Consider the following 143,200-nt stretch of genomic DNA (forward strand, 5'->3'; position numbering starts at 1 on the left):
TCCTGGCTAACACGGTGAAACCCCATCTCTACTAAAAATACAAAAAATTAGCCGGGCGTGGTGGTGGGCAGCTATAGTCCCAGCTACTCAGGAAGCTGAGGCGGGAGAATGGCATGAACCTAGGAGGCAGAGCTTGCAGTGAGCTGAGATTGTGCCATTGCACTCCAGCCTGGGTGACAGAGTGAGACTCCATCTCAAAGAAAAAAAAAAAAAAAGAAAACATTAATAGACACCATAGAATGAAAAGCAAGGCCCTCAAAAAAAAAAAAAGGCAACCATTTCAATAGCTGAGTGCTATTGCTTTTTCTCTGTTTTTTTGAGACAGGGTCTTGCTCTGTTGCTTAGGCTGGAGTGCAGTGGCACGGTCTCGGGTCACTGCAACCTCTGCCTCCTAAGCTCAAGTGATCCTCCTGCCTTAAGCTCCTGAGTAGCTGGGACCACAGGCGCAAGCCACCATGCCTGGCTAATTTTTGTATTTTTTGTAGAGGTGGGGTTTCACCATGTTTCCCAGGCTGGTCTTGAATTCCTGGACTCAGTCTATTTGCCCACTTTGGCCTCCCAAACTGCTGGTATTACAGGTGTGAGCCACCACACCCAGCCCTACTTTCTCTTAATAGCATTTTTTTTTTTTTTTTTTTTTGAGACGGAGTCTCGCTCTCCCGGGCTGGAGTGCAGTGGCCGGATCTCAGCTCACTGCAAGCTCCGCCTCCCGGGTTTACGCCATTCTCCTGCCTCAGCCTCCCGAGTAGCTGGGACTACAGGCGCCCGCCAACTCGCCCGGCTAGATTTTTGTATTTTTTTTAGTAGAGACGGGGTTTCACCGTGTTAGCCAGGATGGTCTCGATCTCCTGACCTCGTGATCCGCCCGTCTCGGCCTCCCAAAGTGCTGGGATTACAGGCTGGAGCCACCGCGCCCGGCCATTAATAGCATTTTAGTAATGGAGAAAAAGGATAAAAGTTTGTAGACAGATACATCTCTACTCCAGAAATATCTGCTAGGCAGAAGCCAGGCAACCTAAAAATCATAGCTCTATCTTTATGGGAAAATGGCTCATGTTTTTGTCAGTGGTAACACTTCTTCTTATACTTAAAAGTTAATCATTAGGGCTTGTACTAAAGCAGAAAGCACTAGTTTAGTTAGGAGACATTTTTCCTAAGTGTCCTATTACTTAAACCTTTGGTACAAAGATGAATAAGTTGATAGTAGGCTATGAGGCCTATTATCCAGACTTCATCACCATCATTCTGCAGAGATCTAAAAAACATACAGATTAACTATAACATCATTGGAAGGAATTTTACTCAGCTTGTAATGACCTAAAAACAGAGGCTAAACAGCAATGGGACCCTGAAATAATATCAAGTACATTCTGCTTGGTTGTTCCAACGGTGGTCCAAGGGTCTAGTGGTAGAAATGGCAGTCCTGAAACAGATCTTGGTAAATTTGCTTGACTACATTCTTCAGGTAGTTGTTCTCCAGTGGCACTTTAGCTAGAATGGCAGCAATATCATCTTGGCTGGAAAGAACAAAGGTTAATCAATTTTTTTTTTTGTTTTTTTGCAACAGAGTCTTGCTCTGTCGCCCAGGCTGGAGCGCAGTGGAACAATCTCAGTTCACTGCAAGTTCCACCTCCCGGGTTCATGCCATTCTCCTGCCTCAGCCTCCCGATTAGCTGGGACTACAGGTGCCTGCCACCATGCCCAGCTAATTTTTGTATTTTTAGTAGAGACGGGGTTTCACTGTGTTAGCCAGGATGGTCTCCTGACCTTGTGATCCACCCGCCTTGGCCTCCCAAAGTGCTAGGATTACAGGTATGAGCCACCGCACCTGGCCAGGTTAATCAATTTTTTAAAAATCTTACACTTGTCTCCAACTGAGTGGAATTTACGTTCTTGGTCTCTCAGTTTCCTAGGAAGCACAAATGAGCATTTCTGGAAATAACCAGATGTCCAGTTTGAAATGGGATTCCAAAACAGGGCCTAAGAACCAATTCTATATGTAATTGTGAAGTATCTTAACCTAGCTACTTTTGTTGGTCATAAAAAATGTTAGCCTTGGTGTTTGCTGACAAATATGAGCACATTTTATTTTATTTTTTGGGGGGGACGGAGTCTTGCTCTGTCGCCCAGGTTGGAGTGCAGTTAGTGGCACGATCTAGGCTCATGGCAACCTCCATCTCCTGGGTGCAAGCAATTCTCCTGCCTCAGCCTCCCGAGTAGCTGGGATTACAGGCGCCTGCCACCACGCCTGGCTATTTTTTCTATTTTTAGTAGAGACAGGGTTTCACCATGTTGGCCAGGCTGGTCTCAAACTCCTGGCCTCAAGCGATCTGCCCAACTTGGCCACCCAAAGTGCTGGGATTACAGGCATGAGCCACCATGCCCGGCCTAAGTGAGCACATTTTTAACATCTGTTATCTTCCAATCTGTCAGCAGTGTATCTAAAAAGTCACAGAATACATCACAGTCTAGGAGGAATGAGACATTTTTAGGTCTGGTTGCACAGACTCTGTTTTGAGACAGCCTGGCTGTCCCAGGCTGGAGGCCAGTGGCATGATCCTGGCTCATCGCAACCTCCACCTCCCAGGCTCAAGCAATCCTCCCACCTCAGCCTCAAGATTAGCTGGGACTACTCACCACCACACCCAGCTAATTTATGTATATTTAGTAGAGGCGGGGATTCGCCATGTTGGCCAGGCTGGTCTCGAACTCTTGAGCTCAACTGATCCGGCCACCTTGGCCTCCCAAAGTGCTGGGCTTACAGACATGAGCCATCATATCTGGCCCTAACTTTTTTTTTTGAGACGGAGTTTCGCTTTGTCTCCCAGGCTGGAGTGCAGTGGTGTGATCTTGGCTCACTGCAACCTCTGCCTCCCAGGTTCAAGCAATTCTCTGCTTGAGCCTCCCGAGTAGCTAGGATTACAGGCACCCACCACCACGCCTGGCTAATTTTTTTTTTTTTTTTTTTTTTTTGAGACGGAGTCTCGCTCTGTCGCCCAGGCTGGAGTGCAGTGGCCAGATCTCAGCTCACTGCAAGCTCCGCCTCCCAGGTTCACGCCATTCTCCTGCCTCAGCCTCCCGAGTAGCTGGGACTACAGGCGCCGGCCATCTCGCCCGGCTAGTTTTTTGTATTTTTTAGTAGAGATGGGGTTTCACCCTGTTAGCCAGGATGGTCTCGATCTCCTGACCTCGTGATCCGCCCGTCTCGGCCTCCCAAAGTGCTGGGATTACAGGCTTGAGCCACCGCGCCCGGCCAACTCTGTTTTTAAAGGTCATAAAAGTTGTTTACGTATTATCTGTACTAAGCTAATGGTGAGTTTTTTCCTTCTTGATTCATGTTTTAGGTTGAAGTATTCAAACAGTGAAGCAGGTACAAAAGAATAGACCAGTGGTCTCCAGCATTCACTGGAGATAGCAATGAAGGTCACTGACTTTAAGAAAAAATTCTTCGCCTGTAATCCCAGCACTTTGGAAGGCTGAGGTGGGCAGATCACTAGGTCAAGAGATCGAGATGACCCAGGCTAACACGGTGAAACCCCATATCTACTAAAAATGCAAAAATTAGCTGGGTGGGTGTGGTAGTGTGTGCCTGTAAGTCTCAGTTACTCGGGAGGCTGAGGCAGGAGAATCACTTGAACCCGGGAGGAGGAAGTTGAAGTGAGCCGAGATTGTGCCACTGCACTCTAGCCTGGTGACAGAGTGAGACTCCACCTTAAACACACACACACACACACACACACACTCTTCAAAATGAACTCAAGAGAACTGACATTTAGCTCTCACTATGGTCCACTGATTTGCTGACCACTTTGAGGAATCCTTCAAATAAAATGAACATTAAAAAGTAGTCCAGAGTCTTACCCTGTTGGCCCTTTACTCACCTAGTGTTCCCAACATGATTCTGAATGGTGGAAGGTAATGGTACAGATGGATAATAGGCTGAGAGAGACAAAGTTATTTCAAACTTTGCAAATGCTGCAGAGCTAGAGAATAATAGTCTCAATCTGTAAAAGACAAGATCCACAATTAAAAATGCAACACAATAACAGCATGAAACACAAATTTTTTTTTTTTTTTTTGAGATGGAGTCTAGATCTGTCTCCCAGGCTGGAGTGCAGTGCACGATTTTGGCTCACTGCAACCTCCACCTCCCAGGTTCTATCGATTCTCCCAAGTAGTTGGGATTACAGGCGCCTGTCACCATATCCAGCTAAGTTTTGTATTTTTAGTAGAGACAGGGTTTCACCAACGTGGCCTCAAACTCCTGACCTCAAGTGATCCGCCTGCCTCACCTCCCAAAGTGTTGGGATTACAGGCGTGAGCCACTGTCCCAGCCCAATTTCATTTAATTTTTACACTGGCATGTCCAAGTTAGGTATACATTATTTCTTTTCCTTTTTTTCTTTTTTTTTGAGACGGAGTCTTGCTCTGTTGCCCAGGCTGGAGTGCAGTGGCGTGATCTCGGCTCACTGCAACCTCCGCCTCCCAGGTTCAAGCGATTCTCCTGCCTCAGCCTCCTGATTAGCTGGGACTACACGTGTGTGCCACCACACCCAGTTAATTTTTGTATTTTCAGTAGAGATGGGGTTTCACCTCGTTGGCCACATTGGTCTTGAATTTCTGACCTCAAATGATCCACCTGTCTCACCTCCCAAAGTGTTGGGATTACAGGCGTGAGCCACCGTCCCAGCTCAATTTCATTTTCTTTTCACACTGGCATGTTCAACCAAGTTAGGTACATACTCTCTCTTTTCTTTCTTTCTTTTTTTTTTTTGAGACGGAGTCGCACTCTATCACCCAGGCTGGAGTGCAGTGGCGCGATCTCGGCTCACTGCAACCTCCGCCCTCCAAGTTCAAGCGATTCTCCTGCCTCAGCCTCCCAAGTAGCCGGGATTACAGGTGCCTGCCACTGCGCCTGGCTAATTTTTTGTATTTTTAATAGAGACGGGGTTTCATCATCTTGGCCAGGCTGGTCTTGAACTCCTGACCTCGTGATCCACCCACCTTGGCCTCCCAAAGTGCTGGGATTACAGGCGTGAGGAGATGTGGAGTCTTTTTGTGCCCAGGTTGGAGTGCAGTGGCGAAATCTCGGCTCACTGCAAACTCCGCCTCCTGGGTTCAAGTGATTCTCCTGCCTCAGCCTCCTGAGTAGCTGGGACTACAGGCGCCCACCACCATGCCTGGCTAATTTTTGTATTTTTAGTAGAGACAGGGTTTCACCATATTGGCCAGGCTGGTCTTGAAGTCCTGACCTTGTGATTCGCCCACCTTGGCCTCCCAAAGTGCTGGGATTACAGGAGTGAGCCACTGCGCCAGTTGTTGACCAAGTTGACCAAGTACTTACTGTATATATATATTCATTTAATAAACTGTTGACCAAGTACTTACTATTGGGTTGAACTGGATTCCCCCAGATTCATATGTTGAATTACAAACCCCTAATACCTCAGAAAGTGACCTTATTTGGAGTCGCTACACAAGTAATATGTTAAGATGAAGTCCTTCTAGAGTAAGGTGGGCCCCTAATCCACTATGACTAGTGTCCTTATAAAAAGGGGAAATGTGGAGCAGACATGCACAATGAAAGAACACCATGTGAACATGAAGGGAGGTTATGCATTTACAAGCCAAGGAATGCCAAAGATTGCCAGCAAACCACCAGACATTGGGAGAAGGCATGGACAGATTCTAACAGCCCTCAGAAAGAACAACACTGCTTACACCTTAATCTCAGACTTCCAGCCTCCAGAACCTGTTGTTTAAGGTACCCAATTTGTAGCACTCTGTCATGGCAGTCCTTGGGAACTAATACACTTACTCAGTATTATTAACATCTATGTTCATTAGGTTATAATTTGGTCCCCATCTCTTTAAATACTCAATCTCCTCTCCAAGGAGTCTGCAATGGTGCACTACCAGTGAGAATTCTTCAAGCATCTAGAAAAAGTGGGAAAAAAAATCAAATGAAATTATGAAAACATTTCAATGCTTAGTGGCTCACTTATAACATTCAAAAAAGCTTAACAATTGAATACATTTATCATTTCAGGATCCACTATCATTTATGTAAAGTTTCAGTTCTGCTTTTTTTGGAAAGATATCACAAATTCTCCTTTAAATACTTCAATCAGGCTTTACCTTGGGTACCTCATGCTGGGTTCTACATGTCTTCTTCCAGGATTCCTTTTCCTCAACGTACTGGAAAATAAGCTTATGAACTAAAAGGGAGGAAGGAGGAGCTTGATCCTCTGGGGAAGGAAAAAAAAGCAAAAGCAGGTTAATATTTATGATACATGTATTTTATATAAGCAAAAAATACTATATTATATAAGCTAGAAATACTCTAAACACTACCAAGTACATAAGTATTCTGTCCCTTTTTTTCTTCTGGAGTCTCCATTCTCCCTCTGTTGCCCAGGCTGGAATGCAACGGCATGATCTTGGCTCACTGCAACCTCTGCCTTCCTGGTTCAAGCAATTCTCCTGCCTTAGCCTCCAGAGTAGCTGGGATGACAGGCACCTGCCACCATGACCGGCTAATTTTTGTATTTTTAGTAGAGACAGGGCTTCACCATGTTGGCCAGACTGGTCTTGAACTCCTGACCTCAGGTAATCCACCCGCCTTGGCCTCCCAAAGTGCTGGGATTACAGGCATGAGCCATCATGCCCAGACGTATTCTCTCCATTTTTATTTTCAAACATGATTACAACACATATGGCGAAGATAAGACATTTCTACAAAAACTCAAGCCTTTATCACATATAGAAACAGTATTTGAGTAAGAGTGTGGGTTTTCATGTAACACAGACCTGAGTTTAAATCCTGGATTTCTTTTCATTTCTTTTTTTCAGATGGAGTGTCACTCTATTGCCCAGGCTGGAGTGCAGCAGTGTGATCTCAGTTCACTGCAACCTCCGCCTCCTGCGTTCAGGCAATTCTCTTGCCTCAGCCTCCTGAGTAGCTGGGACTACAGGCACACACCACAATACCTGGCTAATTTCTTCGTATTTTTAATAGAGATAAGGTTTCACTATGTTGTCCAGGCTGGTCTTGAACTCCTGACCTCCAGTGATCCGCCCGCCTTGGTCTCCTGAAGTGCTGGGATTACAGGCGTGAGCTACGGCACCCAGCAATCCTGGCTTTCTTTAATACCTAAGTGATCCTAGACACAACATTTAAGTTTTTTGATCTGTAGTTTCCTAATTTGTAAAATGGGGAACAAATCGCGCGGACTTCATAGTGTTAAGTAATACACATGCCTGATACAGACTAAGTGCTCATAATAGTAGTTTTTAAATTATGAAAATAGCTATTAATCACTGCTCAAGACCTAGTAATCATTTTTTTTTTTTTTCTGAGACAGAGTCTTGCTCTGTCACCCAGACTGGAGTGCAGTGGAGCGATCTCGGCTCACTGCAAGCTCTGCCTCCTGGGTTCACGCCATTCTCCTGCCTCAGCCTCCTGAGTAGCTGGGACTACAGGCGCTCGCCACCATGCCTGGCTAATTTTTTAAATATTTTTAGTAGAAACGGGGTTTCACCGTGTTAGCCAGCGTGGTCTTGATTTCCTGACCTCATAATCCACCTGCCTCGGCCTCCCAATGTGCTGGGATTACAGGCATGAGCCGCCATGCCCTGGCATGTAATAATTTTTTTTTTTTTTTTGAGACGGAGTCTCGCTCTGTCGCCCAGGCTGGAGTGCAGTGGCCGGATCTTGGCTCACTGCAAGCTCCGCCTCCCGGGTTTACGCCATTCTCCTCCTGCCTCAGCGTCCCGAGTAGCTGGGACTACAGGCGCCCGCCACCTCACCTGGCTAGTTTTTTTTGTATTTTTTAGTAGAGACGGGGTTTCACCATGTTAGCCAGGATGGTCTCAATCTCCTGACCTAGTGATCCGCCTGTCTCGGCCTCCCAAAGTGCTGGGTTTACACACAGGCTTGAGCCACTGCACCCAGCCAATAATCTTTTTTAAATCTTTTTTTTTTTTTTTTGAGATGGAATCTTGCTCTGTCACCTAGGTTGGAGTCCAGTGGCACGATCTCAGCTCACTGCAACCTCCACCTCCCGGGTTCAAGCAATTCTGCCTCAGTCTCCTGAGTAGCTGGGATTACAGGCACCTGTCACTGTGCTCAACTAATTTTTGTATTTTTAGTAGAGATGGGGTTTCATCATGTTGGCCAGGCTGGTCTCAAACTCCTGACCTCATGATCTGCCTTCCTTGTCCTCCCAAAGTGCTGGGATTACAGGCGTGAGCCACCGTGCCTGGCCAAAAAAATCATTTCTTTTAAAAGCTACCAAAAATTTGGAACATTACCCAAGCAGTTTTATGTCTAATACACATTTCTAAGAAAACATTATTACTATTGTCATTGCTTATATTTAACGTAGTTTGTGAAAGAGTTCTCAAGGAGCAATTTATACCTGTAAAGCACCAACAAATATTCATTTATTTGTTTATTTATTTATTTAGAGATAGAGTTTCTCACTGTGGCCCAGGCTGGAGTGCAGTGGTGGAGTTTCGGCTAACTGTAACCTCCACCTCCTGGGTTCAAGCGATTCTCTCACCTCAGCCTCTTGAGTAGCTGGGACTATACGCATACACCACCACGCCTGGCAAATTTTTGTATTTTTAGTAGAGATAGGGTGTTTCACCATGTTGGCCAGGCTGGTCTCGAACTCCTGACCTCAGGTGATCCACCTGCCTCAGCCTCCCAAAGTGATGGGATTACAGGTATGACCCACCGCGCCCGGCCAATTTTTTTTTTAATTAAAAAATTTTTATTTTTATTTTTGTAGAAACAGGGTCTTGCTATGTTACCCAGGCTGGTCTCAAAGTCCTCAGCTCAAATGATCTGCCCACCTCGGCCTCCTAGAGTGCTGCAATTACAGGCATGAGCCACTGCACCTGGCCCGACAGATTTTTATTTTTATGTATTTATTTATGATTTATTTATTTTGAGAGAGTCTCGCTCTGTTGTCCCAGGCTGGAGAGCAGTGTCGGGATCTCAGCTCACTGCAAGCTCTGCCTGCTGGGTTCACGCCATTCTCCTGTCTCAGCCTCTCCAGTAGGTGGGACTATAGGCACCTGCCACCACACCTGGGTAATTTTTTTGTATTTTTAGTAGAGATGGGGTTTCACCGTGTTCACCAGGATGGTCTCGATCTCTTGATCTTGTGATCCGCCCACCTCGGCCTCCCAACGTGCTGGGATTACAGGCATGAGCCACTGCGCCCGGCCTTATTTTTATTTTTATTTATCTTTGAGATAAGGTCTCACTCTGTCACCCGGCTGGAGTGCAGTGGCGTGATCTTGGCTCACTGCAACCTGCACCTCCCAGGTTCAAGTGATTCTTCTGCCTCAGCCTCCTGAGTAGCTGGGGCTACACGAGGGCGCCACCACACCTGGCTAGTTTTTGTATTTTTAGCAGAGATGGGGTTTCACCATGTTAGTCAGGCTGGTCTCAAACTCCTGACCCCTGGTGATCCACCCGCCTCAGTCTCCCAAAGTGCTGGGATTAAAGGCATGAGTCATAGTGCCCAGCCCCAACAAATTTTTAGAGGCTTAAATGTTTTCAACTTACCGTCTAATAGAGATTGAAAATTCACATCAACAATCTTCCTATAACGCTTGTCCAGGAAAGGGAGACCAACTAGAAAGAACCAGAATAATGATTTTAAAAAAATTTTTTAGAGAGTCTCACTTTGTTTCCCAGGCTGGAGTGCAACGGTGCGGTCTTGGCTCACTGCAAGCTCCGCCTCCCAGGTTCAAACAATTCTTCTGCCTCAGCCTCCTGAGTAGCTGGGACTACAGGCGCGTGCCACCACACCTGGCTAATTTTTTGTATTTTTAGTAGAGACGGGGTTTCACCATGTTAGCCAGGATGGTCTCGATCTCTTGACCTTGTGATCCGCCCACCTTGGCCTCCCAAAGTGTTGGGATTAAAGGCATGAGCCATCATGCCCGGCCTTTTTTTTTTTTTTTTAACTACCTGATTTGAAGTCACATAAAACTCAGTACTTTAGAATCCTACTCCTTTTGCGTAGCAAGTTTTTCCACAGGAAGTTGAAGGGTTATCCTTGAATCACTGTTCTCTGTATTTAGTAAAGGCTCCCCTGAGACTGTTCAACTACACTGACTGGTATGTCTTTGAAGGACATTTAAAAGGTAGTACAGGCCGGGCGCGGTGGCTCAAGCCTGTAATCCCAGCACTTTGGGAGGCCGAGACGGGCGGATCACGAGGTCAGGAGATCGAGACCATCCTGGCTAACACGGTGAAACCCCGTCTCTACTAAAAAAATACAAAAAATTAGCCGGGCGAGATGGCGGGCGCCTGTAGTCCCAGCTACTCGGGAGGCTGAGGCGAGAGAATGGCGTAAACCCGGGAGGCGGAGCTTGCAGTGAGCTGAGATCCGGCCACTGCACTCCAGCCTGGGCGACAGAGCGAGACTCCGTCTCAAAAAAAAAAAAAAAAAAAAAAAAGGTAGTACACAGCTATATTTGTTAAGGCCTCCTCTTTTAACCCCTAACTTCTGTGAAAAGATAATTTTATTTTCAGCAATCATATAAGGAAAATGGCTATGATCTCCCTACAACTACTATCCTTGTATAAATACAGTAAAAATGAGTTATGCTTTTAGCATTGCTATAATACGTTTTAGGTAGCTGAGATGGCTGCTAGCTCCTCCAGACTCTAGGGTTATCTGTCTCCTAAATTGATTATTTTCTCTCTGTTGAATGCTTTGTTACATATTTTCTATGTGTTAGGTACTGTGGATACCATGAGAAAAACAGCATACTCAACCTGTGCCCTCAAGAAGCTTACAACTCAGGGAGACGCACAGATAACTGCACTAATAAACACAGCAAGAACTACAAACTATGATAAGCACTATTAAGGAAAACCACAGGAAGCAAGAACATACAACAGAAGGGCAAGAAACTGATCACTGAGAGCTAAGCTCTTACAATTATTAGTAGAAGTTCATTAGTGAAGTGGGGGAAAAGAGCGTTCGGGCATAGGAAACATCAGCATGAAGGTGCTGAGATAGGATAAATACAGCTGAGCAGGAAAGACCACGATCATTTAAGGAAATAAAAGAAGTCCACTGTGGCCAGCATGCAGAGGTAGGAAGGTAGTATGAGACACGAAAAGGAGAAAAATTCAATTCAGGCAAGGCTTCATAGGCTAGATCAAATATTTTGATCATTAGCCTGAGTAATAGGTGCATAGTCAGATTTTCAATAATCACTGTAGCTTCAGGGAGAAGAAGATCCATAAAGTCCCGTTGGAATGTTACTGTAGTCACCTAGGTTAGAGATGATTATTGACAGAACAGATGAAAAACAGTGGATGAATATTAAGAAACTAAAACCAGTAGGTTGGACGCTGTGGCTCATGCCTGTAATCCAGCATTTTGGGAGGCCAAGGTGGGCAAATCGCTTGAGGTCAGGAGTTGAGGCCAGCCTGGACAACATGGTGAAACCCCATCTCCACAAAAAATAAAAATATTAGCCGAGTGTGGTGGCACAAGCCTATAATCTCAGCTACTTGGAAGGCTGAGGCAGGAGAATCACTTGAACCTGGGATGCAGAGGTTGCAGTGAGCAGAGATTGCACTACTGCACTTCAGCCTGGGTGGCAGAGTGAGACTGTCTCAAAAAAATAAATACATAAATAAAAATAAAAACAAAAACAGCATGTCGTACTGATGATTTGAATTATGTACAGCAAGGGAGAAAGAGGTATAAAGTGATTCCTAAGTTTTAATTTTGGACCTGGACAGAAGGTAATACTACTCATCGAGAAAAGAAACTTTCAAGGAGAATCAGGTTTAGAGGCCCAGAGATTGTGAAGATCCTAAGTTCCAATACGGCCATGTTTGCCGATGGTTGGCCATGTTGATGCTGATTGGTTAAAGAGAAAAGACCTAAAAGAGACTGACAATTAGTAAACTCCAACAAAACAGCTGGGCCTCTGTCCAGTTACCATATAGTGATTTCCACCCTATACAGTGATTTCATCCTTTTAGATGATAAACCCACCTATACACACAGAACTTCCAATTAACTTGTTAGGGCCTCTTTTTTTTTTTGAGAGAGAGTTTCGCTCTGTTGCCCATGCTGGAGTGCAGTGGTGCAATCTTGGCTCATTGTAATCTCCACCTCCCGGGTTCAAGTGATTCTCCTGTCTCAGCTTCCCAAGTAGCTGTGATTACAGGTGCATGCCCAGCTAATTTTTTGTAGTTTTAGTAGAGACGGGGTTATCACCATGTTAGCCAGGCTGGTTTCAAACTCCTGACCTCAGGTGATCCCCCTGCCTCAGCCTCCCAAAGTGCTGGGATTATAGGCATGACCTGCAGGGCCTCACTCTTAAGTAAAAAAAGGAAAAAAAAAAAAAAAAGAAGAATCACCAGTCATTAGGGTAAATTCTCTATCACGAAAGATGGAGATGAAAAGAAAGAAACTTAGTAAATAGACATGAGTAGCATGTTTATCCATTATTTTGATAGCAAAATTTTTATTTATGATTGACTCTTCTAAGACTTTCAGCAGTGCTCTCATCATGTCAACAGTTATCAGTATAGTAAAATAAAGATTTGAATCTTTAGTGAGTGTAGCCATTTATTTTTTTGTAAAGGAATTATCTCACTTTGGCTCCTTACCAACTGACTCTTCAAAGGTGATGGTGAGCTGTACTGTGTCATAAACAAAGGTGAATACAGCTTGATCATCACTCCACTCAACGACATCCCACTCAGACAAGCTGAAGAGATATAAACAAGATTTTTAAAAAGTATTTTTAAAATTAAGATAAAAGAGAACTTCTGATACCACCCAAACAGTACCAACAACAGCTACTAATGTTTTTCCACTGGACTGGGAGGCAATATTTCAATTCAAATATTGTGAATGTACAAACTTAAGCTTTTAAAATAACTAAGAACTCAATCTTGAGTGGTATATCGGAGAAACACCAAGTCTAGGCAATGAAAAGTATAAAATATTGAGAAATTATAATTCCATAGTTCTTCTACTCTATTTTCAACTTACTGCTAAGTACACCGACTCTTTTTGAAACAGCACTGTATAGGTTAAGAACACCAACACACTAAAATTACATCAATTGCTCCAGTCGCTTCAGACAACCACAAGGTACAGAATAAAACACAAACAAATGACACCTGCATTTCTTTACCTCAACTGATCCAGCAGTTCTTCAGTTTTATTTCTTTGTTTTTGCATAAAGTCTATTTGAGCAAGGGTCTGCTCTTTTTGTACCTCCAGTTCTAAGAGATTTCTGCAAATAAAAGCAGGTATTCAGAGAGAGATAACGCTTTTATTAGAGAATTCAGACTCTATCAATATAAAAAGTTTATAATAAGAAGTCGCATGCTACATGACTCCCCACTGAGGTAATAATGTTAGGTGTATGGCATCCATTTCTGCATTCTTAGTTGTTGTTGTTGTTTTTAATAAGCATTAATTTAGAAGTGCGTCTACCTGGGAAAGGCATAAATCATTGTTTTTCAAATTAGGATCCATGAAGATATCCTTGGGATTCACATGTTAAGATACTGTTTAAATATTACATTTGGCCTGGGCGCGGTGGCTCAAGCCTGTAATCCCAGCACTTTGGGAGGCCAAGACGGGTGGATCACGAGGTCAGGAGATCGAGACCATCCTGGCCTACACGGTGAAACTCCGTCTCTATTAAAAAATACAAAAAACTAGCCGGGCGAGATGGCAGGCGCCTGTAGTCCCAGCTACTCGGGAGGCTGAGGCAGGAGAATGGCGGAAACCCGGGAGGCGGAGCTTGCAGTGAGCTGAAATCGCGCCACTGCACTTCAGCCTGGGCTACAGAGCGAGACTCCGTCTCAAAAAAAAAAAAAAAAAAAAAAACTGAGATGTCAGTTTTGCTTTTTTTTTTTTACCTGTATTTGGTTTTGTTTAGTTGTTAGAGCTAAACAGAACATATCTTTGTTAATCATTTTGCTAGTATCAATTTAATTTCAGCCAAACACTATCACCTGTCAAATTAATGTTGTCAACTAGAATTTTAGTGGTTTTGTCATTATTTCTATTTGCTTTCTTTTAGATTTATAGTTGAATAAGATTTATAGGCCTAAGAAATACATAGTTCATTTTTTTTTTTTGAGACGGAGTCTTGCTCTGTCGCCCAGGCTGGAGTGCAGTGGCCGGATCTCAGCTCACTGCAAGCTCTGCCTCCCGGGTTTACGCCATTCTCCTGCCTCAGCCTCCCGAGTAGCTGGGACTACAGGCGCCCGCCACCTCGCCCGGCTAGTTTTTGTATTTTTTAGTAGAGACGGGGTTTCACCATGTTCGCCAGGATGGTCTCAATCTCCTGACCTCGTGATCCGCCCGTCTCGGCCTCCCAAAGGGCTGGGATTACAGGCTTGAGCCACGGCACCCGGCAGAAATATATAGTTCATTTTATACTTGTTTATATTTATATTTATTAAACAAAAAGGATACTGGTAGTATTCAAGCTTGAGAAACACTGTGGTGGATAAATGCCCTGTAAACAGTAAGTGCTCCAAAACTACTGTTGCCTATGATGGACTCTAGGTTTCCACTCAAAGTGGAGAAGCCCTGAGTCAGCCTAAGTCAAGACTCATGTCCCCAATTTTGTCAGTCTCTGGAGGTAGGAAGTCATCTAGCCTTCTGTAGTTTAGCATTATATTTTCTAACACTTGGATTAAAGGCTGACCTTTGAAGCTCCTCTTCTTCAGTTTTCAGCTGTTCCAATTCTTTGGAAAAAATAAGAAAAAAAAAAAAAACAGAACAAACATATTAGAATGTTGCCACAAAAATCATGTTTTATTGAAAATTCTACCTAACTTAATCTCACCTAAGTATACAAACAAACTCAGAACAGAAGGGCTTCTCCCACACCCATTTATCTCCTTAACTAATTCAATTAACCTTTCTCTGCAGCTCTCATTTCAGAATCCCATTTGTCCACAGGATTGTCTTTCTCTTCATCCTCCAAATTCTTAGTTTCTAAAATAGATAATATGTGTTAGAATAATTCAGTAAAAACTAAGTAAAAAAGAAAACAAAATAAGGAAGAAAAAAAAGAATAATCCAGTCAAAAACAATGTATTAAACAACGAGAGATTGTTTCTTTGGTAGTAGAAAGTTTAGAAGTACCAGTCTGATGGCTTATATATTTTTTTTCTGTGAGAGAGAAAGTAAGATAGTCAACAAAGGGGTGAACTTTAGACTATGGAATTCATGTACTCGTGGTCAATTCAGTGCAAAAAAACATGTACTAGGCACTTACTCTGAATGAAACATAGTCCTAGGGACTCTGAAGGATATGGAGAAAAAGAAGAGCTGATTCTTGCCTCCACCAAGCTTATAATTTAATCAGGAAGATAAACTATACAAAATAACTATAATACAAGTAGATGTGATGGGTAAAATAAGAAGTACTAGCAAAAGAGCCGTGGGAGCTCAAGGAATATAGACTACTTTCTTTGGTGAAAAACAGGAGAATGTAGTATGTAGCAGCAAAGACAAAAGTAGAAATGATCAGGCTAGTGGCATGTGTCTGTAAGTGTCCAACTACTCAGGAGGCTGAAGAGGGAGGATTCCTTGAGCCCAGGAGTTTGAAGCTGCAGTGAGACTCTCTCTCTCTCTTTTTTTTTTTTAAAAAAAGGCAGGTGTAGTGGTTCACGCCTGTATTCCTAGCACTTTGGGAGGCCGAGATGGGCAGATCACTTGCAGCCAGGAGTTCTGAGACCAGCCTGGCCAAGATGGTGAAATACCATCTCTACTAAAAATACAAAAATTAGCTGGGGGCGGTGGTGCATGCCTGTAATCTTAGCTATTTGGGAGGCTGAGGCACAAGAATTTCTTGAATCCAGGAGGCAGAGGTTACAGTGAGCGGAGATCATGCCACTGCACTCCAGCCTGGGTAACAGAGCGAGACTTTGTCTCAAAAAGTGGCCAAACTGCATAAAAATAGCAATTTTGGTGGGAATTTTTTTTTTTTTTTTTTGATATGGAGTCTCGCTCTGTGGCCCAGGCTGGAGTGCAGTGGCCGGATCTCAGCTCACCGCAAGCTCCGCCTCCCGGGTTTACGCCATTCTCCTGCCTCAGCCTCCCGAGTAGCTGGGACTACAGGCGCCCGCCACCTCGCCCGGCTAGTTTTTTGTATTTTTTTAGTAGAGACGCGGTTTCACCGTGTTAGCCAGGATGGTTTTGATCTCCTGACCTCGTGATCCGCCCGTCTCGGCCTCCCAAAGTGCTGGGATTACAGGCTTGAGCCACCGCGCCCGGCCTGGTTAGAATTTAAGACGTGTATGGGAGTAGTAACAAATCATGTAAATCTGAATACAACTGTGGAGGATATGAAATGTCAAGCTCAGAAGTTTGGACCTTTTTTTTTTTCCTTTAAGCCAACCACAGAGAAAGTTAAGTTTGGGTCAGGCATTGTGGCTCGCGCCTGTAATCCCAGCACTTTGGGAGGCCGAGGCGGGTGGATCACCTGAGGTCGGGAGTTTGAGATTAGCCTAACATGGAGAAACCCCATCTCTACTAAAAATGAAAAAAAAAAAAAAAAATTAGCCAGGCCTGGTGGTGCATGCCTGTAATCCCAGCTACTCAGGAGGTTTAGGCAGGAAAATCGCTTGAACTCGGGAGGCAGAGGTTGCGGTGAGCCGAGATCACACCATTGACTCCAGCCTGGGCAACGAGAGTGAGACTCCGTCTCAAAAAAAAAAAAAAAAAAAAAGGCCGGGTGCGCTGGCTCAAGCCTGTAATCCCAGCACTTTGGGAGGCCGAGACGGGCGGATCACGAGGTCAGGAGATCGAGACCATCCTGGCTAACACAGTGAAACCCCGTCTCTACTAAAAAAAAAATACAAAAAACTAGCCCGGCGAGGTGGCGGGCGCCTATAGTCCCAGCTACTCGGGAGGCTGAGGCAGGAGAATGGCGTAAACCCGGGAGGTGGAGCTTGCAGTGAGCTGAGATCCGGCCACTGCACTCCAGCCTGGGCGACAGAGCGTGACTGCCTCAAAAAAAAAAAAGAAAAAAAAGAAAAAAAAAAGAAAGTTAAGTTTGGACTTTACTTTGTAATAAATGGAAAGACAGAAGTTTTTCAGAGGAGTAACATTAATGAAAACTGTCTTTCACAATTATTAATCTGGCAGCAATGTGCAGTTTGGACTGGAAGGAGGCAGAATAATGGTAAGAATGTATAAAGGTTAGATAGAAGACTGAAATAGCACATTTCAGAATTAAGATGAGCCTTAATGGGAAAAGGAAATAAACACATGAGATACTGAAGCTGCGGATGACAGGACTTGTTAAGAGAACCTCAAAGACAAAGTATTGAGCCTTTTACAATGTATAAGAATTGTGACTGCTATAAATAAAGATGAGAAACATCATAAGAGAGAACAAGTTTTTGGATTTTATTTTTGAGCTGGGAGAATGTATTTAAATTTATTTATTTAGTTAGTTCACTCTGTCGCACAGGTTGGAGTGCAGTGGTGTGATCTTGCCTCACTGTAGCCTTGACCTCCTGGGCTCAAGAGATCTTCCTGCCTCAGCCTCCCAAGTAGCTAGGACTACAGGCATGTGCTACCACACTGAGCTAAACTTTTGTTTTTTGTAGAGATAGTGTCTCGCTATGTTGCCCAGACTGTATTCAGAGTTTAAGGTGTTTAAGGATATTTTTGCATACAGGTTCAGAAGGAAGCTAGAAATTAAGTCTGGAACTCAAGAGAGAGAGGCTAAAGATGCCCTCACCTGAAATGATTATAAGCTACTTTAGGGCAAAAACTGTGTCTTAAATATTTTTATTTCTTTTCTGATATTAAGCACAGTACCTGGCATGCCGTACATACTCAAAAAATGCTTGAGGAATTTAAATTTGGGAATCAGTCACATAATTATTAAGGCAGACGAAAGCACTGAGGGAGAGAATATAGAAAAGAATAGGTGATAAAATATAAATCCCCACAAGGGATCAGTTAGAGAAAGAGAGGCAACAGAGAAGCTGGATGGAGCAGCCAGGAGAAAACAACTGGGTCAAGGTAGTGCATTATCACAGAGATTAAGGGAGATGAACATTTCAGGAAGAAAATAACAGTCATCAGTGTCAAAAGCTGAAAGAGGTCAAAATGGCTAAGGACTGAGAAGAACAAAATTTGATGACTGTGCAGAATCATGTGATATTTGAGAAAGCAGTTTCAGGAGAGTAACTCTAAAAAGTTGGGATTATGAAAGGCCAAACTGAAAAGATATAGTTTTCAAACTGAGATAAATTCATCTATTAAAAAACACAAAATTACAGTCTAGGTTATCTTGAGAAGCTCTTGATTGTATTATGGATGACTATATTAAAGGAAGTTTAATTTGCTCTAATTTACTTATTTATGTATTTGTTTTATTATTATTATTTTTGAGATGCAGTCTCACTCTGTCACCCAGGCTGGAGTGGCGCAATATTGGCTCACTGCAACCTCCGCATCCTGGGTTCAAGGGATTCTCCTGCCTCAGCCTCCTGAGTAGCTGGGACTACATGCGCCCACCACCATGCCCAGCTAATTTTTAAATTTTTAGTAGAGATGGGGTTTCACCATGTTGGTCACGCTGGTCTCAAACTCCTGACCTCAAGTGATCTGCCCAGCTTAGCCTCTCAAAGTGCTGGGATTACAGGCGTGAGCCACTGTGTCCAGCCAATTTATTCTAATTTAATATCTCAAGTTGCTTAAAAAGTCTTCAATATTGTGGTATCAACATTCTCTACTGTAGGAGAGCATTTAGATACAATTAAATTTTTTTTTTGGAAAAGTATTTAAAATACTTTACCTGTTTCCATCTCACTAAGGCAGTTATCGATCTTCTTAAGTATTTTATCCATCTCATCTATCTTTATTTGAAGTTTCTCCCTCTCATTCTAAATACAAAAGATTATAGACTGTCAGGTTAAACCTCTAAAGAAAATATTATAAATGGTTCAGATTGCTCACATAATTGCTCTATCATGATCACAAACAGTCAAATCTTTTTTTTTTTTTTTTTTTTTTTGAGGTGGAGTCTCGCTCTGTTGCCCAGGCTGGAGCGCAGTGGCTCGATCTCGGCTCACTGCAAGCTCCGCCTCCCGGGTTCACACCATTCTCTTGCCTCAGCCTCCCGAGTAGCTGGGACTACAGGCGCCCACCACCACGCCCGGCTAATTTTTTGTATTTTCAGTAGAGATGGGGTTTCACCGTGTTAGACAGGATGGTCTCTATCTCCCGACCTTGTGATCTGCCTGCCTCGGCCTCCCAAAGTGCTGGGATTACAGGCGTGAGCCACCACGCCCAGGCCACAAACAGGCAAAACTTAAAATGAAGGTCAAAGCTTTAAGTTGAAACTTAAAAAATAAAAGATAATTTTATTAAAATAAGTTTTAGCCAAAAGAACTCCGGAAAATTAGTTTATTTTATAAATTTAATAAAATATTTTATTAAAAGAAAATGAAATAATTTAAAAAGCATACTGACATAAAACTAATTTTGGTACTTTATTTTAGCATTTCTATAAGTGTTCCATGGAATACAATATATTAATATTTATTACTTAAAAACACTTCTATGATGAACGAAACATGGGAAACAGTGGTCAAAAAGAATTACAGCATTTATGCTTAGACTTTTTTTTTTTTTTTTTGAGACAGAGTCTCGCTCTGTTGCCCGGGCTGGAGTGCAATGGCCAGATCTCAGCTCACTGCAAGCTCCGCCTCCTGGGTTTACGCCATTCTCCTGCCTCAGCCTCCGGAGTAGCTGGGACTACAGGCACCCGCCACCTCACCCGGCTAGTTTTTTGTATTTTTTAGTAGAGACGGGGTTTCACCATGTTAGCCAGGATGGTCTCGATCTCCTGACCTCGTGATCCGCCCGTCTCGGCCTCCCAAAGTGCTGGGATTACAGGCTTGAGCCACCGCGCCCGGCCGGAAAGTTTTTTAATGCAGAGCCTTTTAAAAAAGCTAATCATTTTGGGAAATGCTGCTTTAAACACAAGTACATACGTATACAGCTTAGTATGGACTATGAAGAAGATAATACTATGATATAGTCCTTAGCAATGGGAGACCAGAATCCTATATATTTTATTTCAGTATGTATGATGGATAATAGTATTTGAGATTAGACATAGGTCCACATTAGTAATTATATTCCAGTATTACTCAAGATGCCAGGATTTGCCACTTTTGACAAATTGAACCTTACCTCTTAATTGTAAGTTTTTGCCCAAGTCTTATTCACATGTCTTTGAAGGAAGATTCTTCATATTCTATAACCACTATAAAGTAATTTTAATATCTCTTTCTATGATATTAACTGTCTCAAATTACCTGAGCTGACTGCACCAGCTTGCCATACAGAGCCACTTTTCCTTGGTGAGTGAAGACTTTAGTCATCTTGGTAAAACGTGATTTTATTTTGTTAAGGTAAATTCCAAAGGCCTTCAGCTGGAAGGGAAAGTTAGAGCGTACATTTTACTAAAACAAATGAGTCAGAAGGGGTAAATGGATTTGCCTATCCTAAGGCAAGACATTTGTCATTGGCAAATTTAATTCCATATAATTGTTGTGTAAGACCAGAAAAAATATTTCAGTTTTGATTCCTGCCTTTAATTCACTTATTCATATTATGAATTAAAAAATGACAGGCTCCTAGTTAATGAAACTTTTTAATATATTAGGGCACATTTATAAAATGGGTCACTTGCTATTTAATCAATTAAAGTAAATCTTTTCTTCGTCTAAATCTAAGTGAAAGGCAAATAGCCAGGAGGGAACTCTAAATAAACTTCAACTATAGTTCATATATTAAATTGATCTCAGGTTTGAAAAGATTACGTATTAACAATTGTGTGTAATTAAATAAGACCCTGGTACCACATTACACCTAAAAAATAAGTTAAATAACTCATCACTGATGACCAAGTAACAGTTACTTATTTCACAATAAACATTGATCAGAATGTCTTTACTGATGCCCATTCAGAAAATGAGACAAAAGTACCTCGTCGTCAGAGCAGTGTCTCATTTTTTCCCACAGGTTCTTATTTATATCAGCCAACAGCTTATCTTGGTTCAATGCAGAAAGCTTTAATCTAAAATACAGAAAAGTTAATTAGCACAGGGTTCAGAAGCCAGCTTGAACGAACCAGCCCAGATCTACAGTCAGGCTTAATTTAATTCTTCCTAGTTTTTTCCTACATAATAAGAGGGGAATTCATTCAAAAAAAGCTTGATCATTCAATCTTATTATTCACTTGAATAACAGTTCAAGAATGTCATAAATCAAAAAAACTTCTGTCACTAATAGAATTCTCATCTCAACATACCAACTTGTTCCAATGTGAAACATTTTGCTTATAAAGAATCCTAAGGTCTGTCAATGATCGCTGCTATAAAGTTGTAGCTACTGTTATTATTATCATTATTATTATTATTTTTGAGACAGAGTCTCACCCTGTTGCCAGGCTGGAGTGCAGTGGTGCAATCTTGGCTCACTGCAGTCTCCACCTTCTGGGTTCAAGCAATTCTCTTGCTTCAGCCTTTGCCTCAGCCTCCCGGTTACCTGGGACTACAGGCGCGTGCCACCACGTCCACTTAATTTTTTTGTATATTATTTTAATAAAAGTTCCTGGCCAGGTGCGATGGCTCACGTCTGTAATCCCAGGACTTTGGGAGGCCGAGGCGGGCAGATCACAGGGTCAGGAGATAGAGATCATCCTGGCTAATACGGTGAAAACCTGCCTCTACTAAAAATAAAAAATTAGTTGGGTGTGGTGGCGGGCGCCTGTAGTCCCAGCTACTCAGGAGGCCGAGGCAGGAGAATGGCATGAACCTCGGAGGTGAATTTCTCAGTGAGCTAAGATTGCGCCTGGGTGACAGAGTGAGGCTCTGTCTCAAAAAATTAATAAATAAAAAATAAATAAAACTTTCCAATTCAGTTCAAAGTCATATTTCACATTTTTAGAATAGCATTTATAAAAGCAGCAAAGATATTATAGTCTCAATATATATTAGTATTTTGTTAATAAATGGAGAAAATAAATTTCTAACGGAGATAAAAGATCTCTTGTAGAGGATATATGCAGGCACATAGATGCAAAATCAAACAGTAAAGCACACCTAAACCAACTGCTCATTGAGTGTAAGATCCTCTTTCATTCAAAATAAACATTCTCAGCTGGTGCGGTGGTTCAAGACCTGTAATCCCAGCACTTTGGGAGGCTGAGGTGGGTGGATCACTTGAGGTCAGGAGTTCAAGACCAGCCTGGCCAACATGGTGAAATCCCATCTCTACTAAAAATACAAAAATTAGCCCAGCATGTTGGCGGGCACCTGTAATCCCAGCTACCCAGGAGGCTGAGGCAGGTGAATTGCTCGAATCCAGGATGCGGCAGTTGCAGTGAGCTGAGATGGCGCCACTACACTCCAACCTGGGCAACATCGCAAGACTCTTGTCTCAATTAAAATAAACAAAGAAACAAAGAAACAAACAAACATTCTCAGGGAAATCCTGACCCAGCCAACTCTTTCCAACAACATGAAGATATAAAATTTGCCAGTTTTGTTCAGTGATGAACCCCAGTGCATCGTATAGTACACTGGAAGATATAGGTGCTCAATAAATATTTGTTAAATGAACAGAATCAGGCAAATCTGAAATATCTTACATTTCTGATTTTAAAACTACGTAATTCTTTTTAAAATTTTTTTAATATTCTTTTTCTTCTACTTCTAAAACACAGATAATTCTTAAAGATTATTTTATTTCTTTTCTGTTAGATTGGTTCAAATTTAGTTGGATAGTCCCAGATGAGTATGACATAAACATTATTCTGAGTTTTAAAGTCTGATTTACCTAAGGGAATCTAGATATATCTAATTTATAAATCAGTCTGCAGTATTTACGTATACCATATCAATGAGCTATCTTCTAAGTAAAACCATGTTCTTTCATATACGTAAACAAGCGTAAATGTGGTAAAATTATACACTCAAAGGCAATCTGATTTCAGGCACTATATACAGATTGAGTACCCCTTATCTGAAATGCTTGGGACCAGAAGTATTTTGGATTTTGGACTATTCGGATATATGAGAAACCTTGCGGGTGAAACCCAAGCCTAAACGTAAAATTAATTTACGTTTCATATATACCTTGTACACACAGTTTGAAGGTAATTTTATACAATATTTTAAACAATTCTGTGCATGAAACAAAGTTTGTGTAAAGTACTTAAGTATTTATGTGTGGAATTTTCCACTTGCATCATGTTGGTGGCTAAAACGTTTTGGATTTTGGAGCATTTCCGATTTCCAATTTCCATATTAGGGTTACTCAACCTGCATAAATCTCTAAAGGGTATTTTCTTTTGAAGATGTTCTCTAGCAATCAACTTATGATATCATAATCTAATAATTACTGTTTATTCTTATAAACAGAATCACCACGGCAGATCACCTGAGGTCAGGAGTTCAAGACCAGCCTGGCCCACCTGGCAAAACCCCGTCTCTACTAAAAAATACAAAAACTAGCCGGGCGTGGTGGCAGGCACCTGTAATCCCAGCTACTTGGGGGGCTGAGGTGGGAAAATCGCTTGAACCCGGGAGGTGGAGGTTGCAGTGAGTCGAGATCACACCATTGCACTCCAGACTGGGTGACAGAGCAAGACTCCGTCTCAAAAAAAAAAAAAAGAAAAGAAAAGAAAAATAAATGGCAGACTTGGGCACAGTGGCTCATGCTGTAATCCCAGGAGGTTGAGGCAGAAGGATCACTTGAGGATAGGAACTTGAGACCAGCCTGAGAAACACAGCAAGAGCTTGTCTTTAAAACAGTTTTTAAACTTTAGTTGGGCATGGTGAGAGACCCCATCTCTTAGAACACCTACTTTTTCCTAAGAATGGTATGAAAACAATTTATTTATTTATTTATTTATTTATTTATTTATTTATTTATTTATTTTTTGAGGCGGAGTCTCGCTCTGTCGCGGACTGGAGTGCAGTGGCCGGATCTCAGCTCACTGCAAGCTCCGCCTCCCGGGTTTAGGCCATTCTCCTGCCTCAGCCTCCCGAGTAGCTGGGACTACAGGCGCCCACCACCTCGCCCGGCTAGTTTTTGTATTTTTAGTACAGACGGGGTTTCACTGTGTTAGCCAGGATGGTCTCGATCTCCTGACCTCGTGATCCGCCCGTCTCGGCCTCCCAAAGTGCTGGGATTACAGGCTTGAGCCACCGCGCCCGGCCTGAAAACAATTTATATACGCCATTTCTATTGTTCGTATCTATTGGCCGAGTAGGTTTTATTAACCCCACTTGATGGATTTGGAAATGAAGGTTAAATGACTTACCCAAGGCTACACAGCTAGTGTTGAAGCCAAGATTGAGCTTCAATCTGACTACAAGGCCAAAGCTCTTTCTCTCACATCACACGGCCAATTAATGCCATCAACTTTACCCCATGACAGTGTTATTCTAATCAAAACCTTACCACACAAACTATTCACTGATCCCTCCCCTCCCCTCAAAAAAACACACATAAAAATTAAAACTTTCATACTCTTCAATCTTTTGGCGACGAGCCTCACAATCTTCTCTATAAATCTGTATCTTGGGTCGGTAAACATATTGACTTAACATCAGGTCTTCTGGAGTAGGTGGTGTGTTTATAGTAAACTGGAAAAAAAAAATTCAGTCCCTGAGAACTGGTATCTTGTAGACAAAACCATACATAAGAATTAACTCAAATTTCAGAGTGCCTATTTTAAAACATTCTACAAAGAAAAATTTGACATACTCCATCAAGTTCATAATGCCAGTAAGCAAAAAATTGGAATCTGAATTCTAAGTCTTAGAATCTGACTTCTAAGTCCCTTTCCCCATAGATGTTTACTGGAACTGTGGTTTTTCTTACTCACATGGGAATGACAGTAGTTTGAATATGGCTATGTTAAGAAAATAAACACTACCTAAAAATTCAAACTTACCAGGAACGCTTTTTAATTTTTTTTTTTTAAGCCAGTTTCCTAGTAACTATTCCCATTCTCTAGCCATAATCCTTACTCTATCCCAGGCTGAACTCAAACTTTTCTGGCATATCCTCCAATTATAAAATAAGACAGGGAAAATTTGGTTATTTAAAAATGTTTTTATAGCACTAATCCAATGGCTTTGATGTCCTTGATGCAGTATTGAAAAAATCAAGTCAGGGCCAGGTTTGGTGGATCACACCTGTAATCCCAGCACTTTGGGAGGTGGCAGGCAGATCACTTGAGGTCAGGAGTTTGAGACCAGCCTGGCCAAATGATGAAACCCTGTCTCTTCTAAAAATACAAAAATTAGCTGGGCGTGGTGGCACACGCCTATAGTCCCAGCTACTCTGGAAGCTGAAGCAGGAGAACTGCTTGAGCCCGAGAGGTGTAGGTTGCAGTGAGCCAAGATTCCACCACTGCACTCCAGCCTGGGCAACAGAGCAAGATTCCGTCAAAAAAAAAAAAAAAAAGAAACGAAAAGATAAAAATCAAGTCAGTTCCTTATTTACAAAAATCAAACAAAACCCCACAAATGAACCTCCAACTCCGAGGCTCAAGCGATCTTCCTGCCTCATCCTCTCCAGTAGCTAGGAGTACAGGTGTGTCACCATGCCTGGCTAATTTTAAAATTTTTTGTAGAGATGGGGTCTTGCTACGTTGCCCAGCAATTCGTTGTTTCGAATTCCTGGCCTCAAGTGATTCTCCTGCCTCAACCTCCCAAAGCACTGGGATTACAGATGTTAGCCACTGTCTCCAGCTATGACTAGACTTTTTTTTTTTTTTGAGATGGGGTCTGGCTGTCACCTAGGCTGCAGTGTAATGGTGTGATCATGGCTCATTGCAGCCTCAGCCTCCCGGGATCAAGCAATTCCCCAGCCTCAGTCTGCCAAGAAACTAGGACTACAGGTGCATGCCAGCCACCACGCTTGGCTAATTAAAACAAAATTTTTTTTCCTTTTTTTTTTTTGAGATTAAGTTTTGCTCTTGTTGCTCAGGCTGGAGTGCAGTGGAGTGATTTCAGCTCATTGCAACCTCCACCTCGTGGCTTCAAGCGATTCTCCTATCTCAGCCTCCACAGTAGCTGGGATTACAGGTGTGTGCCACCATGCCTGGCTACTTTTGTATTTTTAGTAGATATGGGGTTTCACCATGTTGGCCAGGCTGGTCTCGAACCCCTGGCCTCAGGTGATCTGCCCACCTCGGCTTCCCAAAATGCTGGGATTACGGACATAAGCCATCATGCCCGGCCAAATTTTTTTTTTTTTAGGTATGGGGTTTTGCTGCGTTGCCCAGGATGGTCTCAAACTCCTAGACTCAAGTGATCCTCTTGCCCTGGTCTCCCAAAGTGCTGGGATTACGAGCATGAGCCACTGCACCCAGCCAAAAAAAAAAAAAAAAAAAAGATTTTTAAGGCTAGACTTAAACATAACAATCAAAACTGTATGTACTGGTTAAAAAAGAAATGGAAGGCTGGGCACAGTGGCTCGTGCCTGTAATCCCAGCACTTTGGGAGGCCGGGGCGGGCGGATCACCCGAGTTTGGGAGTTCATAACCAGTCTGACTAACAATAGAGAAACCCTGTCTCTACTAAAAATACAAAATTAGCCGGGTGTGGTAGCGCATCCTGTAATCCCAGCTACTCGGGAAGCTGAGGCAGGAGAATTGCTTGAACCCGGGAGGTGGAGGTTGCAGTGAACCAAGATAGCGCCATTGCACTCCAGCCTGGGCAACAAGAGCAAAACTCTGTCTCAAAAAAAAAAAAAACAGAAAAAAGAAAAAAAAAAGAAATGGCAGACGGGCGTGGTAGCTCACGCCTGTAATCCCAACACTTTGGGAGGCCAAGGCAGGCAGATCACCTGAGGTCAGGAGTTCAAGACCAGCCTGGCCCACCTTGCAAAACCCCGTCTCTACTAAAAAATACAAAAACTAGCCGGGCGTGGTGGCAGGCACCTGTAATCCCAGCTACTTGGGGGGCTGAGGTGGGAAAATCGCTTGAACCCGGGAGGTGGAGGTTGCAGTGAGTCGAGATCACACCATTGCACTCCAGACTGGGTGACAGAGCAAGACTCCGTCTCAAAAAAAAAAAAAAAAGAAAAAAAAAAGAAAAGAAAAATAAATGGCAGACTTGGGCACAGTGGCTCATGCTGTAATCCCAGGAGGTTGAGGCAGAAGGATCACCTGAGGATAGGAACTTGAGACCAGCCTGAGAAACACAGCAAGAGCTTGTCTTTAAAACAGTTTTTAAACTTTAGTTGGGCATGGTGAGAGACCCCATCTCTAAATATAAATATGACAACACTAGAACCCAGATTATCCTCCCCTCCCCTCCCCTCTCCTTTTTCCCTTTTCCCTCTTCCCTCTTCTTTTCTTTTTGGAGATGGAGTCTCGCTCTGTCACCCAGGCTGGAGTGCAGTGGTGTGATCTTGGCTCACTGTAACTTCTGCCTCCTGGGTTCAAGGTTGAGGCAATTCTCCTGCCTCAGTCTCCCGAGTAGCTGGGACTACAGGTGCATGCTGCCACGCCTGGCTACTTTTTTTGTATTTTTAGTAGAGACAGGGTTTCACCATGTTGCCCAGGCTGGTCTCGAACTCCTGAGCTCAGGCAACCTGCCTGCCTTGGCTTCCCAAAGTGCTGGGATTACAGGTGTGAGCCACCGTGCCCAGTTAAGTATTTTGGAATTTTTTTCAGATTTTTGGAATATTGCATATACATAATGAGATATCTTGGGGATGGAACGTGTCGATACACGAAATTAATTTATGTTTCATATACATCTTTTTTTTTTTGAGACGGAGTCTTGCTCTGTCGCCCAGCCTGGAATGCAGTGGTGCGATCTTGGCTCACTGCAAGCTCCGCCTCCCGGGTTCACGCCATTCTCCTGCCTCAGCCTCCCGAGTAGCTGGGACTACAGGCGCCTGCCACCTCGCCCGGCTAGTTTTTTGTATTTTTTAGTAGAGACGGGGTTTCACCGTGTTAGCCAGGGTGGTCTCGATCTCCTGACCTTGTGATCCGCCCGTCTCGGCCTCCCAAAGTGCTGGGATTACAGGCTTGAGCCACCGCGCCTGGCTTCATATATATCTTATACTCATAGCCTGACAGTAATTTCATACAATATTTTAAATAATTTGCATGAAACAAAGCTTATATACATTGAACCATCATAAAGCAAAGGTATCACTACCTCAGCCACCCATGTGGACTATCTGTGGCTGTTTGGCATCACCATCATTCCTGACTCACAGAACATTTTGACAGCAACCCATTCATTACATGAGGTCAGGTGTGAAATTTTCCATTTGTGGCATCATGTCAGCACTGAAAAATTCTGGGTTTTAGAGCATTTCAGATTTTTGATTTTTTGAATTAGGGATGCTCAACCTGGAGTATATCACTTCTTTACAACCCCTAATGAATTAATGGCTGCATACACGTCATCACCAGACATTATCCTAATGGATTACAACTATGAACTAAACTTGAAAAAAAAAAAAACCCCTGTTAATCTGATCAAGCCTATCATCAATATACAAAAAAAAAAACAAGGGCAGAGAAATATTTGGGCATGCACAATTAGCAACATCTGGACTGTGGTAAACTCTACAGGAAAAACCCGATTTCTTCATTAAAAGGTAGGAAAGAAACAAAAAAAATGAAGATTAAAAATATTTTTAAAATACAAAAAAAAAGACAAAAAGAGAAAAAGAGATGGAAAAAGACCTTATAGGTTATAAGACTAAAGAGAGATTTCAACTAATTGGCAATGTTTGAATCTCATTTGGATCCCAAGATAACAAACTGGGGGAAAAAAAAGGTATAAGACGATCAGGGAAATATAAACACTGACTGAATAATCAATCATTTTATGGTATGATTATGATATTGGATATGTTTTTAAAATAAGAGTCTTCATCTTTTTAGGGAATACATACTGAAATACTTATAGATTGATGATGTTTGGGGTTTGCATCACAATAACGGGGGGCAGGGGAAATTTCTATACACAAAATTAATTTATGTTTCATATATATCTTTTTTTTTTTTTTTGAGACAGAGTCTCACTCTGTTGCTCAGGCTGGAGCTCAGTGGCGTGATCTCAGCTCACTGCAGCCTCCATCTCCCTGGTTCAAGTGATTCTCCCACTTCAGCCTTGCGAGTAGCTGGGACTACAGGTATGCACCACCACTTTCAGCTAATTTTAGTATTTTTTTGGTAGAGCAGGGTTTCACCATGTTGGCCAGGCTGGTCTCGAACTCCTGACCTCAAGTGATCCTCCTGCCTAGGCCTCCCAAAGTACTGGGATTACAGGTATGAGCCATAGCACCAAGACAAGAGGTGATAATTTATGAAGTTGGGTGACAGACACACAGGGGGTTAATAAAACTATTCTCTATTTTCTGATATGTTTGAAATTTCCTATAATACTAAAATTTTTTTTAAAAGGAGGTTTCATCATAAACTTCCATAACACATAAAGGGAAGCACAAGATGACGTTTCCAGAGATCTGCCAGGAACTCACGCCTGTAATCCCAGCACTTTGGCACTTTGGGAGGCCGAGGTGGGCAGATCACCTGAGGTCAGGAGTTCGAGACCAGCCTGGCCAACATGGCGAACTCCCATGTCTACTAAAAATAGAAAAATTAGCCAGGCATGGTGTTGGACACCTGTAACCCCAGCTACTGGGGAGGCTGAGGCAGGGAGAATCACTTGAACCTGGGAAGTGGAGGTTGCAGTGAGGTGAGATCACACCACTGCACTCCAGTCTGGGCGACAGAGTAAGACTCCGACTCAAAAAAAAAAAAAAAAACCAAAAAAAACACAACAGTTCCTCAACGTTATACGGGATGTGAGTTATAGTGCTTTGCCCTGAGTCACTACATGAGCATGCAGGGGGTCATGGGCCTCTACAATAGCATCTTCTGCTCATGCTGCCAACTGAGTTCCTGCCACTGTACGTATATATGGGAGCTGAGTACATGTCTATGAGGGCTGGCACACATCTCTCCCCCTGCCTCAAGAATACATTCCCCAGGTGGGTATGGTGGCTCACACCTATAATCTCGGCACTTTGGGAGGCCAAGGTGGGCAGATCATCTGAGGTTGGGAGTTTGAGACCAGCCTGACCAATACGGGGAAACCCCACCTCTACTAAAAATACAAAATTAGCCAGGCATGGTAGTACATGCCTGTAATCCTAGCTACTTGCGAGGCTGAGGCAGGAGAATCGCTTGAACCTGGGAAGTGGAGGTTGCAGTGAGCCGAGATCGTGCCACCGCACTCCAGCCTGGTCAAGAAGAGCGAAATTTCATCTCAAAAAAAAAAAAAAAAAAAATTCCCAAATTCCTCTACCCTAAAAGAGCCACAGTCATTTAAATCCTGAAACAGATTCCCACAGCCATGAACCTCATTTTCCATGGTCCATATATAATCCATCTCTTTGGCCTTTTCCTATTTTGGGATTATCAACTTCTTTCCTGAAGTACCCTGAACTCTCTTCCCATTTTGATAAGTTTGTTCCCAGATGTATTTTCCTATCATTGCCCCTCCTAACTTCAGCAAGACCTGGGAGGAAAGGGGAAGATTCATAACATCGATTTGTCAAGGATCAAATCCTCTCCCTCCTTCACCCTCCAGCATCCTCTCTGTTCCAATCCTTCCCCTCTGCTCTCCTCTGTTTGGTCTTGGTCCCCTGATAGTCTTTCTACTTTTCTTATAAAGGGAAAGTAAAAAGAGTATTAGCCCCTGGATGCACACTTAAGCTCCTTTCTCCTCCCTATCTACAGCTGAGGCAAGAAGATTCTACTGGCAAGGGGTAGCTATCATGGCAATGAGGCTGAAGCCCAAAAGGGGTGTGCCCATCTTCCCAATTTCTATTCTTGCTTTACCTTTCGCATTCAAATATATAATTCTCCAGGAATTGATTTGTTTCTAAACAGCTTTATGGAGATATAATTCACATACAATGCAATCCATCCATTTAAGTATACAATTAAATGAATTTTAAAGTATATTCACGTGCCAGGCACGGTGGCTCATGCCTGTAATCCCAGCACTTTGGGAGGCCAAGGTGGGCAGATCACGAGGTCAAGAGTTCAAGACCAGCCTGGCCAAAAGGGTGAAACCCTATCTTTACTAAGAACACAAAAATTGGCCAGGTGTGGTGGCATGTGCCTGTAATCCCAGGTACTTGGGAGGCTGAGGCAGGAGAATCTCCTGAACCTGGAAGGTGGAGGTTGCAGTGAGCCGAGATCGTGCCACTGCACTCCAGCCTGGGCAACAAGAGTGAAACTTGGTCTCAAAAACAAACAAACAACAACAATAACAAAAACCTAAGATACAAACACACACATTAGCCTAGGCCTACACAGGGTCAAAATCATTAATATCATTGTCTTCTACCTCCACTTCTTGTTCTACTGGAAGGTCTGGAGGAACAGTAACACCCATGGAGCTATCATCTCCTATGATAATAATGCCTTCTTTTGGAATAACTCCTGCAGGACTTGCCTGAGGCTGTTTTACAGTTAATTTGTTTTATTTATAAGTTGGAGCACACTCTAAAATAACAATAAGGGCCAGGCATGGTGTCTTGCACCTGCAATCCCAGTACTTTGAGGGGCAAGATAGGATTGCTTCAGGCCAGGAATTTGATATCAGCCTGGTCGACATAGCGAGACCGCATCTCTATGAAATATTTAAAAATTAGCCAGGTGTGGTGGCTTGTGCATATAATCCTAGCTACTTGGGAGGCTGAGGCAAGAGAATCACTTGAGCACCGGAGTTTGAGGCTGCAGTGAGCCAAGGTCATTATACTCTGGCCTGGGTGACAAAGTGAGATTCTAGTTCAAAAAAATAACATAACAATAAAGAGTACAGTATAGGCCAGGCGCGGTGGCTCAAGCCTGTAATCCTAGCACTTTGGGAGGCCGAGACAGGTGGATCACAAGGTCAGGAGATTGAGACCATCCTGGTTAACCTGGTGAAACCCCATCTCTACTAAAAAATACAAAAAACCAGCCGGGCGAGGTGGCAGGCGCCTGTAGTCCCAGCTACTCGGGAGGCTGAGGCAGGAGAATGGCGTAAACCCGGGAGGCGGAGCTTGCAGTGAGCTGAGATCCGGCCACTGCACTTCAGCCTGGGCAACAGAGCGAGACTCCGTCTCAAAAAAAAAAAAAAAAAGAGTACAGTATAGTAAATACATAAAACAGCAACCTAATGGTTTGTCATCTTTATCAAGTACTATTTTACTGTACATAATTATAGGTACTACCCTTTAATAGGAATGGCAGCACAGGTTTGTTTACATTAGCATCACCACAAACGTGAGTAATGTGTTGTGCTACAACATCACAATGTCACTAGACAATGGGAATTTTCCAGCTCCATTATAATTTTTTTTTTTTTTTGAGACAGAGTTTTGCTCTGTTGCCCAGGCTGGAGTGCAGTGGCGTGACCTTGGCTTACTGCAGCTTCCACCTCCTGGGTTCAAGCGATTCAGTAGCTGGGACTCCAGGCACATGCCATTATGCCTGGCTAATTTTTGTAGAGACAGGGTTTTGCCATGTTGGCCAGGCTGGTCTCAAACTCCTGGCCTCAAATGATCCACCCGCCTTGGCCTCCCAAAGTGCTGGGATTATAGGTGTAAGCCACCATGCCTGGCCTCCATAAAAATCTTATGGGACCACCTGTGTATATGTGGTTCGCTGTTGACCAAAATGTCCCTATGCAGCACATGACTGTTATTTGGAAAAATATCTTTTCAGATCCTTTGATCATTTTTAAATTGGGTTGTATTTTATTTATTTATTTAAATAGAGACAGGGTCTCACTATGTTTTATTTATTTATTTAAATAGAGATGGGGTCTCACTATGTTGCCCAGGCTGGTCTCAAACTCCTGAGCTCAAGCAGTCCTCTAGTCTAGGCCACTCAAAGTGCTAAGATTACAGGCATGAGCTACCAAGCCAGGCCTAAATTGGACTGTATTTTTATTATTGAGTTGTAAGAGTTCTTTATCTATTTTGCATAAAGCTTCTTATCAGATGTATGATTTCAACTGTTTTCTTGCATTCTGTGGGTTGCCTTTTCACTTTCTTGTTTTTTTTGTTTGTTTTGTTTTTTGTTTTTTTTTTTGAGACAGGGTCCAGCTCTATCTCCAAGGTTGGAGTGCAGTGCTACAATCTTGGCTCCTTGCAAGTTCTGCCTCCTGGGCTCAAGTCATCCTCCCACTTCAGCCTCCCGAGTAGCTGGGACTACAGGCACGTGCAACCAGGCCTGGCTAATTATTTTATTTTGTACCGGATTTTTCCTGTTGCCCAGTCTGGTCTCAAACTCCTAGGGTCAAGCAATCCTCCCACCTCAGCCTCCCAAAGTGTTGAGATTACAGATGTGAGCCATGGCACCCAGCAAAAAATTATTTTGATCTCTTTTAATCTATGAGTATGTATTCTTTCTTAATCTTCTATATTTCGGCTTTCTCTTTTTTCATTCATTCATTTAATTAAAAGATGTGGGGGGGGTCTCGCTATGTTGCCCAGGCTGGTCTTGAACTCTTAGTTTTAAGTGATCTCCCCTCCTCAGCCTCCCACGTAGCCAGAACTACAGGAACCAGCCACTGTGCGCAACTGCTTGTTTCTTCTTAATTAGACTCCTCAGGAGTTTTTTTTTTTTTTTTTTTTTTTGAGACGGAGTCTCGCTCTGTCGCCCAGGCTGGAGTGTAGTGGCCGGATCTCAGCTCACTGCAAGCTCCGCCTCCCGGGTTCACGCCATTCTCCTGCCTCAGCCTCCCGAGTAGCTGGGACTACAGGCGCCGCCACCTCGCCCGGCTAGTTTTTTTTTTTTGTATTTTTTAGTAGAGACAGGGTTTCACCGCGTTAGCCAGGATGGTCTCGATCTCCTGACCTCCCGATCCGCCCGCCTCGGCCTCCCAAAGTGCTGGGATTACAGGCTTGAGTCACCGCGCCCGGCCAGGAGTTTTCTAATTTTATCGTCTTTTCGAAGTATAGCTTTTGGATTTATTCTTTTGTTGTTGTTGTTGAGATGGGGTCTTGTTCTGTTGACCAGGCTGGAGGGCAGTGGTGCAATCACGGCTCACTGCAGCCTTGAACCCCTAGGCTCAAGAGATCCTCCCATGACAGCCTCCTGAGTAGTTGGGACCACAGTCACAGGCCACTACACTTGGCCAATTTTAAAATTTTCTGTAGAGACAGGGTCTCCCTATTTTCCCGAGGCTGGTCTCAAACTCCTGAGCTCAAGCATTCCTCTCGCCTTGGTCTCTCAAAGTGCTGAAATTATAGGTGTGAGCCACCACGCCTGGCCTGGATTTATCCTTTCCACCAATTTTTGTTTTCTATTTCATTAGCTCCACTTTTTACCTATATTAATTCTATTTTTTTTGTGGATATTATGAGTATTAAAAATAACCTGGCTGGGCATGGTGGCTCATGCCTGTAATTATAGCACTTTAGGAGGCCAAGGTGGGTGGACTGCTTAAGCCCAGGAGCTCAAGAACAGCCTGGGCAACATAGCAAGATCTCGTCTCTAAAAGTAAAGAAATAAATAAAAATTTCTTTAGTTTTAGACTCCATGACAACAAAGGTATCTAAGGCTTTTAATTCCTGCTAAGTATAGCTTTTGCTATATGTCCCACAGATTAGCCATTAAACATTCTCCTTTATTAGAAATAGTTTCAACTTATCTGATCTAGGAATTATCTAGAAGTGTTTCCTGTTTTTTTACCCAACTACATTGTCTACAACGGCAGTTCCCAACCTTTTTGGCACCAGGGACCAGTTTCATGGCAATTTCTCCAAGGACCAGGAAGAGGGGATAGCCTCAGGATGATTCAAGCACACTACATTTATTCTGAACTTTTTTTTTTTTTTGAGACAGGATCCGGCTTTGTTGCCTAGGCTGGAGTGCAATGGTGCAATACTGGCTCAATGCAACCTCCACTTCCTGGGCTCAAGCCATCCTCCCACCTCAACCTCCCAAGTAGCTCGGACGACAGGTGTGTGCCACCATGCCCAGCTAATTTTTGTATTGTTTTAGACACGGGTTTAGCCATGTTTGTCAGACCGGTCTTGACCTCCTAAGCTCGGGTGATCTGTCTGGCTGGGCCTCCCAAAGTGCTGGGATTACAGGTGTGAGCCACCATGCCCAGTCTAAACTTTATTTCTATTATTACTACATTGTAATATATAATGAAATAATTATATAACTCATCGTAATATAGCATCTGTGGGAGCCCCAAGATTATTTTCTTGCAACTAGATGGTCCCATCTAGGGGTGATAGGAGGCACTGACAGATAATCATGTATTAGATTCTCTTAAGGAGTGCGCAACCTAGATCCTTCATGTGTGCAGTTCACAATAGGGTTCATACTTCTATGAGAATCTAATGCCACTGCTGATCTGAAAGGAGGCAGAGCTCAGTTGGTAATGCAAGCAATGGGAAGTGGCTGTAAATACAGATGAAGCTTTGTTCGCTCCACCACCATTCACCTCCTGCTATATGGCCCAGTTCCTAATCCCAGGGGTTGGGGACACTTTGTCTACAAGATACTGTGTTTCTTAATTTCTAAGAATCTCAGAATGTTTTGGTTCTTTTATTAGTTCTAAATTGTATTGGATCAAGATTAGATTATGTAGTCTCTATAAAACCTCCATTTTAAAAAATTTATTAATGTTTTCTTTGTGGCCAAGAGTATAACTAACTTTTGGAAATGTTCGATAGACTTAAGAGAAAAAATATTCCTCAGCCGGGTGCGGTGGCTCAAACCTGTAATCCCAGCACTTTGGGAGGCCGAGACGGGGGGATCACGAGGTCAGGAGATCAAGACCATCCTGGCTAACACGGTGAAACCCCGTCTCTACTAAAAAATACAAAAATCTAGCCGGGCGAGATGGCGGGTGCCTGTAGTCCCAGCTACTCGGGAGGCTGAGGCAGGAGAATGGCGTAAACCCGGGAGGCGGAGCTTGCAGTGAGCTGAGATCCAGCCACTGCACTCCAGCCTGGGCGACAGAGCGAGACTCCGTCTCAAAAAAAAAAAAAAAAAAAAAAAAGAGAGAAAAAATATTCCTATGTAAGGAATATAAGTTTTTCTATTAATCTTTTAAATTGAGTTTGTTGATTGTATTATTCAAATATTTATGATTTTTATCCAGTTTACATATTTTTGATTTTGAAAACTGTTCATTAAAAACCTCTGCTACCCTTAGATTTTTATAATGGAGGAAAAAGCACATTTAGTTTTGTAATCAAGAAAATGTATCAAAAAATAGATGGCAAGGAATGAAGGGAAAATTCAAATTTTATCTTATCAAAATCCATGATAAAAAAATTCATGTGAAAATTTTTGTTTTTTGTTTATGCTAATAACAAATCTCTCTACTATAAGAAAACTCTCGGCCGGGCATGGTGGCTCACACTTGTAATTCCAGCACTTTGGGAGGCTGAGGCGGGTGGATCACGAGATCAGGAGTTCAAGACCAGGCTGGCCAATATAATGAAACCCTGTCTCTACAAAAATACAAAAATTAGCTGGGCGTGGTGGCACGTGCCTGTAGTCTCAGCTACTCAGGAGGCTGAGGCAAGAGAATCACTTGAACCCAGGAGGCAGAGGTTGCAGTGAGCCGAGATCATGCCGCTGCACTCCATCCTGGGCAACAGAGCGAGACTCTGTCTCAAAAAAAAAAAAAGAAAGAAAACTCTCTATAGGAAAATTTGCTCTCTTCCATTCTTTGTGTGCTTTTAAATAAATGTTTGCTTTGATGCAGTTTAGTAAAAAGTGCAACATATTTTAACTGAGATAACCAATTTGCCAAGAAACTGCACTTACATTGCCTGGGAGATTGCTCTGTCGGGGTTTCTGTATCAAGATGTGGACCTGGAGAAGTATAAAGAACTCCCTTATTGTTATTCTCCCATCTTGGAGTTTCTGAGAAAAGAAAAAAAAAGTCCACACGAAAATTCAATGTGATCTCACTTTGATATAACCACCTCATTTGTTTCTAAAAGCTTAAAGTATATTGTATACATTTATGGAAATATCATCCAGCTATCTGCAAGCTATACATGAGCAGATTTTATCTAAGATTATTTCTTAAGGTTATTGAATAACAATAGAGTTTTAAAAATCCCAAAACCCAAAACATACATCTTTTTTTCTCTTTTTTTGAGACAAGGTCTTGCTCTGTCACCCAGCCTGGGGTACAGTTGTGTGATCATGGCTCACTGCAGCCTTGAACTCCTGGGCTCAAGTGATTCTCTTGCCTCAGGCTCCCATGTTGCTGGGATTACAGGCATGCACTACCATGACCAGCCAAAATAAATACCTTTTAATCGTGACTACTACTCCATTTAATTAATTGCTAGGTTGGATCTTTAAGAAAAGTAGTCTTCTGTATATTTGAAATATTTCATAATTAAAACAAAATTTAAAACCAAGAATATTACATGTATTAGAAATGAGATGTTTAAACCTCTTTTCTTTATAAATTAAAAAAAAGAAAAATAATTTTAACATACCTCCCTCAAGCTCTCTTCACAAATAGTATCTCTGAGAAACTGTGATTCCATTTGACTACTGCGGTAAGCTAGAAGTAAAGCAAATTCTGGTGATGAACAAGTCAAAACTGAACTGTAAACTTAACTGTGGTTATCATTCAGATTGTTTCTGATCCTGAAGCCACCCACTGGGATCTTTCTGGGAAGACAGTCATGTAGCACAGCAAAGTATATTATAGCTTTAAGGCTCCAGTGTTTCTCCACTAATTATAAGCCCATGAAGGAAATCACTATTTCTCTGTAGTATGTCACTTCTCAGTGCATTACAATAACTAAGAATTAAAAATAAACTAAATATTATTTTACTGATCAACTTTTTATAATCCCAAAAAGGCATATACAACATTCAAATATTTCCTGAACTGAAAATTACTTATTATTAGTCAAGTAAGCAGAAGGCTGCTATTATTTAGCCTTCATGAAGCTCTTACTGCTGAAGTCCAGACAGGTCCCATCAGCCTTGACTGAATCCAGAGAGCTGCTGCAACTAGATGGGGTCCTGCTCAGGTTTTTTGTCAATACGCTGTTAGCACTTTTATCTATATCCTCTTCAGTATGGTGATCGAAAATCTGAAATTGTCAATTAAGAAATATCTCAAAATAAAATATATACTGTATATTTACGATGAACACTAACATAAATACTACTTCTAACATACAATGTATCTATAATTCATATGAAATATCTTAGTAAAGAATTAGAACAAGTAATAAGCATCTTAAGCCTAATTAGAGTTTAAAGTAATTTTATTGAATGTAACTCTACGGATTATACAGTGTATGCAAATTATTTCTCATTATGTATGGAAGTTAAAACCAGATCCTGTAAGGTACCAAATGTTCACCTATCCAATAATTCAACTACTAGCCACCAATAGCAGGGCAACCACACTGTAGAAAACCAGACTAGAATATTGGCTGTATGTGGTGGCCCTGGCTAGAGTCCAGACAATAAACTTATTTCCAGGCTTTTCTACTTTCCTCTCCAGCTGACCAAGACTTCTTTAGCTGAATAAGTTATGTGGTCCTGCTTTTACTATTTTAACCATTTGACTTCACAGCTTTAAATGCCATCTTCATCTACCTTCTTACATGCTTTTTGAAAACAACTTTTTTTTTTTTTTTTTTTGAGGAAGAGTCTTAGCTGTCACCCAGGCTGGAGTGCACTGGCGTGATCTTGGCTCACTGCAAGCTCTACCTCCTGGGATCACGCCATTCTCCTGCCTCAGCCTCCCAAGTAGCTGGGACTACGGGCGCCCGCCACCACATCTGGCTAATTTTTTGTATTTTTAGTAAAGACGGGGTTTCATCGTGTTAGCCAGAACGGTCTCGATCTCCTGACCTCGTGATCCACCTGCCTTGGCCACCCAAAGTGCTGGGATTACAGGCGTGAGCTACCATGCCCGGCTGAAAACAATATATTATCTAAATGCTATTAAGGGAGCTGGGCACAGTGGCTCACGCCTGTAACCTCAGCATTTTGGGAGGCTAAGGCAGGCAGATCACTTGAGGTCAGGAGTTTAAGACCAGCCTGGCCAACATTGTGAAACCCTCTCTCTACTGAAAATACAAAAATTAGCCGGGTGTGGTGGCACATGCCTGTAATCCCAGCTACTCAGGAGGCTGAGGGAGGAGAATCACTTGAACCTAGGAGGCAGAGTTTGCGGTGAGCCAAAATCACACCACTGCACTCCAGCCTGGGCAACAGAGCAAGACTCGATCTCAAAACACAACAATAATAATAATAAATAAATAAACGCCATTATGGGCTGCGGTGGCTCATGCCTGTAATCCCAGCACTCTGGGAGGTCGAGGTGGGTAGGTCACTTGAGGCCAGGAGTTTGAGACCAGCCTGGCCAACGTGGTGAAACTTCATCTCTACTAAAAACACAAAAATTAGCAGGGCGTTGTGGTGTGCACCGGTACTCCCAGCTACTTGGGAGGCTGAGACATAAGAATCACTTGAACCAGGGAGATGGAGGTTGCAGTGGGCTGAGGTCACTCCACTGCACTCCAGCCTAGGCAACAGAGCAAGGCCCTGTCTCAAAAATAAATGAATGAATAAATGCTATTATGTAAGCTCCATGAGAGCAGATTTTTGTCTGCATTCCCAGCACATAAAACAGTGCCTGGCTGGGCGCAGTGGCTCACGCCTGTAATCCCAGCACTTTGGGACGCCGAGGTAGGTGGATCACTTGCAGTCAGGAGTTTGAGACCAGCCTGACCAACATGGTGAAACCCCATCTCTACTAAAAGTACAAAATTAGCTGGGCGTGTTGGCGCACGCCTGTAATCCCAGCTACTTGGGAGGCTGAGGCAGGAGAATCGCTTGGACCCGGGAGGCCAAGGTTGCAGTGAGCTGAGATCATGCCACCGCACTCCAGCCTGGGTGACAGAGCGAGACTCCATCTCAAAAAAAAAAGAAAAAAAAAAAAAAAAAACAACAACAGTGCCTAAGACATAGCAGATAATCTATATATTTATTGAAAATAGAAGGCAGTCCGGGCGCGGTGGCTCACTCCTGTAATATCAGGACTTTAGCAAGCCAAGGTGGGTGGATCACCTGAGGTCAGGAGTTCAAGACCAGACTGGCCAACATGGCGAAATCCTGTCTCTACTAAAAATACAAAAAATAGCCAGGCATAATGGCGGGCGCCTGTAATCCCAGCTATTCAGAAGGTTGAGGCAGGAAAATCCTTGAACCCAGGAGGCAGAGGTTGTAGCAAGCCAAGACTATACTATTGCACTCCAGCCTGGGTGACAAAAGCAAAACTCCATCTCAAAAAAAGAAAATAGAATGTTAATTTTCATAAAAGTTACTGTTAAATTTTACATTGCTACTTTCTCATAATTTCATGACTAGCCATTGCATGACATTATCTTTCAGAGCCACTGAAATCACCTCCTATGCTTATCTTTTTAACAGAGTTGAAGCTTTGTTTCCTATGAAACTCTGATACTTCCTAATCTTTATTTCTCCGCCTACAAAATTTGGTCTACGTGACAGATTTTGTTCTCCCCAAGTTACCCAAATAGTACTTGACTTAAAAAAATGTGTCTTCTTTCAATTCATACAAAATGACCTAGGCATTCTCCTACTCACTAAAGAAATAGACTCTCTAAGGCTTGGTGCAATGGTTCACACTTGTAATCCCAGCACTTTGGGAGGCTGAGGCAGGCAGATCACTTGAGGTCAGGAGTTCGAGAGCAGCCTGGCCAATATGAGGAAACCCCATCTCTACTAAAAATACAAAAAAAAAAAAAAAAAAAGAAATTAGCCAGATGTGGTGCCCGGTGCCTGCAATCCCAGCTACTCGGAAGGCTGAGGCAGGAGAATCACTTGAACCCAGAAGGCGGAGGCTGCAGTGAGCAGAGATGGCACCACTGCACTTTAGCCTGGGCAACAGAGCAAGACTCCATCTCAAAAATAAAATAAAAATGAAAATGAAAATTAAATTAAAAAATAAGGAAAATGGACTCTCAACTTCTACATATCCTTATCAGCCAAGGAAATTCAGTCAAGCTTTACTTCATGCAGCTGGCAAAATAGAAAGGCTTTTTACTCCCCAAATATAACTCCACTGAAGATGACTTTTCAAGCTATATATACCCTCCCTAGAGATTCTTATATAAAGCCAAATTGACAAATCACTAGAGGTGATAGTATTTACCTTTTGAAATTATACAATCATAACTCTGGCTACTTTTTGTACAATTTTCCATTTAATTTTTTTGTATTTGTCACTTTAAATTGCTTTGAAGTCTAGCTGTTAGTCAATTAATTCCTGAAGGTTCTATATAATACTTCTCCAGCCCTGTAAGTGGAAATAATCATTCTCTGCTTACCCGAGACTAAGATTAAAATTCAAGAATACCCACAATTTAAAAAAACAAAACAAAACCCAAAACTCAAGAATATTCCTTGGTTCAAGACAGAGCTCACCTCCCGATCTTGCGTAGTATCACTAAAGTTAATCTCATTTTTTCTGATTTTTTTCTCCTTACGAATATCTTCTTCTTCTTGTACCCACGTTCTTTTTTGGCTATTGCAAGTTTTTTCCATTTTATTTTCATATGGTGAAATATCTTTTTGGTATGTCTCAATCAAAGCCTTTTCCTCAGTTTCTATGTTAATAGAGTCTGAAGAATTGATCTCATCAGGATATATAGGAAGATTTTCCTCATTTATATATTGAGAAGGACTTAGGTTCATTTTAGCTGCAACAGATCCAATGCCTGAATCTTTGCTGGAGACTGGCTGAATTTCTAAGTGATTTAAATCAGTAGTGTCTGCTGGAATCTGTTCCAGGTCATCAATACCAGTGACACTACAATTTCTCTTGTTTGGCAATCTAGGCAAAAAGATTCCCAAAGAACATCTCCTTACTTTATCTTTAAAAACTGTCTTTGATGGTAGACAGGTGGTTTCAGCTCCATTATGAGACTTTTTATTTTCTTCATCTCTACTATCTTTAGCATTGCTGGAGATTATGTTAATATTACGTATTTCTGTAGCTTGCACTATACTCATATCATTGTGTGCCTTATTCCCTAATTCAAATAATTGCTTTGGAAGGGGTGGTAGATGAACAGTTTGAAAAGCTAAGAACTCTTCAGTTTTTCCATTCAAATTATTCAGATTTGGTTTGATACTATGAAAACATGGAACATTAGATGTAATTACAGGATCTGGTGCTTCTTCAGCATTGACATGAGTTTGTATGACTTGCTTAGTTAAGTCTGAGTTACTGTGGAAATCCAGAGCTGTATTATAGTTAGTTGTTTGAATATTTTCCTTCAGTTCTTTTTTACAGGCTGCAGCAAACCACTTCTCATTATTGAGCATTTTGGGCTTTTCACATATGGGTGCAGAGGAATTTCCTATAATATTTAAACTCTTATTTCCAGCTTTAGACAGTATCACTTCATCTTTATTGATACTACTCTGTCCTTTTTTAGGTAATGGAGGTTGGTCAGTTGAGAAATGAGGCTGAGAAATAACACGAATATCATCAACAAAGACTTTCATTTGATCCTTTTGAAGCTTAAAAGATACTCGCTTTGAATTAAGTTCAGTCATCTCCCCCAGATCTTGACTATATACTAAAGTTTGATTAGCCAATAGATTTTGTGGCTCCTTAATCAGATCTTGATCTTTGTGCAGTGTTATGACATAGTCTAACTGTCCTTTGGTACTGGTTTGAATAACTTCTTCCTTCTCTAACAAAGGACAAGGAGCAGAGAGATGCTGTCCCTCAGATTCCAAGTAATATTCACTGGCAAAATCATTTGCATAAGCACGATCATTTTGCACTGGGCAATTATTGGCTTTTTCCTCATCTTTATCACATAAGGGCATGGCACTACCCTCCAAAATATCAGTACAGGAAATAACATTTGGTAAACAGGAATAATTATCACTGGATCCACAAAGAGCAGTTGCATGACTGCTTGTAAAGCCCACATTTCTTCTATCTCTATTATTTAACCGACAGCTTTCAATTTGGGCTTTTTCCAATGTACAGGCCTGTTCTACAACTTTCCCTATGATCTTTTCATCCATAGCAGCATTATGGAATTTGACGATTTCATTAGTAGTTTTATTAGTAGAAGCAAAGAGTTGTTGCTTTTGCTCAGTGTGAACAATTTTGTTTCCTATAGCCAGTGCTTGTTTTTCAGCGATTTCTTGAACACAGCTATTAACCTTAGGAAAGGAAACACCTAAGTTTTTTCCTTTTGCTATTCCAAATTTAGGGTTCTCTTCAAATATTTTCTCTGTGGCTTGACAGTCAATGAAAACAGTATCACAATTGGTGACTTCCAGATCATTGTAATTATCTGTGAATAATACAGTTTTGTCCATAGGCCTAATAGCTATTTCATTTGACAGGGCAGTTTTACATTCTAAGGCAGTTGTGTGACTCCTAGTGACCTCCATGTCATCCTGCCCACATGAATACAAAATAGTTTTAGAAGCCCCTGCAAAAGGCACCAAATGGAAGTCCTCTTTATTCTCTAGGGCACTTTTGTTACCTATTTCCACCATACAACTCTGGGTAATATCCATATCATTTTTATCATTCTCTGAAAATACAATGGTCTTGTCATTTTTTAGCTTAAGGCTTTTTCTTCTCTGACTTTTGCCTGATAGAGGTTCATTGAGCAATCCAGAATTTTGTACAGCTTTGATGTTTTTCCAAGTGGCTGATTTAGACAATACCATGTTATCAGCTACCTCTACAGGGCCCCTATTATTAGACCATTCCTCCAGAGGTGTTCGCTGGCTGTCATTTGCTACTAGACGGTCACTTTCACCATTTTCTGGAAAGAAAACACTCTCCTCAGTAGGAGTACATATCACTTTTGGTGTTCCTAGGCTTTTCCTTTGGGATGGTTCAAAGTTAGGTCGGTCTGTTCCTTCCTTTTCTTGGTAGTCAATGAAAACAGTATGGGACTTTGTCATTTCTAGTTCATCACGATTATCTACAAACACTACAGTTTTGTCCATAGGCCTAGTAGTTATTTCATCTGGTGAGACAGTTTTACATTCTAAGGCAGTTGTGTGACTTCTAGTAATCTCCATGTCATCCTGCCCACATGTATATAAAATAGTTTCAGAAGTTCCTGCCAATGGCACCAAATGACAATCATGTTTCTCTAATAAAGGTCTATGGTTTATTTCTACTGTATAACTCTTAGTGATATCCATATCATTCTTAACATCTTCTGAAAATATAATAGTCTTATCAATTTTTGGTCCGCCAACACTTTTCCTTCCCCAAATGCTGACATTTTGCTTTTCCTTTGGAAATTTAGGTTTCTGTATACTTTCGTCCTCTATAACATCCATAATACAGTTAGATTTAAGTACTCCACTTTTTTCTGTGGGACTTTTACCACATTTTTCAACTTTCACAGCTATCTGTCTGCTCGTTGTTGTTAGCTGGCTAATAGTGTGTTCTAAATTAGTTTTACCAAGTTCTTGTAGTTCAGAAGGACCAAATCCAATGACAACGGTGTGGCTCTTTGTTAGATCCATATTTTGCTCTTCCTCTGAACATATAATCATCTTGTCATTGCAACAGTCAGGTGTGGGATTGCTTAAACTTTTCCTCAGTGGCCCAGCCAGTTTAGAACTGTGGCCTAGTACAGATTTCACTGTATGACTACTTATAGCAGTATCATGATTTTTCATAGAGGATTGTCCTGATGAAAATAATGGCTTTGTGGTAGAAAACAAAGATTGTTCACATGAAACTATATTTCTATTAGCTCCTTGTTTATCAAGAACTCCACCACAGTAGACTACGTTATGGCTTGTTGCTATCTCCTGATTACAAGCAGCTGACTGAGGAGAATCTTTATCAAGGTAGGGCAAAACCTTCAAAACCCGATCTTTGTCTTTGTTCCAGGTATCGGTTAAGCTGTTTTTGGTTATCATGTCTGGCCGTTGAAATGGTTCATTATGACTTTTGGTCATTTCTTCACATTCATCTGAAGAGCTTTTGTTGTGAGAGTGAGATTCACTGGTATTCTCCGGTGCTAGATTATAAGTTGCAAGAGGAACCTGACTTCCTAAGTTACTTGTGTGACATTCAGTCAAATCCATATCTTCACCTGCTAAGAGTTCAGTCTTTCTATCAGTCAATGAAATAGATAAAGGATTTGACAGGCTCTGCTGTATTCTTTCCTTAGATACATGAGGAAGTGAGTTACAATTTACATTCATTTTCCCATCTTCTGATGTGGTCATATGATTTTGGAGCGTCATTTCTTTTTCAGGTGTTGGTACAGCTGCTATTTGCACATTTGATTGATCTTGTTTAAAAATTTGATTATCTATTGCAACTGTATGACTCTTGGTAATGTCCATGTTCTCCTCTCCGGAATAAATAGTTTTCTCTGTGACACAAGACATAGCATCTGGATTGCAATACATTTTAGAATAACCACTGTCATGCTTTAGCAAATTTTTCTCCTCTCTCATACTTGAGAGACATTTGGTCATTTCGATGGCATCATTACAACTAGAATAGAAAACTGTCTTACAACTTTGAATACATGGATTAGAACATACAGATTCTGGGGTCATGGCTAACATTCTGGCATCTTGATTACAAGTCTGTGAGACTGTGTGAGTTTCTGCCCCCATAATATGACTTCTGGTAATATGCATTTTGTCTGCAGGGTTTATGGAAGGGTCTTGAAAAGCAGCATTTTGTTTACTCTTAAAATTTATTTTATTTCCTGAAGCTTTAGTTCCACAACCTGTTGTTATATCCATGGCATTCTGAGTTTGATTTTCTATTTCAGAAAAATTACTTGTTGCAGGTAAAATCTGTATAGTGTGGTTAAATGTCAAGTCCATAAAGTCATTGCCATAAATTGTAATATCATTACCTTTAGATTCCCGTGAGGTGGTCTCACTGGATGTGGGAATCAATGTCTGAATATTGGCTGTATGACACTGGGTGAAATTCATCCCATCATCTTTTTCTCTAAAGATTCTAGTAACATTACTGTTATTCTCATCTTCATTAAGAGATATATGCATTTGATGTATAGAAGAGGCACTATTTGATTCATTGGAATAAACAGGTATCTCAAAATTTTCTTTATCAGGCCCATTAGGAAAAGTATTACATTTTCCTGTTTTCAATCTTTTTATGAAATCATTGAAATTTATTTTATTTTCTGAAGAAGTGCTTTGATCCATGGAAAAATTTACTTCTTTTTTCATTCTTGAGTCCTCAGTGTGAAGCTTTAAATTAGCTAGAAATGATGTGGTATCTATCTTGGTGGACTTTTCACTTTTGGGATTATCTAAAAGGCCTTTGGTAATCATTACAGTATGACTTGATGTCAGGTCCATCTGGTTTTCATCTGAAAAGATGACTGTCTGGTCATTTGCATGTTTCTTTTCATGGTTATGTTCTATAATTGAAAACTATAATGAAAGCAAAATATAAGAGATCAGAACAAAAGCAAACTTTTAAAAAGGCATTTTACAACATGTACTATATAAAAAATCCTCAGTGACGGTTTCATAACACATTGGTTTGTTTGAATCAATGGTGTAGTATGTTGCATATAATTTGTCATTAAAAATTATTCTTGGGAGGCCAAGGCAGGTGGATCACGAGGTCAGGAGATCGAGACCATCCTGGCTAACATGGTGAAACCCTGTCTCTACTAAAAAATACAAAAAACAAAATTAGCTGGGTGTGGTGGCGTGCGCCTGTAATCCCAGCTACTCGGGAGGCTGAGACAGGAGAATGGTGTGAACCCAGGAGGCGGAGCTTGCAGTGAGCTGAGATTGTGCCACTGCATTCCAGCCTGGGCAACAGAGCGAGACTCCGTCTCAAAAAAAAAAAAAAATTATTCCAGGCTGGGCACAGTGGCTCACACCTGGAATCCAAGTACTTTGGAAGGCTGAGGCAGGAGGACTGCCTGAAGCCAGGAGTAACAAAATAAGATCCTGTATCTACAAAAAAAATGTAAAAATCAGGCACAGTGGTACATGCTTGTAGTCCCAGCTACTAGGAAGGCTGATGTGGGAGGACTGCTTGAGTCCAGGAGTTTGAGCTGTCATGAGCTAGGATCACACCACTGCACTCCAACTTCAGCAACAAAGTAAGACCCAATCTATTAGGAAAAGAAAAAAAAAATTCTAAAGTCTGTGAGTAATTTACTTTTTAGTGTTATGGGACAAATTAAAAATTCAAGTTTAATTATACATCCACTAGAATGACTAAAAAATTAAAAACACTGACAGCACCAAATGTAAACATGACGAAAATTTTAATTACTATATTGAATAGGTCATTCTTATCCTAAATTTTAAAAGTCTAGGAAAGGCATAAGTCCATGATGGCTAATCTATGTTACATTCTAGACTGGGCTTGGTGGCTCACACTTATAATCCCAACACTCTGGGAAGCCAAGGCAGAAGGGTCCCTTGAGCCCAGGAGTTCAAGACGAGCCTGGGCAACATAGTGAGATCTTGTCTCTACAAAAAAATGAACAAAATTAGCTAGGTATGGTGTCATGCACCTGTAGTCCCAACCACTCAAGAGGCTGAGGTGGGAGGATTGCTTGAGCCCAGAAGGTTGAGGCTGCAGTGAGCCAAGATTGTGCCACCACACTCCAGCCTGGGCAACAGTATAAGACTGTGTCTAACAACAACAACAAAAACCCTTCTTGTAGGAGATAGCTTAAAAAAAAAAAATATATATATATATATATACACACACATATATATATAAATATTACACTCTGTGCTACAACTTTTTTTTTTTTTTGGCGAGGACACAGATTAACTTCTTGCTACTGAAAGTATGGCCTACGGACTTGTTGTACCAGTATCACTCAGGAAATAGTTAGAAATAAAGACTCATATGCTCTTTAAACTTTGAGAGGTACTGGTATACTGTATCTCCCATTATTTAAACTGGTCGTGACTTAACTATCCTTAAGTTAATTGGAAAGCTAGGAAGCCTTTCCAGTTTATGCTGATTCATTTTATTAAGTCATCCCTAAATTATGCCATTATCATTGAACTGTGTTTTCTGTTTTAACAATCAGAAGACATTAAAATACAAAGGTATTTGCATGAACTCATACCTCCTTCTGTTGCATCTGGGTATGAATGGGAGCAGAAAGCAATGTGTTCATCCCTATTTAGAAAAAAGAAAAAACTGTAGTCAGAAAAAGTATCACCAAGCCTGACTTTCCTTTTCTTAGGTTCTTCATCAGTTACAAGTATTTACTAGAATTTACCAGTAACTAAGCCCTTAAAAACTTATGTATTAAATTTTTTTAAAGTTTTAAAAAATTGATATATAATAGTGGAACATATTTTTGTGTTACGTGATATTTTGATATCTGTATACATTGTGTAATGATCAAATCAGGGTAATTGGAATATCCACCACCTCAAACATTTATCTTTTGTGTTGGGAACATATTAAATTTTATAAGACTTTTAATTGTCCTATGTTAGTGACAGAGAGACCAATAATTATTATATCCTCTGTGTGGCTGAAATTTTTTTTTTTGTTTGTTTGAGACGGAGTCTTGCTCTGCCACCCAGGCTGGAGTGCAGTGGCCGGATCTCAGCTCACTGCAAGCTCCGCCTCCCGGGTTTCCGCCATTCTCCTGCCTCAGCCTCCGGAGTAGCTGGGATTACAGGCGCCCGCCTTGTCGCCCGGCTAGTTTTTTGTATTTTTTAAGTAGAAACAGGGTTTCACCGTATTAGCCAGGATGGTCTCGATCTCCTGACCTCGTGATCCGCCCGTCTCGGCCTCTCAAAGTGCTGGGATTACAGGCTTGAGCCACCGCGCCCGGCCCCGAAATATTTTTATAATGTGGTGGTGATTTTAAAGATGGAAAGTCTGGACTACTACTTAGTATTATTATTATTCACTTCTCTGTTTTTATTTCCTGGATAGAAGTCCCATGAAGAAGAGTATCAAGTGATGAGTCTGAAAGGTTAGGGTAGGATTCTGAAGGGTCTTTTATTCTATGTTAAGGAATCTAGACGTTCCCATGATAAGACATATATGTTTTATAAAAATAATCCCATTATAAAATATAATGCATTTTAGAAAAATAGTAAAAAGTAATAAGGAGAAGTAGATTCAAGAGAAGATAAAGCAATAAGGAAGTTACTACAACAGTTCAGATTAACGTAAGAGGTCATGTTAGGCCAAAAGAGCAACAAAAATGGCAATAAAGGATTAGACTCAACACTTATTTTAGAACTACAAATTATACTTTGTAAATAAGGAAGGGATTCAAAAGGCTGTATTAAAACAGTAAATACATTTAAAAACACTCACATTTAAAGTTTAAAGGCAAATCTTTAGAACATATTAAATAATTTATGGCAACTTTGAGTACATATAATGAAATAATTATAAGCTTTTTTTTCTTTTTTTTTTTTACTAAAAGCCTTATACATATGTCAGGCTTCCATTCATTTTTTCAACAAATGTTGATTCAGAACCTATTACATGAAAAAAACAAAACAAACAAACAAAAACACACCTCAACTGTCTACTAAGGTATAAAGAAGAACAAGACAAAATTTCTGGACTCCCAGAGATGGTAGTTCAGGCTATTCTGAGCACACTGCCTATGGGGTAGCCCTGCTCCTCAAGGAGGAGTATCCCTCATCCCCCACAAACAGTTTTGGCCTCTTTAATAAGACAGTCAGAAAAATACTTAAAATACAATGTGATAAATTATAAAATATACTGAGAAATAAAAGAGGTGTTATGGGAGCGCAGAACATGTGACTAACTCCTTAGTTTTGCCAGAGAGGGTTCCATTTAAGCCAGTGCTACTTGAAGTACGGTGCCAGACTGTGAACTGCTTGTTACCAATTCATAATGAGATAAAGAGCTGGCGGCAAACATAAATCATATAATAATAATTGCTAGAAAAAAAGTGTAAGCTAAACTAAACAGAGGCTTAATACCACAGTTAATGCACATTACAGTGCAAGTTCCTTTTCTGTCATGGACTGAGCAGTTAGTTTGTGGAATGGACACTCTGAACAGCACTGAAGTTAAGCTAAGTGAAGTGAAAAATGAGAAGACTGACAGGCAAACTGGAGTAGAAAGATCACTTTAGATAGACAAAATAGCATTTATAAATGCATATAGGGGCCGAGCGCAGAGGCTCACACCTATAATCCAAGCACTCTGGAGGCCAAAGCAGGTAGATCATCTGAGGTCAGGAGTTTTGAGACCAGCCTGGCCAACATGGCGAAAACCCGTCTCTACTAAAAATACAAAAATTATCTGGGCCTGGTGGTACGCGCCTCTAATCCCACCTACTCAGAAGGCTGAGGCAGGAGAATCGCTTGTTGCAGTGAGCCAAGATCACACCACCTCACTCCAGCCTGGGTGACAGAGTGAGACTCTGTCTCAAAAAAATAAAATGAAACACAATGAAATATAAATGCATATAGGCAGAAAAAGAGTTCATATAGTGAACTGCAAATAATTCATCACGGGCTACAGCATAGGATACCTATAAAGGGCAGGAGATAAGTTTGGAGAAGAAGACAGGCCAAGTGATAAAGGACATTCTAACTCACTGCTAAGGAGTATGGGCTTTATTCTCTAAGTAAAACAGTGTCATTGAACCATTTTAAGCTGGGAGGTAACATAATTAAATTTAGAAACATGGAGAATGGATTGGAAGGATAAGAAATGAAATACAGTAGCCCAAGAAAAAATAATAGTGACTTGAATTAAAGCAGGGGCAGAAGGAATACAGAATAGGTAACAGATTTTCAAGACATTTAGGAGACAAAATACAAAGTAGTCCAAATGGACATTAGATACAAATGAAGAGTTGAAAATGACCTCTTGATTCCTGACTTAAGTGAATAACTGAACGAGCGGGAGTCCAAGACAGAGAAAACAGGAGAAACAGCAGGTTTGAAAGAAATAAGAGTGAGTTGGTCGGGTGCAGTGGCTCACACCTATAATCCCAGCACTTTGGGAGGCTGAGGCGGCTGGATCACCTGAGGTCAGGAGTTTGAGACCAGCCTGGCCAACATGGAGAAACCCTGTCTCTACTAAAAATAAAAATAAAAAAAAAAATTTGCTGGGTGTAGTGGTGGGCACCTGTAATCCCAGCCACTCAGGAGGCTGAGGCAGGACAATTGCTTGAACCCGGGAGGTGGAGGCTGCAGTGAGCTGAGATCGTGCCACTGCACCCCAGCCTGGACAACAAGAATGAAACTTTGTCTCAAAAAAAAAACAAAAAAAAAAAAAAAAAAAGAAAGAAAGAAGGAATAGTGTGTCTGTGAAATTTTAAATTGAAGACACTGTGTAAACAACAAAGCCCTGGGCCGGGAGTGGTGGCTCACGCCTGTAATCCCAGCACTTTGGGAGGCCGAGGCGGGTGGATCACAAGGTCAGCAGTTCGAGACCAGCCTGACCAACATGGTGAAACCCCATCTCTAATAAAAATACAAAAAAAATAGCTGGGCGTGGTGGTGGATGCCTGTAACCCCAGCAACTTGGGAGGCTAAGGCAGGAGAATCGCTTGAAATCAGAAGGCGGAGGTTGCAGTGAGCTGAGATTGCACCACTACACTCTAGCCTGGGCAATAATAGCAAAACTCTGTCTCAAAAAAAAAAAAAAGAACAAAGCTCTGTTTGCAGCCACTGCTGGAGTGCAGTGGCGTGATCTCGGCTCACTGCAATCTCCACCTCCTGGGTTCAAGCGATTCCCCTGCCTCAGCCTCCTGAGTAGCTGGGACTACAGGCGCGCACCACCATGGCCAGCTACTTTTTTGTATTTTAGTACAGACTGGATTTCACCATGTTGGCCAGGATGGTCGTGATCTCCTGACGTCGTGATGAGCCTCCCTCAGCCTTCCAAAATGCTGGGATTACAGGCATGAGCCACCGTGCCCGGCCACTGTTTGCTTTTTTTTCATGGTTCATGGTTTCTTGTACATATTACTGATCAAGGAACCTAGATGAATAGACTGTCTTACTATAAGAAAAGTATTCTAGTCATACTCACCAGTAATTTCACAGTAATTATCTTCTAATTTCTTATTCCTAAAAATTAAAAAGTACTTTTATAATCTGTACCCCAAACAATTACCAACAATCTTTCAATAACAGCTGAAAGAGTAGGGAAGATGAAAGACTGTCATAGAATAACTAGCAGAAAATTACAAAGACTTTTTTTAAAAAAGACTCATCTAATGCAGAAAATTATAAAGACATATTTTTAAAAAAGACTAATTTAATACTGACTGAAGCAATTACAAGGCAATTAAAGGATACTTTTCAGATTGGTCTTAATGGTTTGCTAATTTCAAGAATATTATCAGCCAGTCGTGGTGGCTCACATCTGTAATCTCAACACTTTGGGAGGTTGAGGTGGGAGGATCACTTGAGACCTAGAGTCCACGGCTGCAGTGAACTATAATCATGCCACTGCACTCCAGCCTGGGTGACAGAGTGAGACCTCATCTCAAAAAAATAAACTAGAAAAATATGCTTAATATATACTGCTTGCTTATTTTTTCAAAAAAAGACCTATAAAGCAATTCATTTTCTAAAACTTGAGACTTAAAACAAAAAGTACATAAAAGAAACCAGTCAAGTGTCCATCAATAGGGAGTTCACTAAACGTTGGTGCAGCCATACAAGAGACTGTAACAGACTGAGGTAAATCTTTATGTAATAACATAGAAAGTGCCACAAGACATATTACTAGGCAATCCCATTTTTTGTCTTCTTTAAAAAAATAAAAGCTAAACTTGCACTTAGACATACAAAAAGAATTTCTGCAAGTACACCAAAAATTGTCAACAGTGGTTATCTGTGAGGAGTGAGTCACCTGAAGAAGAGAGAATAGGCTGGGCGTGGTGGCTCACGCCTGTAATCCCATCACTTTGGGAGGCCAAGGTGGGCAGATCACCTGAGGTCAGGAGTTTAAGACTAGCCTGGCCAACATGGTGAAACACGGCCTCTACTAAAAACACAAAATTAGGCCGGGTGCGGTTGCTCAAGCCTAAAATCCCAGCATTTTGGGAAGCCAAGGAAGGCAGATAAACTGATGTCAGTTCGAGACCAGCCTGGCCAACATGGTGAAACTCCATCTCTACTAAAAATACAAAAATTAGCTGGGTGTGGTGTTGTGCACCTGTAGTCCCAGGTACTTGGGAGGCTGAGGCAGGAGAATAGCTTGAACCTGGGAGGTGGAAGTTGCAGTGAGCTGAGATTAGGCCACTGCACTCCAGCCTGCGCAACAGAGCGGAGACTATGTCTCAAAAAAAAAAAAAGGTGGGGGGGCTGGGCGCGGTGGCTCACGCCTGTAATCCCAGCACTTTGGGAGACTGAGGCAGGCGGATCATGAGGTCAGGAGATGGAGACCATCCTGGCTAACATGGTGAACCCCGTCTCTACTAAAAATACAAAAAAACGAGCCAGGCAAGGTGGCAGGCGTCTGTAGTCCCAGTTACTCAGGAGGCTGAGGCAGGAGAACGGTGTGAACCCAGGAGGCGGAGCTTGCAGTGAGCCGAGATGGCGCCACTGCACTCCAGCCTGGGTGACAGAGCGAGACTCTGTCTTAAAAAATGAGATAAAAAAGATAAATAAATAAATAAATAAATAAATAAAAATAATAAAAAATAAATAAATTATCCAGGTGGAGTGGTGCACACCTGTAGTCCCAGCTACTCGGGAGGCTGAGGTTGCAGTGAGCCAAGATCATGCCACTGCACTCCAGTCTGGCCAACAAGAATGAAACCCCGTCTCACAAAAAAAAGAAGATGGAAAGAGGGAATAATTTTTACTCTTCAATGTATATACTTCTATACCTTTTTATTTAAAAAATTATTTTTCCTTTAAGCTCTGCTGGACTTGATTCTTTACCTTTTTTAAACCACGACTACTATAACTTCCATTTCTTTGTTTCAACAATTTTAATTTAAAGAATGTAGGCCGGGCGTGGTGGCTCAAGCCTGTAATCCCAGCACTTGGGAGGCCAAGACGGGCGGATCATGAGGTCAGGAGATCGAGACCATCCTGGCTAACATGGTGAAACCCTGACTCTACTAAAAAGTACAAAAAACTAGCTGGGCGAGGTGGCAGGCGCCTGTAGTCTCAGCTACTCGGAAGGCTGAGGCAGGAGAATGGTGTAAACCCGGGAGGCAGAGCTTGTAGTGCGCTGAGATCCGGCCACTGCACCCCAGCCTGGGCAACAGAGCAAGACTCCATCTCAAAAAAAAAAAAAAAAAAAAAAAACACAAAGAATGTAATAGGTAATACTTTCATATGGTTTTAAATTAAACCACAAAACCAACACGTAACCTATAACAAGGTTCTCTTCTCTGTGGCAATCAATCTTACTAGTTTCTTCCAGAGATATTATGCACATACATGCATCACTACATATACATACATTATATATATGTACACACACGAGACAATATATACACACACACACACACACATGCTTTTCTTCTTCCCTGTTTTACACAAGTGGTAATGCATGATGTACTTTGTTTTTGCTTTTTATCTTAAGTAATATAGCTTAGAGATTTCTCTATTTAGCATACAATTTTTTTTCCGGCTGCACAGTAGTCAATTAATACGGAAAATGTACCATTTATTTAACCAGTCCCTTATTGATGGACCTTTAGGACCTTTTACAACGTTTACTATTATAGTAAACACTGCAGTGAATAACCTTATCTATTCATCATTTCAAACATTTACAAGTATATTGGTGAGATAATTTCCAGACATAAAACTGAAGTCAAAGGGCATGTGCATTTAAAATTCTGAATATTACCAAGTTGCCTTCTACAAATTATACTACCACTAGCAATGAGTGACTTTTTACCTATTTCCTTAAACTGACTGGAAAAAAATATCTCTTTTTTAGGCCAGACATGGTGGCTCACGCCTGTAATCCCAGCACGTTGGGAGGCCAAAGTGGGCAGATCACAAGCTCAAGAGATCAAGACAATTCTGGTCAACATGGTGAAACCCCGTCTCTACTAAAAATTGAACAAAATTACCCAGGCACGATGGCAGGCGCCTGTAGTCCCAGCTATTCGGGAGGCTAAAGCAAGAGAATCACTCAAACCCAAGAGGCAGAGGTTGCAGACAGCCGAGACCGTACCACTGCACTCCAGCCTGGCGACAGAGCAAGACTCCGTCTAAACAACAAACAAACAAACAAACAACAACAACAACAACAAAAAAAAACCTCTTTTTTGGAGACAGAGTCTTGCTCTGTGGCCCAGGTTGGAGAGCAGGAACATGATCTCAGCTCACTGCAACCTCTGCCTCCCGGATTCAAGCAATTCTCATGCGACCGCCTCCTGAGTAGCTGGGATTACAGGCACAGTGCCACCATACCTGGCTAACTTTTTTGTATTTTTTTTTTTTTGAGATGGAGTCTCACTCTGTCGCCTAGGCTGGAGTGCAGTGGCGTGATCTCGGCTCACTGCAACCTCTACCTCCCAGATAGAAGTGATTCTCCTACCTCAACCTCCTGAGTAGCTGGGACTACAGGCACCCACTACACCTAGGTAATTTGTATATTTTTAGTAGAGACGGGTTTCACCATGTTAGCCAGGATGGTCTCGATCTCCTGACCTGTGATCTACCTGCCTCAGTCTCCCAAAGTGCTGGGATGACAGACGTAAGCCACCACGCCCGGCCAATTTTTTCTATTTTTTTAGTAGAGATGGGGTTTCATGATATTGGCCAGGCTGGTCTTGAACTCCTGACCTCAGGTGATCCACCAGCCTCGGCCTCCCAAAGTGCTGGGATTACAGGCGTGAGACACCACGCCTGGCCAAAAATATATCAATATACTCAATTTTGTACTTCTCTTATGATGAATAAAGATAGCCATCTTTTCATTTGTTAAAGAGCTACTGGTATTTGCTTTTCTATGTAATAATATTATAAGAAAGATTTAATAAAAAACTAAAGACTTGCTATCTATTGTTTTATATTAGTTGATAAATATAACGGTTTATATATTGTTTCATCACTATTAAAACTATAAACTGTACAATGGTCATATTAATCAGATATAGCAGTATACTAAATTCTGCAAAGAACTTGTTTTCTGAATTAATCCTAAGTATTCCACAAAAAGAATACAAAAATAAGAAACAAAATATTAATTTATAACTTTTTAAATGTAATTTGAAAATTACTTACTGTATCAAAAGAAGATTTTCTCCTGTTTCTGTTTCTAAAAATAAAATTAAAATTAAATTTGTCCAAGGATACACTGATAAAGCATTAGGAAAAATTACTTAAGGACGGCCGGGCATGGTGGCTCATGCCTGTAATCCCAGAACTTCGAGGGGCCAAGACGGGCGGATCACGAGGTCAGGAGTTTGAAACCAGGCTGACCAACATGGTGAAACCCCGTCTCTACTAAAAATACAAAAATTAGCTGGGCGTGGTGGCGTGCACATGTAATCCCAGCTACTCAAGAGGCTGAGGCAGGAGAATTACTTGAACCTGGGAGGTGGAGGTTGCAGTGAGCCGAGATTGCACCACTGCACTCTAGCCTGGGTGACAGGGCAAGACTTTGTCTCAAAAAAAATAAATAAAATAAAATTTTAAAACAATTACTTGGCCGGGCGTGGTGCCTCATGCCTGTAATCTCAGCACTTTGGGAGGCCGAGGCGGGCGGATCACAAGGTCAGGAGATCGAGACCACAGTGAAACCCCGTCTCTACTAAAAATACAAAAAATTAGCCGGGTGCGGTAGTGGGTGCCTGTAGTCTCAGCTACTCAGGAGGCTGAGGCAGGAGAATGGCATGATCCCAGGAGGCGAAGCTCGCAGTGAGCCGAGATCGTGCCACTGTACTCCAGCCTGGGGGACACAGCGAGACTGTCTCAAAAAAAAAAAAAAAAATTACTTAAGGACATTAACAACATTTTAAAAAATTACTAACTGCTGGGCGCGGTGGCTCACGCCTATAATCCTAGCACTTTGAGAGGTCAAGGCAGGCAGATCACTTGAGGCCAGGGGTTCAAGACCAGCCTGGCCAATACGGTGAAACCCGGTCTCTACTAAAAATACAAAAATTAGCTGTGTGTGGTGGTGCATGCCTGTAATCCCAGCTACCCGGGAGGCTGAGGCAGAAGAATCACTTAAACCTGGGAGGCGGAGGTTGCAGTGAGCTAAGATAGCACCATTGCACTCCAGCCTGGGGTACAAGAGTGAAAAATCCGTCTCAAAATAAATAAATACATTTACTTACTATCCACGCTACTCTCTACTCCCAAGACTCAAGGAATACTTTTTTTGTTTTTGAGACATGGTCTTGCTCTGTTGCCTAGGCTGGAGTAGAGTGGTGCAATCACTGCAGTCTCAACCTCCTGGGCTCAAATGATCCTCTCACCTCAGCCTCCCGAGTAGCTGGTGCTACAAGAATGCACCCCTACACCTGGCTAATTTCTTTTTTTTGTAGAGACAGAATCTCACTATGTTGTCCAGGTTGGTGTTGAACTCCTGGGCTCAAGCGATTCTCCCATGTCAGCCTGCCAAAGTGCTGGGATCACAGGTGTGAGCCACCATGCATGGCCCATCATATATTTTTTAAGCAATAAGACAATAAGTTATATTAGTTGTCTGGTTAGAGAGCTACAGTAAAATTTTTAAAAAAGCAGATTTAGCAGGAATTACAGTAACATACTTACCTGCCATTTCTGACTTTCTCACTATTTTCATGTGAGACTCTGTCTGGAATACCCTAGAAGAGAAAATAAAGATTATTAAAAACCTGCAATTTGTAATCAGTATCCTTTGGTGTTAATTTATAGTCTGTGTTGAGATAGGCAAAGATAATACTTTGATTTTAGCTTCCTCTTGGCTATGTCATATACTCCTAATGTTTCAAATGCCAAAATTAGTTTACCACAATAAAATCTACTATAGTTTTGTTTTTATTTTTGTTTTTAAACAGGATCTCGCTTTGTTGCCCTGTCTAGATTGCAGTGGTGTGATCACAACTCGCTGTAGCCTCAACCTCCCAGGTTAAAGTGATCATCCCACTTCAGCCTCCCGAGTAGCCTCACCAACAAGCCTAATATTTTTTATTTTTAGTAGAGACAAGGCTTTTATAGTTTATTTATTTATTTATTTTTAACTAAGATTCTGAGCCATTTGTTACTGCAGAGGTTATAGTCTTTAAATAAGCTCTGACTTAATAATTATTTATCCCTCTCAATAACCTAAAATATTCATTTAATTCAACAAGTATTTATTAAACACTCACTAAATACCTGGTATTATATTAGGGCCTGGGATACAAACACGTGATCCTTGACTCAAGGAGCTTCCACTATAAATAGAGCTAGAACAGTGATTACAAACATTATTTCACTGGCTTTTGTTATTAACAGTTCAGGTATGGTAGCATGGACTCCACAGGAAGGGATCCCTTTTCACTGGAATGGTTAAGAATAAGCCTCAGGGGCCGGGCGCGGTAGCTCAAGCCTGTAATCCCAGCACTTTGGGAGGCCGAGACGGGCGGATCACGAGGTCAGGAGATCGAGACCATCCTGGCTAACATGGTGAAACCCCGTCTCTACTAAAAATACAAAAAACTAGCCGGGCGAGGTGGCGGCGCCTGTAGTCCCAGCTACTTGGGAGGCTGAGGCAGGAGAATGGCATGAACCCGGAGGCGGAGCTTGCAGTGAGCTGAGATCTGGCCACTGCACTCCAGCCTGGGTGACACAGCGAGACTCCGTCTCAAAAAAAAAAAAAAAAAAAGAATAAGCTTCAGGGAGCATTTGACATCTGCCTTGAATCTGACCAGTTCATTCTAATTTTGCTAATATTAAGTATCACTCACTATATAGAAGCTATTCTTTTTTCTTTTTTGAGACAGAGTCTCATTCTGTTCCCCAGGCTGGAGTGCAACGACACTATCATGACTCACTGCAGCCTGGGAATCCTGAGCTGAAGCAATCCTCCAGATTCAGCCTCCCGAGTATCTGGGACTACAGGTGCATAGTATCACGCCCGGCTAATTTTTTTTTTTTTTTTTTTGTAGAGATGGGATCTCGCTAAGTTGCTTGGGCTAGTCTCGAACTACTGGCCTCAAGCAATCCTCTGGCTTCAACCTCCCAAAGTGCTGGGATTACAGGCGTGAGCCACCACATCTGGCCTCTAGTACAATGTCAAGTAACAGTTGGATATCATTGTCTTGTTCCTGACTTTAGAGGGAATGCTTTCATTGTTTCTCTTTTAAACATAATACTGAATAACCTTTTAAATAATAACTAATGTTTCATCAAAACAGATTATTCAAGTCAGTATCAATACATTTGGTTTGATACACAAAATACTAGTACCTGTAATATTTTAGTTATTTCTGCTTTCAACTTACTTTATAGTATCTGCAAAGCTGACTCGACGAGAGTTTTTCTTATTTCTCAAAGCATTGGATTCCTAAGGGCAGAGAATATATGGTATAATTCTTAATAAAACCACTGTGAATTACATTTCCAGAGTACTATAGACAGATATCAAGTCTTTTTTTTTTTTTTTTGAGATGGAGTTTTGCTCTTGCTACCCAGACTGGAGTGCAACAGTGCGATCTCGGCTCACCACAGCCTCTGACACCCGAGTTCAAGTGATTCTCCCGCCTCAGCCTCCCGAGTAGCTGGGATAACAGGCATGCATCAGCACACCCGACTAATTCTGTATTTTTAGTAGAGACGGGGTTTCTCCATGTTGGTCAGGCTGGTCTCGAACTCCCAACCTAAGGTGATCTACCTGCCTCGGCCTCCCAAAGTGCTGGGATTACAGGCAAGAGCCACCGCGCCCGGCCAAGTTTTTTTTTTTTCAAGACAGTTTTGTTCTGTCGCCCAGGCTGGAGTGCAGTAACTCAATCTCAGCTCACTGCAACCTCTGCCTCCCAGGTTCAAGCGATTCTCATGTCTCAACCTCTAATTTTTTGTATTTTTAGTAGAGATAGGGTTTCACCATGTTGACCAGGCTGGTCTCAAACTCCTGACCTCAAGTGAACCTCCCACCTCAGCTTCCCAGAGTACTGGGATTACAGGCATGAGCCACTGCACCTGGCCAGAGATCACGTCTTATTCTGAATTACTTCTTCAAATGTTGTAGTATGTGTCAGAATTTCCTTCTTTTTTTCAAGGCTGAATGATATTTCACTGTATGTATATATTACCACATTTTGTTTATCCGTTCATCCATCAATGGACACTTAAGTTGCCTCCACCTTCTGGCTACTGTGAATCATGCCATTATGAACATGGGTGTACAAATACCTCTTTGAAACTCTCCTTTCAATTCTTTTGGATATATATCCAGAAGTGGAATTGTTCGATCATATGGTAATTCTATTTTCAATTTTTTGAGGAATTGCCAGACTATTTTCCATAGCAGCTGTACCATTTTATATCCCCACCAACAGAGCACAAGGGTTCCAATTTCTCTGTATCCTCATCAACACTTGTTATTGTCTGTCTTTTATTTTAACCATCCTAATGGGTGTGAGGTGATATCTCATTTAGGTTTTGATTTGTATTTCCCTAATGGTCAATGATGTTGAGCATCTCTTCATTAGAATACAGCATTTTTACTTTCCTTCCCCACCTTCCTTAACAAGAGCCAACATTTCTACTCACATAAATACCATACACAAAAACCAAAAGACATTAAGGATGAGCTTGCTGTTAAGTAAAAACATAAAATAATAATAAACCAAAAGACAGAAACAAAATCCACAGAGAATTTTACTGGGTTAATTCTGAATACCTGACCATAAGTCTTATTATAATAAAGAATCAGAAATGGTAACCCCTCTGCATCAAAGCAGTGATGTGATTAAGGTCCTAAAAGACGCTACAGGTAGCCTTGAGCTTAATATGACAATTATAATACTGACATGGTAAACACTGGGACTAATAGAGACTAATATATTTCTTACTGGAAAAAAAGAAAACTGATATTTTCGTAGTTCACAAGTATGACTGGGTTTTCACACGCATGTGTGAGATGTGCTTTCCTCAAACTTTGTTACATGTTGGCACATTATACATCTGACATGAAAAAAGAAAGGCGCAGCACGATGGCTCATGCCTATCATACCCACACTTTGGGAGGCCCAGGCAGGAGGATCACTTGAGCCCAGAAGTTCATAAACCAGCCCAGTCAACATAGTAAGACCCTTGTCTGTACTAAAAAAAAAAAAAAAAAAAATGTTAAGGCCGGGTACAGTGGCTCACGTCTGTAATCCCAGCACTTTGGAAGATCAAGGTGGGTACATTGCTTGAGCCCAGGAGTTCAAGACCAACGTAGGCAACATGGTGAAACCCCTTCTCTACAAAAAATAAAAAATTAGCCAGGTATGGTGGCATGTTCCTGTGGTCCTAGTTATTCAGAAGGCTAAGGTGGGAGGATCTCTTGAGCCCAGGAAGAGGAGGTTGCAGTGACCCATGATTGCACCATTGTACTCCAGTCTGGGCAACAGAGTGAGACTCTGTCTCTAAATAAATAAATAAATAGCCAGGTGTGGTGGCATGTGCCGCCGTACCAGCCACTCAGGAGGCTGAGGCAGGAGGACTGATTGAACCCAGGAATGCAGGGCTACAGGGAGTTATGATTGTGCCACTGCACTCCAACCTGGGTAAGTGAGGGAGATGCCATTTCTAGAAAAAAGAAGAAAAAAGAAAAATCCTGAATGCCAGTATATTCAAGTGTTTGGAAAGCCATGGGATGCTTACACATTCCCTCTTCATATAGCTAATACAGTTCTTGACTTAAAAATATAACTGAAAATAGTCATCTATAAAGTATTTGCACAAGAGACTTACCTGAACTGTTTCATTCCCACCTGTGAGGTCCTGAAGAGGACTCCTTGGGGGTTTCAAAATCTGTGGTAACAATTAGAATTATTCAAAAAAAATTGGCATATCTATTAAGAATCAAGTTTATTTCAAGTTATATCATAGGTAGAAAGCTAAAATTTTCATTACAAACTCTGAAACTCCTCAAATTCATTCTGCTCAATGCTACACCGTGTGGCAGATTTAAATATCTGACATCTATTCCCTTCTACCTGCCCATCCTCTCCAATTATTTTACCCACCCTCATCCCATGTGGTCTGAGTGAACGTCACACCAACTCTAGGATAAAACACATAGCTCTGTCTAGAACAGTGTGATATTCTCTTGTCAATGACGATTTGTTCAGGAATGAGGACTTGACCCATATCAGGATAATCGAGCTAAAATGATTCAATTCTGAGTCTTTTCTGTTTTCAGGAAAAAGACACTACTCTTCACGTAGGACTTGAGCCTGGAAGTAAAAGAGCTAGATGTACCACAGTAATTATAGGGAAAGAATCTATCTGCTGGAGATTACCCAGAGGAAGCACTAAGAGTAGAAAAAGAAAAAGGAGGCCGGGCGCGGTGGCTCAAGCCTGTAATCCCAGCACTTTGGGAGGCCGAGACGGGCGGATCACGAGGTCAAGAGATCGAGACCATCCTGGCTAACACTGTGAAACCCCGTCTCTACTAAAAATACAAAAACTAGCCGGGCGAGGTGGTGGGCGCCTGTAGTCCCAGCTACTCGGGAGGCTGAGGCAGGAGAATGGCGTAAACCCGGGAGGCGGAGCTTGCAGTGAGCTGAGATCCAGCCACTGCACTCCAGTCCGGGTGACAGAGCGAGACTCTGCCTCAAAAAAAAAAAAAAAAAAAAAAAAAGGAGGCTGGGCGCGGTGGCTCAAGCCTGTAATCCCAGCACTTTGGGAGGCCGAGACGGGCGGATCACGAGGTCAGGAGATCGAGACCATCCTGGCTAACACGGTGAAACCCCATCTCTACTAAAAATACAAAAACTAGCCGGGCGAAGTGGCGGGCGTCTGTAGTCCCAGCTACTCGGGAGGCTGAGGCAGGAGAATGGTGTAAACCCGGGAGGCGGAGCTTGCAGTGAGCTGAGATCCGGCCACTGCACTCCAGTCTGGGCGACAGAGCGAGACTCCGTCTCAAAAAAAAAAAAAAGAAAAAGAGGCTGGATGCAGTGGCTCACACCTGTAATCCCAGCACTTTGGGAGGCCAAAGAGGGGGCGGATCACGAGGTCAGGAGATCAAGACCATCCTGGCTAACATGATGAAACCCCATCTCTACTAAAAACACAAAAAATTAACCAGGCATGGTGGCAGGTGCCTGTATCCCAGCTATTCGGGAGGCTGAGGCAGGAGAATGGTGTGAACCTGGGAGGAGCAGCTTGCAGTGAGCCGAGATCACGCCACTGCACTCCAGCCTGGGTGACAGAGCGAGATTCCTTCTCAAGAAAAAAAAAAAGAAAAAGGAAATCCTAATACTGGTGTCATGGTTACAATCTCTGGTCAGTAGGCTGTGCCTAAAGCCATCCCTTCTTTGGATTTTTTAGTATCATAACCCAATATATTTTGTGCTTAAAGCAGTTTGGGCTGGGCATAATGGCTCAGCAGTTTGGGAGGCTGAGGCAGGAGGATCACTCGAGGTCAGGAGTTTGAGACGAGCCTGGGCAACATGGCAAAACCTCATCTCTTCTAAAAAATAAAAAAATCAGCCACGCATGGTGGTACACGCCTGTAATTCCAGCTACTCAGGTGACTGAAACATGACAATCGCTTGAACCCAGGAGGCAGAGGTTACAGTGAGCTGAGATCATACCATTGCACTCCAGTCTGGGCAACACAGCAAGACTCTGTCTCAAAAAACAAAAACAGTTTGGGTAGGTCTTTTTCTCTTGCAACAGCTTTGTACCACAGGTTAAACATATCTTTTAAATAGCTTTATTGAAATATAACTTACATAGCATAAAATTCATAAAATTACAACAAAATTCATAAAGTACGAATTTTGATATATTTACAGAATTGCATAACCACGTTAAATATCTGAGTCTTTACCTAGAGAGCAATAGGAAGCCAGTGAGGGTAGGATGGTGAAGCCACAGTCAAAACGACTGTGATATATAGTTACCATTAAATAAAAGCTGACAAGTATTAATTCAAGAAAGTCTTTCTTACTGAAGAATGCCGTCTTCTAACAGGTCTCTCTATATTGTCACTGAAAAAGGAAAAAAAAATTATAAACACATTGATAAAAAACTGAATTCCCAAAAGGGATCATCACAGCACCCCTTACATGCTTTCAAACTGGTCATCACTTTCACTTAGCACTCTGACAAGCAAAATTTATATACAAGACTTTAAATTCACTTAGGAATTCACTGTTTTAAAATACATACTGTGTACTATGAGACTATCTCTTGAATCATAATCAGTACAACATAATTTACCATATTTACAGAGGTATAATAATAAGATAAAGGGCTGTAAGTCAAGAGACGTTAGTTTTGGTTTTACTACTATATGACTTTTAGAGCAGGTTTTGGAAATTCAAATGCCTCTGAGGCTAAACAGGTAATTTTTTAGAAGTAAGAAAAATAGGTAGTGTTGAAATGTAATGACCTAGAGAATTCCTCTGTCACCTAAAGGTTAGTCATTCCTCTGCTGTGGTTAGTTGTTGCCAAACAAGAATAGCAGCCCAGTGTTGCCACGCTTGATTTTTCAAGAGAAGCTGAAAACCCAATTGTACAAAATTTTGAGATCTTGAAATTTGGGCAACTAATTCAAAAACTAAAAAAAATGTGTAGGCCAAAGCCAGCCACAGTGGCCCATGTCTATAGTTCCAGCTATTCAGGAGACTGTGGCAAGAGAATCACTTGAGCCCAGGAGTCCAAATCTAGCCTGGGCAACGAAGCAAGACACAGCCTCTTAAAAAGAAACAATCAAAAAACATTATGTATAAGCCAAAAACTTATGACTGAAGGCTGCAAACAAGCCATCAGGTTGTGATGGCAATTTTAGACAAATAATTTTATCTTCCTGGTTCTCAATTTTCTCATCCTTAAATTGAAGAGATGGGAGACAGTATCTAAAGTCCCTCTCAGATTTGACTCTAGATGATGATGATGATGATGATGATGATGATGATGATGATGATGATATTTGAGACAGGGTCTTGAGGTAGGAGGCAGAACTTGACTCCAGAGGTGGGGCTTGGATACAGGACCAAATTGAGGACTAGCTAAAACAGGTCTGGGACAAAAGCACCTCCCCATAAGACACTCCCATCAGGGTGCCTTGTCAGTTTACCATTGCCACCGCAAAAACCCAGCAGTTACCTGCCCTTTCCATGGCAATGACCAGACAAGCTGGAAGTTACTACCCTCACTCTAAAAATGTCTGCATAAAACACCCCTTAATTTGCATATAATTAAAAATGGGTATAAATGAGTGCAGAACTGCCTCTGAGCTGCTACTGTGGGCATAGTGCCTACAGAGTAGCCCTGCTCTGCAAGGAGCTATACCAGTGTTGCTGCTTTACACTAAGCCACTTCAATAAAAGTGCTGTTTAACACCGCTGGCTAGCCCATGAATTCTTTTTTTTTGAGACGGAGTCTCGCTCTGTCGCCCAGGCTGGAGTGCAGTAGCGGGATCTCAGCTCACTGCAAGCTCCGCCTCCGGGTCTACGCCATTCTCCTGCCTCAGCCTCCCACGCAGCTGGGACTACAGGCGAACGCCACCTCGCCTGGCTAGTTTTTTATGTATTTTTTAGTAGAGACGGGGTTTCACCGTGTTAGCCAGGATGGTCTCTATCTCCTGACCTCGTGATCCGCCCATCTCGGCCTCCCAAAGTGCTGGGATTACAGGCTTGAGCCACTGTGCCCGGCTGAATTCTTTTCTGAGCAAAGCCAAGCATCCTCCCTGGCTGGTAAAGCCAAGAGCCCTCCATTTAAAAAATTTTATTTTTTGTAGAGATGGGGACGGGGGTGTCTTACTATGTTGGTCTCAAATTACTGGGCTTAAGATATCCTCCCGCCTAAGCCCCTCAAAGTGCTGGGACTACAGGTGTGAGCCACCATGCCCAGAGTAGATGAGTTTATACAAAGACATGGCAATGGCAAGGAAAGCTATGAGTCTGTAACATCTACTTCTTTTTGGATGAGTTCATGTACTTTGCAGGGACATGAATGAAGCTGGAAACCAACCTTCTCAGCAAACTATCACAAGGACAGAAAACCAGACACCTCACGTTCTCACTCATAGGTGGGAACTGAACAATGAGATCACTTGGCCACAGAGCGGGGAACATCACACACTGGGGCCTGTCCAGGGCTGGGGGCTGGGGGAGGGATAGCATTAGGAGACATTCCTAATGTAAATGATGAGTTGATGGGTGCAGCAAACCAACATGGCACATGTATACATATGTAACAAACCTGCACATTGTGTACATGTACCCTAGAACTTAAATAAAAAAAAAAAAAAATCTACTTCTTCTTTATTGGAACACAATGGAAAAAGATCTCAGAAGTTATGGATAGGTCTTACTAATTAGAAAAATATCTTTCTCTGATAGACTATAACATTTTTAGCTGCATTAAATGAACTTACTTTTCTTCATTAGCCTCTGAAGACGCCCCATCCATTTTTGAAGAAAACTTTTCTGTAACAAATATACAATATCAGAAAAGGTGAGGAAAAAGGAAAAGCAACTGCAATCTAAGAAGAGATTAAGAGTACAGTTGGTGACTTCAGGGTTACTTTCTGAGGGAAGACCAAAGATGGGAAGGAAAGGCTGGGCACAGTGGTTTATGCCTGTAATCCAGCACTTTGGGAGGCCGAGGGGGGTGAATCACCTGAGGTCGCGCGAGTTTGAGACCAGCCTGACCAACGTGGAGAAACCCCATCTCCACTAAAACACAAAATTAGCCGGGCGTGGTGGCACATGCCTGTAATCCCAGCTATTCGGGAGGCTGAGGTAAGAGAATCGCTTGAGCCGGGCGCGGTGGCTCAAGCCTGTAATCCCAGCACTTTGGGAGGCCGAGACGGGCGGATCACGAGGTCAGGAGATCGAGACCATCCTGGCTGACACTGTGAAACCCCGTCTCTACTAAAAAAATACAAAAAAAAACTAGCTGGGCGTGGCGGTGGGCGCCTGTAGTCCCAGCTACTCAGGAGGCTGAGGCGGGAGAATGGCGTAAACCCGGGAGGTGGAGCTTGCAGTGAGCTGAGATCGGGCCACTGCACTCCAGCCTGGGCGACAGAGCGAGACTCCGTCTCAAAAAAAAAAAAAAAAAAAAAAAAAAAGAGAATCGCTTGAATCCAGGAGACGGAGGTTGCGGTGAGCCGAGATTGCTCCATTGTACTCCAGCCTGGGCAAAAAGAGCAAAACTCCATCTCAAAAAAAAAAAAAAGGAAAAACACCACTATACTTAGGAAGATATAAAACATGACTCATTTTAAGGAGTTTAAACCACTATTATAATTAACATTCCTGGAAAATTCTCATACTCAAGATAAAATCAGGCCGGGCGCAGTGGCTCAAGCCTGTAATCCCAGCACTTTGGGAGGCCGAGACGGGCAGATCACGAGGTCAGGAGATCGAGACCATCCTGGCTAACATGGTGAAACCCCGTCTCTACTAAAAAATACAAAAAACTAGCCGGGCGTGTTGGCAGGCACCTGTAGTCCCAGCTACTCAGGAGGCCGAGGCAGGAGAATGGCACAAACCCGGGAGGCAGAGCTTGCAGTGAGCTGAGATTGGGCCACTGCACGCCAGCCTGGGCGACAGAGCGAGACTCCGTCTCAAAAAACAAAACAAAAAAAACAAACAAACAAAAAAAAGAAGATAAAATCAGTGACTAACTTTGATCAGGATGATAGGGACTTTACTGGTTCAAATAAAAATTTGGCCTAGCTTATAAGAGTTTGCAGATTATTTAATAATCTACTCCCAAAATGGACATCAATTAGATAAATGGTCCTCAACCTTTTCCAAATCAGGGATCAGTTTTGTGGAAGACTATTTTTCCACAGACCAGGAGGGTGTGATGGGGGATGGTTTCGGGATGCAACTATTCCACCTCTGATCATAAGGCATTAGACGCTCCTAAGGAGCCAGCAACCTAGATCCCTCGTGTGCGCAGTACACGATAGGGTTTGTGCTCCTGTGAGAATCGAATGCCGCTGCTGATCCAACAGAAGGAAGAGCTCAGACGCTAATGCTCACCTGCTGACCTCCCGCTGTGCCACCGAGGCAGTGCACCTATACCATTCCATGGCCCAGGGGGTTGGGGACACCTGAATTAGATATCTAAATACAGTGAATTTGCATCATATGCATATTTATCTGAGGAAAAGTCAACTATAAGTACTCAGCAAAAAAAAAAATTAACACACAGGCCGGGCGCGGTGGCTCAAGCCTGTAATCCCAGCACTTTGGGAGGCCGAGACGGGCAGATCACGAGGTCAGGAGATCGAGACCGTCCTGGCTAACATGGTGAAACCCCGTCTACTAAAAAATACAAAAAACTAGCCGGGCGAGATGGCGGGCGCCTGTAGTCCCAGCTACTCGGGAGGCTGAGGCAGGAGAATGGCGTAAACCCGGGAGGCGGAGCTTGCAGTGAGCCGAGATTGCGCCACTGCACTCCAGCCTGGGCGACAGAGCGAGACTCCGTCTCAAAAAAAAAATAAAATAAAATAACACATGAAAATAACATCTTATTAGCATAGCTGATAATGCTTTAAATTTCACTCAGTGAGTATTTGCCCTGGAAAGAATATGAACTAAGAGGCATAATGTGAGGTTTCCTCAACTGGTCTCAGTTGCTGCCTCCCTATAACTATATTTGATTTTTTTTTTTTTTTTGAGGCGGAGTCTCTGTCGCCTGGACTGGAGTGCAGTGGCCAGATCTCAGCTCACTGCAAGCTCCGCCTCCCGGGTTTACGCCATTCTCCTGCCTCAGCCTCCCAAGTAGCTGGGACTACAGGCGCCCACCTCCTCGCCCGGCTAGCTTTTTTTTTGTATTTTTAGTAGAGACGAGGTTTCACCGTGTTAGCCAGGATGGTCTCGATCTCCTGACCTCGTGATCCGCCCGTCTCGGCCTCCCAAAGTGCTGGGATTACAGGCTTGAGCCACCGCGCCCGGCCCTATATTTGATTTTCACTTTATGTATTAACTTTAGAACTTCATTCTTGGATAAGAAAAAAATGCCACTGCAGATTTCAAAAAAGAATAGCTGGAGATTTTGACTCAACCATATTAGCATTTCTGCCACAACACTAAATTAATACAATACACATAAACAGGATCAATGTTCTTGCTTTTAGCAATAAGTTAACAGGTACCTGAAAGATGTCTGATGTGCTTCGATCCACCTGCCTCTGTTTCCCAAAGTGCTGGGATTATAAGCAAAAGCCACTGTGCCCAGTTATTTTTCTAGTTTTAGCCATTAAACTGTGTCTTCGCACCATGGGAGATAAAAATTTAACTCCCTTTCCTGCAACCACCTCCGAGACACACAGCAAGGAAAGATTACATGCCATTATCAAAAGTATAAAAATCCCAAATAGCCGGGTGCGGTGGCTCATGCCTGTAATCCCAACACTTTGGGAGGCCAAAGCAGGTGGATCACCTCAGGTCAGGAGTTCGAGTCCAGCCTGGCCAACATGGTGAAACCCGTCTCTACTAAAAATATAAAAACTAGTCAGACGTCATGGTGGGGGCCTGTAATCCCAGCTGCTAAGGAGGCTGAGACAGGAGAACTGCTTGAACTCAGGGGACGGAGGTTACAGTGAGCCAACATGGGGCCACTGCACTCCAACCTGGGCGACAAAGTGAGACTCCGTCTAAAAAAAAAAAAAAATCCCAAATAAATATCAGCAAAAAGAATCCAGCAATTTGTAAAAAGGATAATAGGATAATATATCACGGTCATGTTAGTTTCATTGCAGAAATGCAAAATTGGTTGGGCAGATATGGGGCAATGTGCCTGTAGTCCCAGCTACTTGGGAGGCTGAGGCAGGAGGATCTCTGGAGCCCTGGAGTTCCAGGCTGTAGTGCACTATGATTGCAACGGTGAATAGCTACTGTACTCCAGCATGGGCAACATAGTGAAACAAACAAACAAACAAAAAGGAATGCACAGTTTAATATCAGAAAATCAAACTTGCAATTTACCATACTAACAGATTAAAAGGCAAAAATAATCATCTCAACAGATGAAGAAAAAAGTTTAGGGCTGGGCACAATGGCTCACACCTATAATCCTAGCACTTTGGGTGGCTGAGGCAGGCTGATCACTTGAGCTCAGGAGTTCAAAGGGGCCTGGACAACACGGCAAAACAACATCTCTACAAAAAATACAAAACAGCAGGGCATGGTGGCTCGCACATGTAGTCCCAGTTACTCTGGAGGCTGAGGTGGGAGGATCGCTTGAGCCTGGGAGGCGGAGACTGCAGTGAGCAGAGATCAAACCACTGCACTCCAGGCTGGGCAACAGAGAAAGACTCTGTCTCGGGGGGTGGGGGGATGTTTAATGAATTTAACATCCTTTCCTGTTTAAAAAAAAAAAAAATTTTTTTTTTTTTTTTTGAGATGGAGTCTTGCTCTGTCACCCAGGCTGGAGTGCAGTGGCGTGATTTCAGCTCACTGCAAACTCCGCCTCCCGGGTTCACACCATTCTCCTGCCTTAGCCTCCCGCGTAGCTGGGACTACAGGCACCTGCCACCAGGCCCGGCTAATTTTTTTGTGTTTTTAGTAGAGACGGGGTTTCACTGTGTTAGCCAGGATGGTCTCGATCTCCTGACCTCATGATCCGCCCGCCTCGGCCTCCCAAGAATAATTGTTAATGACAAATTATATGCAACATACAAATAAAAATATTAACTACTATCACCTCAAGATCACCTAAATATCTTTGTTGTTTAAAATAGTCATTAAGCATAATTCCTGTCCAATCTGTAGACCAACTGGTTGGCAATTAACTGATGAAATTCAAGCTTAATGAAGTCCCCCTTTTAAAATATTCTGTAACTGTTAAGTTCCACTTTCAACACAAATAGAAGACTCCACACTCACAAGTTAAGCTTCATTTATAAAACATTGTTATGGCCAAACTCTTGATCACTGACACATTAAGTTACTGGTTCCAGGAGCTGGGTGTGGTGGCTCAAGCTTGTAATCTCAGCACTTTGGGAGGCCGAGGTGGGGGGATCACTTGAGGCCAGGAGTTCAAGACCAGCCTGGGCAACATGGTGAAACCTCTGTCTCTACTAAAAATACATAAAAATTAGCTGGGCATGGCAGCGTGCTCCTGTAATCCCAGGTACTTGGGAGGCTGAGGCAGGAGAATCCCCTGAACCCAGGAGGTAGAGATGTAGTGAGCCAGCCTGGGAAACAGAATGAGTGAGACTCCGTCTCAAAAAGAAAAAGAAAAAAAAAAAGTTACTGATTCCAAACTGTGTATCTGGCATCCAAGGGTGCTGCAGCATACTCACAATGGCGTCCCGGGATATTTAAAAATTTTGAGAGATGCACAGCAGTTCTGAACATCTGTCAGGTACTGTGTGAACTACTAGCTCAAAACAGTACCATATACATTACATTAGTTTTAATAACTTATCACTGTAAAGATAAACTGTTCGCAGTTGCTGTGATAAAAAGCAAGTACTTTTTTTTTTTTTTTTTTTTTGAGATGGAGTTTCACTCTTGCTGCCCAGGCTGGAGTACAATGGCGCAATCTCAGCTCAATGCAGCCTCTGCCTCCCTGCAACCTCTGCCTCCCGGGTTCAAGTGATTCTCCTACCTCAGCCTCCCGAGTAGCTGGGATGACAGGCATGTGCCAGCACGCCTGGCTAATTTTGTATTTTTAGTAGAGACGAGGTTTCTCCATGTTGGTCAGGCTGGTCTCAAACTCCTGACCTCAGGTGATCTGCCCCCTCGACCTCCCAAAGTGCTGGGATTACAGGTGTGAGCCACCTCACCCGGCCCAAAAACAAATATTTTTTTATTAAGGTAGTACAGAAATGAGGGTGACAGGGTATAAACTGATTCCAAAGTTTCAGAAGTTTTGCAGTGTCTAACAGGCACATATATCCAATCAGTAAGTGTGATTATTTAATAATAAAATTTTGGCCAGGCACGGTGGCTCATGCCTGTAATCCTAGCACTTTGGGAGGCCAAGGTGGGCAGATCATGAGGTCAGGAGTTCAAGACCAGCCTGGCCAATGTGGTGAAACCCCCATCTCTACTAAAAATATAAAAACTGGCTGGGTGTGGTGGTGGGCGCCTATAATCGCAGTTACTCGGGAAGCTGAGGCAGGAGAATCATTTGAACCCAGGAGGCGGAGGTTGCAGTGAGCCAAGATAGAACCACTGCACTCCAGCCTGGGTGACAGAGCGAGACAAAAAATAAATAAATAAAATAAAATAAAATTTAAAAAAATCATCTTTTCCTTCAATTTCTGTATTTTTTTAAATTGGCTACTAAGTTTGGGACATATATACTTAATGTTTGGACCCAACCACTGTACTCAGTAAATAGACTGTTAGGTATTTCTTTTGATCTAAGGGTACCATGCATCAAGAAAATTTAGGAACCACTCGTCTAAATCTGTAGGTCTTCAAATAGCGACTGAGCCCAATTAGCCTTTGAGCTAAGAGTGTTTTTTTACACTTTTAATGGATTGTAGTTAACAAGGCAAGCAATAACAACTAAACAAAGAATATGTGACAAAGACCATGTAGCCTGCAAAGCCTGAAATATTTACTATCTGGCTCTTTGCCCACTCCTACATTTATATAACCGATATCTAGATTTAATATTTTCCGGGATTGTAGGAGGGTAAGAGTGAAATGACAGACTCCAGACCTGTGCTGTCCAATACAGTAGTTATTTACATTTAAATTAATTAAAATAAAATAAAATTTAATAATCAGTTCTTTGGTCACAATAATGACATTTCAAGTGCTCCATAGTCCCAATGTCGCTAATGGGTACTATGTTGGAGTGCAGATACAAAACATTATCATTTCACAGGAAGCCCTATTGGACCGCACTGTTTTACTGTTAATATCTAGAGTCAGTATCTTTTACAGTCTATTATTTAACATCGAATACATCATTAATACTACCATTCCAAACATTTTATTCAATTTACATGTATTTATCATCTTGTAAAGATTTCCAGCCATTCACAAAGAATTATACTGCTTTGACCCTAACCTTTCATTACCAAAATTTTACCATATATTAACTCCCATCTCTGTAAATCATCTCTCCAACGAACATCCACCTCAAATGCGGTCTTCTCCACGAATCCATCACCAAAAACATCAAATAAGCTCTCCCTTTTCTGTGCTCCCACTCCACTTTAGAATGTCGTATAATCTTTTACATTCTGCCTTGTATTCTAGTTATTTGGGTATATTAGTTTATTTCCCTTTCTGGATTGTAAACCCCTCTAGGTTTGGGACTCAATCATCTGTCCCCAGCCCTATCACAAGATAACGAACCCAATAAATACCTACAGGATTAGACGGAAGTGAAAACGTCAATTTTACTATCTAAACTGGAATAAGCTTCTGCTTTGGTCTTCATCCACATCCTGTATCTGTTAATGCCTATTAAACCTATCTGTAAAATTCCAATCGGTGATTTTTTTCCCCCTCAAACTTGAGTATTTAAATAAACATCAAGAATGGGGGCTTAAATCCTGAGGAATAATGAACGGAGAAGGATTTTTATTTTTATTATTTTTTTTTTTTTTTTTTTTGAGACGGAGTCTCGCTCTGTCGCCCAGGCTGGAGTGCAGTGGCCGGATCTCAGCTCACGGCAAGCTCCGCCTCCCGGGTTCACGCCATTCTCCTGCCTCAGCCTCCCGAGTAGCTGGGACTACAGGCGCCGCCACCTCGCCCGGCTAGCTTTTTTGTATTTTTTAGTAGAGACGGGGTTTCACCATGTTAGCCAGGATGGTCTCGATCTCCTGACCTCGTGATCCGCCCGTCTCGGCCTCCCAAAGTGCTGGGATTACAGGCTTGAGCCACCGCGCCCGGCCCGGAGAAGGATTTTTAAAAACTAATTTGCGGAGTACTAATATTGGCTTTATTTGTTAATGTTATTATATCTGAAGGAAACAAAAAATCTGTTACGTGCAGCCAGCACTCCGAGCAGACACCTTAAACCACGAAGAGCTGAGAATTTTAAAATCACTCATTGCTGTCACTTCATTTAGAGCCAAGAAAAGCTTAAGTGAGAAATACAAACAGCCTAGAGGTCCCTAGGGAACAGCAACAGGGGTGCAAGAAGAGTCCGCGAGCCCTGACAGAAGACGGCGGGGCGGAAGGGGACGCCAAGAGAGCGACCGACAAGCAGCCCGAGCCGGGTGGCCCAGGTGCGGGCGGAGATTAGGGAAGCGGGAGGCGCCATAACCTACAGACCGAGGAGAGGAAAAAAGAGCACAGTGTGCCCGGCCCGGGGCAGAGGCGTCTACTCGGCTCGGCGCTAACGGAGGCCGCCAGGCTGAGGGAGCGTTCCCCACCTCCCACCACGGGAACTTCAGGGCGCCCAGACAAAACCCGAAGCCTTCCCTGGAGCCCAGAAGGAAAGAGTCATTCTCTTTACCTGCCGCGGCCCACCTGCTCGACAAATTTTGCGCAGGTTTGGGGTCCACACGCTCCTCAGAGCGGAAACTCAGCGTCGCCTCTAGCAGTCACCGCACAACGCCCAGCTCGCCTCAGAGAAGTATTCAAATCTAACCGCCTAGGTGCTGCGCACGCGCAAAGCGGCTCTATGCGTCGGCTCCGCCCCTTAGGCTCCACACCAATCCTATTTCTAAGACTCCTTTAAGGAAATTACTTTCCTAGCCTCCGTGCCAATTTTATTTCCTTCAAGTTTATCTCATTTTCGACCGAATTTCCTCTGCCCCTCCCCACTGCAGACCTCCCCCACAAACATGGGAGCGGCCATCTTCTTTCGATTGCTTGCTAAGGAAGCGATTGGATTTTGGCTTCCGTACAAAATGGCGGCTTCCATAACTTTGCGTCACATCCCCTTGATATTACTCCCTATAGCAATCAGAAAACAGTATGCTTCGGGGACGAGGTGGCCGAGTGGTTAAGGCGATGGACTGCTAATCCATTGTGCTCTGCACGCGTGGGTTCGAATCCCATCCTCGTCGAGGTGACAGCAAGTATTTTTGTTTATAACCAAAGTAAATCTGCAGAGCGGAATAAATTTTTTTTTTTTTTTGAGACGGGGTCTTGCTCTGTCGCCTAGGCTGGAGTGCAGTGGCACCATCTCGGCTCACTGCAAGCTCCACTTCCCGAGTACATGCCATTCTCCTACTTCAACCTCCCGAGTAGCTGGGACTACAGGCGCCCGCCACCAAGCACGGCTAATTTTTTGTATTTTTAGTAGAGACGGGGGATGGGTGGAGGGTTTCACCGTGTTAGCCAGGATGGTCTCGATTTCCTGACCTCGTGATCCGCCCAGCCTTGGCCTCCCAAAGTGCTGGGATTACAGGTGTGAGCCACTGCGCCCGGCTGAGCGGAATAAATTTTTTTTATAACTAAAGTAAATTTGCAGAGCGGAAAAAGTTGAATACTCATTATTTATTACTCAATCCGGCACCATCAATCTCAGGTATGAAATAGTTGAAATACTGTATTTGGAACGTTCCGACATCACAGATAAAGAAAAGGGAGGGAAAGAGACTTTCCAGGAATCAGAAAACGCGCTGAGTTTAATTTATTTTTATATGAAGTTAACAAGTGTATAGAATTCCACAATTATTACCATCCCATATGTTCCAATGCTGCTCTGTTCCAACTTTAACATAGCTCCTAACTGAGGAGTTTCAATTATTGTACACTCTTACTCAGGTTTTTAACAGCTGTCCGGATTATGAAATACCAGGTTTCACTTCAAAAGCTACCACGAGACACTTTATCCGGTATTTATTATCTACAGGCACATCACTATAACCCTTGATCATGACAGATATTTTTATTACTCCATTTTACAGATGAGGAGACTGAAAGATTAGCTTGACCGAGGTTATCAGCTTCTAAATTGTAGAAAGGAGAGTGTAACCCAAATCTACTGGATGCTGGCTTAATCACCCTCCTAATCTGTGCTGTATATTAATAATCAGTATTTATCAATCCTATACTATGCTATAGATTAATAATCAGTATTTATCAATCTTTCGAAGCCATGGTTTACAGATTCTCTCCTCCACGAGGCTGTCTGCATTGCACCATGCTCCACAACCCAGCACCTGGCAGGTGCTTCAGCAAGGTTTGGGCACTGAGTATGGAAAGCAGTGGCCCCACTCTCTGCTGGCTCCAGTGGCTCCTTCCCGTTAAAGATCCAAATCCGTTGGGAATGCTGATACCTCGTTGGGCTCAGGACATTGAGTCAACCTTCCTTAGCCTTGCTCTCCAATGCATTCTCCACCCTGCTGCTAGGAAGGGTTTCTGCTGGGTTCCATGCATTTCCAAGAGGTCCATGGATAGAATTCAGTGGATTATTTGGTTCGGAATAAAGATTTCATCCTTATTTCCATACTCCCTCATTGAAAGCACATTCTTCAGTAAGGGTAAGCAGCTCACTACAGTAATGTTAACCTTATCCATTATTTTGTCACTAATAGAAATCACAGATATTTTTATACCAGATTACTGTTACTGCTTTATGCTCATTGCTACTTCAAAATTATGATAATTTTTAGACTTGCTATTAGATCTTGTAATGTTACACATTCATAAAGAAGTGCATGCATTAAGCCGGGCATGGTGGCTCACGCCTATAATCCCAGCACTTTGGGAGGCTGAGGCGGTGGATCATTTGAGGTCAGGAGTTCAAGACCAGCCTGGCCAACATGGTGAAACCCTGTCTCTACTAAAAATACAAAAGTTACCCAGGCGTGGTGGCATGTGCCTGTAGTCCCAGGTACCCGGGAGGCCGAGGCAGGAGAATTGCTTGAACCCAGGAGGTGGAGGTTGCAGTGAGCCGAAATCGTGCCACTGCATTCCAGCCTGGGCAACAGAGCAAGACTCCATCAAAAAAAAAAAAAAAAGTGCATGCATTATTATATTATTACATCACAAATTTTGAGAATATTTTGGCAACTATTCCAACACAATTGGTTGCCTTTGTATTCCAACATATTTAATTTTATGCACTTAAAAACAACATTCTGGCCAGGCATGGTGGCTCATGCCTGAAATCTCAGCACTTTGGAAGGTCAAGGCAGGAGCAGCCCATGAGTCCGGGAGTTCAAAGACAGTCTGGGCAACATAGTGAGACCCCTGTCTCTACAAAAAAATTTAAAAATGTAATCAAAATTTAAAAAAAAATTCTGAGATGAGATCCTTAGACTTCCCCAGACTGCCGAAAGGGTCTGTGTCACAAAAAAAAGGTTAAGAGCCCCTGAGAGATACCTTTCTAAATCTCCCTGGAGACACTGATCTTACCTTTCCTTCAGGAGGATTTTTTTCTCTTTCCACAACACGTTTGTAGGTACTGTCCCTGCTCCTTTCACGGCAACATACCCCTGATCCCACCCTCTTCTTTCCCATCATGTCACTTCCTGGCTGGTTGCTGCTCCTCCTTTGGATCTCAGCTTAGAGGTCACCCCCATCAACAAGCCCTGCAACCTGCAGCTCCCTCTTCCATTTCAACTAGCCCCTGTGCTCTCTCTTGCTTCTGGACCTTTGTAACCCTCCTAGACGCTTCTGTAGCCTGCTAGGCTTTTCCCAGCACTTGCCAGGGAAGTGCCGGGAATGCATTTGTAAATAGATTTTTACTTACGTTGCCCATTAGTGCCGCAACTTCTCTAGAGATGCCAGGACTGCATCATTTTCCTGAGGTTTGCTAGCTTCTTGCAGTGATGACTATAGGTCTATCAATGTCTGTGCAGAGTATGGGTAGATTTTCTTTCTTTCTTTTTTTTTTTTTTTTTTTGAGACAGGGTCTCGCTCTGTCGCCCAAGCTGGAGTGCAGTAGCACTATCTCCACTCACTGCAACCTCCACCTCCCAGGTTCAAGCAGTTCTCCTGCCTCAGCCTTCCCAGTAGCTGGAATTACAGGCGTGTGCCACCACGCTGTTAATTTTTGTATTTTTAGGAGAGGCGGGATTTCATTGAAGAAGGAATTCATGAATTTTACAAGTATAATCAAAGACAACCAAAATTTTTTACTTTTTCCTTCAAAAGCTAAGTGTAGTGTAGCCACCTCCCCCGCCACTCTTAAGTTAGAGAAGAATACTAACTGCTTGTTTTTCCTTCTGTGCTCAGCGAGCCTTATCTGTACTCGCTAGTTCCACATTCCTTGAGGCTCAGAGAGTTCCTGCTTCACCTCCCTAGGGCAGCTGCAAAGTTACAAGGTTGATACAAGGTTGATTTCTCAAGGATGTGGAACATGTAATATAGATAAATATAAAAGACTGATCAACTGTCTTTGTTCTCCTTTCTGTAAGTTCGCTTCCTGCATCATGTTGCTCCTGGCCACTGACTGCTTAAAAGGTGGCTGCTTTCTTTGTCCCGGACTCAGACTTTCCTGGACGCTAGTCCTACTGACCCAGGCGATCACCTTTTAATAAAGACATTTCCTGAACTCACTCTGTTCGGTCTCTCCCATCTTTTGATTGTCCCACAGCATCACCATGTTGGCCATGCTGGATGGGATGTCGTGCTGCACGGGCTGGGAAGATTATTTTTTCAAAGGAAATCTTCAGCTGTAGAAGTTGTGAAAATGAAATGTACTGGCAGAATATAGAGGGAAAAAAAAAGAAAAAAAATTGTGAGTTGAAAACTCACTTTTTTAGGCAGAGTACAGTGGCTCACACCTGTAATTCCAGCACTCTGGAAGGCTGAGGTGGGAGGATTGCTTGAGTCTCGGCGTTCGAGACCAGCCCAAGCAACATAGGGAGCATCTGTCTCTATTTAAAAAAACAAACAAATAAAAACACAGAAAGAAAGGGAAAAGAAAGAAAAAAGAGGCTGGTGTGGTGGCTAGCGCCTGTAGTCCTACAGAGGCTGAGGTGGGAGGATCGCTTGAGCCCCGGAGGTTGAGGCTGCGGTGAGGCGTGATCGGTCCACTGCACTCCAGCCTGGGCGACAAAGCGAGACTCCGTCTCAAAAAAAAAAAAAAAAAAGTCAAGGTAAAGAAGTATTTGAATTAGAAACGGAAAGAGAAACTTGTAAGATGCTGACAGGAAAGCCGGGCGAGGGGGCTCACGCCCGTAATCCTAGCACTTTGGGAGGCCGAGGCGGGTGGATCACGAAGTCAGAAGATCGAAACCATCCTGGCTAACACGGTGAAACCCCCATCTCTACTAAAAATAAAAAAAAAATAGCCGGGCGTGGTGGCTGGCGCTTGTGGTCCAGCTACTCGGGAGGCTGAGGCAGGAGAATGGCGTGAATCCGGGAGGCGGAGCTTGCAGTGAGCCGAGATCGCGCCACTGCACTCCAGCCTGGGCCACACAGCGAGACTCCGTCTCAGAAAAAAAAAAAAAAAAAAAAAAAAGCAGCAGCAGCTGACAGGAAAAGAGTTAGAGGCGCCATCTACTGGAACAGCTGAGCTACCGCAAGACTCGGACAAGATGCTCTTATCTACAGGGATGGATGCTCTGTCTACAGAGATCTCTATTAACTCTCCAAATTCTTCAACAAACCACAGCTCAAAGAAACCATTCTCTACCAACACCGATGTTCTTCCTTGCAAGTACTATCTTCAACTATTGCAGGAGATCTCAACCTCTGGAAGACCGCAAGAAAGGACTGTTGCATAAATATATTACCAAGATATTCCAGCTCTTTTACTATTGGGGTGTCAGGTAATGGGTCTTCATTATCTGGGGCCAGCTTTAAGAGGACCAGTTCCTTCTTGAAAATGAGGTTCTCTGGGAATCAATGGCCAATATTTATTATGAAATAATAAACTGGTCCACAGCCCAGACAGGCTATATGTGTCAGCAGCCGCCCTTATATGACATAGCTCTGAAGGAAGAATTGAAATCAATGCTTTGTTTTTGTTTGGTTGGTTTGACTTTTTTTTTTTTTTTGACACATATGAAGTTTATTTCTTAACTCTTGCAAGAAAAACCCAGACCTCAGGCTCCAAGACTTACAAAGACTGGTTTTGAGAGGCAGGCAATGACAGAAGTGAAGTCAATTTGTTCCTTACCATCAGGTTCTCTCACTGGAGAACCATCTCTGGGAACACAGTGATGACAGGGTCTGGAAAGGCTCCATAGTGAATCCATGCATTCTACTTTGAGTCTGCAACACCAACCCAAAACGTTTTTCTTTGCTGAAATCATTCCTTGAGATGCATGCTATCCCGTGAAAATACTACAACAGCTTCTAGGAATGTCTACTGAACTGAAAACTAAATATTTTCATATTGAAGATCAGTAGAGCAAAACAGAAATCCAGTTTTAGTAACATTGTTTAGGAAAGCCAAGATGAATGAGTAAATGCCAAAGACTCGGGGAAATAGGGAATAATACTTGATGGTATATCTCAAGCTGAGGTGGTGATGGATAGTTAGCCAGTTGTATTCTGAAATTTTTTTTTTGTTTTTTTTTTGAGACAGAGTCACTCCATCACTCAGGCTGTAGTGCAGTGGCGCGACCTCGGCTCACTGCAACCTCCGTCGCCCAGGTTCAAGCGATTCTGTTGTCTCAGTTTCCCGAGTAGGTGGGATTACAGATGCACGCCACACCACGCCCAGCTAATTTTTGTATTTTTAGTAGAGATGGAGTTTCATCATGTTGGCCAGGCTGGTCTCAAACTCCCGACCTCAGGTGATCCACCCCCCTCAGCCTCCCAAAGTGCTGGAATTACAGGTGTAAGCCACCCTGCCTGGCTTAGAATTCTGATTTTTAAATTATTGAATAGCACAGAAACTTGACATCTGAAAAAATGTTTTGTTTTGTCTTTGAGACGGAATCTCGCTCTGTTGCCCAGGCTGGAGTGCAGTGGCACGATTTCAGCTCACTGTAAGCTCCGCCTCTCGGGTTCACGCCATTCTCCTGCCTCAGCCTCCCACCACGCCCGGCTGATTTTTTCTATTTTTCAGTAGAGACAGGGTTTCACCGTGTTAGCCAGGATGCTCTTGATCGCCTAACCTCGTGATCCGCCCGCCTCGGCCTCCCAAAGTGCTGGGATTACAGGCGTGGGCTACTGCACCCAGCCAAAATGTTTTGTTTTTGTTTTGATTTTTTAGTTTTAAAAAAACTGAAATAGTTCCTTAATATCGGTTTCTGGGAACTCACTGAAAGGATCACTTCCTATCAACCCTCCTTTCAATGACTGTCAGTAATCATTGCTTATATAACCTAGTAAGTATCAGAGGTGGCCTTTACTTTAGCCCAAGATGCAAAGCGTTAAAATTCTTTTTTGAGGCCAGGTGCCATGACTTATGCCTGTAATCCCAGCATGGTGACAGGCCAAGTGGAAGGATTGCTTGAGGCCAAGAGGTCAAGACCAGCCTAGTAATACAGTGAGACCCTGTCTCTACACAAAATAAAATTAAAATTAAGAAAATTAGCCAGGCGGCCGAGCGCCGTGACTCACGCCTGTAATCCCAGCACTTTGGGAGGCCGAGGCGGGCACATCACCTAAGGTCAGGAGTTTGAGACCAGCCTGGCCAATGTGGCAAAAACCCGTCTCTACTAAAAATACAAAAATTAGCCGGGCATGGTGGCATGTGCCTGTAATCCCAACTACCCAAGAGGCTGAGGCAGGAGAATCACTTAAACCCAGGAGATGGGTGTTGCAGTGAGCCAAGATTGTGCCAATGCACTCCAGCCTGGGAGACAGAGTAAGACTCCATCGCCAAAAAAAAAAAAAAAACAAAAAATTAGCCAGGCATGGGTGTGCATACCTGTGGGCCCAGCTACTCAGGAGGCTGTGGCAGGAGGATCATTTGAACCCAGGAGTTAGAGGCTGCAGTGAGCCATGATTATGCTAGCCTGGGTGACAGGCTATCTAAAAAAAAACAAAAAATTTTGCTTAAACAACAAAAATGTATTGTCTCCCAGTTCTGGAGGCTAAAGTCTGAGATCAAGGTGTCAACAGGATTGGTTCCATAGGAGGGGTGTGAGGGAGAATCTATTTCATATCGCTCATCTAGCTTCTGTAGTTTACTGGCAGTTTCTGGCGTATCTTGGCTTATAAAATTACTAATCCTTGTGATTTTGCTTCAATTGTGACTCTGGAAGATTTGGCATTTAGATCAGATATAAAGCTTTCCTTTTAAAATTCCTAAACTACTTTAACTTCAACATTTGGAATGTTGGAAAGAAAAAAGAACCAGAATAATTGCATCACTTATTATTTACTTGAATTACTGAAACATTTTCAAGAATCTTTTGTCTAGGTGCCTTGGTAATGAAGAGATAGAAGATGCAAGTTCTTGGGCTCTCTGTGTCGGAGAGCATGCCAGGTCTAGAATTCCAAAGCCATGAACTGCTTTTAGATTCCTCGGTTCTTTTATGATGGAGGAGCCGTACTTGAATCTGCTAAGGCAAATAAAAGCAGTTAGTCATTTTTGCAAATTATTATTTTTATTATTACTGAGACGGAGTCTTGCTCTGTCGCCCAAGCTGGAGTGCAGTGGCACAATCTCGGCTCACTGCAAGCTCCACCTCCCGTTCATGCCATTCTCCTGCCTCAGCCTCCCGAGTAGCTGGGACTACAGGCGCCCGCCACCATGCCTGGCTAATTTTTTTTTTTTTTTTTTAGTAGAGACAGGGTTTCACCGTGTTAGCCAAGATGGTCTCGATCTCCTGACCTCGTGATCCGCCCGCCTCGGCCTCCCAGAGTGCTGGGATTACAGGCATGAGCCACCGCGCCCGGCCCATTTTTGCAAATTATTAATTATTGCTTATTTAGTTTCCAAAATACTAGGTGTATGGTGTTATCTTTCCATCACTGGTGAAAAACGACCCATGGTCTAGGCACTTTGGAGTAGCACCCACCAGCTGTGCAAAGGTCAAATGGATCTTAAAGAGTTGTGCAGTGAGACTGAAAGAGGAGAGTCACTATTTCAGAGATAACCAAAGGTTAAAAACAGAGGTAAGATATTTTAATACTTGTTTGAAAGTTTCATCTTGATAGTATTACACAATGATACAATATGTACATATGTAATGTAATATGCCTGTACAGTTTAAAAATAACAATAATAAGGCCAGGTGCAGTGGCTCACACATGTAATCCCAGCACTTTCAGAGGCCAAGGTGGGGGAGGATCGCTTGAGGCCAGTAGTTCCAGACCAGCCTAGGTAACACAGTGAAACCCTGTCTCTATAAAAAATTAAAAATTAGCCAGGTGTGGTGGTATGCACCTATATTCTCAGCTACTCAAGAGGCTCAAATAGGTGAATCACTTGAGCCCAAGAGTTCCAGACCAGCCTGAGAAACATGGCAAAACCCTGGCATTACCAGCCCCTTTGTTTCTATATTTAAAAATTATTTTTATTTTTTTTTCCTACCCTCTTGGAAGGTGGCAGATTACTAGCACCTTTGATGCTTCCTATGTATCCCTTCCTGGAGGCATCCTCCCACCAAAAAGATAACTACTTTGGCCGGGCACAGTGGCTCAGGCCTGTAATCTCAGCACTTTGGAAGGCCGTGGTGGGCGGATCACGAGGTCAGGAGTTTGAGACCAGCCGCGCCAACATGGTGAAACCCTGTCTCTACTTAAAAAAAAAAAAAAAATACAAAAAATACAAAAGATTAGCCGGGCGTGGTGGCGAGCGCCTATAATCCCAGGTACTCGGGAGGCTGAGGCAGGAGAATCGCTTGAACCCGGGAGGCGGAGGTTGCAGTGAGCCGAGATCTGGCCACTGCACTCCAGCCAGGGCGACAGAGTGAGACTCCGTCTCAAAAAATAAAAGAAAAAAGATAACTACTTTTTGTTTGTTTGTTTTGTTTGTTTGAGACGGAGTCTCGCTCTGTTGCCGCGACTGGAGTGCAGTGGTGCGATCTCGGCTCACTGCAACCTCCCCCTCCCGGGTTCAAGTGATTCTCCTGCCTCAGCCTCCTGCGTAGCTGGGATTGCAGGCGCGTGTCACCATGCCTGGCTAATTTTTTGTATTTTTAGTAGAGACGGGGTTTCACCATGTCAGCCAAGATAGTCTCAATCTCCTGACCTCGTGATCTGCCCGCCTTGGCCTCCCAAAGGGCTGGGATTCCAGGCGTGAGCCACCATGTCCGGCAAAGATAACTATTTTTCTGAATTTCATGTTAATCATCCTCTTGTTTTTCTTACCAAATATACATATTTATACATATTTGCAGTCTTAAATATGTTTTGTCTGTTTTTGAATTTTATATAATGTATTCATCTGTGACTCTGTCACTGGACACTGTTTTATCCATATAATTCATTCATATTCACTGCTGATTAGTTTACAATTGAGCATACAATTAGGTATCCATTCTCTTATTGATGGATTTTTTTTTATCTCCCTTTTTTTGCTGCAAGAACACTGCTGTGACTGTTTTTATATGTCTCTTGGGGCACATGTACAGTGTTTCTGTAGGTAGATAGCTAGAAGTAGAGTCACTGGTTATGTGCGTGTTCAACTTTAGTAGGCAATTCTTAACTGTTTTCACCTAGTTAATGGCTGACAAAAATGTTGCAGTTTTGAAAACGTGGACAAGCTTCAAATGAAGAGGGTGGCAGAGGACTTGGAGGGGAAGAAAACAATAATCATAATCATAGACAATATTGTTCACCATGTACAAGACAATGTTCTAAGCAGAATGAGTGCCTTTGGTGATGATACCTCGTCAGGACCACAGTAAACTTATCCAACTAAAAACTGGTCACATTCCATGGCTGCTCGGCTTCTATCTTTGGATTTCAATAATCGTATGTTCTAGAATGTGTGAGTCTTGAGGATCATCATCCAAACCTTGAAAAGGCTTTGAAATGAGTCCATTTTCTCTCAAGTCTTTGGAAGCAAGATTAACTCAAACAAGTCTAGGTCGTCCATGAAAAGATACAGACATTCAGGAAAACCCACGTTTCCAACCCCTGGCTGGAACTAATGCCAACCTTGGAAAATGCAGCTGCTGGACCAGCTGCATTTTCAGTTGCTGCATTCAGCTGCCTCAGCCTCTCACATGACTGGAGAGAATGAAAATTGGTATAGGCCGGGCGCGGTGGCTCAAGCCTGTAATCCCAGCACTTTGGGAGGCCGAGACGGGCGGATCACGAGGTCAGGAGATCGAGATCATCCCGGCTAACACGGTGAAACCCCGTCTCTACTAAAAAATACAAAAATCTAGCCAGGCGACGTGGCGGGCGCCTGTAGTCCCAGCTACTCGGGAGGCTGAGGCAGGAGAATGGCGTAAACCCGGGAGGCGGAGCTTGCAGTGAGCTGAGATCCGGCCACAGCACTCCAGCCTGGGCGACAGAGCGAGACTCTGTCTCAAAAAAAAAAAAAAAAAAAAAAAAAAAAAAGAAAATTGGTATAATCTTTTTGGAGGGCAGTTTCCTATTACCTATTCATATTTAAAGCCACTGACCCCATAATTACACTAAAAAAACTGTCCTGTAGAAACTATGCTACAAGTGTGGAAGGGTATAAGGATGTTTACTATGGTTTGAGAATAGTGAAAAACTGCAAATACCTAAAATTCCAGCAACAGGAGATAGATTGCAGTACAATAGAACACAATGCAGCTATTTAAAAAAAAAAAAAATTAAGTCCAGGCACAGTGGCTCACGCCTATAATCCCAGCACTTTGGGAGACTGAGGTGGGCGGATCACATAGTCAGGAGTTTGAGACCAGCCTGGCCAATATGTTGAAACCCCGTCTGTACTAAAAATACAAAAAAAATTAGCCGGGCATGGCGGCGTGCACCTGTAGTCCCAGCTACTCGGAAGGCTCAGGCAGAATTGCTTGAACCTGGGAGGCGGAAGTTACAGTGAGCCAAGATTGCACCACTGCACTCCAGCCTGGGTGACAGAGAGATTTCGTCTTAAAAAAAAAAAAAAAAAAAAATCAAGTTGCAGAACAATTTGTATGGCATGATCTCATTTTTATTAAAGGAAATACATATAGATTTGTGTATCTATGAGTAGAAAACAGGCAGGAGAACCCTTAATAATTTTTATCATTTTTCCCCCTCTCCATTAGCACTAGAGGGTCTTGACTGCAAGTTGTCTAGGTTCTTGGCGTTTTGAACAAAGAGTTGGACAAAATGCACAGCAAAGCAAGGAAAGAATGAAGCAGCGAAAGGAACGAAATGAAGGCAGGGATTTATTGAAAATTAAAGTACACTCCACAGTGTGGGAGTGGGCCAAGCAGTGGCTCAAGGGCCCCCAATACAGAATCTTCTCCGGGCCAAATAGCCCCTAGAGGTTTCCCGTTGGCCACGTGGTGTTCACCTCATGGTTGCAGAAGACAACCAATCAGAGGCTAAAGTGAAGTTACAAAGTTGCACTTCTATGCAAACAAAGACTTGGCCAGCAATCAGTTCGACTGGTTGTAGACAGCAACCAATCAGAGGCTGAAGTGATGTTACAAAGGTCACACTCCCATGCAAACATCTGATCGGTTGCAAAAAGCAACCAATCAGAGGTACTTTCAATTTCCCATCTGCCAGGCAGAAAAGTTGGGGGTTTGCAAAGGGAGTAACCTCTGGTCCTTTTGTTACTTAGGAGTGGAAAGTTAGGGCTTTCCTATCAATTTAGTTCTAGGAAGTCAGTGTGAAATGGCCTCAGGTTCCCTGCCTCCAGACCCTATTCTCCTGCCTCACCCCCACCCCTTTGAGACCCCTTAGTTATTAATAGTGGTTACCTCCAGTGTAGGGGTAAGGGAAGGGGGCTAAAATAAAAGTTTAAAAAGGATACCTTTTTTTTTTTTTTTTGAAGAGCCAGAGTCTTGCTCTCTTGCCCAGGCTGGAGTGCAGTGGCGCGATCTCGGCTCACTGCAACCTCTGCGTCCCAGATTCAAGTAATTCTGCCTCAGCCTCCTGAGTAGCTGGAACAACAGGCACACACTGCCACGCCCAGCTAATTTATTTTGTATGTTAGTAGAGACAGAGTTTCACCGTGTTGCCCAAGCTAGTCTGGAACTCCTGAGCTCAGGCAATCCGCCCACCTTGGCCTCCCAAAGTGCTAGGATTACAGGCATGAGCCACCACGCCCGGCCAAAAGGATACCATTTTATAAGGACAAAAAACACCTTCAAGAACAACAGCCAGCTGTTAACCACAGCAAAGGCCAACTAGATTCAACCTGAGCTCCTTACAGGCAGTACCTTTGTCGCAGGTTTTCTATTAACATTCTAGTGAAAGGTGAAGCCAGCTGGACTTCCTGGGTCAGTGGGGACTTGGAGAACTTTTCTGTCTAGCTGGAAAATTGTAAACACACCAATCTGCACTCTGTAAAAATGCACCAATCAGCGCTGTGTCTAGCTAAAGGATTGTAAATGCACCAATCAGCACTCTGTAAAAACGCACCAATCAGGTCTCTGTGTCTAGCTAAAGGATTGTAAATGCACCAATCAGCACTCTGTAAAATGGACCAATCAGCACTCTGTAAAATGGACCAATCAGCAAGACATGGGCAGGGACAAATAAGGGAATAAAAGCTGGCCACCCACAGCCCCTCCAGAATCCAGCAGTGGCAATCCGCTGGGCTCCCCTTCCATGCTGTGGAAGCTGTGTTCTTCCACTCTTCACAATAAGTCTTGCTGCTGCTCAAACTTTGTGTCCGTGCCACCTTTAAAAGCTGTAACACTCACCCAGAAGGTCTGTGGAAGCTGTGTTCTTTCACTCTTCACAATGTCTTGTTGCTGCTCACTCTTTGGGTTCGTGCCACCTTTAAGAGCTGTAACACTCACCCAGAAGGTCTGTGACTTCATTCTTGAAGTCAGGGAGACCAAGAACCCACCCGAAGGAACCAACTTCGGACGCAGTAGCCCCAAGCACAGCGTTTAATTAACACAGAGAGACCAATTACTTGATTAGTATGTGCAAGATAGAAGAACACACACACACACACACACACACACACACACAGCCTGTTTTTTAGGCGTCTGCAGACTAGTGGAGTAATTGTAGTTAGGAACTCTTATTTTGTGTAGAGATCCTTTGCAGCAATGCCACCCAGTAGAACTTTGCTAGGTGATGGAAGTATTCTGTATCTGTGCTGTCCAATATGGTGGCCACTAGACCAAGTGGATTTGAACACTGGGAATGGAGCAAATGCAGCAGAAAAACTACATTTTGTTTCATTTTTATGTTTAATTATTTAGAGACAGAGTCTCGCTCTGTCCCCAGCCTGGAGTGCAGTGGCGCGATCTCAGCTCACTGCAACGTCTGCCTCCCAGATTCAAGCAATTCTCTGCCTCAGCCTCCCAAAGTGCTGGGATTACAGGCATGAGCCACTGCGCCCAGCTTATTTTTATTTTTTTTTTTTTGAGACAGAGTTTTGCTCTGTAGCCCAGGCTGGAGTGCAGTGGCGCCATCTCAGCTCACTGCAACCTCTGCCTCCCGGGTTCCAGCAATTCTCCTGCCTGAGCCTCCCAAGTAGTTGGGATTAGAGGCACCTGCCACCACGCCTGGCTAATTTTTTTGTATTTTTAGTAGAGACAGGGTTTCACCATGTTGCCTATGCTGGTTTCGAACTCCTGAGCTCAGGCATTCCACCTGCCTCAGTCTCCCAAAGTGCTGCGATTACAGGCGTGAGCCACCATGCCCGGCCTGCATTTTATGAGATAGTCTCACTCTGTTGCCCAGACTGGAGTGCAGTGGCACGATCTCGGCTCACTGCAACCTCCACCTCTCAGCTTCAAGCGATTCTCCTGCCTCAGCCTCCCGAGTAACTGGGATTACAGGCACAGGCAACCATGCCTGGCTAATTTTTATATTTTTAGTAGAGACGGGGTTTCACCATATTGGCCAGGCTGGTCTCGAACTCCTGGACTCAAGTGATCCACCTGCCTCGGCTTCCCATGCATTTTAAATTTTATTTAATTTTAATTAAATAGCCATATGTGGCTAGCATTGGACAATGCAGCTTTAAACGATCTGTTGAGGTATTAATATATAGACTCTCCTCAGAAAAGTATACACATATACAAAATTTTCCATAACATTTCAAGAGATCCAGGGATCCTCTTAAGCCCATCCATGTGTCTCTAGCTCAAGAACCTCTGAAGTAATGAGAATAGGATAAAGAGCACTAGAGAGGGTAAAATTCAGAACTGAGGAAGTGAGATAGAAAATGGACAGATGTTAATGCTCCCATTCAGAACCCTGGGATCCCGGAAGGAACCACACTAGGTGTGCCTCCCTCCTCCTCCTGTCACACAGAACATTTACCACATTGTTTACTGTTTACTTTCCCACATTGTGCTGGACATTCAGACTGTACACTTCATAAGAGTGGAGACCACATCTGTCTTACTCACCATTATACACCCAGAGCCTAGTGTGAATCCAGCACATAGTTGGCTCTCAAATATCTGCCATATGAGTCATTTTATTGGATACCTGATTCTTCCCAGTCCTAGGAGCCCACAGCTCCTGAGTTACGGAGGTTCTCAGTGATAAGAGGAGTTGGCTGGCTCATGGAATGGAGATAGGGTTTTCCTGAAGCTGAGCAAATACTCAGATCCATGAGAAGCCCGTATTACTGGGTTTGTTTCTATGCCTTGTAATACGAGAGCCACTCAAGGGCTTCAATAGGCCGGGTGCAGTGGCCCACGTCTGTAATCCCAACACTTTGGGAGGCCGAGGTGGGCGGATCACCTAAGGTCGAGAGTTTGAGACGAGCCTGATCAACATGGTGAAACCCTGTCTTTACTAAAAATACAAAAATTAGCTGGGCGTGGTGATGTGCGCCTGTAGTCCTAGCTACTCAGGAGACTGAAGCGGGAGAATTGCTTGAACCTGGGAGGTGGAGGTTGCGGTGAGCTGAGATTGTGCCACTGCACTTCAGCCTGGTGACAGAGTGAGACTCTGTCTCAAATTTAAAAAAAAAAAAAAAAAAAGGCCAGGCGCGGTGGCTCAGACCTGTAATCCCAGCACTTTGGGAGGCCGAGACGGGCGGATCACGAGGTCAGGAAATTGAGACCATCCTGGCTAACACGGTGAAACCCCGTCTCTACTAAAAAATACAAAAAACTAGCCGGGCGAGGTGGCGGGCGCCTGTAGTCCCAGCTACTTGGGAGGCTGAGGCAGGAGAATGGCGTAAACCCGAGAGGCGGAGCTTGCCGTGAGCTGAGATCCGGCCACTGCAGTCCAGCCTGGGCCACAGAGCAAGACTTCGTCTCAAAAAAAAAAAGGCTTCAATAGTAAGTGATAGGGAGCCATATACTGGAGCCCCAGGGTTAAATGCTCTCCTTGAGTGTCTCCTCCTCTTTTTGAGTAATAGAATATGACTACCTTCTCTCAAATCACCCCACTATCTGGAATTCTCTTATATCTCTAGTAGGCAAATTCTAACTCACTGTTAAATGCCTTTCTCTGGGAAATCTATGCTAGTACTTCCAGACAGAATTATATCATATTTCCACTGATTCCCTTTGTCCTTGCACATTTCATCATGTGTGTTCTAACAGGGCAGGAGCCATCCATTCATCTCTGTATCCCAGCAATAAATAATGTTTGGCATATACTAGGTGGTTAACGACCAATATGAACCACTAAAAGAATATAAACACAGGCCGGGCGCGGTGGCTCAAGCCTGTAATCCCAGCACTTTGGGAGGCCGAGACGGGCGGATCACGAGGTCAGGAGATCGAGACCATCCTGGCTAACACGGTGAAACCCCGTCTCTACTAAAAATACAAAAAACTAGCCGGGCGAGGTGGCGGTCGCCTGTAGTCCCAGCTACTCCGGAGGCTGAGGCAGGAGAATGGCGTAAAACCCGGGAGGCGGAGCTTGCAGTGAGCTGAGATCCGGCCACTGCACTCCAGCCCGGGCGAAAGAGCAAGACTCCGTCTCAAAAAAAAAAAAAAAAAAAAGAATATAAACACAATTGCTTTCCCCACCTACACTACTTCTGCTCCTTATGTTCTAGTCAAAGGCAATGGATTCGGTATGAATAAGCCTTTGTTATTCACCCTGAAGTTACCTGAAAACAAAAATCCATGGTTCTCTTTATGAGTACTCCAACAAAATGGGAAATACGTGACAGGTGTACAACAGAAGGAACAGGAAAGAAAAGGTTTCTGCCTGAGCAGAGGTCAAAGGGCTGTCCAGGCAGAAATGTAGGGCAAGAAACAAGCAGAAATGCAAGGCAAGGGCCGGGCGTGGTGGCTCACACCTGTAATCCCAGCAATTTGGGAGGCCAAGGTGGGTGGATCAGCTGAGGTCAGGAGTTCAAGACCAGCCTGGCCAACATGGTGAAACCCCCATCTCTACTAAAAAATATAAAAATTAGCTGAATGTGGTGGTGGGCACCTGTAATCCCAGCTACTCGGGAGACTGAGGCAGGAGAATTGCTTGAACCCAGGAGACGGAGGTTGTAGTGAGCCAACACAGTGCCACTGCACTCCAGGCTAGGCGACAGAGCGAGACTCTGTCTCAAAAAAATTTTAAAAATAATAAAAAAAGAAATGGAGGGCAAGAACGTCCTCAGTATGGTCAAGGGCATTTATGAAAAGCCCACAGGTAACATCACACACAATGGTGCAAGACTGAAAACTATCTGCCTAAGATCAGGAGCAAGACAAGGAGACCCACTTTCCCTATGCTATTTCTATTCAACATTGTACTGGAAGTTCTATCCATAGCAATTAGACAAGAAGAAGAAACAAAAGGCATCCAAATTGGGAAGGAAGAAGTAACATTATCTCTATTTGTAGATGATATGGATTATATATATATAAAAATATATATAATATACAGTATAATTTGTATATTATATAATATATATCCCTAAAGAATCCACAAAAAAAGCTAATAAACAAATTCAGCAAAATTGCAGAGTACAAAATCAACATACATAAATCAGTCTTTTTTTTTTTTCAGAGACAGTATCTCACTCTGTCACCCAGGCTGGAGTGCAGTGGCACCATCTTGACTCACTGCAACCTCTGCCTCCTGGGTTCAAGTGATTCTCCTGCCTCGGCCTCCCGAGTAGCTAGGACTACAGGCGCATGCCACCACACCCGGCTAATTTTTGTAGTTTTAGTAAAGATGAAATTTCGCCATGTTGGCCAGGCTGGTCTTGAACTCCTGACCTCAGGTGATCCACCCTCCCTGCTCAGCCTCCCAAAGTGCTGGGATTACAGGCATGAGCCACTGCCCCCAGCCAAAAAATCGGTCATATTTCTATACAGTATCAATGAATAAATAATTAAACATGAAATTAAGAAAACAATTCTGGCCAGGCATGGTGGTTCACGCCTGTAATCCCAGCACTTTGGGAGGCCAATGTGGGCAGATCACTTGAGGTCCGGAGTTCGAGACCAGCCTGACCAACGTGGGAAAACCCCATCTCTACTAAAAATACAAAAATTAGCCGGGCGTGATGGCGTGCACCTGTAGTCCTAGCTACTGAGGAGGCTGAGGAAGGAGAACTGCTTGAGCCCAGGAGGTGGAGGCTGCAGTGAGCCGTCTGTCACCACACTCCAGCCTGGCGACAGAATGAGATTGTCTCAAAAAAAAAAAAAAAAAAAAGGCCGGGCGCAGTGGCTCACGCCTATAATCCCAGCACTTTGGGGAGGGCAAGGTGGGCGGATCACAAGGTCAGCAGGTCGAGACCATCTGGCTAACACGGTGAAACCCCATCTCTACTAAAAATACAAAAAAATGGGCTGGGCGTGGTGGCAGGCGCCTGAAGTCCCAGCTACCCAGGAGGCTGAGGCAGGAGAATGGTGTGAACCCGGGAGGCGGAGCTTGCAGTGAGCTGAGATCGTGCCACTGCACTCCAGCCTGGGCGACAGAGTAAGACTCCGTCTCAAAATAAATAAATAAATTTTTAAAATAATAAATAAATAAAACCAAAAAACAGACAAATGGAACTGTATTAAACTTTAAAACTTCTATGCATCAAAGAACACAATCAAGAAAGTGAAAAGACAACCTATGGAATAAGAGAAAATATGTGCTAAGCGTATATCTGATAATGAGTTAATATCCAAATACATAAAGGGCTCCTGCAGCTCAACAACAAAAAAATCAAATATGATTGGCCCTCCGTGTCCACAGGTTCTGCATCTGTGGATTCAACCAATCCTAGATTGAAAATATTTGGGAAAAAAATCTACTGAACATGTACAGACTTTTTTCCCTTGTTATTATTCCCTAAACAGCACAGTATGACAGCTATTTATATGGCATTTACTTTGTATTAGGTAAAGTAAGTAAACTAGAGATGATTTAAAGTATATGAGAGGACATTTATATGCAAATAATACGTCATTTTATACGACATTTGAGCATCTATGAATTTTGGTATCTTGGGGCGAAGGTGGAAGTATCCTAGAACCAGTCATCCATGGATACTGAAAGACAATTGTAACTCAATCAAAAAATGAGCAAAGAACTTGGATAGACATTTCTCCAAAGATGATATAAAAATTGCCAACAAGCATATGAAAAGATGTTCTCAGTAATCATCAGAGAAATGTACCTCAAAATCATAATGAGATATAATCTCACACCCACTATGATGGCCACTATCAAAAAATGAAAAAAACGACAAGTGTTGGTGAAGATGTGAAGAAATCGGACCCTTGTGCACTGTCAGTAGGATTGTAAAATGCTGCAAACACTATGAAAAACAGTATGGAGGCTCCTCCAAAAATGTAAATTAGTATTACCATATACCCAACGATTCCTCTTCTGGAATTTCCTCCCATTCTGTAGGCTGTCTTTTCACTTTTTCGATAGTGTCTTTTGATTTGCAAAAGTTCTAATTTTGATAAAGTGCAATTTATTTTTTATTTCATTGATTATTCTTTTGGTTTTGTTATCTAAGAACCCATTGCCAAATCCAAGGTCTTGAAGATTTATCCCAGTATTTTCTTCTAAGACTTATAGAGTTTTAGTTCTCTTTAGGTCTTTGATCTGCTTTCTGTTGTTTCATTTCTGTTTGTTTTTAGAGATGTGTTCTCTGTTACCCAAGCTAGAATGCAGTGGCACCATTATAGCTCATTGCAGCTTCAAATTCCTGGGCTCAACTAATCCTCTTGCCTCAGCCTTCTAAGTACCTAGGGCTACACCACCGCAGGCAGCTAATTTATTTATTGTAGAGATAAGGTCTTGCTATGTTGCCCAGGGTCTTCTCAAACTTCTGGCCTCAAGGGAGCCTCTGCCTCGCCCTCCCAGAGTGTTGGGATTGTAGGCGTAAGCCACTGTCCTTGGCCTATTTTCACTTATTTTTGTATATGTGAGCTGGGGGTCTAACTTTATTCTTTTTTATGTGAATACCCAGTTTTCCCAGCATGAACTGTTTAAGAAAAAAGAAATTTGTTTAAGACTATTCTCTCTTGGGCCGGGCGCGATGGCTCACGCCTGTAATCCCAGCACCTTGGGAGGCCGAGGCGGGCGGATCACAAGGTCAGAAGTTCAAGACCAGCCTGATCAACATGGTGAAACCCTGTCTCTACTAAAAATACAAAAATTAGCCAGGCGTGGTGGCATGTGCCTGTAATCCCAGCTACTCGGGAAGCTGAGGCAGAATTGCTTGAACCTGGGAGGCTGAGGTTGCAGTAAGCAGAGATCACGCCACAGCACTGCAGCTTGGGCGACAGAGCGAGACTGTCTCAAAAAAACAAAAAAAGACGATTCTTTCCCCCACTGAACAGTCTTAGCACTTTTGTCAAAAACCAATTGCTGGGCACGGTGGCTCACGCCTGTAATACCAGCACTTTGGGAGGCCGAGGCGGGTGGATCACGAGGTCAGGAGATTGAGACCATCCTGCCTAACATGGTGAAACCCCCTCTCTACTAAAAATACAAAAAAATTAGCCAGGCGTGGTGGCGGGCGCCTGTAGTCCCAGCTACTTGGGAGGCTAAGGCAGGAGAATGGCGTGAACCTGGGAGGCGGAGCTTGCAGTGAGCCGAGATCGCGCCACTGCACTCCAGCCTGGGTGACTGAGCGAGACTCCATCTCCAAAAAAACAAAACAAAACAATAAAAAAAAAAAAAACACCAATTGACCTTAGATGGATGGGTTTATTTCTTGACTCTTGATTTTATTCCATCGCTCTATGTCTATTCTTATATAATGACAGTTTTGATTTGCATTCCCTGATAACTAATAATGTTGAGCTTTTTTTTTTTCATATACTAGCTGATCATTTGTATATCTTCTTTGGAAAAATGTCTATTCAAATCCTTTGCCCATTTTTAAGTTGGGCTTAGTCTTTTTGCTAAGACTCTCACATCCAGAATATATAAAGAACACTTACATTCAACAACAAAAAGACTTAACAACCCAGAATGAGATGCCACCTCACTCCTACTAGGATGAATATAATCAAAACAAAACAAATGTTGGTGCAGATGTAGAGAAAATGAAACCCCTGTGCAGGCTGGTGGCAATGCAAAATGGTTCAGCTGCTGTGGAGAAGTTTGGTGGATTCTCAAAGAATTACCATACGACCCAGCAATTCCACTGTGAGGTATATATGCAAAAGAACTGAAAACATATTCAATGTTCACAGCAGCACTATTCACAATAACGAAAAGGTGGAAACAACCCAAATTTCCATCAATTGATAAACAGATAGACAAAATATGGTATATCCATACAACAGATGATTCTGCCATTAAAAAAAAAGAATGAGATACTGATATATGCTACAAGTTGAAAAAACCTTGAAAACATTATGCCAAGGGAAACAGACACAGAAGGTCACATGTTGTATCATTCCATTTATATAAAATATCCAGAATAGGCAAATCCATACAGAAAGTAGATTAGTGGTTGCCAGAGGCTGGCGGAAGGGGAGTGGAAAGTGACCACTTACTTAACGGGTACAGGTTTCCTTTTGGGAAATATATGAGGTTACGGTTGTACAACACCGTGAATGTACTAAATGTGACTATGCTGTACATCTTAAATTGGTTAATTTTTTTTTTTTTTTTTTAAAGACCCTGTCCAGGGTCTGGAATGCAGCAGCACAATCACAGTTCACTTTTTTTTTTTTTTTTTTTTTGAGACGGAGTCTTACTCTGTCGCCCAGGCTGGAGTGCACTGGCGCGATCTGGGCTCACTGCAAGCTCCGCCTCCTGGGTTCACGCCATTCTCCTGCCTCAGCTTCCTGAGTAGCTGGGACTACAGGCACCTGCCACCACGACCGGTTAATTTTTTTGTATTTTTAGTAGACGGGGTTTCACCATGGTCCCGATCTCCTGACCTTGGCCTCCCAAAGTGCTGGGATTACAGGCGTGAGCCACCGTGCCTGGCCCACAGTTCACTTTAACCTTGAACTCCTGGACTCCAATGATCCTTTCACTTCTACCTCCCAAAGTACTAGGGTTATAGCCATGAGCCACTGTGCCTGGCCAGTTTAAGTGGTTAATTTTATGTTACGTGAATTTTACATCAATAATAAAAAAGCAGGAAGAAAACCAGACACAAAATATGTTAGAAAAAGGGATATATTTACAAACCAAAAAATCTCCAAATTCCCACTGTAAGGAGGTAGCAAGTATGAGCAGGTCTCTTTAGAAGCCCGACCTCACTCCTATAGAAACCCCAAGTACCAGCCCATGGGGTCAGCCCTTGCCCTATAGCCCATCCTTTCACAACCCAAGAAGCAATCCCTCCATTGGCCACACCCCTCAGTCTTTTTGCCAGTCATCCTGTGCCCAGGCAGGCATTGGTGAAAAGTACTCAAAGCCTGGCCCTTTATAGCGTAGGGCATGTAGGAACATCACAAGGTCTTTGGGCAAGGGATCCTGTCGAACCAGCCGGCACTCTGCACAGAGTGGGTCTGCCTCTTGATTCATGACATCTGTTTCAACTGCCTTCTCTGGTGCCAAGGCTATTGTGTCCAACTTCTGAGGGGCTGCCTCAGCTACTTCCTCCATCTTCTGGGCAGCTGCAGCCAACTCTTCCAGGCTGTCCTTGCCCAACTCTGAGGAGGGGGCCGTAGAGTCTGTGAGTCCTGAGGACAGGTCACCCTCACAGAGATCTAGCACATCCAGGCTCTGTTTGGCCTGGTGCTCTGCTACCAGGTCCCGTAGCAATTCCTCATCTGTCTTGGGAATGCGGCCGCCCCGGCCTCGGGAGGGACCCCAGGCAACTGAGTTGTAGATGGGGTCATTGAGAATGGGATGGCCCAAGAACTGAAGGTGGACTCGAATCTGGTGTGTGCGGCCTGTGAGTGGCCGGCACCGTACCACACTGGACTGGCCATTGTAGCTTAGCCTCTGGAACACTGTCTCACAGGGCTTGCCCCGGGTATCTACACGGCACACCCCTACTTTGTAAGACACCACTAAGATGGGTTCTTTACAGGTCACTTCCTCAGTGGGGAACTCCCCTTCCACCCGGCACACGTACTCCTTCTCCAGCTACATAGGAGGGAAGAGGGAGAAAGTCAGTACAAAGCCTAAATTCATGGAGTCCAAACCCATTGTGGAGTGATAAGGACCAGTCTCAGAAGATTCAAACTCCAATTCTACCATTTGCCAGTTTTGTAATCTTGGGTACATTACTTAACCTCTAAATCTGACTAACTCATCTAGAAAATGTGAAATTAGAAAAGCATTTACCGGCTGGGTGCGGTGGCTCACACCTGTAATCCCAGCACTTTGGGAGGCTGAGGCGGGTGGATCACCTGAGGTCAAAAGTTGGAGACCAGCCTGACCAACATAGAGAAACCCTGTCTCTACTAAAAAATACAAAATTAACCAGGCGTGGTGGCGTATGCCTGTAATCCCAGCTACCTGGGAGGCTGAGGCAGGAGAATCGCTTGAACCCGGGAGGCGGAGGTTGCAGTGAGCCGGGATCGCACCATTGCATTCCAGACTGGGCAACAAGAGCGAAACTCCATCTCAAAAAAAAAAAAAAGAAAAGAAAACCATCTACCTCATTGGGCTGTGATAAGCAGTCATTAAGTTAGGCTCTAATGCGCTTGATACTAAGCCTGGTATAGAATATGCACTCAATAAATGTATTATGATTCAGATTCAGAATTACAAGTCTCAGGACAACAATCATTACCGTTAAACTCTTCTACCCAAGCCTTTTCCAACTACATCTAGAATCTTTTCACCAAGCAGGCTCTCTCATAATCTTAAAAGCCTTGCTCAGCATTTTCTTATGTTAATTTATTTCTTTGAGACAGAGTCTTGCTCTATAGCTCAGGCTGGAGGGCAGTGACACGATCAGGGCTCACTGCAGCCACAACCTCCCATGGCCAAGCAATCCTCCTACCTCAGCCTCCCAAGGTGCTGGGACCACAGGCATGTGCCACCATGCCAGGGTAAGTTTTTTTTTTGTTTTTTTTTTTTGTAGAGACAGGGTCTCCCTATTTTGCCCAGGCTGGTCTCAACCTCCTGGGCTTAAGCTATCCTCCTGCCTCAGCCTCCCAAAATGCTGGGATTACAGGTGTGAGCCACCATGCCTGGCCTTGTCAGCATTTTAAAGCTTCAAAATAGCAAACTACTAAGAGAGGCAGTGTATGCCATCTCTAAAGATTTTTTGGAAACATATGAGATATCCTGCGTGTGGCACTTTAGGTGTTGACCTGCCTTAAGGTAGGAAGGATTGCCAGATAAATATGAAGGACCACTTTAGAACTCCGTGATGCCCTTTTGACACAGAGCATTCGTGAGCCCAAGAAGTGGCCTGTGGAGACAAAAGCCTGACTCACCTGCCGGTCCCGAACCTGCTCGTGAATTCTCTCAGAGACTGCAGCTGTCTTGGCAAACATAAGCACCCCTGAGGTAAGGCGGTCAAGCCGATGCAAGGGGTGTAACTCCTTCAGTTGGTGCTCCTTGCCTAGGATGAAGATAACTGTGTTGTGTCGGAAGCGGCCACAGGGGTGAACGGGAATGGAGGAAGGCTTGTCTACAACCACCACATCTTCGTTCTCAGCTAGCAGGCGAATGGGCTCTGCTGTGACTGGTGGCTCATGCCTGTGCACTGTGTTCCGCAAGAAATCATTGTCCTGTCAAAGACATAGGTAATAAGTCAGCCCAGGGACCGCAGCCTGTAATCAGTCAACTTCATACCCAGCTTCCCCTGTTCCTTACTGACATGGAAAAATGGTGAAAGCACTTCTTGGGCAGAAAAGCAGTGTGCAGAGTGTGATCTCATTTTGTAAAAATATAAACAGACACAGGCAGATAGCTGGCACTGAAAAAGTACTGGAACGACATACGCAAAAATGTTAACTGTGTTATCTCTGGGTGGTGAGATTAGGAATGTTTTTTGGTTTTGCTAATTGTTATTTTCTCTACAATAAAGGTATTTTAAAAGTAAAATTTTTTAGCCAGGCGCAGTGGCTTATGCCTATAATCCCAGCACGTTGGGAGGCTGAGGTGGGTGGATCACAAGGTCAAGAGATCAAGACCATCCTGGCCAACACGGTGAAACTCCATCTCTACTAAAAACACAAAAATTAGCCGGGCATGGTGGCGGGCGCCTGTAATCCCAGCTACTTGGGAGGCTGAGGCAGGAGAATCGCTTGAACCTGGGAGGCGGAGGTTGCAGTGAGCTGAGATCGCACCACTGCACTCCATCCTAGGCGACAGAGCAAGACTCTGTCTCAAGAAAAAATAAATAAGGCCGGGCGCGGTGGCTCAAGCCTGTAATCCCAGCACTTTGGGAGGCCGAGACGGGCGGATCACGAGGTCAGGAGATCGAGACCATCCTGGCTAGCATGGTGAAACCCCGTCTCTACTAAAAATACAAAAAACTAGCCGGGCGAGGTGGCGGGCGCCTGTAGTCCCAGCTACTAGGGAGGCTGAGGCAGGAGAATGGCGTGAACCCGGGAGGCGGAGCTTGCAGTGAGCCGAGATTGCGCCACTGCACTCCAGCCTGGGCGACAGAGCGAGACTCCGCCTCAAAAAAAATAAATAAATAAAAAAATAAAAAATAAATAAAAATAATAAAGGTAAAATTTTTTTAATGGAGGAAAAAACCTCCATAAATCATCACTGACCACGATCTTGAACAAACAAAACTAAGGTTTAAGTCCAGGGATATGGGCTGTAGACCAGGATTTGCCACAGGCTTGCGACACGCTCTTGGGCAAGTCATTTATCCTCTCTGGGTCTTCATTTCCTGTGGAATGTGAGGGTTAGACCAGATCTGTGCTTTTAGAAATCGGGATAGGAGGCCGGGCGCGGTGGCTCAAGCCTGTAATCCCAGCACTTTGGGAGGCCGAGACGGGTGAATCACGAGGTCAGGAGATCGAGACCATCCTGGCTGACACGGTGAAACCTCGTCTCTACTAAAAAAAAATACAAAAACTAGCCGGGCGAGGTGGCGGGCGCCTGTAGTCCCAGCTACTCGGGAGGCTGAGGCAGGAGAATGGCGTAAATCCGAGAGGCGGAGCTTGCAGTGAGCTGAGATCCGGCCACTGCACTCCAGCCCGGGTGACAGAGCGAGACTCCGCCTCAAAAAAAAAAAAAAAAAAAAAAAAGAAATCGGGATAGGAGAGGGAATTCATCAATTTATGATATATTGACCCAAATTGCTTGATCAATGAAACAAGTTACTCCAAAACCATCCATTTCCCAAATGCTGTGATCGCCTTTTCTCCACTCACAACCATGGTAAACCAGTGTTACTGACACGTAAACAGTGTTACTTCTGACAGGGGTGTCTGGTACCTCATACCTGTGATGGAATTTTAAAGGAGTCAAAGCACTGGACTAAACAATTCTAGTCTCTATCCCTGACATCTCACAATTCTATTAACATATCAGGCTCTATGTTAAACAGTTTAAGTAGTAGTTACAGGAACACAGGCTTTGGTAGTATCACTGTTTGTGGCCTTACCCCTGTGAGTTTCCTTAGTTTCCTCAGAGGTAAAATGGAGTAGCAATACCTACTTCACAAGGTTGTCATTAGAATTAGACGTTGGTGGACATACAATGTTTAACTTTGTGCCCAGCAAACAGTAAAGAGACATAAATGATAGCCCCTATTATTACTATTTGCACGGAGATCTACAACGCAGGGTAAAGTGATCAGTGCCCTTGCCACAAGACGGTGTTTAAAGGAATTATGAGAATTCCAACTTCTGTCCCTTGGAAACAAGGAAGCTGCCTTGAGGAAGAGGATAAACAGGCTGACTCCTGAAGCACAGAGCCGCTGTCCACTTGCGGAGGTGGGAAACGGGGGCTAAAAGAGTGTTCCAATTGAAAGCGAGAACGCTTTAGAATTGCCATGATTTTTATTTATTCTTTTTTTGAGACGGAGTCTCGATCTGTTGCCCAGGCTGGGGCACAGTGGCACGATCTCGGCTCAATGCAAGCTCCGCCTCCCGGATTCACGCCATTCTCCTGGCTCAGCCTCCCGAGTAGCTGGGACTACAGGCGCCCGCCACCATGCCCGGCTAATTTTTTTGTATTTTTAGTAGAGAGGGGGTTTCACCATGTTAGAAAGGATGGTCTCGATCTCCTAACTCCGTGATCCACCCGCCTCGGCCTCCCATAGTGCTGGGATTACAGGCGTGAGCCACCGCTCCTGGTCTAGAATTGACGTGATTTTAATCAAGTACCTATGCCTCACTAAGCCTAAAAAACAAAACAACAGAAAACAAAAACAACAACAAGAAAAAACCCTGCCCCTTTTCCTCTCCCGCTTCTGGCCAGCCCCATCAGGACTCCACCTTGAGCACGATGTTGAGATCCTGCACCGGCTTCTCGTTGAGGTGAAGGCGGCCCGCCCGGACCGCGGCCTCGTAGTAGGCCAGGGGCTGAGCTCGGAACTCGGTGCTGAAGACGTGCAGCAAGCTGTGGCCCACCCAGCGACCTTTGCAGTACGTCCGGAAGTCAAAGTAATAGGGCCGCACCTTACGCAGGCCGCCCTCGAAGTAATAACTGGTTTCTGCAAAGTGCTCATCTCCGAAGCTCACCCCGGCCCGCCGCTTCTTCGGGGGCGGCACGACACGCTCCCCGGTTGCGCCCCGTCGCTTCTTACGCTTGCCCGGGCCCGGGGCTGCAGCCGAGGGATGCTCCCCGCCTACTGGGGCCGGCTCCACTTCCTGGCCAGCCGGCTTCGGGGACCCCGGGGTCGGCTCAACCCTCGCGTCGCCACCAGCGTCACCGTTTTGCTGATGCGGAGCCCTCAGCCCGCCCGCTGTCCCAACCTGGGTAGACAGTGTTTCTGCCATTGGGCCCCTAAAGCCACTCCAAGTCCTGGCAAAGCTAGGGCGCCGAAGGTCGCAGCGCCAATGTCCGAGAACCCCGAACCATCTGCGGCAGCCCAGCCACATAAACACGTGGCCCCCACTCCACTCCCAGAGTCGCAATCTGAGGACGTCACTCGGTCCCAGCGAATCAGGGAGGCCCAGTCCCGAGGCGGGGTCTGCGGTGAGTGAGCGAATTGAGTTGGGGTACTCGAGTTAAATTAGGTGAATTGAGTGAGCGTAGAGTTGAGAGATTGTAAATGTCTCACCAAAAGTGACCTTACTCAGACGTCTTCCTATTAGGGAGATACGACGTTATTTATAAAGGAAACCCTTGGAATTGCTCCGTGTAAGGCCACGGCAGGAGAAGGTCGTGTAGATTCCGAGTAATCCCTTGGGTCTGGAGAAACTCTTGAAAGGAGCTTTATTTAAGACAAAACAAAAACTAACAACCAGAATAAAGAGTGCTAAGCTCTGCGAATATACTAAAACCCACTGTATTGTTTATTTTTAAAGGGGCAATGTTATAATATGTGACTTATATCTCAGTAAGATTGTTATATATGTATTTAAAACACACACGAGCCCACCCCAGAAGCAATGTGTTCACACCTGTTTCCCCCTAACAGCATGAGAAAGATTAGGGATCCCCATTCGCCTCCCATATGCTTCCATCCTGAGATTAAAACTGCAAATAGATCAGAGGATATATTGTGAGGGCTCTTAAGTGCAAAATAAACCAACTCTGGTTAACTTAATCAGAGAGGGAATTATGGAAATAATATTAGTGCCTCATAGAATTCACAAGACAGCTGGAGAATAGGCTCAGAAAAAGGGCCAAAGCAAAGGAAACCAAGCCTTTTGAGAGCCTGGCTTCAGGCATGTCCGGGAAGAAACCCATTTGGGAATCAGTAGACACAAGATACTATGTTGTGCCAAAGGACCCTTTTTCCTGCAACCCTGCCACCCCTTGGAGACCCCTAAATCTCCCTGTGTCTCTGTGTCCCTCTCCCAGGGTTCAGAGTCCTGCAGGGGAGGACTTCCATCAGCCAAACCTCACTGGTCTAAGCCCTCACTTCCAGGGTGCCTGGAGATGGAAGAATCTAACCCTCTTTTTTTTTTTTTTTGAGACGGAGTCTTGCTCTGTTGCCCAGGCTGGAGTGCGGTGGCACCTTCTCGGCTCATTGCAATCTCAGCCTCCTGGGTTCAAACTATTCTTCTGCCTCAGCCTCCTGAGTGGCTGGGACTACAGGCGCCCGCCACCACACCTGGCTAATTTTTATATTATTAGTGCTGGGATTACAGGCGTGAGCCACCGCGCCCAGCCAAGAATTTAACCCTCTTTGTTATCCAGAGTGGGATTCTTCCAAATAAGAAGGCATTTCAATGTTAGTTTGCCAAAAAAATAAAAACAAAAACAAACAAAAAGGACACAGTCTAATTCTTGTCCTAGGCATTTGTATTCTGGAGAGGAGAAAGGGAAATCTTTTTTAGCTAAATTCCTTCTTCAAGTCATCAGTTTCACTAAACTAACTGAGGGACTGCAGCTGAGGTATTCACAGCTGCAGAACTCCATATGCTGAAAAGTCTGATTCCTGACTACCTCCAGAAATAAGAGGTAGAATTTTCCATTGATTGTGGGGTATGTTAGAGCAAAACTACTTCACAGGAGGGACATCATCTCTCAAATGTGTCATATTTACAGTGAGAGCAGAACCTTATCCAAAAGAAAAGTATGTATTCTTAGCTAGCCTCTTTGTACCATAGGATTGGGGTGGGAGAATTAAATCAGTTAATTCAAGTAAAATACTCGAACTAGTGCCTGGCAAAACTGTGGAGACAGAAAACAGCAGAATCTTGTTCCTCCTCCCCTTCTGACCTACTAAATGAGAATCTGCACTTTAACATGATCCCCAGGTGATTTTTCTGCATATTAAAGCTTGAGAAGCACTAGAATAGACCATGTAGAGTAGACATTTGTCATATTCTATAAACATCCAGCATCTTCTGAAAACCTTTGTTTTGGGTGGGGAATTTCTCACATTACATTACTGCCCCCAAGAGGTAGAAGCCAGAGCCTTCTCACACTCTCTGACAGCTTGGACATAGGCATTTGACCTGGGCTCTATCTCTTAGAGGCTTTGGTTCAGAGGCACACAACCCTGGAAGCAGGCCCAATGTCAAATCCATGTCTAACAAGGTAGCATTGGAGGCATCTAATCTGGGAGGCCAACAGTAGGGGAGGTTCTTGTGTCAAGTGCCTAATCAACAAATAATGCCAGCTATATAATAGTTCAGTGACTGTGGGGTGTTCCCTGAGCAGCCTCTCAGTGAGGTTTAGATACTGTTCCTGGCTGTATAGAGCTAAAGCCTGACTCTCCACCCACCTTGAGGTTCTGTGAACTACTTAATATTCTTCAATCCTGTGGTATACAATAGGGTCACCATTAGCCATGTGCTGTACAATAGCCGCATGTGGCTAATTAAATTTAAATTAATTAAAATTTTTAAAAGTTTTGAGACAAGATCTCACTCCCATCACCCAGGCTGGAGTGCAGTGGCATGATCTTGGCTCACTGCAGCCTCAACTTCCCAAACTGAAGTGATCCTCCCACCTCAGCCTCCCTAGTAGCTGAGATGACAGACATGTGCCACCATGACCGGCTAATTTTTTGTATTTTTAGTAGAGACAAGGTTTTGCCACATTGCCTAGGGTGGCCTCAAACTGGGCTCAAACAATCCATCTACCTTGGCCTCCCAAAGTGTTAGGATTACAGGCTAGGCGTGGTGGTGCAACCTCCGCCTCCTGGGTTCAAGTAATTCTCCCCTGCCTCAGCCTCCTGAGTAGCTGGGATTATAGGCATGTGCCACCACGCCCAGTTAATTTTTGTATTTTTAGTAGAGACAGGGTTTCACCATGTTGCCCAGGCTGGTCTCGAACTCCTGACCTCAGGTGATCCACACCCCCCCTCAGCCTCCCCAAATTCTGAGATTACAGATGTGAGCCACCGAGCCTGGCCAGGAACTGAATTTTAAATTTTATTTTAACTGGGCACGGTGGCTCACATCTATAATCCTAACACTGTGTTGTTTTTGTTGTTGTTTTCTTTTTCTTTTTCTTTTTTTTGAGACAGAGTCTTGTTCTGTCACCCAGGCTGGAGTGAAAACTATTTCCTCAGCCAAGTTACTTCTGCTGATGGCTGGCTGATGTCTTTCATCACGTGTTTCCTGGCAGAGAGTAACTTGTGTTGACCCTGGAAGCTGGGGATGGGGAGGGGTTGTATCTCAATGAAGAAGCTGGTATCCATCCCCTGAAGGATACCAAAGGTCATCTCCTTTAACAACAACAACAACAAAGCATTCTGACACACACTTCTCATGACCACTCTCTCCTTTATGTACTCTGGCCACACTTCCATCATATACTGTATAACCTCTTTTTTTTTTTTTTTTGAGGCAGACTCTTGCTCTGTTGCCCAGGCTGGAATGCAGAGGCGCGATCTTGGCTCACTGCAATCTCTGCCTCCTGGGTTCAAGCGATTCTCCTGCCTCAGTCTCCCGAGTAGCTGGGATTCCAGGCACGTGCCACCACGCCCAGTTAATTTTTCTATTTTTAGTAGAGACAGGGTTTCACCATATTTCACCCAGGCTGGTGTCGAACTCCTGACCTCAGGTGATCCACCCGCCTCGGCCTCCCAGAATACTGGGATTACAGGCGTGAGTCACCGCGCCCGGCCGTCTATAACTGTTTACTGTTATTTGTAAACTTTTATGCCTCCATGGCGGACCTCCTTCCTACATTACTAAGCTGTAAGGATCTCCAGGACTTATACCAAGTCATATGTGTCTTAAATTCACGCTTAACACAATGCTTAGAACACAGCAGGAGCTTGGTATCCACTGACTAAATGAAAAAAGGAAAGCTTCACAATTTGATGAATGAGACATGGGTCTCCTGGGGGAGTAAGGAAAGAGCCGCTGAAGTGCTCTAACTTGGGTAACGAAGGGGTGAAATTTTTAGAAGACAAAACCCCGGCAGAGAGAATTGTGGAGGAGGTGAACTGGCTCTGGCGACCAGGAAAAGTCAAAAGTCTTGGAAACTGGACTTCCCTATCCAAGCAGGGACTGGGACCTGGATCTACAAGGAATCAACCCGGCCCTCGGTGGGGCGGGGGGGGGGCCGGCGGCAATGCTCGGGGCACGTGACTTCACCGTTCACCGTTTCCCGGCAACCAGAGCCCCGCCCACCGTTCGCCTCTTGCTGCTCCTCACTTCTTCACCCCGCTGAACTCCTCTCGACCAATCGACGCACAGAACATCGTCGGGTGGGAAGGTAGTTGGAGGACTCCTGGGCTCCGTCACTAGGTGACTCCGCCCCTCCCGATTTCCTCCTGGCTGCAGGCGACAGAGCTGAGCCAAGCGTTTACTGGGCAGCTGTTGTGGTAAGTGAGGAGGGGCTGGGGTGCCCAGCGTTTTGGATCTCCCACTCTGGCCCGGCCCCGTAATACCACATAGAGGCCTTGGGACCTGATTCATCCGGTCCAGACAGCCCTAGAGACCTGAGTGACTGAGGCCTGGGATCTGGACGCCGGAATTTCCTGCGCGGTTCTGGACGCCCTGCCCTGGGGTAAGGGGCCGTGCGGGACTCTGGTGTGAACAAAGTTTTGGTTTTGAGTGGCTTCAGACGACTTCGGGTTGGGGGTTCACTGTAGCCCTAGACATCAGTTCACCCAGGACCGCCGTCGCATATCTGTCCCTTTTACTTCCGGCCTTTCCGCTGGCTGTGCTCTGTCTCCTGGCTTTATTCAGACCTTGCCTCAGGCAGCCTTCCTGATCTCTAAGTCCCCTCTTGAAAAAAGGTGTCAGCCTATACTATATGCCTAGATAGTTATAAAAGCCTCCGGGCTCTTTGCGTAGCTTTTCCTACCTGCCCTTGTTTGGGCTTATTTCGTTTTATTTTCCAAACAGGCAGGATAGTATTTGATAAAAACATGGATTCTGGAGCAGCACAGATGGGGTTTCCATTCAAGGATTCCCCACATATCAGTAATGTGCCCTGGAGCAAGTTACCCTTCTGAACCTGTTTTTTCATCTGTAAAATGGTGAGAATACCTACCTTTCAGTGTTTGAATTAAAATAAGAACGTGAGGCATATGGCTGAACTGCATGCGCTGAGCACATAGCCTTGGCATTGTGACAGTACTCTCTGACAGACACTTTTTACAAACCAGGATGTTCATTTGTAGCGCCACTGCACTCCAGCCTGGGCGACAGAGCAAGACGCAGTCTCAAAAAACAAAAACAAAAAAAAAACAAAAGAAAAAAGAATTTAATTGACTGGGGATAGAACTGTTGCATTTTGGAGATCTTTGGAGAAAAGTGCAGGCTGGTTGTCCACACTGGAAATGCCCTAGAGATTCGCGCGCGCGCGCGCGCGTGTGTGTGTGTGTGTGTTAAAATACATGTAGCATAAAATTGACATGCAGCATAAAATTGAGTTTGCAGTGGCTCACTGCAAGCTCCGCCCCCCAGGTTCACGCCATTCTCCTGCCTCAGCCTCCCCAGTAGCTGGGGCTACAGGCGCCCGCCACCACGCCTGGCTAATTTTTGTATTTTTAGTAGAGACGGGGTTTCACCGTGTTAGCCAGGATGGTCTCGATCTCCTGACCTCGTGATCCACCCGCCTCGGCCTCCCAAAGTGCTGGGATTACAGGCGTCAGCCACCACGCCCGGCCAAAATTGACCGTTTTAACTATTTTTGTGTGTATGATTCAGTGATGTTCATATTGTTGTGCAACCATAACCACCATGCATCTCCAGAACTTTTTCATTTTCCCAAACTGAAACTGTGTACCCATTAAACAGTAACTCCCTATTCTTTCTACCTCCCAGCTCCCACCATCCTATTTTCTGTATCTATGAATTAGACTACTCAGGTACCTTATATAAGCGGAATCACAGTGTCTGCCTTTTGTGTATGGCTTGTAGGAATTCCTTTTTTTTTTTTTTTTTTTTTTTGAGACGGAGTCTCGCTCTATCCTCCAGGCTGGAGTGCAGTGGCGGGATCTCGGCTCACTGCAAGCTCCACCTCTCGGGTTCAGGCCATTCTCCTGCCTCAGCCTCCCAAGTAGCTGGGACTACAGGCGCCCGCCACCATGCCCGGCTAATTTTTTGTATTTTTAGTAGAGACAGGGTTTCACTGTGTTAGCCAGGATGGTCTCGATCTCCTGACCTCCTGATCCGCCCGCCTCAGCCTCCCAAAGTGCTGGGATTACAGGTGTGAGCCACTGCACCTGGCCAGGAATTCCATTTTTATTTTTATTTTGCTTATTTATTTATGAGACAGGGTCTCGCAGTGTCACCCAGGCTGGAGTGCAGTGGTGTGATCACCACTCACTGCAGCCTCTATCTCCTGGGCTCAGGTGATCCTCCTTCCTCAGCCTCCGGAATGGCTGGGACTACAGGCATGTGCCACCACATCTGTCTAATTTTTGTATTTTTAGTATAGATGGAATTTTGCCATGTTTCCCAGGCTGGTCTCGAACTGCTGGCCTCAAATTATCTGCCTGTCTCAGCTTCCGAAGGTGTTGGGATTACAAGCATGAACCACTGTGCCCAACCTTATGCTGTATTCTTGGTCTGCAGTCCAATGCTCTAACCCTGAGCTACACCCCCTCCTCTTATGCTGTATTCTTAAAGCCAGTTCTTACTCACTTGAGCTTCTGTTTTATAGCGCAGATTCCAAATGAAAATGTTTGAGAGCGCTGACTCTACAGCCACAAGATCTGGCCAGGATCTCTGGGCTGAAATTTGTTCCTGTCTGCCAAATCCTGACCAAGAAGATGGTGCCAGCAATTCCTTCTCAGACTCCTTTGTGGATTCTTACCCTGAAGGTGAAGGCCAGAGGGAGGTGGCTGACTTCGCCGTCCAGCCAGCTGTTAAGCCTTGGGCTCCCTTGCAGGATTCAGAAGTGTATTTAGCATCTCTAGGTAAGTTTGATGGCTCTAGGTAAGCATATTGAAGTTCTGTGACATCAAACTTGGTTTCCTGTTCTTTTTTTTCTTTCCTTTTCTTTTTTGAGACGGAGCCTCGCTCTGTCGCCCAGGCTGGAGTGCAGTGGTGCGATCGCCGCTCACTGCAAGCTCCGCCTCCCGGGTTTACGCCATTCTCCTGCCTCAGCCTCCCGAGTAGCTGGGACTACAGGCGCCGGCCGCCACTCCCGGCTAATTTTTTGTATTTTTAGTAGAGACGGCGTTTCACCATGTTAGCCAGGATGGTCTTGATCTCCTGACCTTGTGATCCGCCCACCTCGGCCTCCCAAAGTGCTGGGATTAGGGGCGCGAGCCACCGCGCCGGTTTCCTATCCTTTTGTGTTGTTGTTATTCCTGTCACATATATCTGTCAGATATAATTCCAAGGGATGTTTCAAGCTGGCTGTTGGGAAGCAGCCCGTTTTCCTTGAACAGATCTTTTTCTCGTTTTTTTTTTTTTAATTTTTTGAGACTTTCACTCTTGTTGCCCAGGCTGGAGTGCAATGATGCCATCTTAGCTCACAGCAACCTCCGCCTGCCGGGTTCAAGCGATTTTCCTGCCTCAGCCTCCTGAGTAGCTGGGATTATAGGTGCCTGGCACCACACCCGGCTAATTTTTTGTATTTTTATTAGAGATGGGGTTTCATTTCACCATGTTCGCCAGGTTGGTCTCAAATGCCTGACCTCAGGTGATCCACCCACCTCGGCCTCCCAAAGCTCTGAGATTACAGGCATGAGCCACCGCCACTAGCCGAGCAGCTCTTAAAACAGTTTTTGTTTTAAGAGCTGCTTCTGACCAGTTCATCTAAATTCTGTTTGATTTCTTGGCATTCTGTAGAACCCTCTTGCCTACTGTTGGTTGCCCATATATTCAAATAACAAAAGTGTGAAACCTTATGCCATCCTGCAAGAAAATGTGATGGCCCCAGGGCTACATGTGGATTTCGCTAGAGTTTGAAAAAGGTAATAAATTGATTGACTGTTGAGAATGGGAGCATATTGACATAAGATTCATTCAGCCTCTTGTTAGCCATTTTATTTTAAAAATATTTCCTGAACACATTTTTAGTACCCTGTTCTGTGGCCATAGTATAAGTATCTAGAGAGATTCCAAACACAGGGAAGAGATTCAAATTGTCCCATGCTAGGGGAAAAGGAAATATCAGTCTAGGGCAGTGATGGGCAGTCCTTTTTTTTTTTTTTTTTTTGAGACGGAGTCTGGCTCTGTCTCCCAGGCTGGAGTGCAGTGGCCGGATCTCAGCTCACTGCAAGCTCCGCCTCCCGGGCTTACACCATTCTCCTGCCTCAGCCTCCAGAGCAGCTGGGACTACAGGTGCCCGCCACCTCGCCTGGCTAGTTTTTTGTATTTTTAGTAGAGACGGGGTTTCACTGTGTTAGCCAGGATGGTCTCCATCTCCTGACCTCGTGATCCACCCGTCTCGGCCTCCCAAAGTGCTGGGATTACAGGCTTGAGCCACCGCGCCCGGCCAATGATGGGCAGTCTTTAGAACTGTAATATCCTTTTATTGTGGAACAACCATGAGATCCATACATGTTTCACGAGACCAAACCTGGGAGTAAGGCCCACCTTGGCCTCCCAAAGTGCTGGGATTACAGGCGTGAGCCACCGCGCTTTGGCCCTAATTTTTTTACTTCAATAGCTTTTGCTGTACAAGCGGTTTTTGGCTACGTGGATTAATTGTATAATGGCGAAGTCTGAGATTTTAGTGCACCCATCACCCAAGTAGTGGACATGGTATCCAATGTGTAGTTTTTTATCCCTCACCCCTCTCCAAACCTTCCCACTTCTGAATCTCCAAAGTCCAGTATACCACTTTGTCGTTTTTTGGTTTTTTTTTTTTTTTTTTTTTTTTGAGATGGAGTCTCATTCTGTCACCCAGGCTGGAGTGCAGTGGCACGATCTTGGCTCACTGCAACCTCCATCTCATGGGTTCATGCAGTTGTGCTGCCTCAGCCTCCTCAGTAGCTGGGATTACAGGTGCCTGCCACCACCCTTGGCTAATTTTTGTGTTTTTAGTAGAGACAGAGTTTCACCATGTTGGTCAGGGTGATCTCAAACTCCTGACCTCGTGATCCACCTGCCTCGGCCTCCCAAAGTGCTGGGACTACAGGTGTGAGCCACTGTGCCTGGCCAATATACCACTTTGTATACCTTTGTGTACCCATAGCTTAGCTCCCACTTATAAGTGAGAACGTATGGCATTTTGTTTTCCATTCCTGAGTTACTTCACTTAGAGGATAATGGCCTCCAGCTCCGTCTCAGTTGCTGCAGAAGACATTATTTTATTCTTTCTTATGGCTGAGTAGTCTTCTATGGTGTATATAGTCCATATTTTCTTTATCCACTCATTGCTCGATGGGCACTTAGGTTGCTTCCATATCTTTGCAATTATGAATTGTGAAACATGCATGCAGGTATCTTTTTGATATAATGACTTCTTTTCCTTTGGGTAAACACCTTGTAGTGGGATTGCTGGATCAAATGGTAGATCTACTCTTAGTTCTTTGAGAAATCGCCATGTTTTCCATAGAGGTTGTACTGATTTACGTTCCCATCAGCAGCGTATAAGGATTCTCTTTTTACCACATCCATGTCAACATCTATTGTTTTTTGACTTTTTAATAGTGGCCATTCTGGCTGGGGTAAGGTAGTATCTCATCATTTTGACTTGCATTTTCCTGATGATTAGTGATTCTGAGCATTTTTTCATGTTTGTTAGCCATTTGTATATCTTCTCAAATCCCATTGAGAAATGTCTATTCACGTCATTTGCCCACTTTTTGATGGGATTATTTGTTTTCTTTCTTTCTGATTTGTTTGAGCACCTTGTAGATTCTGGATTTTAGTCCTTTGTTAGATACATAGTTTGCAAATACTTTCTCCCATTCCATGGGTTGTCTGTTTACGCTGATGATTATTTCTTTTGCTGTACAGAAGCCTTTTAGTTTAATTAGATCCCATTTATTTATTTTTGTTTTTGTTGCATTTACTTTGGGGATCTTAGTCATAAATTCTTTGCCTAGGCTGGGCGCGGTGGCTCACGCCTTTAATCCCAGCACTTTGGGAGACCAAGGCAGGTGGATCACAAGGTCAAGAGATCAAGACCATCCTGGCCAACATGGTGAAACCCCATCTCTACTAAAAATACAAAAATGGCTGGGCGCGGTGGCTCAAGCCTGTAATCCCAGCACTTTGGGAGGCCGAGACGAGCGGATCACGAGGTCAGGAGATCGAGACCATCCTGGCTAACATGGTGAAACCCCGTCTCTACTAAAAATACAAAAAACTAGCCGGGCGAGGTGGCGGGCGCCTGTAGTCCCAGCTACTTGGAAGGCTGAGACAGGAGAATCGCTTGAACCCGGGAGGCAGAGGTTGCAGTGAACCGAGATAGTACCACTGCACTCCAGCCTGGGCGACAGAGTGAGACTCCGTCTCAAAAAATAAAAAAAAATAAAAATACAAAAATTAGCTGGGCATGGTGGTGCACGCCTGTAGTCCCAGCTACTTGGAAGGCTGAGACAGGAGAATCGCTTGAACCCGGGAGGCAGAGGTTGCAGTGAACCGAGATAGTACCACTGCACTCCAGCCTGGGCGACAGAGTGAGACTCCGTCTCAAAAAAAAAAAAAGAAAAATCTTTGCCTAGGCCAATGTCTGGAAGAGTTTTTCCTAGGTTTTCTTTTAGAATTTTGGAGATTTTAAGTCATATCCATCTTGAGTTGATTTTTGTATAAGGTGAGAGACAGGGATCTAGTTTTATTCTTCTATACGTGGCTAGCCAGTTTTCCCAGAACCGTTTGTTAAATAGGGTGTCCTTTCCCCAATTTATGTTGTTGTATGCTTTGTCGAAGATCAGTTGCAAACCTGGAAATAATTTTTTGAGGAAGGAAAGGCAATTCAGGTAGAAGGAGCTTCTGAGGAAAGACGGAAAGAAGAGTCAGAAGAGAGCTTGCATGATAGCTAAGAAATATCTTGCAAAAACAAAAGGGATTTTGTTAGTGATGTACTGGAGGAAAAAGATATGAGAAAAACATAGGTGGAGTGATAGAAAGATAGGCAGTAATGTGAAATTTGCCAGGAAGCCACCAAAGATAGGATAGCAATGCTTGCAGCCATGGCCTAGGGGATGACGTATGTGGTAGCCAAAGCATTTGTTTAATGATGATAAGGAGAAGAGGCAGCAATCGGATAAAGCTAAAGAACCAGATCCCTTGGCTTGTTGGTGCTCTATGACGAGGGCTTCTAAGAAACTTTCATGAAAGTCAGGCATAGTGGCTCACACCTATGATCCCAGCGCTCTGAGAGGCCGAGGTGGGAGGATCACATGTAGGCCAAGAGTTTGAAACCAGCCTGGGCAACATAGTGAGACTGTCTTTACAAAAATATTTTTAAAAATTAGCCTGAAGTGGTAGATGCCTGTAATCTCAGCTACTCAGGGGGCTGAGGTAAGAGGATTGCTTGAGCCTAGCAGTTGTTTGAGGTTACAGTGAGCTGTGATCATGCCACTGCACTGCAGCCTAGGTGACAGAGCAAGACCTTGTTGAAAAAGAGAGAGAAGAGAAAGAGAGAGAGCACTTTGAGAGGCTGAGGCGGGCAGATCACATGAGGTCAGGAGTTCAAGACCATCCTGGCCAACATGACAAAACCCTGTCTCTAATAAAAATACAAAAATTAGCCAGGTGTGATGGTGTGCACCTGTAATCCCAGCTACTTGGGAGGCTGAGGCAGGAGAATCGCTTGAACCCAGGAGGCGGAGCTTGCAGTGAGCTGAGATCGTGCCACTGCACTCCAGCCTGGGTGACAGAGCGAGACTCCATCTCAAAAAAAAAAAAAAAAGAAAGAGACTCCATCTCAAAAAAAAAAAAAAATGAAAGAAAGGAAAAGTTTAATGAAGACAGTGATGATTTTGATTAGTGAAGACTGGCTTGGAAAGTTAATGATCTTTTCTAAAGTCAGTTAAGTTTTCAGGCTGGGCGCGGTGGCTCAAGCCTGTAATCCCAGCACTTTGGGAGGCCGAGACAGGCGGATCACGAGGTCAGGAGATCGAGACCATCGTGGCTAACACGGTGAAACCCTGTGTCTACTAAAAAATACAAAAAACTAGCCGGGTGAGGTGGTGGGTGCCTGTAGTCCTAGCTACTCGGGAGGCTGAGGCAGGAGAATGGCATAAACCCGGGAAGCGGAGCTTGCAGTGAGCTAGATCCGGCCACTGCACTCCAGCCTGGGTGACAGTGAGACTCCGTCTCAAAAAAAAAAAAAAAGAAGTTTTCATCTCTGAAGAAAGTAAGAGTCATTTCTGTTGCCTATGGCACAGACTGGGAGACAGTGGCAGACAGGGACGTGTTAGTGCCTGTTTCTGCCTGCCCTGTTGAAATCACACCTGACCAGGGACTCAGCATACTTAGAGAGGGGAGGACCGGGGCCGGGCGCCATGGCTCAAGCCTGTAATCCCAGCACTTTGGGAGGCCGAGATGGGTGGATCACGAGGTCAGGAGATTGAGACTATGCTGGCTAACACGGTGAAACCCTGTCTCTACTAAAAAAAAAAAAAACAAAAAACAAAAAACTAGCCGGGCGAGGTGGTGGGTGCCTGTAGTCCCAGCTACTCGGGAGGCTGAGGCCGGAGAATGGCGTGAACCCGGGAGGCAGAGCTTGCAGTGAGCTGAGATCCGGCCACTGCACTCCAGCCTGGGCGACAGAGCGAGATTCTGTCTCAAAAAAAAAAAAAAGAGAGAGAGAGAGGGGAGGACCTTTTCCGGCCCAAAAGAGTACCTTCCACCTTGACAACTGAGGCCAGACAATATGAAGATTGTTTTTATTGCTACATAACTTATATCAAAGAGAATCCACTGATAACAGCAGTAATTAAAAACTTAACTGTATGCTATGGATAACCCTTTTTATATCCTCAAGGAGAAAACAAACCCTGCAAATATTTAACATTTATCAACTGCAGGTTTTTTTTAACATGGGTGAGTTCATGGTGGTAATAACAGGAACAAAAGGTATTTGTTTTGATCAGTGGGTGTTAGCTGATGTGACTTTTTTAGAAATGAAAACAGAACTGCAAATCATAGTTTTTATTGGTTCTAAGCTTGATGTTCACCACCCCATCATGCCATCATTTACCTATGTACTTATAGTTGAAGGCAAAACTAAATTAAGGCAGACGGTAAATGGTGATGTCCTTTCTTGTATTCTTCAAAAGGGGAAATCTGTTAGACAATTAGAGTTAAAATGCAAACAAGAGTAATTTAACCTCTATCATCAAGAATCCATATGGAGCACTGTCATGGGATTAGAAGACATTTGTTTTTGTTAGACTCCAACATCCAGGCCACAAATTGAGCAACTTTAAAAATGTTGGGAGATTCTTTTTATCAAGAATTTAATCACACATAGATTTTAAAGGTCTCTTACTGAATTCTCATCAAGTCTATTTTAATATCTAATTAACCATTGGATCGTTCATCATTTTCTCTAATTCTTTCTCATGAGATTTGGAAACCACTTCATGTTACTGTAACAAAAAGAAAAACCACTTACTCCTGACAGATTATTTTCAAGGAGTTGAAAAAAGACAGTAGTATACACATGTCAAACCAGGGGAAAAAAAGCATTCCTTAGAGAGATACCTGCTGGGCTTATGCGATTTCAAAAACAACATGCCACTGATTTATTTATGAGAACCTATGGCTTTTCCCTTTTCTCGGGTTAAACATTTATTTGATACAATGCAGGGTGAGGACTTTGTGAAGGAAAAAAGAAGAATGTTCATTTCCCTTTTATCTGTCCTTAAAAAATGACCTCTTTGGCAGGGAGTGTGGATGTCCTCATCAGTGAGAGATTTTTTTAAGTTGGTATTTTGAGTTTTAGATTTAGTTAAAATTTCATGTCATACTCATTTTCCTTATTAAGCTCTACTTCTCTCTCTAGAGAAGAAGCTAAGAAGAATCAAAGGTTTAAATCAGGAAGTGACTTCCAAGGACATGCTTCGAACTCTGGCCCAAGCCAAGAAGGAATGCTGGGATCGGTTTCTCCAGGAGAAGTTAGCTTCAGAGTTCTTTGTGGATGGTCTTGTTTCTGATGAGAGGTAATCGATTCCCCATCTAGTTCCAGCTGAAATCATCCTTTATGTAGTTGTTCTATTTGTTTTTAGCCCAGCAGTAGATTTTTTTTTTTCTTTTTTTCTTTTTTGAGACGGAGTCTCACTCTGTCGCCGGGGCTGGAGTACAGTGGCCGGATCTCAGCTCACTGCAAGCTCCGCCTCCCGGGTTCACGCCATTCTCCTGCCTCAGCCTCCCCAGTAGCTGGGACTACAGGCGCCCGCCACCTCGCCCGGCTAGTTTTTTGTATTTTTTAGTAGAGACGGGGTTTCACAGTGTTCGCCAGGATGGTCTCGATCTTCTGACCTCGTGATCCGCCCCTCTCGGCCTCCCAAAGTGCTGGGATTACAGGCTTGAGCCACCGCGCCCGGCCTTTTTGTTGTTGTTGTTGTTGAGAGGGAGTCTCGCTCTGTCGCCCAGGCTGGAGTGCAGTGGCCGGATCTCAGCTCACTGCAAGCTCCGCCTCCCGGGTTCACGCCATTCTCCTGCCTCAGCCTCCCGAGTAGCTGGGACTACAGGCGCCCGCCACCTCGCCCGGCTAGTTTTTTGTATTTTTAGTAGAGACGGGGTTTCACCGTGTTAGCCAGGATGGTCTCGATCTCCTGACCTCGTGATCCGCCCGTCTTGGCCTCCCAAAGTGCTGGGATTACAGGCTTGAGCCACCGCGCCCGGCCGCCCAGCAGTAGATTTTTAAGAACAGACTTCTTTGCCAAAAGGCAAATACTGCAGCTACATGTTGGTCACATATGAATAGAGTTAAGGATAAACCATTGTGTTCATTTTTAAGTATGCAGTGACTTGAGAAAGTAGTAATTAATCAATCTCTCTTATGTTTTTGAATTGTTTCTCATGAGGTTTGGAAAACATGTTACTGTAACAAAAGGAAAAACCATTTACTCTTCAGAGAAATTATTTTCTGGAACTCTCTTCTTACCTCTGAATTTCCACTGCCCCACAATTTTTTTTTTTTTTTTTGAGATGGAATCTTGCTCTGTTGCCCAGGCTGGAGTGCAGTGGCATGATCTTGGCTCACTGCAATCTCTGCCTACTGGGTTCCAGCAATTCTTGTGCCTCAGCCTCCCGAGTAGCTGGGACTATAGGCGTGTGCCACCATACCCGGGTAATTTTTGTATTTTTAGTAGAGATGGGGTTTCACCATGTTGGCCAGGCTGGTCTTGAACTTCTGACCTCAGGTGATCTGCTTGCCTCGGCCTCACAAAGTTCTGGGATTACAAGTGTGAGCCACTGCACCCGGCCTGCCTTACAGAATTTTGTCAGATTGTAGCCACTCAGTGAATGTATGTACATTAAATGAATGAATTGATTAAGCATCCATTGTGTGACAGCACTGTGCTTTGGCTTCATGGAGGGATGGTATAAGGAAGTTTTAGACCCATTTGTTTTTGTCCTCGAAACTACTTGTGGGCAGATGACAAATATATGTAACAATACCACGCCAGTTTAGTAGAAGTGACAGAACGTGCTTTGGGAATTGAGAGACCGCTGAGCTCCCTCCTGGCTTTGGTGTTTTGCCACAGGGGGAGGCAGGACTTGAACAGTACTTGCAAGTAGTTTAGATGCAGAAAGATAGAGAGGTAGAGAGGACATGCTGCCCTGCCCCAGTGAGGAGGAATGGGGCTCGACACTCAGGAAATCGGCTCTGCCACTTACTGGTTGTATGTTCTTGGGTAAGTAACCTGTGTGTGCCTCAGTTTCCTGATCTGTGAAATGGGAGCAATCAGCTCTTACCTTGTAAGTTGTTATAAGGGTTAAACGAGTTACTATATGTAAAGGGTATAGAACAATGCCTAGCACATGGTAAGCACTGTAGAAGTGTTACTGATATTATCCTTCCTAACAGAATTTTAGAGTAAGAAATTATTTAAAGTAAAAATCAATGGGGGGAGTACAAAATTGAATTTTAACAAAAGGTCTTAGGGTTTGTCCATAGGTTTGCAACATATGGACATTGGTGTTCAGAGTCCCGTCATGTCAGAAGTACTGCTGCTGAAATCAGGACAGTATGTGAATGAAACTTCATAGGTGCATTTACTTGCAAATTTGCAAAATACTTTCACTTATATTATCTCAGATGCTGAATGAGCGCATGCCTCTAGATGCTTCAAAATCAGTGTAGCCTCTAAGGTCAGGCCAACTCTCCTCTGAGGGTTCAGGAAATCATATACATTTTGCTCTTTTCTATCTCTAAAGGTCCAACCTAATTAAGTCTTAAATTGCTCCAAACATAGGAGATTTGAAGATGCAGACTCCTGACCCACTGATAATTTTGTATTTACTTATATTCTCTCTCCCCCTGAATACCTCCCTTCTCTCCAGCTCTGAGAAGAAAAGACAAAACTTTCTCCTGTGTCATTCTCAAGTGGAAATCCTCTTTCTCTGAAATCAGATCAGCATGTTCCTATGTATTTATCAATATGTAAAACAATGTGGATTTTCCCTTCTCTATGGAAATAATTTGAACAATTCTATGAAAAGTGTGGTAAATGAAGATTAAATGCTGTGTCACACCTGATTCCCCTGAGCTGTGAGCACTAGAGTCAATCAGCTGCTCTCATTGCCCTCTGACATTTAGATTTTTCCCCAAAGCCTACATCTGTGGGAATGTTTCTTTCTATCATTGTCCAGAAAAAACACCAGGAAACACTAGTTCTTCAAAGTTTATCTTTTCAACAGAGGCCATTTTATAATGGGGTTGTATAGGTCTTCACGTATGTGAGGGCCAGGTAGGTGATCCTCCTTGTGGTATGCTTTTGGCAAGGGAGTAATGGGCTGAGAAATTCAGCTGTCCAAAACATAATTCCCCCATACACCAAGAGAGGCCTGAAATCTGCTGTTACGGTATTCTTTTTTGGGTTGAGACTTTGTGCTATTGAGGAGCATTGAATAAGGTTTACATTATTTCTAGTCATTTGTATTTTACTGTGAATGTCTAATAGCTTTAGGGTATAGGGTCCTGTAAGGAAGGTCGGTAGGGGACCTTGAGCTTGACAATTACATCTCTACTCTCCCTATAGATCCAGACAAAGAGAGCCCTCTGGCATAGTGGTCAGTGTCTTGTGGGGAATATTTGCTGCTCAGATGTTTTTATCTTAGGGACTTGCTATAGGATGAAATAAGCAAACAAAAAAACCCACAAAAAGAAAAAACAAACAAACAAAATCACTGAGTGCAAGTAAGTGCTATAATTGAGTTCCAGACTGCCTCAGCTATAAGAGGCAAAAGATACTCAGATTTTTGCCTCAGTAATAATTTGGTATTTATTTGAGTGTTTCTTCCCTTTGACAATTTCTTTCCTCTCCTGTTTTGAGTGAAAAAAGACCTATCTTTAGGTCTTTAGGACTGAGGCATACACACTTCAGCAGTTCTCATCAAGCCTTCAGAGGCTCTGCATTTGAAGGGGGCCTACTGCTGCCTGTAGCCAAAGTGCCCACTATGGGGTAAATTATGCGCAGAGCTGCCAGGATGCACAGCTGCCATAGGAGTATCCTTGTACTCCCCAGGTTAGCAGTGAAAAACAACTGTAGGACGAAATTGCTGGTGGGCGGGAAGGTAGTGTTTGAGTAACTGAGATAATCATTAAGTAATTAATCAGTGAGGTCTGACACAGCCACCCCTTTCTTCTGCCCTTTCATAGCACCTTGGAACATTTCAAGAGGTGGCTCCAGCCGGATAAAGTAGCCGTCAGCACAGAGGAGGTCCAGTATCTGATTCCTCCAGAGTCACAGGTTGAGAAGCCAGTGGCCAAGGACGAGCCAGCAGCTGGGGACAAACCAGCAGCAGCAGAACAGTAAATTACACACACTCACACACGTGGAGCAGCTGTCTCGGGTCCAGAGGGAGCAGCATGGAGCTCAGCGGCAGCAGCAGGGAGAAATCCACTGAGGGAAAAACCCAAATTTCACTCCACAAAGCAAACAGCTGCAAGCCCCCAGGGACTTACTTGGGGCTGGCATGTGTGACTGTCTTGGGTGAAGTGACTGATCCAGTGCACGCTGGATCAAAATGCTGCTTTCCTCTGTGTCTCAGCTTGACTGAGCTGTCACTGCAGATTAGAAGTCTGCTAAGGATCAAATGTGAAAGTACTTGGAGAAACTGAGGCCCCTCATGTGTAATGTGTAAGTTAAGTGAGCCATGTATTTTCTTGCCTCTTCTGGACATTTATGCTTGTGTCCCAAGTATTCCCTTGGTGAATTGTCACAGGTGAGTGGGGCCAGTAAGAGTGAAGTCTGCTCCTTGAATCCAAGCCCCATCTGGGGCTTCTCTAACAAATCTGTAGTAAGTGTACGGACTCCAGAGAGAGAGAGGCTGGGCTTCTTTCTCTCATTTGTTCCTTGCGGAGAAAAGAAGTGTGAAAATGTGGGTGTTTATGTCTGTGTGTGTATATATATTTTTTATTTCATGCATGGCTTCTCCTCCATCTTCCTCCTGCACTTAAAAAGGGCTAGGTTCCAAATTAGACTTGTAAATATGGTGTTAGTGTTTGACACCACTCCTGGATAGTTCCAAACGCCTTCCTTGTGGCAGCTTTCCTGGCTGAGCCCGAGGTTTCCTCCCTGCTTATCGTGTTCATGATCAGTATATGTTGTCCATGTAAAACTTTTCTCAATGGAATAGCAGTGTCTGGGGTGCTGTTGACTCGATTCCTCCCGGAGGGATGTTCCAGGCAGCAGGAGGTAAAAACGAATGCATGCCAAGCCACGGGAGCTGGCCACCTTTGCCAGACTCCTGTTATTAGCATATGCCCTCAGACAGTGCAGACTTTGGTGTTCTGAGGCCTTTGCTCCATAGGCCTTCTTCCTGGGTAGTAGTTTACAAATCCCTAATGATCAGTAGGGTGGCTGTAAAAATCTTCAGATCCAGAGAGGAGCCAAAAGAAAAAATAGAATAAATCAATCAATCTTCTGAGAACATTTGCTTTTTTTTTTTTTTTTTCCTTCCCTGAGGCAGGGTCTTACTTTGTTGCCCAGGCTGCAGTGCAGTGGTACAATCATATAGTTCACTGTAACCTCAAACTCCTGAGCTCAGGTGATCCTCCCACCTCAGCCACCTGAGTAGTTGGAATTACAGGTGCAAGCCACCACACGCAGCTACTGTTTGCTCATTTCTTTTTTTTTTTTTTTTTTTGAGACGGAGTCTCGCTCTGTCGCCCAGGCTGGAGTGCAGTGGCGCGATCTCGGCTCACTGCAAGCTCCGCCTCCTGGGTTTTACGCCATTCTCCTGCCTCAGCCTCCCAAGTAGCTGGGACTACAGGCACCCGCCACCTCGCCCGGCTAGTTTTTTTGTATTTTTTAGTAGAGACGGGGTTTCACTGTGGTAGCCAGGATGGTCTCGATCTCCTGACATCATGATCCGCCCGTCTCGGCCTCCCAAAGTGCTGGGATTACAGGCTTGAGCCACCCCGCCCAGCCTGCTCATTTCTAAATCAAGTATTTGCCTTGCCCAAAAAGATAGGAACCAATTAGGTTGTTCCATATACTTGCTTAGTGATACGAATATTTTTATTGTAATATTCAAATATACTTTCCTCTTTTTTCCTTATTTTTGTTTTGTTTTTCTGAGACAAGGTCTCCTCAGTCTGTCACCCAAGCTGGAGTATAGTGACAGTCATGGCTCACTACAGCCTCAACCTCCCAGGCTCAATCCATCCTTCTGCCTCAGCTTCCCCTGAGTAGCTGGGACTATAGGCATGTGCCACTATGCCTGGCTAATTAAAAAAAATTTTTTTTTGTAGAGACAGGGTCGCATTATTTTGCCTAGGTTAGTCTCGAACCTCTGGGCTCGAGCTATCCTTCCACCTTGGCCTCCCAAAGTGCTGCGATTACAGGTACAAGCCACCATGCCTGGCCCTTTCCTCTCTTTCCATTGACTAATGGTTAAACTTTTCTTTTTTTTTTGAGACAGGGTCTCACTCTATCACCAGGGCTGGAGGGCAGTGGCATGGTCTCAGTTCACCGCAGTCTTGACCTCCTGGGCTCAGGTGATCCTGCCTGAGGCTCCCGAGTATCTGGGACTACAGGTGCATACCACCCTGCCCGGCTAACTTTTTGTATTTTTTGTAGAGATGGGATTTTGCCATGTTGTCGTGGCTGGGTTAACACCTTTATTAGTAAATTTAGTAGCTTTATTCTTACTGCATTCTATTGGTAGGATACGTGTGACACAGAGAGTGGCTCTGTGTGGCCCCTGGGCACGTTGAGGAAGCCAGAGTACTGATGGTCATCCAGCTCTGGTCCAGGCTTGCAGGCTGCCATCTCTACCTGGAGTTCAGATGCCAGGCCTCACTCCACTCCAGGAGTGATGGCTGTCAGGATAGATTTTTTAAAGAAAGAGAACCTAAAATTTTTCTTTTCCCTGGATGATAAAAATTATTCTTCCTCAGAAACAACAATTTAAGAAAAAAAACAATGAGGTCCCAAAACATTCTCCCAAAGTGCGGATCATGGGACAGTAAGAGAATATTTCTATACCCGAAAACAGTGTTTCTGTCATTCAGGCGAGGTTCTAGCTTTGCCTTTCCCTACTTCCCGTTTTCTACCTCAGAAACAGAAATCGGAATATGAGAGGGTGGAGAATCGCTTTAGAGGAACTGAAACGGAGTTGTAAGTTGAACGGTTTCTAGCCCATGTGTAAACCTGGGTGCGGTGTGAGAGGAGCTCTGCATGACTCCACGGAAGGGAACCCAGTGAGTTGTAGCTATCGTTTCTTAATTGATTTAGAGGTGACAGCTTAAACAATGGCTCTAAAAAAATGACTCTTAAAAAAAAAGCCCAACCAGCTTTGGCCCTACTTCAGCTGTAAGACTCAAGACAGGATACTGCCTTTGGGATGTTAGGTCTGTGCGAGGGCTGTTTACTTGAACCCAGAAATAGGTTATTTAAGGCAGAGATTCATTTATCTAACCAATATTTGTTGAGCCCCTGCTATGTTCCATTTACCAAAACCAAATTTGACACTAGCTCCCAAAGCTAACTTGTTAATATAGATTTATCTTAGGCTAGTGAAGTGGCACTACATTGGAAACTGAGAGTCTTTTGAGTGCTGTCTTTTATCTGTCTTGTGGCTTACTGAATGGTCATAAATAAGTCAAGTGACCTCTTCATGTTCCAGTTCCTTTTTAGTAATGGGACTAATCACAGGAAAAAATAGTATTGGCCCAAAATGCTGATCTGTTTCCTTTGACCCTGAAAACTCCAAGGAACTCCAGTTAGGGCTTCCTCAACCCAGTTAAGATTTATAAATTGGTGGAGAGTCTTACTTATCACCCCTAAGTTTCTTCCTTCTTCCTCCTTAGTGAAATAGGCAGCAAGTTAGAGCAAATGGAGCAATATTTAGTGCTAAGCCTTAGAGCCAGGGGAGGGTAATCACCAACAGGGGCCAAGCTGTAATGACCTGGTACACCCAGAGAAGGCTGGGCTGCAGCCAGGTAGATAACCTGAGGGACTGCCACTGTTCTCTCCCAGCACACACACGTGCTCATCACTCAGTGCCTGGCGAGATCCTGACTGGAGTGACACAGGTATGCATCCAATACCTGATGCAGAAATAGGCCCTGGCTGTAGGCAAAGCAAGTAAACAAACGTCCCGCCAGCTGTGGCCAAGGTGCACCCTTCCAGGCAGACCTGCCCACCAGAACCATTGCTGGAAGACGGAAGCCCTGGAACCTCTCCCTGGCCCTGTTTTGGAAGGAGTCCTCCAAGGCTGAGAATAGCCCCAGCCACATGAAGCAGGCAAGGTTTTCTTGAAAATTCTAAATTATCCCAACCAGCTTTGGCCCTACTTTAGTTATAAGACTTAAGATAGGATACTGCCATTGGGATGTTAGGTGGGTGTGAGGACTGTTTACTTGAACCCAGAAATAGGTTATTTAAGGCAGAGATTCATTCATCTAACCAATATTTGGTGAGCCCCTGCCAGGTTCCAGGCACTGTGCATGGTGTTAAATAAAGCAGAACGGCATCGTCCCACACAGAATGATGGAGGGGGAATAGAGCCTACCTCATTCATTCTGTGGAAGGTGTAAGCACAAGGTGCTTTGAGAGCACGTGGGAAGGAGATATGAGAACCCTAGACCAGTTGGGGTGGGGTAGGAGAGAGGCCGTGTTAGAGGAGCTGAGTCCATAGAAATGATAGGAGTGAGAGGAAATAGAAGAGTAAGAGCATGGGGACCAAGAACAGTCCCAGAAGACGAAAACAGCATGTACAAAGGCCTGAAGGCAAAAGGGAACTTGGAAGATGGAAGGTAGTTCAGTGTAGCTGGAGCACAAAGAACAAAGGAGGGACAGACAAGAGGTAAGGGTGGAAATTACTAAACAAGGCCAGGTGTGAAGGGTTTTATAAACCACGTTAAGGAGTTTGGAGTTTATTGTGGGAGAACAGGAAGGGCTGATTTTAAGAGGGGCAGTGACAAAATAAGATTTACATCTAGAAGGTTATGGCTGCCATGGGTATGCCGTAATTAAAGTGATTGTGGGTGGACAAGTTATTCACACTTGGCAGTGATACATGTCTATGCGAAATGGTTTTTCTTTGTTTTTATTTTCTACTTCAATTTTTATTGTTATTTTTTCACTATTACAGAACAAGTAGAATCATGTATGGCAGACTGCATTTTCCAAAGATGGCCAAATCAGTGTATCCCATCCCACTCATTCATGTTCCAGTGTGATGTGGACACTCCTCCACTGAGATCTTCGGTCAATATTCCCTCCCTTTGAACCTGGGCAGACCTATGTAACTGCCTTGCTAATAGAGTACAGCACAAATAACGGGACTTCTGAGGCAAGGTCATAAAAGCACTCCGCCTGGGGTCTCTCTCTCTCTCTCAGCATGCTCCTTGGTAGTTCTGAGCTGGCATGTAAGAAGTCGGCTACAGAGAGACAGAGAAGCCCAGGGAGTCCCAGCTGTTTGAGTCTTCCCACCCCAGGCATCAGACATATAAGTAAGTAATTCAAATGATTTCATCCCCCAGCTTTTAAGCTGTCCCGAGTGACACCAGGTGGTTCAGAGACAAACTGTCCCTGCAAAGCCCTGCAGATTCATGAGCAAAATAATTGTCATGTTTTAAAGCACTAAATTTTGGGTGGATTTGTTACTCAGCAATAGATAACCAATGCACCATAAGCTAAGTTTCACGTTTTCAGTAGCTAATTTTAAAGTATTTTATTTTGCAGTCCCGTCTAGTCTGCGATGGTTGCAGAATTTAATACTTATGCTGGCTACAGTAGGGAGAGGGGCAACATTTGACGCAAGAGACCAGCTGTGAGGTGGTTGCAGTTGTCTAAGAAAGAGATGATAGTACTTGAGAACTTTTTCTATTTAGGATGTAGAATACTGCAAGAAAATGCCCCTTCCGTCCTAACAATGTGAAAAAGCAGGTACAAAATCATAACTTTTCTTGAGCCCGTCAGAAAGCCAAGGTCACAAGGCAACCAAATAAAAGAGAGATAGTGTTAGGGGAGCTGAGTCCATAGAAATGAATAGGAGTGAGAGGAAATAGGAGAGATAGTGACACATCAACTGTTTCAACTTTGGCAAAGATGTGGCTGTCTTACAAGTGGGTAAGAAAAAAACCAATAAAAATGTTAACAAATTTGTAAAGTCCACATGTGGTCTAACATGTCAGTTTAGAATAGCTGAATAGGATTCTAGACACGGGAGTGCATACAAAGGCAACCTTTTTTCTATAGGCCTCCCCTGGGGTTCATGGGGAAAAGTGGGAGCAGGGCAGGAAATGGAGGGACTGTTCTTCCTCGGTGATTCATGCGCGCAGAGGTTGATCAAGGCGGCTGCTGGTGGAAGGCAAAAAGCCTCAACTTCCACAGTCCTCCCCTTTAAGCAAAAGCCTTAAGCCTCGGGGGGAGGGGTAACAAACTTTTGCTTCAGTGGGAGGAATAAAAGCAAAACTTATCTGCTTTTGGTGAGGTGTCAAAACCTTCTTGCCCTTCTTGAACAGGCAAAGACCCATTGCTCCTGGGACTAGAAGCAGAAACCCCTACCCAGGAGCAGAAGCAGGAAACTGTCCTGGGCTGAAGAGTCAAGTGAAGGTCCACTCTGTTGTGGGGAGGGCAAGCACTTTGGCTAATCCTAGATGAACCACATATAAGGCAGAGTTTGGCTGCCATAGGGAAGAGGGACAGAAACACTGAGAAAGTCCCACTGCTGAAGCTCAGGTGCCTAGGACCTATTTAAGACTGAAGCTGGGCCAGGGTAACAGAATCAACCCTGCCCTGCCCTGCCTGAGGCTGGCCCCAGATCACAAGCAACAGATGTCTCTTACCGGCTGAAAAGCTGAGTGTGGGGCAGCAGCACTGAGGAAGCCCTGACACCCCAGTCCCCACTCTACGCAGCCCACCACTAGAGGAACTGAAACCTGGGATACACTGAAGGGAATGAGAGCACAACCAAACCCAAACCCTGTCCAATTCCTAACAAGACTGACTCAACTCCCCAGACCAACCCCCCAGACTCAACCTTCTGTTAGTGGAGCTGACAGACGAGGCAGCCCCACTCCCAGACACAGATACTATTTAGCTCAGTCTCTGCGGTTCTATACACCATGGGCATTCAGTTAAAAAACTGCAAAACAGCTGGGCGCGCTGGCTCACGCCTGTAATCCCAGCACTTTGGGAGACCGAGACGGGCGGATCACGAGGTCAGGAGATCGAGACCATCCTGGCTAACATGGTGAAACCCCGTCTCTACTAAAAATACAAAAAAATTAGCCGGGTGTGGTGGCGGGCGCCTGTAGTCCCAGCTACTCGGGAGGCTGAGGCAGGAGAATGGCATAAACCCAGGAGGCAGAGCTTGCAGTGAGCCAAGATTGTGCCACTGCACTCCAGCCTGGGGGACACAGCAAGACTCCCTCTCAAAAAAAAAAAAAAAAGAAAGAAAAAAAAAAACCCTGCAAAACACAGGTTGGGCACTATGGCTCACACCTGTAATCCTAGCACTTTGGGAGGCCGAGACAGGTGGATCACCTGAGGTCAGGAGTTTGAGACCAGCCTGGTCAACATGGTGAAACCCCATCTCACTAAAAATACAAAAATTAGCCAGGCATTGGTGGCGTGTGCCTGTAGTCCCAGCTACTCCAGAGGCTGAGGCAGGAGAAGCACTTGAACATGGGAGGGTGAGGTTGTGGTGAGTTGAGATGGCCCCACTGCACTCCAGCCTGGGCAACAGAGCAAGACTCCGTCTCAAAATAAAATAAAATAAAAATAATAAAATAAAATGTAAAATAGCAAGACACACAAAACCGCAAGAAGAAAACAACCCAATCCATTATCAGAAGATGAATCAACACAACCAGACTCACTGATGACGCAGATGTTGGAACTATTGCAGAGAGACTTAAAATAATTACAATTACTATGGGGTCTAGTGGGGAAAGGTGGGCAACTTGCATGAACAGACAGGGAATTTTGGCAGAGACATGGAAACCAAGAGAAAGTGAAATGGGGCTGGGTGTGGTGGCTCATGCCTGTAATACCAGCACTTTGGGAGGCCAAGGCAGGAGGAGCACATGAGCACATGAGTTTGAGACCAGCCTGGGCAACATGAGACCCCATCTCACCAAAAAATACAGAAATTAGCCAGGCATAGTGGCTCGTGCCTGTAGTCCCAGCTACTTGGGAGGCTGAGGCAAGAGAATCGCTTGACCCAGGAGGCAGAGGTTGCAGTGAGCCAAGATCATGCCACTGCCCTCCAGCCTGGGTGACAGGGTGAGACACTGTCTCAGGAAAGAAAAAGGAAAAGTCAAATGGAAATGCTAGAAATAAAAAACATGATATTAGGCCGGGCGCGGTGGCTCAAGTCTGTAATCCCAGCACTTTGGGAGGCCGAGACGGGCGGATCACAAGGTCAGGAGATCGAGACCATCCTGGCTAACATGGTGAAACCCCGTCTCTACTAAAAACTATACAAAAAAAAAAAAAAATTAGCTGGGCGTGGTGGCGGGCGCCTGTAGTCCCAGCTACTTGGGAAGCTGACGCAGGAGAATGGCGTGAACCCGGGAGGCGGAGCTTGCAGTGAGCTGGGATCCTGACACTGCACTCCAGTCTGGGCGACAGAGCGAGACTCCGTCTCAAAAAAAACACCAAAAACAAACAAAAAACCATGGTATTAGAGATGAATTGCTTCCACAGGCTTTTCAGTAGGTAGGCATAGGTGAAGAACCAGTGAACTTGAACTGGTCAATAAAAATTATCTGAACCCTAAAACACAAAGAGAAACTGGGATGGGGGAAAATAAACTGGGATGGGGGAAAAGCAAAACAAAGCAAAACCTCTAACAGCTGAGGGACAATAGCAGTCTAATATATGTGTGGTTCCAGTCTCAGGAGGTGAAGAGAGAGAGAATGGAGCAGAATAAATCTTGGAAGAGATGATAGTTACATGAATGAGGTGTGGCAGCAAGGCTTAGAGAGAAGTGGATATGGGAGCATTTGCAAGGAGAACCACTGGGGCTTGGTCACTGAGTGGAGGGAAGTGTGGCACCTGAGTGTGTCTTGGGAGCTGCAGGCTCTCAGCAGGTAGCAGTGGGTGGTTAGCTGGTGGTAGTGCCAGGATGGAGAGCCAAGCCTAGCTCTCTGGCGCCTGTGCTCTCTGCTGGTACCCCACACCACCTCCTACAGGCCAAAGTGGAGCAGTAGTGGGCCTCTGCTCCTGGATTCCCTGGCCTCCAGGCTCAGCCTTTCCTGAGCCCTCAGTGTACTGTTCCCATTAGTCAATGTGTGGCAGAGAGATGTCCATCTCCCCCCGCTCTCTCCACCTCCTCTGTCCCAAGTGTTCTGTCACACATTGCTCTAAAGGTTTTCTTTTCCCAAACAGACTCTCTCCTCCCTTCATGTTTACCTAATCCACTTTTAAAAATTACTTCTTTAGCAGGTGAGATAAGTAGGGAGGGAGGAGGCAGAGGTGGAGGTGGGTGATAAGAGGGATTGTGTGTGTGTGTGTGTGTGTGTATGTGTCTATGTGTGCACAAGGAAGGAGATAGGTTACTGAGAGTTTATGAGCATTTTAAAGAGTAAGTATCTCCAGGACCAGTTTTGGTTCTTTAATCTTATATCCTTTGGGGATGAGACCATCAACTATTGGCTCAGCAGAATGCCAAGGTGCAGTGTGGTCTTCAGCATGGTGCCTGATCAAGGCAGACGGGATGCGGAGTGTACGTTGGGCAAGAGTATGGTAGAGGAGACTCACAGTTGTTCAAACAGTCATCCCAAAGGTAAACTTTTATCGATAAGCTGACATGTTGTTGGTTTCTTTTTCCTCTGTTCAACTCAACATTTTTATCAATGATTTGGTTGAGTGAATAGAAGGTAACCTTATCAAAAATGAGAGAAGTAGGTAATTGATTAAATAACAGAATAACAATTCTAAAATTTTTATTTATTTATTTATTTATTTTTTGAGACGGCGTCTTGCTCTGTCACCCAGGCTAGAGTACAGTGGCGCGATCTCGGCTCACTGCAAGCTCCGCCTCCCGGGTTTACACCATTCTCCTGCCTCAGTCTCCTGAGTAGCTGGGACTATAGGTGCCCGCCACCTCGCCCGGCTAGTTTTTTGTATTTTTAGTAGAGAAGGGGTTTCACCATGTTAGCCAGGATGGTCTCGATCTCCTGACCTCGTGATCCGCCCACCTCGGCCTCCCAAAGTGCTGGGATTACAGGCTTGAGCCACCGCGCCCGGCCAACAATTCTAAAATTTTTCTATAGACTAGAGTGATGGGACAAAGTTCTAGTGACAGAAGTCAAGAAGCCAGACTCTGGGAAGTTTTCCAAGGCTATTGCAAAAAAAAAAAAAAAAAAAAAAAAAGAAAGAAATCCAAGCCAGACTCAATTCTAGCCTAAGACATACAGAGCTGGCTTCAGTTAGCTGGACCCCAGGACTCCAGCAGTATCTTTAGCCTCTCTTCCTCCCACTGTTGACTATCTGCGTGTGTTCGTATAGCACGGGGAGCTCTGGGCTGACATCACTCCAGTTTAGGAACTCCAGAGGAAAGATAACACTTTCCAACCCCATATAACAGATCCCAGTGGGCTTAGCACAGTGGTTTAGGCTTAATAATCCCAGCACTTTGGGAGGCCAAGGTGGGAGGATCACTTGAGCCCAGGAGTTTCAGACCAGCCTGGGCAACACAGAGAGACCCTATCTCTACAAAAAAATTTAAAAATTAGCCTGGCATGGTACTGCATGCCTCTAGTCCAGTGACTCGGGATGCTGAGGTGGGAGGACTGCTTGAGCCCAGGAGGTTGAGGCTGCAGTGAGCTATAATTGCCTGACTGCACTCTATCCTGGGTGACAGAGCAAGATTCTGTCTCAAATAAATAAATTCCAGGGGAAGGACTCAGATTGGATTGGCCTGGGTCACATGCTCGTCATTGGAGCAGTGACTATGACACGGGCAAGATCTGTGGGTAGGGGTACAGGATACTGTGGTTAACAGTCCCACCAGAACCACATGAGAATGGGAAGTGAAAGAGGATTGCTGCTGGCTGAAGAAAGGGGAAAGTGGTATGGAAAACCCCAAACAGGTGTTCAGTGTCTTAACAGTTCAATGGAGTCAGCAGTGGAACGTGCTGCTAAAAAAAAGTTATAATTCTAGGAATCAATAGTGGAAATGAACTTGGGACATAGTAGTATAAAAATATATTCTGCACTGGTCATGCCTCTCTGAAAGCATCATGTGGGCACCACATTATAAGAGGATGTTCTGCAGTGAGCAGGTCTATGCAAACCTACCCCTAAAGGCCAAGAGAGCTGAGGGGCCAAAGAGGCTGACAAGGCTGGGTGCGGTGGCTCATACCTGTAATCCCAGCACTTTGGGAGGCCGAGGTGGGTGGATCACCTGAGGTCAGGAGTTCAAGACCAGCCTGGCCAGCATAGTGAAACCCCGTCTCTACTAAAAATACAAAAACAATTAGCCAGGCATGGTGGCAGGTGCCGGTAATCCCAGCGACTCAGGAAGCTGAGGGAGGAGAATGGCTTGAACCCGGGAGGCGGAGGTTGTAGTGAGCCAAGATCACACCATTGTACTCCAGCGTGGGCAACAGAGTGAGACTCCATCTCAAAAAAAAAAAAGAAAAAGAAAAAGAAAAAAGAAAATGCTAAGAACGACCAAGAATTCAAAGACCCTGAGAAGCCTCCTTCAAAGCCTGGGAGACACTTCAAAGATGGGAAATCATGGCACTGATGTTGGAGGCAGGGTTCCCTGCCAGGCCCTGAAGGCTAATCGAGTTGGCCCAGCCCTCCCGTTACCGCTCCTCTGGCTTGCCCTGGTCAGAGCTCTGAGCCCGCCTCTCTCTTCCCTGATCCCTTCTCCCACCCTCTTGCCCCCACACTCTTGTCTGGTGTTCACTGTTCAGTCTGTCTTTTCCCTCCTCTTGCCCATTCATTACCTCCAGGGGCTTCATCATCTCCGAGGTTCACGCTTATTCCCTAGATTTTGCCGCAATTTGAAAATCAACCCTGCTCAATGTTCCAATGCCTGGGCGAAGTGAGGCTGAGAAGGTATTTATGGTGAGTTTGGGGTGACATGGAATCATGGGCAAGGAGCAGGGTGTGTGGGTGTGTGTGTGTGTGTGTGTGTGTGTGTGGCAACAAAATAACAATCACTGTTATTAGGGGAGGGCATCTCTTAAGGTGAAATGTTGTCCAGCCAGAGGAACAGTCTGGACAGCAAATCAACTCAGAGAGACCCTGCCTGACATCTCAGACAGGATGAGGCCAAGAGAGACCTGTTGGGCAAGGAAATGCCCTGGGATGGGAGAGCTGACTGCCCTGGTCTTTGCCTTTTGTCTCTTCCTTTGTCTGGCCTCTCGCTGTGGCACCATGGGCTCCCACGTCCCCCGTGCCTCCCTTTGTCTCTTGTCTCTGTCTCAGGCTCTGCTTTGCTTTATTTTTCCTGCAGTCTTGCGCGGCTGAGGCCGTGTCGCCACCTCACTTCCTCGCACCTTCGCACTCTCCTGTCGCACTATGCCTGTCTCTGTTTGACTCTGTTAGTGTGTGTGCCTCTGACTGTATCTATCTTCCTGGTCTCTGTTGGTCTGTCTTATTCCCAAAGGCCCTGTAACTCCAGAACCCCTGGCAGGAGCAGCTTTTCTGAGGATGGAGCGTGGGACAGTCACCAGTGTGCTGAGTAGAGGTGGCGAAGGACATTTACAGCCCAGCAGTCGTCATGGTAACAGCCAGGACGGGCCAGGCAGGGATGTGCAGAACCACGCGGGCTTGACCTTTCTGCGGGTGTCAGGTTTGAGCGGAGCTGGGAAAAAACAGCAACAACTGCTTCTCTCTGGCCCAGCCCTCAGGGCTTCTGGGCTGGGCTGAATGAAGAAAGGGAGAAGCTGAGAAGTGGGAGAGTTGGCGAGACAGACAGGGCTTTAGTCAGAGCCAGCTAGAGAACCCATGGGAAGAGGGACAGGCTGGTCACAGGCAGGTCACTGGTGGTGAGCCGACCTACACCTCAGGCCCCCAGGCAGCAGCGCTCAGGGGCGGGTATGAAAGGTCAGTTCCCTATACTCAGAGCTCCCCCAGACTCCTTCAGATCAAATGTCACCTTTTCCATATTGCAAAAGCCTTTATTGCTCTAAGGAAAATATGCTAAATTAAAAATAACCAAATTATTCTTTTAAAAATAGAAATATTAGGCCGGGTGCGGTGGCTCAAGCCTGTAATCCCAGCACTTTGGGAGGCCGAGACAGGCGGATCGCGAGGTCAGGAGATCGAGACCATCCTGGCTAACATGGTGAAACCCCGTCTCTACTAAAAAATACAAAAAAAACTAGCCGGGCGAGGTGGCGGGCGCCTGTAGTCCCAGCTACTCGGAGGCTGAGGCAGGAGCATGGCGTGAACCCGGGAGGCGGAGCTTGCAGTGAGCTGAGATCCGGCCACTGCACTCCAGCCCGGGCGACAGAGCGAGACTCCGTCTCAAAAAAAAAAAAAAAAAAAAAGAAATATTATAAATGGAAAAGTTCAAAGAAAATAAAAGGCATTCCTATCCTCCCTCTGCCTCCCCCAGCTCTAAAATTCCTCCACAGTTGCTTCCCCTGCCTGCCAGGTCGGAGGAAAGGAAGCTGGATCGGTCGTTGCCTGAATGTGAGGGGGGCTTGGACTGACAGGCTTCCCCCTAATTCGAACCAGTGAAAGAGACTCATTACCCTCTATGCCCTCTCTTTCTCCTATTGGGGAGGACATACAGGCAACAGGAAGAGGTGCCCACAGGTGCCCTGTGACCCCGAGGGAGAGGCGAGGGGTGCAGGGCAGCCTCACGTGAACTCCATGGAGAACACAGCTTACCGGTGGATCCCATCTCCAGACTTTCAAATCATGGCCATGCAAGAGATCTCGAGCTTTCTGGGACACACTGCTATGGAAAACAAGACCACAGCCTCGGAATAAAAAATGTGGTCTTCTTATTTACTGAAAATCCAACTTCAGGAAAGACATGAAGGGGACGCTCACCAGCCAACAGGTGGGTAACTTAACACAGCAGCACCACAGACTTTCTTTTATATGGGAGTACAACCCCAAATCCTCTTAGAGGACTGCCTTCGAGCTGCTCAGACAGGGAAAGAGCCGCTCAGACAGGGGAAGGGGATACTTGGCAGGAGAGGGGACCGCAGACCTTGTAGTCATAAGTTAGCGTGCTGCTAAAAGACTATTTGAAAGGAGTGCTGATTACATATATTTGAAAGTGGTCAGCATTACTGAAGCTCCAGCTTTTTGTTTTTTTTTGAGACTTTGAGTCTCACTCTGTCACCCAGCCTGGAGTGCAATGGCACCATCTCGGCTCACTGCAACCTCCACCTCCCAGGTTCAAGCAATTCTCCTGCCTCAGCCTCCCCAGTAGCTGAGATTACAGGTGCCCACTGCCATACCCGGCTAATTTTTCTATTTTTAGTAGAGACAGGGTTTCACCATGTTGGCCAGGCTGGTCTTGAACTCCTGACCTCAAGTGATCTGCCTGCCTCAGCCTCCCAAAGTGCTGGGATTGCAGGCGTGAGCCACCGCGCCCAGCCAAGATCCAGCATTTTTGAGACTTGAACCTTTCTTTCTCTGACTGACATGTATTGTGAAGCTCAAAATAAGGGTTATGTATTTTGGGAGCTGGTCATCACTCTCTAGTTCTGCTCCCATAGAGCTATTACTGAACCTCCGGCCTCTTCCCTGGGTTCTGGAAACCTTCAGGTACCTGTGGCCCCCAGAGCAATGGGTAGGAGACAGGAAGGCTTCTGGTAACCCGATGGCCCCACACGAGGCTGGGATCTCAGGACACAGGAACTGCATCATTCACTGTTCACTGTTTCCCTGCATGGGCTTCAGGAGTGGATGAGAGCCCAGGGCCAAGCCCCCTCCTCTTTTGTTCTGCCCAAGCCCCTTCCCTCCAGCTGCCTTCCCTCCTTGAGTCCCTTGACTCCTCTGTGATCCCCGCCTCCAGCTCAGTACCTGGGGCTGGCACCACTCCCCAGGGATCCCGATCAAGTCACAGAGCATCTGCCCAGTGCCTGCGATGGTGTACGTTGGGAAAGGTGGGTCATCCTGTTAGTCGCTCTTGCCAGGCCTGGAGCCTCTGGTGGTCCTTTAGAATTCTGGATTCTCTAGGTTCCTTTCCCTAGACTCCTTCCCTTCTCACTCCACTCATGCTCTGGGCCAGGCCCACCACATCTCCTGGCAGCCAACTATCTTATGCCAACTGCCTTTGTTCTCTATTCCCTTTGCCAAAACCATATTTTCTGGTGAATCCCTCTTCTACTTCAAGGTTCAGCTCAAGTGCCACCATATAAGTGAAGCTGTCCTCAATCTACCCTAGGTGACTCTGTGGCCCCATGGAACTTTCTTCTCATCACCATCGTAGCAGTCATGACTCTGTTTTGACCTCCACCTCTCCACTGGAGAGTGTGTTCTGTGGAATGAACTGGCTTGTAGCGTGACCTGTGAACCTCCAGAGCTTGGCTCTGTGTTGCTCATTGAGTATTTGTTCTTGCAGTGGGCCCTCACCAAGAGAGGCCCCTGTTCTGGGATGTGAGCCAGAGAAGGTCCCAGACTCATCACTGCATGTGTCATACTCGCCCTACACCCAGCTCCCCCTGTTCAGATCACAGCCCCCTCCTGCTGCAGGGCCTGTAGTGCCAGGCTGGTTGCAAGACAGGGGGTCCTCACCTCTGAGACAACCATGGCTTGGCCCATTGGCACCCCACCTGGGATGCAGAATGGAGCAGCAACAGCTGGCTGGTGTCTGAACACTATTTCCCCAGCCCTGGGCATCCATCTCCTGTAGCTGTTCCGTCATCCCATGGCTTTACCAAACCCCCTTGCTGCACTGAAGAGCCTGGACAGCAAGTGGGTTCAGAGTGGGAAGAGAGGGCTAAAGGCATCTTCCCTGTCTTCTCTCCTTCCCCTTCCTCCCGGCAGCTGCAGCTGTGCTGCGTGATGTGGAACACAGTACAGTCTTAATTACTGCTCAGCCCTGCTCGTTAGTGCCTCTGGAAGCCGAAAAGCCAGAGTTAGGCAGCCTCAATCACAGTGGAGACTCGGGCTGCAGGCCTCCTGGGTGATTGCTAGTCCTGTGTCTCCTGAATTGTGTCTGTGTGACTTGGAACCTCTTTGGGGGAATCCAGCAAAAGACACTCCCCCCAACCCAGAGACTGGGGAAGGGCTGAAGCTGGAGGGAGTCACTGCTGGATTAACCTTCCTCATGCACAACTCTGATCAAATACCTATAATGTTTCTCTTGCTGACAGCATAGAGCCTGGAGTCCTTGGCTTAGCAGTCAAGCTCCTCCACAATCTGGTCCCACAGGACTTTCCCAACCTGATTTCCTCCTTCAATCCTGGCAGACAAGGAGGGAAGGCAAAGGCTAGGCCCCCTCGTGGGCTCTCACTGGTGTGTGCAGAGCATTTCAGGGACAGCATATGGTGGAACATGTGAAACTCCACTGTGATCAGAGAAAGATGAACGAATGATTAAATAAACCAAATGTGCTCAAATCCTGCACACTAATGACTTCCCTGCTTTTGGAGGGACTTAGCAAGGAGCCTGGTGTGTTGTTCAGCATGCACTTTCTTTTTTTTTTTTTGGTTGTGAAAAGAAATACAAAACCATGAAGTGCCTGAAGACTGAGCGACAGGAAGCTGAGTGGAGGAGGAGAGAAGGGGCAGGCCCTGAAAACTATAAATCTATAGGCCCAATTTCAATATCTGGAAAAACTCCTTCAAAATATCAATTTGTAAACAGCCTACATCAAATGAGATAATGCTCATGAAAGCACTTTTTGAACTGCAAAGGGTTAGAAATATAAAGCATTATTCTGTAATATTTCTGTTCAGTGCAGACTTTAAGATAGATGCTATGGGGAGGCTGGAGATTTATAATGGCTCATCACCCACGAGGTGCTCATACAATTTGGGCTGTTTCATTTAATTACTCATTGCCTCTCATGTAGACTACTGCAGAAGCCTCCTAAGTGGCCTCCTCACCTCTGCATTCTCCCCCGTTCCATTCGTCTTATATGCCACCATCAAGTTAATCTTCCTGATGCACAGCTCTAATCAAATACCTGTAATGATTCTCCTGCTGACTGCACAGAGCCTGGAATCATTGGCTTAGCAGTCAAGACCCTTCACAATCTGGTCCCCCAGGACTTTCCCAAACTGATTTCCTTCCTTCCATCACGGCAGGCATGGGCTCAGGAAGATTAAGTCACTAAACCCAAGACCACACAGAAACCAAGTGGCAGATCATAGAGTCAAACCTTCAGACCCCAACACCTGACTCCAAGACAATTCTGAATCCATCACTTCCTCACTTTGATGGTGCAATGGACTATGTGTTTGTGTCCCTCTAAAATATACATGTTGAAACACTAATCCTGATGTGATGGTACATGGAGGTGGAACTTTGGGGAGGTAATTATGTCATGAGAGTGGACCCTTTATCAATGGGATTAGTGCCCTTACAAAAAGGGGCCAGAGACCTAGCTAGTTCTCTTCTGCCACGTGAGGATACAATGAGAAGTTGACAGTTGGTGATATGGTTTGGCTGTGTCCCAACCCAAGTCTCATCTTGAATTGTAGTTCCCACAATCCCCACATGTGGTGGGAAGGACCCAGTGGGAGGTAACTGAATCGTGGGGGCGGTTTTCCCCATGCTATTCTTGTGATAGTAAGTTCTCACGAGATCTGATGGTTTTAGAAGGGGCTTCCCCCTTCAACTGGCTCTCATTCTTCTCCTTCCTGCTGCCCCGTGAAGAAGAACATATTTGTTTCCCTTTCTGCCATGAATGTAAGTTTCCTGAGGCCTCCCCAGCCATGCCGAACTGTGAGCCAATTAAACCTCTTTCCTTTATAAATTACCCAGTCTCTGGTATGTTCTTATAGCAGCATGAGAATGGGCTAATACAGTTGGAGACCCCGAAGAGGACTTTCCCCCAGAACTGGACCCTGCTGGTCCCCAAATCTCAGACTCCAACCTCAGAACTGTGAGAAATAAACCTGACTAAGGTTAGACCTGACTAAGACAAATGGATACTGCTGCAATGATCTTTCCACATAGAGCTTTTTCTCTTCTTTGCAAAAATTTCCTTAGGACAAATTCCCAGGAGTGGGATTACCAGGTCAAAAGACATTAATATTCTAAATGGCTGTGTGAATTGACATAATGCTTCACAAAAGAACTGGGCTGATTTATATTTTAGCCAATGATGTAGATATACACAAGTTTCACCAGCCCCTCTTGGGATCTTAGCCCTTCTAATGCCTGCTTCCTAATGGCATAGTTAGAATGTATTGTAAAAGTCATTTGATTTGTTCATGTGTTATTCAGGGATTGCTCTCATCTCCTCCAAGTCTTTGCTCAAATGTTCTCGGTGTGGTCTACCCCAACTACTCTATTTCAAATGAAAATACTCCCTCCTCCTGCACCTGTTACTCTCCTTATTCTGCTGTTTTTTCCATATTATTTGGCATCTTATAATATAATACATACTTTTTTATTTATTATGCATATCCTTTTTAAAAATGTGCTGAAAACTCTTTATAATAATGCAGGACAATGGCCAGGCACGGTGGCTCATGCCTGTGATCCCAGCACTGTGGGAGACTGAGGTGGGTGGATTACAAGGTCAGTAGTTCGAGACCAGCCTGGCCAATATGGTGAAACCCCGTCTCTACTAAAAACACAAAAATTAGCCGGGTGTGGTAGTGCACACCTGTAGTCCCAGCTACTCAGGAAGCTGAGGCAGGAAAATCGCTTAAACCCAGGAGGCAGAGGTTGCAGTGAGCTGAGATCACGCCACTGCACTCCAGCCTGGGCAACAGAGGGAGACTCCATCTTAAAGTAAGTGAATAAATAAAATAATAATAATAATGCAGGACAAGTATGTATAGCAAACTTTCAAAATTTAAACTCCTTCCACATTTAATTCTTCAGCATTATGTATACTTTTGATTGTACGTCTCCCACCGACCATGACCCCTACTAGAATATAAGTTCCATTTTGTCTATTTAATTTGCTGATGTGTTCCCAAGACTAGAACAGAGCCTGGGGCATAGCAGGATCATGAGGGTCAAACAAGATGATGCCCATATATAGCCTGCGGTGGGCAGCACCTGGTACAGAGCTCATGATGAACCAGTATCCTCTTCCTCTTACATGTCCACCAACAGGAGAATAGAAATTATGATATATAATATTATAAATTGGCCAGGTGCAATGGCTCATGCCTGTAATCCCAACACTTTGAGAGGCTGAGGCAGGAGGATTGCTTGAGCACAGGAGTTTGAGACCAGCTTGGGCCACATGGTGAAATCCCCCTCTACAAAAAATACAAAAAAATTAGCCAGGCCTGGTGGCATGCACCAGCCTGGGGTGGGAGGATCAACTGAATCCGGGAAGTCAAGGCTGCAGTGAGCTGTGATCATGCCACTGCATTCCAGCCTGGGTGACAGAGTGAGACTCTCTCTTTCAAAAAAAAAAAAAAAAATCAAGTAAAAAAATTAAATTACAGGCCGGGCGCAGTGGCTCAAGCCTGTAATCCCAGCACTTTGGGAGGCCGAGATGGGCGGATCATGAGGTCAGGAGATCGAGACCATCCTGGCTAACACGGTGAAACCCCGTCTCTACTAAAAAATACAAAAAACTAGCCGGGCGAGGTGGCGGGCGCCTGTAGTCCCAGCTACTTGGAAGCTGAGGCAGGAGAATGGCATAAACCCGGGAGGCGGAGCCTGCAATGAGCTGAGAACTGGCCACTGCACTCCAGCCCGGGCGACAGAGTGAGACTCTGTCTCAAAAAAATAATAATAATAAAAATAAATTATAAATAATTAAAATGATAATTACAAAGAATATGCAGCAGTATGGAAAACAGTTTATAACTAATGTTAGGTGAAAAAAAGCAGACTACAAATTTGTCCATGATTACAACTGAGTAAAAATAATTTAAGATCTATACAAAAATAAGGAGAGAAGATGATGGGCTCATGGTGAGGAGCTGTTAAGCAGGGATGAAAACTGATGTGCCCAGAAGCAGATTTTAAAAGCAGATTCTCTTTGAAGCATCTTTTTTCATACTACCTGATAAGCATCTTGCTACATGGCAGTAGCAGCTGTAAGATGGGTGATATCAAAGGGAACTATCTGGAAACATTTATTTTCTTTTTTTTTTTTTTTTTTTTTTGAGGCGGAGTCTCGCTCTGTCGCCCGGACTGGAGTGCAGTGGCCAGATCGCAGCTCACTGCAAGCTCCGCCTCCCGGTTTACGCCATTCTCCTGCCTCAGCCTCCCGAGTAGCTGGGACTACAGGCGCCCGCCACCTCGCCCGGCTAGTTTTTGTATTTTTAGTAGAGACGGGGTTTCACCGTGTTAGCCAGGATGGTCTCGATCTCCTGACCTCGTGATCCGCCCGTCTCGGCCTCCCAAAGTGCTGGGATTACAGGCTTGAGCCACCGCGCCCGGCCGAAACATTTATTTTCAATCCAAAATGGAGCCTTATGTTTGCCATAAATTTACATAGTCTACTTTTCCAGATGACTACAGTTGCAAAGTAGATTTTGCTTTGACAACTGATGCCAGGACAATAGTATGTTACTATCCTTCTACAGACATCCATATGAACGCACAAAATCTATCCCTTGACCAGATCCTGTGTATAATAATGAAGAAACACATGGTCAAGAGCTCAAAACTAGAGAAGAAAAAAGTGAACATCTTGAGCGAGAACCCCTAATAGAACAACTTAGCAAAATGTTATTTATATTAAGTACAGTTGGTATCTTCATGGACATTATCACAGATGTCAGAAGAAACTGAATCCTCCAGAAGACAGATGATATTGAGGTTCTTAGGGAATTAAAGAGAAATGTTGCCCTCTGCCTCATTTGCCATTGGAGAAAGTGCAATGTGGTGTATGTACTAATAATAATGATAACATATCTTTTCATATTTTAAAAACCCCCCACAAAATCTTTAGGAGGCTGAGGTGGGTAGATTGCTTGAGTCAGGAGTTTGGGAGCAGCCTGAACAACATAGACCCCATCTCTAAAAAAAATTAGCCAAGCATGGTGATATGTGCCTGTGGTGCCAGCTACTTGGAAGGCTGAGGTAGGAGGACTGCTTGAGCTCAGGAGATTGAGGCTGCAGTGAGCGGTGATCATGCCTCTGCATTCCAGCCTTGGTGACAGAGCAAGACCCTGTCTCAAACAACAACAACAACAAAAATCAAAATCTATGCAAAATTTAAACCCATTCTTGTGCTAGTCTTGTGGGAATGAAGATTAATTTACCTAAAAATGCTCCTCTGGTTTTTGTAATTCTTTTTGTTACTTTTTAAAAATATAAATTTTGCCAGGCACGGTGGCTCACACCTGTAATCCCAGCTACTTGGGAGGCTGAGGCAGGAGAATCGCTTGAACCCAGGAGGCGGAGGCTGCAGTGAGCAGAGATCCCACCACTGCACTCCAGCCCGGGCAACACAGTGAGTCTCTGTCTCAGAAAAAAACAAAAACAAAAACATATATATATATATAAATTTAAGGGATACAGGTGGAGTTTTGTTACATAGATATATTACACAGTGGTGAAGTCTGGGCTTTTAGTGTAGCCATCATCTAAATAATGCACATTGTACCCCCTGATTTCCCATCCTTCACCCACCTCCCACCCTCCTACCCTCCCAAGTCTCCAGTGTCTACTATTTCACACTCTATGTTCATGTGTACACATTATTTAGCTCCCACTTATAAATGAGAACATGTAGTAAAAAATATGGAACACTTCACAAATTTGCACGTCATCTGTATCAGTCCACTTTGCATTGCTCTAAAGGAACGTCTAGCCAGGCGCGGTGGCCCATGCCTGTAAACCCAGCACTTTTGAAGGCCGAGATGGGTGGATCGCTTGAGCTCAGGAGTTCAAGATCTGTCTGGGCAACATGGCAAAACCGTGTCTCTACAAAAAATACAAAAATTAGCCAGGCATGGTGATACACGCTTGTAAACCCAGCTACCCAGGAAGCTAAGATGGGAGGATGACTTGAGCTTGGGAGTCAGATGTTGCAGTGTTCCAAGACTGTGCCTGGGTGACAGAGTGAGACCCTGTCTCAAAAAAAAAAAAAAAAAAACAAAGGAATACCTGAGTGAGACTGGGCAATTTATATATAAAGGAAAGTGGTTTATTTGGCTCATGGTTCTGCAGGCTGTATGAGAAGCATGGCACCAGCATCTGCTGCTGGTGAGGCCTCAGGAAGCTTACAATCATGGTGGAAGGCAAAGCGGACCCAGTGTGTCACATGGCAAGAGAGGGACCAAGCAGGAGGGAGAGAGAGAGAGAGAAAGAGGGAGAGAGCAGGTGCCAGGCTCTTTTAAACAACCAGAGAGAGAGAGAGAGAGCTCACGTGAACTCAGAGTGACAGCTCACTCACTACCATGAGGACAGCACCAAGCCATTCACGAGGCAGCCGCTCCCACGACCCAGATATCTCCCATTAGGCCCACCTCTAACATTGGAGGTCACTTTTTTTTTTTTTTTTTGTGATGGAGTTTCGCTCTTGTTGCCCAGGCTGGAGTGCAGTGGCATAATCTTTGCTCACTGCAACCTCCACCTCCTAGGTTCAAGTGATTCTCCTGCCTCAGCCTCTGGAGTAGCTGGGATGACAGGTATGTGCCACCACACCTGGCTCAGTTTTTGTATTTTTTTTTTTTTTTTTTTGAGACGGAGTCTCGCTCTGTCGCCCAGGCTGGAGTGCAGTGGCCGGATCTCAGCTCACTGCAAGCTCCGCCTCCCGGGTTTACGCCATTCTCCTGCCTCAGCCTCCCGAGTAGCTGGGACTACAGGCGCCCGCCACCACGCCCGGCTAATTTTTTTTGTATTTTTTTTAGTAGAGACGGGGTTTCACCGTGTTAGCCAGGATGGTCTCGATCTCCTGACCTCGTGATCCACCCGTCTCGGCCTCCCAAAGTGCTAGGATTACAGGCTTGAGCCACCGCGCCCAGCCCAGTTTTTGTATTTTTAGTAGAGATGGGGTTTCACCATGTTGGCCAGGCTGGTCTCTAACTCCTGACCTCAGGTGATCCACCCACCTCAGCCTCCCAAAGTGCTGGGATTACAGGTGTGATCACCGCGCCCAGCCTGAGGTCACAAAACGTCCGAATCATCTGATCGTCCTTGCGCAGGGCCGTGCTAACTCTGCATGTTC

General features: G+C 44.2%; 3 protein-coding genes, 1 long non-coding RNA gene and 2 other non-coding genes across 15 annotated transcripts; 4 read left to right on the forward strand and 2 right to left on the reverse strand.

Annotated features, from left to right (window-relative positions):
* Window positions 1–931: 931 nt before the first annotated feature.
* KNL1 (kinetochore scaffold 1) lies at window positions 932–74,999 on the reverse strand. The gene is made up of 26 exons (XM_033190542.1): window positions 74,656–74,999; window positions 66,644–66,695; window positions 64,211–64,250; window positions 62,005–62,064; window positions 59,550–59,611; window positions 57,856–57,908; window positions 56,359–56,392; window positions 52,184–52,221; window positions 48,258–48,310; window positions 41,578–46,581; window positions 38,066–38,204; window positions 37,596–37,663; window positions 36,907–37,005; window positions 24,597–24,712; window positions 21,045–21,135; window positions 20,372–20,488; window positions 18,844–18,931; window positions 14,943–15,020; window positions 14,728–14,767; window positions 13,195–13,296; window positions 12,662–12,762; window positions 9,581–9,649; window positions 6,139–6,248; window positions 5,819–5,937; window positions 3,882–4,004; window positions 932–1,517 (listed from the first exon to the last, which is right to left on the reverse strand). Exons 2-26 carry the CDS (start codon window positions 66,676–66,678, stop codon window positions 1,403–1,405), a joined length of 6,954 nt encoding a protein of 2,317 aa, XP_033046433.1. The 5' UTR covers window positions 66,679–66,695; window positions 74,656–74,999; the 3' UTR covers window positions 932–1,402.
* Window positions 61,137–61,236, forward strand: LOC117071939. Its single transcript, XR_004432660.1, has one exon. It is a non-coding gene; the product is annotated as a small nucleolar RNA U13 (small nucleolar RNA).
* A 130-nt stretch (window positions 75,000–75,129) lies between the features above and the next one.
* TRNAS-GCU lies at window positions 75,130–75,211 on the forward strand. Its single transcript has one exon. It is a non-coding gene; the product is annotated as a tRNA-Ser (tRNA).
* Window positions 75,212–96,612: 21,401 nt separating this feature from the next.
* RPUSD2 (RNA pseudouridine synthase domain containing 2) lies at window positions 96,613–102,466 on the reverse strand. 2 transcript variants are annotated; one of them, XM_033190544.1, is made up of 3 exons: window positions 102,005–102,466; window positions 98,852–99,148; window positions 96,613–97,547 (listed from the first exon to the last, which is right to left on the reverse strand). In XM_033190544.1, exons 1-3 carry the CDS (start codon window positions 102,425–102,427, stop codon window positions 96,813–96,815), a joined length of 1,455 nt encoding a protein of 484 aa, XP_033046435.1. In that variant the 5' UTR covers window positions 102,428–102,466; the 3' UTR covers window positions 96,613–96,812. The 2 variants fall into 2 exon arrangements, with proteins under 2 accessions (XP_033046435.1, XP_033046434.1); XM_033190543.1 differs by having other exon boundaries at window positions 101,822–102,466.
* A 4,163-nt stretch (window positions 102,467–106,629) lies between these two features.
* CCDC32 (coiled-coil domain containing 32) lies at window positions 106,630–141,496 on the forward strand. Of its 9 annotated transcripts, none has more exons than XR_004432075.1 (5): window positions 106,669–106,967; window positions 107,309–107,442; window positions 109,074–109,329; window positions 116,328–116,561; window positions 117,184–117,276. XR_004432075.1 is itself a non-coding variant. In XM_033190545.1 (5 exons), the coding sequence occupies exons 2-5, from the start codon at window positions 107,440–107,442 to the stop codon at window positions 120,307–120,309; spliced, it is 573 nt and encodes a 190-aa protein (XP_033046436.1). In that variant the 5' UTR covers window positions 106,707–106,967; window positions 107,309–107,439; the 3' UTR covers window positions 120,310–121,129. The 9 variants fall into 9 exon arrangements, 8 of the variants coding, with proteins under 8 accessions (XP_033046440.1, XP_033046444.1, XP_033046443.1 ...); XM_033190545.1 differs by lacking the exon at window positions 117,184–117,276 and adding an exon at window positions 120,153–121,129 and having other exon boundaries at window positions 106,707–106,967; window positions 116,328–116,484; XM_033190550.1 differs by lacking the exon at window positions 117,184–117,276 and adding an exon at window positions 120,153–121,129 and having other exon boundaries at window positions 106,707–106,967; window positions 109,079–109,329; window positions 116,328–116,484.
* Window positions 122,486–125,017, forward strand: LOC117070864. Its single transcript, XR_004432076.1, has 2 exons — window positions 122,486–122,965; window positions 123,059–125,017. It is a non-coding gene; the product is annotated as an uncharacterized LOC117070864 (long non-coding RNA).
* Window positions 141,497–143,200: the final 1,704 nt, after the last annotated feature.

The sequence above is a fragment of the Trachypithecus francoisi genome, unplaced genomic scaffold, assembly GCF_009764315.1.
Source record: "Trachypithecus francoisi isolate TF-2019V2 unplaced genomic scaffold, Tfra_2.0 Lachesis_group3, whole genome shotgun sequence".
Lineage (NCBI taxonomy): Eukaryota > Metazoa > Chordata > Mammalia > Primates > Cercopithecidae > Trachypithecus > Trachypithecus francoisi.

Coding starts and splice junctions, on each gene's coding strand:
- KNL1 (XM_033190542.1), bottom strand. CDS start 66,678: ATGGATGGGGCGTCTTCAGAGGCTAATGAAGAAAA. Junction 21,136..24,596: donor CGTCGCCAAAAGATTGAAGA/GTATGAAAGTTT, acceptor TCTGTATTTTAG/ATTAAAGCTTTCTGCATTGA. Junction 14,768..14,942: donor AATGAGAGCTGCAGAGAAAG/GTTAATTGAATT, acceptor TTTTTTCCAAAG/AATTGGAACAGCTGAAAACT.
- RPUSD2 (XM_033190543.1), bottom strand. CDS start 102,427: ATGTGGCTGGGCTGCCGCAGATGGTTCGGGGTTCTCGGACATTGGCGC. Junction 99,149..101,821: donor ATCTCAACATCGTGCTCAAG/GTGGAGTCCTGA, acceptor TGTCTTTGACAG/GACAATGATTTCTTGCGGAA. Junction 97,548..98,851: donor AGCAGGTTCGGGACCGGCAG/GTGAGTCAGGCT, acceptor CCTCCTATGTAG/CTGGAGAAGGAGTACGTGTG.
- CCDC32 (XM_033190545.1), top strand. Junction 109,330..116,327: donor AGTGTATTTAGCATCTCTAG/GTAAGTTTGATG, acceptor TTCTCTCTCTAG/AGAAGAAGCTAAGAAGAATC. Junction 116,485..120,152: donor GGTCTTGTTTCTGATGAGAG/GTAATCGATTCC, acceptor GCCCTTTCATAG/CACCTTGGAACATTTCAAGA.